This window comes from Uloborus diversus, chromosome 3 (genome assembly GCF_026930045.1).
Source record: "Uloborus diversus isolate 005 chromosome 3, Udiv.v.3.1, whole genome shotgun sequence".
Taxonomy (NCBI): domain Eukaryota; kingdom Metazoa; phylum Arthropoda; class Arachnida; order Araneae; family Uloboridae; genus Uloborus; species Uloborus diversus.
In genome coordinates, this window is record NC_072733.1 from 144,331,296 (window position 1) to 144,459,648 (window position 128,353).

Sequence of the window (128,353 nt, forward strand, 5' to 3'; positions counted from 1 at the left end):
CTCTTATTTTTAGTCAAATGTTGATCCATGGTTAATTAAGTGAAAACAAGGCTTCAGAGGTTACTTTTCATTATTTTCATGCTATTTTGTTGCTTTTGTATTTCTTTGTTGTTAAACTAAACCTCTATTTATTTTTAATAGATCTACTTCTGTTATAGTATTACTTATTCAACATGAAACAAAAAAAAAACACGTGTGGAAGTGAAAGATGTAGGTATATAGGTAAGATGGTAAGTAAGAGTACTTTCATTTTTTCTCTGGGCAATTTCATTTTAACAATTGTAAGAACTTTTCAGAAAAGAGTCGACTGTTTTTATGCTAACTTCAAACTTTCGCAGACAAAGTCAAATTTTGTAAAAAGTTTTAGCTAAACACTGCAATGTTGAAAGGGTAATGGATATTTCCACATATCTTTCTAAATCCACTATAAATTAAATTTAATGTTCAGCCATGATATGTTTTAAGGAAAAAAAATAAAGAATAAGCTGCTTATATTTGTTTTTCTGTTTTAATTTGAAATTGAAATTATTTTTATTGTTAAGGAAATACCTGTTAATTTTTAAAACAGTCATGTCCCCTCTCCTTAATGATTAATTTTTTGAGGGTACCTTTGGCATATAGAACTATATATTGTTGAACTCATTAGTAATTTAATTCTTTCAGCTTAGATTTACAATAACATGCAGAGCTTTTTCCATATCATAATGTATCAATGTTTCATACACATGATAGTATTTTGACATTTTGCAAAAAATGCGATCAATGCGGAAACCCTGTAAATATTACATATATTTTATATTATTGTTTCATTGCACTACATTTGTACATTTATATAATGCAATTCTGATTGGAAGATTTTCAGAAACAATATTTTAAAAAAATATTTAACTCAATATATCACTAGATATGTGAAATACTCAGCCAAAGAATATTATTTGAATAGTATTCCTTAGTATCTTCAAAATTTAATAACATTGTATTAAGTTAGAAAATTATGCAAAGAAACATGTATCTAAAATATTTCGAGTGTTCGTAGGGTGTTTTTGCAACAGTTGATACATAATTGTTAAAATGAAATTGCCCTACTTAGGAAATAGACCTACTGGGGAACCCGCCTTTAAAGGGGTAATGCGCTGTTTGCATCATACCTCCAAAGCGGTATCCATGCTTGAGCTCTGCTCAACCTGGGCTACAACAAGCTCCAGTCTGGATGCCACTTTAAGGTAGTGTGGAAATTGATGCAGTATTTTCTCTCTTCCAAAACCATTTATACTCTGAAGAGACAGATTTGGACGGAATTTTATTTCTTTCTTTTAGGTCATGAAACCTGGAGTGGCTAACATCTCATCAAATTTTTTGGTGTGAAGATGAAAGAGTTGTCATGACAATGAATGGAAATTGTTGGAAATAAAAATTCTTTTTTTATATAAATGTGTTTTTTTAATCCAAAATATGTAAGATTCAAAATCTTCAAACTTTTTCCCCTTGAGATTATTTGACAATACATATTTTAATCCCTTAGGCTATGTTTGCATACCACTACCGGTCAACCACTGACTAATCGGAGTTCTAATATAGTTACGGGTCAACTGGTTGTTTCCGAAGTTGTTCTATAGCTTCACTAGCAGATATACTGGTTAATTGCAATTTCAGCTGAACCACATGACATTATTGAGTTCTGCGTGTTATTCTTCTGCACAAGTAACAAGTGATCAACTGACTAGTAGCAGTATGCAAACAGAAGCAGTAACTTTTAGTTCATGTATTTATTGTTTAGATATTAGTAAATCAATTGTTCAACTAAAACAAGCCATTCTTGCTTATTTAAATTATTACCAAGTGTTTCTGACACCTCAAAATACTTTGGGGTATATAATGAAAGTCTTAATTCATGGCTATGTCTTTCTTTGGGGAAAGTTATTGAGTACATAATTCATCAAAATCTTAAGAAAAACGTGAGTTAAGCGACTAAATTTGCATCAATTACCACTCTCATGCTCTAAAAACCAGCCTTAGCATAATTTTGTACTTTTTTTTTCTGTCGCTAAAAATCCTATGGCTTTTAGTTTTTATTCCCCCCCGTCGCTCCCCTTATTTTTCAGTTCCAAGCACCGCCCAGATAGTTTTTGAGAACTGAATAATTATAAGTTACTTTCTTACTTGAGAATATTTGCATGTGATAAACACAAGACGCTTAAGTGAGGACTTATTAAACTCATTCAAAAAATGTTTTTATTTTGCAGGAGCAATATATTTTTTAAAGCCCTTACATATCTCTAAGTACTTAAAATACTTTCTCTAAAAAAAAGTTCTACCTGCTTGTTTTTATGAGAAGTACTCACCTGCAAGTATAAAAAACAATACACAGTTAAGTAATATATTTAGTATGATAATACCTCTTGCTTTCAGTTGTGTATTCATCAAAGCAAGATGTTAAGTTTTTGCGTTAAATTATCTGTAATTTTTGTGAATAACATGTTGACAGATGAAAAGGGAAATATACTAAAAAACAGATGTAAAGGAAAATATACTAAAAATTACAGCACACATATGTACGGAATAATCTATATACTTAGCATTGACTTGGTGTGTCGCTATCCGTATTGTATGGTACAATCCATGTTCTAGTGTTGAGAGAGGTTTCATGCTTAAAATAAATCAAGTTGTTTTTCATACCAACAAGATCATTCCCAGGCTAGAATTTAAAAAAAAAACTCTAGCTCTGCACAAATGATCCAGCTAGTGGCATGCAGGCAAACTGTATTTTGGGACTTTTTCAGAGGCTGGAAGAAAATTTAAAAAAATGCAATGACAAGTTATTTCAGAACATATATTTACATCTGGTGTACAAATAAGTTTTAAAGGATTATCAAGAGATTGCCGCAATAATATTTAATTGAAGTGGACAATGCTGCAACTAAGTTCATTTTATAACCTCGATGACGCATGCTCTTGAGGATCCGCACCTATGAAGAAATCCAAAATTGAATCGATTCATGGACCGCATCAAAAAGCTCATCGTGTTTTCGAGATGGCATGCGAAAATTGCCAGACAGAGAGGAAAAGGTAGTGGCCAATGATAAACAGAGCTGTCGGCCCTGCTTAATCGAATATCGTCTGTTCCAAGAAATATTATTCGATAAAGCGGGGACCTTTCTAAATTGACATTTGTCTTAAAACTTAATACAGTCAAACCTCCAGATATCGAACTTTGACATATCGAAATTTTCTATATATCAAAATCCCAGCAAATTTCTATATTCATTACATACAAAAATTGTTTCTATATATAGAAAGAATCTCTATATATCGATTTTTTTCGAGACATTCGTAGATTTTTTTTCCATTTTAGACTTTGTCTCATGAAAAATGAAGGTTAGGGGAGAAAATTATGTTTATTAAAGGTTGCTATGAAACTCATAAGGAATCTGGGGTTGAGGGGTGTGTAGATAGGTCGTTGTTTCGATCTGGAAATTCCCTCAAGTTTATTTCAAATCTTAGTTGTAACCAGTAGCATTGTAAAATCAGTCTCAAGTTCTCATTTTTGTCTGTTGATTATCATTCCTAGTCTTTTTAGCTACAGTAAAAATCATTCAAGTTAAGTAGATTGATTTTCTACTTTTCTTTCGTTTACATTGTCAAAATGAAAATCCCCTAATGTTGTGGATCAAGTTGAATTAAAGAATGAAGATGTATGAGAGCGCAAAAATATAATTAGTTATTTTTTTAATTATTAACTTTTATTTAATCCAATGCTATTAGAAATTGAGTTTCATACATGTAAATTAGCTTTAATTTTAATTTTTTAGGAGACTTTTAGGATAAAATAAGGTTGTTTCTATATATCAAATTTTTTTCCGGACAATTTGCTACTTAGATATATGGAGGTCCGATTGTACTAATAATAAACCAATAGCTATATAAAGGAAATAGTTAATGTTATTGCTAAAAAAGTTTTTTAAATAAGCTAAATAAACAACAAAATAATTTAATATTTAGTATAAATATTGCAAATACGCATGCAATTTTTTAAAAAATTTCTACAAATTAAGTTATGAAATCTTTGTTTTGGCACTATTTTCAGTATGTTATTTTTTGAAAACTTGCATAATAGAGGTACATGCTTGCTCAAGGTCTATTTGGAACACTATTCTGATACCTTTCTTCCCTTCCTTGTCTACCATTCTCATTGTCTAAAATTTATATAGATTTGTGTTAGGTATTTAATTTAATTATGGACTGCACTTTTTTTTGTACTGCCAAAGGCAAAAGAAATTTAAAAGAACAGTGGAAATGTTTTGATGGAATATGAATGTTGATTTTCTCACCTTCAGCAACAATAATTGATCTTGCTTAATTTATTTCTAATTTGTTCAAAACTTTTCTCAACAAAAGTATTTGCTATCAGTTTCAGGTTTTATTCGTAAAAGCGGGGTATTTGTGTACGTTACCCAATTAAGCGGGGCTGACAGTACTTTGAAAAATGAATATGAACGTCCAAATTGAAAAGATATCCTTCAAAACTTATTTGTGCATTGGATACCACATAAACAGCTTTTTAAAAATACTTAAAAATTGTAAAGTATTTTTTCAAATTAATCTTCCTTTGACACAAGACAGAAGTGCTTTTGCAGCGGCTGCGTAAACAACACACTGTGCAAAAAAAAAAAAAAAACTTTAAAATGACCCCGAGTACAAATACAAGCACCATTTTGCGCCTCTTTGGAAAGAGTGCTCCCCATTTTTTAATTTCTAATAGTTTCAAACCCATTATTTTTGTTTCGAGAAAAGAGCTGAAACTAATCAAAACCAATTTTTTTTTTCCTAGGTATATTTTGCAGTTCAATTTGTTCACTAATTTTAAACTTACTTCTATCAGCCCCATGTCTGAAAAAATTTCAGGTTGTAAAAAAAAAAACAATATTGGAAGACATTTTCATCGCACATCCTGAGGAGAGATCCTTTCCGTATTATTCAACTTACATTCCCGGATTAATTAATAAAATTGAAATGATCTTAAGCATGATTATAAAATATCATTAATGAAGATTTATATTTCTGGGGATGATTTTCCCCTAAGCAGAGAGAGTCCCCTAAAAAGAGTTAAAATGGAGGGTAACATTTCCAAAAAGTGGCATCTGATGGGGGGAAAATGAAGGTTGTAATTAGAATCAGGAAGTCATTTTACAGCAGAATTAGCAAGACTTATGTCAGAAGCATTTTGTAGGGTATTCTTTTGATTCAGTGTTAACGTTCAATAATTACACCAAGACAAAAAAGAAATACACATTTAATCTCAAAACTTCATAAACTATTTTAAAGTTTTTAATCCACATTACAGACTGAAAAAATTCTACTACTGGGCCATGTGATTCTTTCATGTGGGGATATGTTAAGTATACTGTTTGTGTCCCTTTACTGCTAATCTTTACAAACTGAAAAAGCTGTTCACTGCAGCAAATACTTACCACACTGTTGAAGTGCTACAAATATATGATAAGTTTGAATACAGGTATGAGTTCATTCACGTATCAAAAAGAAGGCCAGACATCCTTTAGATGATTTAAGCAGTTTAAATTTGTAACATATTTTAAATATATTAAAACATATTTGAAACCCCACCATTCTCTTTGAATCACGCTATATAGATATAAATATATTTTATACTTACACTTATATTTTGTATGTAAGAACCAGATCTCCAATAAAATTTTCTTGCTACTCCAATATATATGATGCAGTCTCAAGCAACCAGCTCCAATTACATGCCACTCCTCTTTTCAGTATAAAAGTTTTTTGAAGAGAGAGAGAGAGAAAGTACTGCATCAATTTCCACACTACCTTAAAGTGGCATCCAGACTGGAGCTTGTTGTAGCCCAGGTTGAGCAATGCTCAAGCATGGATACCGCTTTGGAGGTATGATGCAAACAGCGCATTACCCCTTTAAAGGCGGGTTCCCCAGTAGGTCTATTTCCTAAGTAGGGCAATTTCATTTTAACAAATTATGTATCAACTGTTACATAAAACACTCTACAAACACTAAAATATTTTAGGTACATGTTTCTTTGCATAATTTTCTAACTAAATACAATGTTATTAAATTTATGATATAGAAAAAGCACTGCATGTTATTGTAAATCTAAGCTGAGGGAATTAAAATTACTAATGAGTTCAACAATATATAGTTCTATATCCAAAGGTACCTTCAATAAATTAATCATTAAGGAGAGGGGACGTGACTGTTAATTTTTAAAATAATTAACAGGTATTTACTCAACAATAAAAATAATTTCAATTTCAAATTAAAACAGAAAAACAAATATAAGCAGCTTATTCTTTAATTTTTTTCCTTAAAACATATCATGGCTGAACATTAAATTTAGTTTATAGCGGATTTAGAAAGATATGTGGAAATATCCATTATATTTCAACATTGCAGTGTTTAGCTAAAACTTTTTACAAAATTTGACTTTGTCTGTGAAAGTTTAAAGTTAGCATAAAAAACAGAGTACTCTTTTCTGAAAAGTTGTTACATTTGTTAAAATGAAATTGCCCAGAGAAAAAATGAAAGTACTATTACTTACCATCTTACCTATATACCTACATCTTTCACTTCCACACGTTTTTTTTTTGTTTCATGTTGAATAAGTAATACTAAAACAGAAGTAGATCTATTAAAAATAAATAGAGGTTTAGTTTAACAACAAAGAAATACAAAAGCAACAAAATAGCATGAAAATAATGAAAAGTAAACTCTGAAGCCTTGTTTTCACTTAATGAACCATGGATCAATATTTGACTAAAAATATCAGTATAACAAGTAAGAATTTGGCAAAAGTGCAAGAGATGTATGTAAAAATTTCAATGGCAAATATATACCTACATCATTGACTTCCACACGCGCTTTTAATTTCATGCTGAGATAAAAACAATACCAAAACAAGAGTAGATCTATGAAAAATAAATAAATCACAGGTCAGTTTGACAACAAAGCAATACAATAAATGAAAAAATAATGAGAAAATGATGAGTAACCTGTGCAGTTTACAGCCTTGTTTTCATTTAATGAACCATGGATCAACATCTGACTAAAAATAAGAGTTAAGCATGTAAGCACTTGGCTAAATTGCAAGAGATTCATAAAAATTTCAATAGCAAATATATACTCACATGATTGACTTCCACACACGCTTTTAATTTCATGCCGAGATAACAAACAATGCCGAAACAGGAATAGATCTATGAATAAATTACAGTTTAGCTAATCAACAAAGCAATACAAAAATTTAAACATAATGAGAAAATGATGAGTAACCTGTGCAGCTTACAGCCTCGTCTTCATTTAATGAACCATGGATCAACCTTTGACAAAAAATACGAGTTTCACAAGTTAGCATTTGGCAAATTTGCAAGAGATTTATAAAAGTTTCAATAGCAAATATATACTTACATCATTGACTTCCCCATGCGCTTTTAGTTTCATGCTGAGATAAAAACAATACCGAAACAAGAGTAGATCTATGAATAAATAAATAACAGGTTAGTTAAACAACAAAGCAATACAAAAATTTTAAAATAATGCGAAAATGATGAGTAACCTGTGCAGCTTACAGCTTCGTTTTCATTTAATGAACCATGGATCAACCTTTGACTAAAAGTAAGAGTAACAAGTAAGTATTTGGCAAAATTGCAAGAGATTCCTCAAAACTACAATGACAAATATATAACTTACATCTTTGAGTTCCACACATACTTTTAGATTCATGGCAAGAAAAAGATTATGCCAAAACAGAAAGAGATCCTATGAAAAATGAATAACCTACAGATTAGTTAAACAATAAAGACATACAAAAGTTAAAAAAATTGTGGGAAAATGACGAAGAGTAGCCTCTGCAGTTTACAGCCTCGTTTTCACTTCATGAACAATGGATCAACATTTGACAAAAAAAAAAAAAAAGAGTTTAACAAGTAAGCATTTGGAAAAGTAGCAAGAGATTCATCAAAATTTCAAAGACAAATATATACTTACATCTTTGAGTTCCACCCATGCTTTTAGTTTCATGCCGAGATAAAAATTATACCAAAACAGAAGCAGATCTATGAAAAATATATAAATTACAGATTAGTTCAATAACGAAGAAATACAAAAGTTGAAAATGATGATGAGTTACCTCTACAGTTTACAGCTTCTGATTTCACACAAATAAATACATTACAGGTTAGTTAAACAAAAAAATACAAAAGGCAAAAAAAAATAGTATTCTTTTTTTCATCTTACCTCTTCAGCTCTGCAGATCAAGAACATGGAAAATGTATAATGCTTGAGTTTCTAAATGATGCAATATAGTTTTTTTTTTTTTTTAAATTCATTTGAATTATTATTGTTTGCAGCTTGAAATAGTGAAATGTCAAATTTTCACCTGTAACCCTAGGCAAGGGGCCCTACATGTGGGTACTGTCAGCCGGAGCCAGCTGAGCCCACGTTTTTTATAGAGGTTTGCTCCTCTCGCTCCAAAAATTTCTTCTTACGAACTACACTTTGACTCAACATAATGCATGTAATAATCAAAGTAAAATTTATTAAGTTTTGTTGAAGTGGTTTTCCATAGTTCATGATCAAATAATATATGTTCCATATGAACATAATTTGGCTGCTTGTAAAACAAAGCAAAAACACATTCATTTAGATTACTGATAGCCAACTGTCCCTGTACCTGAAGATAATATTTATGCTTTTTCTTCAAGGTCCATTTGTCTTCAATAAAACTCAAACAGAAATCGGGGTTCTCTGCTAACTCCTCTAAACTCTTGCCAAGTATGTTGTACGCACATTTTATCTCTAGGAGAAAGGTATCATTTCCATCATGCATCAGGCCATCAGGAGAAGCTGCAAGATGTGGAAAAAATGGGCTTGTAATGAGGCCGACATTTCGAATTATGTGTTTCGGGTATGCTGTTCGAACGTAGCCTCTCACAACAGATTCGAACGTTCTGCCATACTTTATCGGTGCAAAATTGAGTTCTTGATTCTGGGACACATACAACTGTTCACAATACTTAACAAAATCAGCTCTTCTGTGAACTATTTCGTAAAACTTAGAAGCTGTAAGACGCAATAAACGCTCCTTTCTCCACAAAGTGCATGCATGTTGTTGTGTTGTACTCAGTTCAAGTTCCCACATTTCTTCAATTTTGAATATTAATTTAGATTTCATCAGAGGTGATACTCGTTGAATTTCTTCAATTAATGGATATTCTGAAAGTACCAGTGCAGGTAATGGAGGCATATATTTGCTACAGTTATCCAAATACATGGGCCAAACAGACATATACTGTGCGCTCTTTCCATCATTATTTTCGAACAAAGCGGACACATTAACGGGTTCAACGGTGCAGGAGAGCTTACGCTTACCATACAATTCTCGGCATTTTTTTGGACTTAATTTCACAGGCTTAGGCCTATGCCAAGCTTGCAATTTTTCTGTAGGTGCTAAGTATAGCTCTTGCCTGCTGTAGTCTTCTAATGCATGCAAAAGTGCAAAAGCATGCTTACATGAGGCTGGGGGTGGTCCAGCTGGACAAGAGCATATGCAAGTGATAACCTATAAAACATAAGGAAACGAGAATATGAGATGAAAGTGGTCTTGAAAAACATGAGAAAATAAAATAATACTGATAAAAACGCTTATGGATACTATGTATGATTTCTTTCAGAAAGTTATATTTTATATGTAATACATATTTCCAGACACATGCTGAATGGACTACAGCATTTCAACTAAAAACAGTGGTTGCAGTACACTTCAGTGTACCCTGTACTTATTACTAGGTAAATAAGGGTTAACCAGTTGAATGAGGAGCAAGAATGATTGTGGAACTGTTTGAAAATCCAGAAAATTTCCACACTGAAAGCTGAAGTTTCTCAAATAATTTTCTTAACAAAGTGTCTTTCTTACTAGGCTAAAATTTAGTACTTTACATTGTAGCATTCGAAACAGTAGTTGTTTCAGTCAAGTGAAATACAGTTAAAAGCTTATGAAGTAAAATTCAGTACAAAACCTTATTTTCAGCATCCACTTTTGTTGTGACCACATAAACTGTGTTTTTCTTCATTTCAGCTTTCACTTTTCCTTCAATACAAAACTCATTTCCAACCTGTAAATACAACATTAATTTGTTTTATTTTTTATTTGCATAATACATCACACTTCTGCATGGTATAGTGAAGGAAAATAAAATGGAATACTACTCTATATTGTGTTCAGAGGCAAGATGACTAGATTTAAACTTTTAATCTACTTTTTCTATAATTAGAGTAAAAAGCTATTGCTAAACATCAATAGAGAAGAGAAATACAAATTTTAGAATCTTCTTTAGGTTTCAAAGAGTTTAAATATTGATATCCAAAGCAAAAGCATTATACACCCACTCTGTTTACTAGCTTATAGGGAGAAATCTCATGATCCAAAAAGCCTACATAGAGAAAATTCTTCTTGCAATCTGAAACATGTTATCCTGGTCCTTTAATCAATTGCTAACGTGTAATGACCTATGAAAAAAAGACTACAGCCACAGATTAGAAAAAGTATTTAAGCTGGCATTCAACACACTAATTTTTCTGTCCTGGTTTTAAACAATATAAAATTTAAGGAAAATAAAATAAAATAAAGTAACATAATAATCAAATAGCAATTTTCAATAGACAAGAAAGAACAGCTAAAAACGCTAAGTTATAACACTGTAGAAACATCTTCACCAATCTTTTATAAAAATTATCTAGATATTATAAATTACGGGACAAACTTTCTTGTGGTATCAAAATTATGATGCTCAGTTTCTGAAAAGAAAACGAATAAAGCTTCACTGGTCACATTGCGTGCTACAATTTATATTCTGCTTGTCTAGCGGTTATTCTTTTGGTCCTACACCAACAGATCATTGTTAATCTATAACAATACAAGAATGACTAAAATTTAAAAGCAATTTTTTGTAAGGCCGAAGGGGATAACTGATAGCCTCTTAAATGACAGGCCTGCTAAGTTCAGGACTCTTCTAGTGATCAGTTTGCAATTGTTTAGCATACATCATTTTGAAGCATGGCGATAATGATCTAGCAGGATTCATTGATATTTATTTAAAATTTTTTCCGTCCAAAAATAAATTATTAATCGATGAAATTCAGATAATAATGTCAGTTGCCTAAAAACAATATCAAAAAACTCAGTTAAACAATTAACATCATTCCGTAATGGATTTGATTTGATATAATACGGTACAAAAATGTGCATAACACTCTAAAATAACAATTTTAAGAATCGAAAGAAAACAAAGATCGCTTGGGAAATTTGAAAGACATTTGATAAAAAATTACGGTAGAATATTTGAAGAACAATAACTTTTTATATAAGTAGTTCCACTTACCTGCTGAAATCGTATGTTCGAAACAAACTTTTCCTTAAACATCCTCAGACCTTTCTTTGGCTCAGCGATTATATTAGTTTGCACCGAAAGCAATTTACTAACATTTTCTGAATACTCATATATTTCCATCATGCTAAAGTCTTTTAGATATAATGGTGTAACTAAAATACTCTCCATCATGAACTCATATGCTTCCGCAAAATCGTCAATAATAGCGATATGAAGCAGCTAAGTGGGCAGTAATGGATTCCAAAATAATACAGCAAAGTTGCATAGATCACGTGTCCTATGCTAAAGTCACGTGTCCTATGGAAAACAAACCTGCTGTGACGTCACGTGAAAGTATCCCATTCAGTGACTTTTTGGTTCCCTTTTGCGTTTTCAGACGGCTTAACGCAAGCTCATTTCCAAACCAGAAGTTGAATCCACATCATCCCCTCTCTCACCATAGGTTTGAAAAATTGAAGGATCATCAAACTCGTACCGCCCCCCCCCCCCCTACCGGTTTTGGTCTTGCGACGGAACTAGCCTAAAACTATGTTGGGGACTCATAAGTCGAAATAAACTTCCTAGATCCCCCGCTCCCTAGGCTACGTCACCGGTAGCTACCGATTGGTTGATCACATGACAGCTAATGATGTAAGCGCATGCTACAGCATAAGAGCTAACGTCATCATTTGCCATGTGATCGACCAATTGGCCAGTATCGTTTGGTAGGCTGCCGGCGATAAACGAACGCAAGCTATTTGAGCTTTTAAATTACCCTTTGACCTCCTTTTACCGATAATGACGTCGTCCAGAACCAAAAGCTAGATCGGCCCTTGCCTTTGACTCAATTAATTTATTATGTAAGAAATATTTGTTATCAAAGAAAGGTTTTTCAACATACTCTTGCAGCGCAGATTGGGAACGGAAAATAACTATAGGTGGCGCTATAATCAGGATAAAAAAGAAACCAGCATCTCTGCTACAATGTCCCTGCTACGGTATGAAGCTAGCAATGAATCATTACCTTTCTACTTCTTTTTAGTGATATTCTTGCATTGTTTTCATATTTTGTGCTTGGTTTGTGAAGATGTGGTTATTCTTAATGCATCAATTATTCATAAACTGTTGATTTATTGGTTTTCTTTTCCTATTTTGATTTGTAGTATTGGTTTTGCTGCACGTCCATTCTTTGACTCTTTAGTTCGAAATGGGAAGATTGGGCGCGGGAACATTAGGCGCCGAGCACTTTGGGCGCCGGGAACATTGGGCGCCAAGCATTTTGGGAGCTGGGAACTTTGGGCACCGAGTATTTTGGACGCCGGGAACTTTAGGCGTCAAGCACTTTGAGCAAGTTCTTCACACAAACGATCGAGTGATTTCTATACTCCTGGACGGTGCAACGAAATGGGAAGAACTTGGTATCTCTTCTAAAAGAATGGATCATCTCGAAGGACTGGCTGCAAAGAGTAAAAATACCGCTTGAACAGAACCAAATAATTTCATTTTTTTGAGGACACATCTTTGCAGCATTTAGTCCAATTAAATTTAATGAATGAACCCCACAAGGTGAAAATAGAGCAAGTGGGTTTTCATTTAAAATTCGGTTTTAACTTCTTTCAGAGTGCCCTTCATGTTCGACACATTCTTGAACACTTGTCATCTGCAATCTTCTAATCTAATGGAGTTCAATGTTTTTTAAGGCAATTCATCAATTATTGAGTAATATCAAATCCCATTTTTTTCTGATAAATTCAGAAACTCAATAAATCTCTCCTGAAAAAAACTTTTTTTGTTTTCGATTTAATTATTAACAATAATATTGGAAAAACGTTTTTTTTTTTTTCTATTTCTAATTTTAACTTTGATCTATTGTCTACTATCTTTCTAAAGTTACTGTTGGTGTTCATTTCTACACAGGAAGATTGCATATTATTATTATTTTGCACTGATTGAACTAATCGTTTTCGTGCCGATAAATACCAAGTTATCTTTAAAAATGTAGCTAGAATATACTTGTATCATAGCAGATCCTAGTAGTTTAGCAATATATACTACTCAGGGTCCGTTTCCTGAGTGGTTTACGTTGCAAAATATTTTCGTATCTCACATTGTCACCCTTGGATGACTAGGATGATCGTAAATAGTATGAGTGACAAGACAAGTTTTCTTAAGATACCTTTTTCAGATTTATCAGAATGATTAACGGTTAAACAAGAGTTTCTACTAATACAGGGTCGGACTGAGTCCTCCAAAAGGCGTATACCCCAATTTTTCTGAAGGCGCATGCCAATGGGGGGGGGGGGGGATCGCGGAAAGGATATAGACGATAATTTTAGGGGAGCGACCAGTGGCGGATCCAGACGATCCTGTTGAGAGGGGTGATTGAGTAATTTATTAAGGGGGGGGAGGAGGAACTAATGAAAATAAAAATTTTTTAAAAGTTTAAGAAATGAAGCATGTTTTTCTTTTCTTTTTTTTTTTTTTTTCGAATAATGTGCTTCGTCCAAAGAGTTTGAATAAAAGTTATAAGTGTTTCGAGTATCACACACACAAGAATAAAAAATTGAAAAAAAGAGTTTCTACTAATATTTTAGATCTATTATTTAAATTAAACTCTTTAACTTTTGATTCGTTTGAAAACTCGTGAAGTTTTTTCAGTTGTTATTCATGTCCTCAATTGTACTTTTCTCCTTATGAAAGAAAGGTTGCAGCACCAAAATGGCATCTCTTTTTACCAGTTTACGTACCGAACATAATGAAATACTAAAATTGCATTTGTAAGTAAAATTTGAAGATAGTTTTGGATTTGTTTACTGATTGAATTTTGTTTAATATTCGCGCAAAAGAAGGAGTGTTTGCAGGCTTTCTCCCGAAAATTTTTGTTCGGAACGCATTTTTAGACTATTTGGAGGTTAACAAGTGGAAGGGAGATTTGGGGGTCCCGTTCTGTTTTTTTTTTTTTTTTTTTTTTGAAATTTAAGAATATATTTTCGAAAACACAATTATTTGCTATCTTTGTGTTCTTGAAGGGAAAGATGAGAGACATGAGTTCTCCACAGTCGTTTTATGATAGCTTCAAAAACGCAATTTTAGTATTGCTAAAAACCAGGGGGTTCGGGGGCTTTACCCCGGAAAAAATTTTGGAATTGAAGTCCCAAAAGCGCAATTGCAGGCCATCTGTGATGACGTAGCAAAAGACATGGGGGTTCAGAACTTTTAAACATGTAGGAGTTCCAAAAACGCTGTTTTAGACGATCTTTGAATGATGTTGAAAGACGAGGAAAGAAAGACATGGGGACTCTTCTCCGGAATTTTTTTGAAATTGAAGCTTTAAAAACGCAGTTGTAAGCGATCTTTTATGACGTAGGGGGAAGGAACGGGGTTTGGAACTTTCCATCGGAAATTGTTGGAAATTGGAGCTTTGAAATACGATGGTTAGCCATCTTTGGTAGCCTAAAGGAAAGGGAAGGAGTCAGGAGAAAACCGTCAAATTTTCAATATTGAAACTTCAAAAACATGATGTTAGTGGGTCTTCATTGACGTTAGGAGAAGGACTCGAGATCGAGGGCTCTCCCCCGGAATTTTTTCGAAATTGAAGATCTAAAAACGTACTTGAAAGCCCTTATTAGCGACATTTTCGAAAAAGTTTTCGATTCTGGCGATTTTTTCGAAACTGAAGCTCCAAAAATTCAAAGGTTTTAACAATCTTCGATGGCATTGGAGAGAGGGGGTCAAGGAACTCTCCCCTGCAAAATATTTTTAATTAAAGTCATAAAACTACAGTTGTAGACGATTTTTTGTGATGTGTTGGGGTGGGGGGAGAGAGAGTTTGATGATCTTTTCCCGGAATTTTCGTAACAATTTTAGACGATTTTTGTTTATTTGGGAGAGGAGAGATTTTGTGGACTTCCCATTGAAATTGTAAAAACTTGACTGTAGGCCATATTTGTTAACTTTTAGGTAAAGGCACGTTTCACTAGTTTTTTCAATCAAGTGCCAAAAACGGCAATTTACAAAAAATCTATACATATAATAAAATAAGATGTTTGTGTGTGTGTGTGGCGCGCATCTCGGGAAAACGGTAAGGCCTAGAAAGATGAAATTTGGTACACAGGTGTAGTTTTTGCTGAAGTTGTGCATCTCGGGCTTCGATTTTTGATATTTTAATTAGAAAAAAAATTATTTAATGTTTTATGCGTTTTTTCGCACTTTTTAGTACTTTTTACCCCACAGACCCCGAACCAATCGCACCACACAAATATTTTTTGTACTATAGTGTAGGAAATTTAATTTTAAATAGGATGAATGAACGAATTTTGAAGATAGAGCAATTTTTGTATTTTTTATAAATTTTTGAAAAAACCTTTATTTCGCATTTTTTTCTGGGTTTAGTTTTTTTCGAAACCCATCCTGCAAAAAGTATTGAGCCCTCAATTCCAAAATTTTAGTTGGTAATAGTAAAAACATTCTGTCCCCTTCAGAAGAAAAAAGTTTTTAAAAATACGCAAAAGTTTTTTTATTATAATTTTTTAAATGCAGAACACGGCGCGACCTGTAAGCATTGCCGGCTGAGTTCCGCACTTCCTAATCACGTGACCTAACTGATATCGGTTGCTTTCTCTTCACTTTTTCTTTTCCAACGTTCAAAGATTTCATATCTTTATTTTCCCAACTTCTTTTTTTTTTTTTTCTGGACGTTTTGCTATATTTAGGGTACTTAGAGCCTTTTTTTTGCGTGCAATTTTAAGTAAATAAATAAAGCCCGCGGTATTTTGCATGATTTTTGTAGGGATTGGTGGTTAGGTTTGGTAGATAGAGAGATGATATTAAGTGAGCAAAAAACTTTTTTTTTACACAGAAAAGGATTGTTAATTACTATCAGAGGTAGATATGCATGGATCGTATAGATAGATAGATAGAGAGAAAGAGGGACTATATATGGACAAATATAGAGGTGGATACAGTAGATGGACAGTAAGAAATAGAGGAATTTCAACGGAGGATCAATGACCCCCCCCCCCCCCACACACACAAACACACACCATGACTTTGAAAAAACAATGCTTTCACATAAAAGTGGAAGTGCTTTTTGTTATTTTCCTACAAAATTTGCATGAAGAGTCCCTTTGTGCCTCCCCCCCCCCTTTAAAAATATTACAAAGGACATAACGGGAGATAGATCTAGAAAATACTTTATTCAACACAAAATTTAGTTAAGCAGCCGCCGAAGAAGCCAACGTTGGCGTAAAAAGGCGAATGATAATATTGATATATAGAGAAAAACATTGATTAATACCGTCGCTAAATTGTCTAATCAGCCGCCGAAAGCGGCAACCCTGGCACAAAAAGGCGAATTGCGTAAAAAGGCGGACCAGCTGGTCGCCGCAGGCGGCTAGTAATGAATAAGTACATTCGAAAGTTCTGAAGTCGTCCAGTGGTTTGATTTCGCATCTTCTAAGTATTATTTTTTTCACTAGGCGACATTGATGTCAAGTGGTCATTATGTTATAAAATGCGCACTGCTACATATCTATACGAAATTCAACTTTTCCACTATGGAATTTATCAAAAATAAGTAGAAAAACTCACTGACAAACGCCTCGACAACTGTATTCAAACGGCAACCACTGCCTACTCTACCAACAATAATAAACTTGTTCATGTAATTCAAAAATGCAGTTAGATTAATTTCGATGATGTTAGAAGATAAAGAGAGAAGGTCTAGTGGCCTCCCCCCAGCTCCAGAAATTTTTTTTAATTTTAATCCTTAAACGTATTGCCGTCCATCTTTAATGACGTTAGGGGAAAAAATGCGATTCGAAACTTTCTTCCAGAACGTTTTCGAAATCGAAGTTCCAGAATAGGCAGTCTTTTTGATTGAAGATACGAAGTCTCTCCCTTATCTTTTTTTTTTTTTTTTTTTTTTTTGAAATAAGAGTCTTAAAAACGCTCTTGTTGGTCATCTTTGGAAACATTACGGGAAGAGAGGGGATGGGATAGAAGGAACTTTTCCCGGCAATTTTTCGAAATTGAAACTCAAAAGACGAAAAATTTTAGACGATAACATTAGGGAAAGCGGGCTTGGAGGAAAATTTTCGAAACTTCAAAAGTGGAAGGTATGACAGCTTTCGAATCAATTAGAAAACTTTCGTTCTGAATTTGCAAGACAAGTTTTATTTTGTTTTTCAGCAAAGGCGTTTGCATTGCATTTCATCTTAAAAAGTAGGAAGGGCGCACCTGCCCTCGGGCAGGTTGGCAGGCAGGCCAGTCCGAGCCTGTACAAATATAACAGCTTGAGAGCTTTTTAATTTTCGTTCAATAAGTTAAAATACACGAATGACATTTTTTCCTTTGCTTAAAAGTTTAACACGCAGATCAACGGGCAATCGCCATCGGTTCCTATATAGATTCTCTCGCCAGATGGCGTGTTGGCTACTTTCAGTTCCCAACAGAACTAGGGCGGACATTAATTACAGCAAAATCCTGGCGATTTTTACATGGAAATTTACGGCAACCTTGACATTTGGCGACGAATGGTTTGGCGCGCGAACAAACGGTAGATACACGAGGGGGCCTGAGGATTTAGGTGATTGTGAGGTACGTTTTAATGATTAATTTGAATTTATGTTTCACAAAAACCAAACGTGGCTCCAAGGGAGGGGCAGGGGGGGGGCAATTGCCCCCTCGTCGGAAGCGTCTTGCCCCCCCGTCGGGGAAAATTTAGTATTTCGTCGGGGAATCTGTTTGCTTTGGCGTTTATTGTAAATGATATAATTTTCTCATATATGAACTCGAAAAAAAAAATTAGTAGAAAAAAGTAGAAGTATCTTATATATTTGTGTATACATATATATATATATATATATATATATATATATATATATTTATAAAAGGAAGCAAAAAATCAATCCCCTTTGAGGCAAGGTTAGCCCGAGTCCGTATAACGTCGTCCAGATGGTGACAAAATGGGATCCGGACAAAACGTCCAAATCCAAAACGTCCACGGACATAACGTCCAGGTCCAAAACCAGTGGCGGATTGGTTAAAGAAATCGGCCTTGGCATAAAGGGATATCGCCGCCCCATAGCTTATATAGATACTAATTTTTACAAAAAATGATTGGGAAACGATATCACTTAAATATGAGGAAATTATTCAAAAAAATCAAATACTTTCTTTAAAAAAAAATTTAATAGATGGAATTCTTTTCTGTGTTTTAATGGTGAACAATTGATACAAGATAAGCTAAACCTTTGTTTGTTTAAAAAAAAAGGCGATTGTAATAATCTATTTAAGTATTTTTAAGTGCATGCTGCTGTATTGATTATTTCCGTAATGGTATCTTCTAACATTACTTCAGTTAGAATAGGGAGGTTATTAGGGAGGCGACCCCTTAATTTTGTCAAACACATGTATCAATACAGAGAGAGATAGGGAGAAGATTGATTTTCTTGCATGTGGGAGTCATTAAATATTAGCATTAGAAAACTAATTGTAAGTTTAACATTGAGTCAGAAATATGGGGTCCTGGGGTCTCTTTCCCGGCAAATTTTTCAAACTGTAGTCCTAAAAACGCAATTTTAGATTATCTCTGGTGATGTTAGGGAGAGCGGAGGTTTGAGGGTCCTCCTCCGGCAATTTTTTGGAAGTGAAACTCCGAAATTGCATTTATATATTATCTTCAATTATGTTTGGAAGATGGTGTCCGGGAAAATTTCAAAATATTAGCTCTGAAAACGCAGTTTTAAAAGATTTTGGGTGATGCTAGGGAAAGGAGAGATTATCGAGCAACATCCAACGAGAATTTTTTTGAAATTGAAATCTTAAAAAGGTGATTGTAAGCCCCCCCCCCTTTTTTTTTGATAAAAACTAGGACATCGACAGTTATTCAAAAGTTAAGTTCCAAAAACGAAACTTTTATCGACCTTCGATGATTTTAGGAGGAGGAGTTATGGCGAGGTTCTCCTTGGAATTTTTTCGAAATTAAAACATTAAAAACGAGATTTCTGACGTGCTTTACTGATGTTGACGGAGGGGGGGGCGGGACTTTCTTTGAAATTTTTCGATGCTGTAGATTTGAAAACGGAGATATAAACGATCTTTCATAATATTACTAAGAATAGTGGTGTGTGGTGTTTAGATTTAAATTTGAGGTTTTAATTTAATTTCTGCGACTAGGTCAAAAATTCTTCTGTCATTATGTTATGGAAAAAATAGGGATTTGGGGGTTTTCCTCATTTTTTTTTCAGATTGAAACCCGAAGAAGATCATTTTAGACGATCTTCGATGATATTATGGGAAGGAGATGCTTAAGGGGCCTCCGAAATGTTTTCGACACTGATTTCTGACGCTCTTTAATGATGGGTTGGGAAAGTTTCTTGGTCGATTGCGACAGTAATACTCTCCTCGAAGTTTTTCGAAGCTGAAATCCCGAATACGCTGTTGTAGGCCATCCTTAATGACGTTTAACTAAGGAGTGGAGTTCGGGAGTTTTTCCCAGGAATTCCTTAAAAAGCTAAGTTTTAAAAACGCATTTTAAGCAAACTTTGGTGACTAAAAAGGAAGATATAAGCTTTTAGATCCCTCTCTTCTCCCCTTTTGGCTACGTCCCAATCTTCTTTTATTTATTTTATTGATAATAATATGAAACACCCTCCAACAGTGTTCTCCTTCAAAAAAAATTTACATTTAAATTTTCCATAATAAAATTTTAAATTTTCAGCCTAGTATTTTTATTTGCTTGAAATGTAAGCTATCTGCGGAACTAGGTAAAGAAAACTTTTCTTGAATTGATCTGGTGCTTTGGTAACCTTAAATAACCTTAATGACCTTTGTTTTTTTTTTCACTCTATTTTATTTTAAATATCATTCCTTTTTCACCTCTTGATAAAGTTTTGTTTCTATTTTCAATTCATACACGATTTTTACATTCAAACACTTGGAACTACTGGTGTGACTATTAATTTCAATATTTCCAATCTCTCTCGCTATATTTTAATTTTTCTCCTAGTTAAACCATATTTCGGGGGCCTGTGTATTTTTCTATATACATAACTCTGATTTTCAGGATGATATTCTTCATTTAAAAAAAAAAGGAAAGGTAAATGGTAGAAAAGGTCGGTGTGTCGGTGCCCCTGAGAATCATATTTTTTTTTAATATAGTCATTTTTAAACTGGAGGGTCTTCAACCGTGGGTTTGATCCCTTCGAGGGATATTGAGTGAGAGAAACTGAATATTTTATTTTTCGCAAAAGAAAATGTTAGAAACGTTTAGCAGGTCTTTACTTAAATAATCTTTAAATTGCAGAATTTTGGATGCTCCAAACTGTGTTTTAAGATTGCGTTTTCTGTTAAACCTTTATTGAAGAAATACTTTTTGTCTCTTTTATTGCAATTATTATGAACTACAATTCATATGAATTGCCTTTCATAAGTAAAGTAATGTGAATTGCAATTCATAAATAACATTGAAAAATGGACAAAAGTGTTGCAACTTTTAAATACTGCCCTTGTTTTTCTGTTTTTTATTGCATTACTAAAATGAAATTGGCGACCCATTTCTGAAAATCTGGTATCACTCCCACGGCCCCCTTAGCGACGGCCTTGCACCTTCCATCCGCGGGCTTGAGCCCATGCGTAAAGATGGATTGAAGCTAGAGGATTTACGTAGCGGTATTTACATTTTACTGTTTGTAGACAGGGCAACTGATCGGCCCGATACATGACGATACATCACCGGCCCGTTGCCCGCCGGGTGTATCCGCCGCTGGTTGCATTTTAAAGCAATTGTGAATTGTCATTTATAAATAAAAGCGTCAAAGAGACCAAAAGTATTTTAACTTTTTACGACCGCTAAGGTTTCCCTGTTTTTTTTTTTTTTTTATTTATTCATTTATTTTTTAATACACTACTAAAAATATATTGGCAGCCCCAAAGCCCGACTAACTAAAAGTGAGGCCCTAAGCCCACATTAATTTGGAGGCCCCCTGAAGACTGCAGTGTTTGATTTAAATTTTTAATGCACGAATGCACCTTTGGGGGCCTTTTCGTCTAATCACACAACTATGTATAAATCACTTATGTGCATTTATGAATCCTCTTTTGGCCCCCTCATAATCGTGACCAAGTAATTTCGTTACTGGCAGAATGATTAAAAATTCCCCTTTAAAGAAGTTTTTTTCCAATTTATAAGTCATAATTTTTTATTTTTTAAAAATGCATGTATTTTTCACATCGTTGCAATGCTATGCATAATTCTTTAAAAAATGTGGGACCCCCATAAGAATCTGGGGCCCCAGGCCTAAGCCCAGTTAGCCTGTGTGGTAATCAGGCCCTGGGCAACCCCCATTTCAGAAATCCCCCCCCCCCCGCATTCTTGTGATGACGGCCCTACCTCCCTCCACCCGCAAGCTCTAGCCCATGCGTAGAGAGGAACTGATGCTGTGTTTTACGAATTTGCGTTATTCTAAACACATGTGCGTAATTTTCATTTTGCTGTTAGTAGACAGGCCCGAAAGACTTTGCTGTTAGTTGATCGGCCCCAAGCACGACCGGCCCACCGGGCAAATGCCCGGTTGCCCGCCGGCTGTATCCGCCACTGATTGTAGAGGGAATTGGCTTCATTTGCTGCCATTAACTCTGCTAGTGCTTTTCGGTTTTTTCCGAGCCTGAAGAGTAGCTACTGAATCAACTGAAGAATGGGATTCTCTCTCTCTCTCTCTCAACATTCCAGGGTCCCCATACTTACTACAACATGGAGATTAACCAGTTGGATGAGGCCTTGAAGACAGTTCTGGTTTTTTGATTCAGACCAGGAGCCAAGCAACCCCTGATCCAGCAGTCCCAAAAGTATCAGTTTGGCATGGGAACTTGTACTTTAACCATGGATATATTTAACAAGCCCTGGTCACCACTAACGATCACTGAGGTCTTCAATCGTCTGGAATAAATTCCGGAACACATTTTTTTATTTGTGTTATACAATCAACTCTCAATATCTCAAATATTCCTTGAGGGGCTGTGGTAACTTCCCATAACTTGAAGTTTGAACCAGTCTGAGATTTGAATGTATTATATATTTTCACTAAACATAATGAAGTGTAACCAAAAGTGTGGGGAGTTAGTGTCATTGAACCCCTTAATTTTCAATGACTGGCACAACTAAACTTTTTTTGTATGTGTGTGTGTGTGTGTTTTTTTTTTATAAATAAAGGTTTTTTTTTTTTCTCATATCACTTCTTTAAAACCTCTCTCTCTCACTTTACACAACCTTTATAGAAATGTATAAAGCAATTTTACTCCAGGTGTGGGAGCTTCTTTGAACATCCCATGCTTTGCTCAGTGAGTCATCATCACAAGTAATCCCTTTTCCTTGATACCTCATTGCTATATTTTTCATGTCCTGATATCTTACCCAAGGGTGCCTTTAGGGTCAGGGACTCAGCTGCATTCCATGTAGTCTAGTAATCAAAGCTGATGTCATTAACCCACATAATCCCTGATCTGGGCCAAAGGGAAAACCGAAGATTTTTGTATTGCTATATGGTTATCCTAAGACTTCATGTTAAAAGTAAAGATGCTTTTGAAAAAAATAATGGCATCAACTGCACCACCTGCTTAGCAAGATTAAATCAACTTTATTAAAAGAGTTTTGTTTATAACCATGTATCAAATTTCTGTTTCATTAATCACAAAGTAAAGATTACATATTTTGAAATGGTGCCTATATTTTTTGTAGCTATAAATAAAATTCTTATATCCAAGTCTATGTGTCTGTATATTTAGTTTTTTCGACTAAATAGTTATATTTTTGCAAACCCTCAAATTTGCTACTTCTGTGTGATATCTTACAAGTGTGATAAAGTTACATCAATTTATAAACTTTATTTTTGCCAGAAAGGGGAGGGACCATTTTAATAAGGTGAAGTCTGGTTGCTAATGTAGCAGATAAGCATTAGTTCAGTTATGTTTGATTAAATATGAGTAGAAGAAATTGTCTCAGACATACAGTTCATCAATTGTTTGTATATTTATATATTACAGAGGATATGTTTCTCTTTTGAAAATGAACACTGATAAAAGGTATAATGAAATATTAATTAGAGAAACTAAGCATTAGTTTCTGACTAATTGATGAGTGGGAGAAATTGTCTCAGTCAGGCAATGTTCATCAAGGACATGCTTATTTATATATTAGAGAGGATATGCTTTTGCCTTTTTTAAATCAATACACGAATTGTAAATAGAGCTCACTCATTTTCGCTTTCTCTGTTGTAATTTCTTAGTTTATTTTCCAAACATTGGCAGGGCTTAATTTCAAATTAATACTTTTATTGATAAAGACAATGTATAGATTAAAATTAAAAACTGTTGTGTAACATTTGTTTATCACTTCAAATTTTCTGAAAAATTGAAAAAAGTAATATATTTTTATGGCTGTGCTAACAAAGGGCGTACCACAACTATGGAACCTGGGCCAAATTGAAAATATCAAAAAAAGATTAAAATTCAGGATTGATATTTCTAAGTTCCACCAAAATGGAAGGGATCGGTGTAGTACATTCTGTCAAGAGGCCGCAAAATAAAGGATAAAGTATAATATAGTTAAATAGAAATGAAAGAGACTAGTTAGTTAACAAATATTTTATTGATTTCCTCCCCCATTTTGGGGATTTATATGTCGTGTATTTTATTCATTTTCTCCCTTATGGAGAGAAAAAATTTTAAATATAAGTTTTTATTTATTTTTTTTTCTAGTGACTCAAGAATTTAAATGGAATATCAACGTCATTTTTTTCCTGGTGCGGAGTAGAGATGCGACAATGCATTAGCATATCGGTCAGCGGCCACTTTAACAATTTTTTTCAGCCGATTTTTACCGATTAATCCGCGAAAAGATGCCACGAAGTGCCCACGGTAACATTCGTACACATATATGATCAATAAAGTCTGGGATGCCTCGAAAAATTATATTTCTTCTAAGGCTGCCGCGAATCGAAAAAGTTTGGGAACACCTGCGCTATGGGATAGAATCGAAACCAAAAGTGAAACTTTTCGGAAAACGATGGTCCGCGTTTCTATTCCCTATTTTTGAATATATGAAAAAGAAAAAAAGCTACATTTTAATTTAAAAATGTAGATTTCACATGTTAAGAGCATCTGTTAAATAAGTGGAGACAAAACCAGAAAGTTAGAAAATTTGAAGAGAATGATAAAATTTTTTCAACAAACACCACCTTTATGTTGGTATGATGAATATGATTTTTGAGACTTTGATACTAATTTATACACCTGAAATTATTTTCGTCAGTAAATATTGGGCAAAATTTGACTATATTCAAAATTAAGCTGCCCAGCCACCAGAAAAAATGTCAATGCTTTATTGAAGGTATTTAATAAACGCCCTTTCATAATAATCGAAGCTTTCTTTTTTATTACTAATTTAAAATGGAAATATTTTCTTAGTTACTCCGTAAAATTACACATACAAATGTCTATGTATGCAGGCAGTCGAGGAGGGGGCGGGGGAGGGAATAACAGTTGCAATTTGGCCTTGAGCTCACAGATTGGTCCTGTAAACGAGATGCTCGTTCAAAATTTTGTTTTGCGATTTTTTTTTTCTTTTTTTTTTTTTGAACTATGGGATTTTAGGAGTTTACTAACGAAAATTTTTTCTAGCATTTCATTTGCATTGGGCTGCGAAAAAACAAAGAAATAAATGCACCAAAAAAAAAAAAAAACTGATCTGATTAAAACAAAAAATTTATCTTCGTACTGAAATGAGAAATTTATATTAAACAAAGTATAGAATACGCAAATTTGCTATCCATTGCAAATTTTATTAAGGAACGGCTCCAGATGGGGACGGGTACCCCCCCATTTGAGCTCAAGAAGAGCAATATGTGACACGACCCCTCCCCCCTTTTCTGAATAACCCCCTCTAAAAGCAGAAGTTGGATCCTCCCTTGATTTATGCATGCTCTGACTGATTCGAGCACTTTATTAAGTAAGCATGTATGTAAGTTTGCAGCAATCTTTCTTTTGTCCCAAAGGCCCGCCATTTCAAATTTTCTGGAATGGAGGGAGGAGGATAATGCCCCCCCCCTCCATTCTAGAAACTTACATTATAAGTGCTCGAATCAGTCAGATTGTGCGCAATGCATTTAATTAAAAAAAAAAAAAAAACCCACCAAATTCGTACAAAAATGCCCAATTTCAGAAACATTTCAAAAATCCAGGGGGAAAGGGCAATTGAATCCCTGATCACCCATATGACGGGCATGGTTGTATGTGTTGGGGGGGGGGGGTTCATGGGACAGAACTGCGCTGCCATTAAAATTTTCTTTACAGGTATTTTGGTTTCGTTCTTGGGGGGGGGGGAGGGGTATCACTCTTGAAGGAAAGGGCACCCCTGCAGATCATGGAACAAACTTAGCCGTTGATTTTTTTTCGGGGGGTTGAGGAGTATTTAAAGGAGTCTTTTTTCTTTCATTTATGGTGTCTCTTTTTTTTGGGGGGGGGGACTTTCTACAGATAGCTCCAATGAGTTATTAGAGTCCCTGTATGAAAAGTTTATGACCCTATATGACTCTACCATAAGTATATTAATCATTAGAAATATTTTTAAATTAATTAAAACGAATTGGATGAATAAAACACAATTTAGGAATGGTTCTTAAGTTCAATTATAAACTAATATATTTAAATCATTAAAAATTAAAAATTGTTTTTGTTAAATGTTTTTTTTTTCTTAACTGCACACCATTAATGAAGTAACTTAACTTGATCCGTAACGATTGTATCAAAAGAATTGCTTCATTTTGCTTATCGCCAAATAGGGCGATAAACAAAAGAATCTAGCAAACTTTTTCAAATATGGCGGCTGGATTTTGCTGTATTGAACGGACGGTCAGAATTAGAGTCCCTATATGAAAACGTAGTTTTCAGAGTTGCGACAACCGCTACGCTCGGAAAGCGCAACGGGTTACAGGAGGAAGATAGGGTTGCCGCCGAGCTGCAAGATTGGCTCCTTGTTCGCTTTCGAGTTTCATTCAAAAAAATAGTCACAAGCGGGAGCGGGAAGAGTGGCTGAAACGGGTTCTGAATGATGTAAGCACGCGGATTCGAAAATGCATAGTCAATAAATGAAACGCTAGATTTTGATTCAAACATTAGAAAAAGACAAAATGGCCCTGTGTTAGCAGAATTAAAAGCAGATTTTTTTCTTTAACCTTATTCTCTTTAATACGATTAATTTTAAATTAATCAAAAGATTCTGAGACAACGAAAATTATATTATAGTTTGAATTGATTCTAAATGAATGAAGGAATAAAAACTGATTAAGAAAATGAAAGTAAATAAATAAGCAACAAATAACGAACATAAAAAATTGCTTGTTTTTGCTACATTAATTAAGTTTTATAAAGATTTTTGAACATAGAATATTCCCAGTAAACCACAGACGTCCGCAGGATGTCCTATAAGGATCCCACAAATCCTACAACGGACATATCCTACGAAGGATTATCAGAAGACGTCCTTCGGTAAGCCTACGCAGGACGAATTATCTCGTTTTTGAAAATCCCACTTCTGCCTGTTTATGGAGATCCGCTGGATATCCTACACAGGACTGCTCAAGGAACCGGTTTCAACCGCATACGCTTGCCCTCTTCTTCTTACCAACCGCCATTTCAAAGCGTGGTTTTAGCCTAGCGGAGTAGTTTCAATGAAATTTCTAAACCAGCTAAGGTAAGTTTATGTGTTATGATTCTTTTTGCTTAAAATTGTTTTTAGTGATAAACATTAAACAAATTTAGCTCAATTTATCTTAGTGTTTTGATAGACACCCAAGTTGGTGGTAGCGTAAATTGATTTCGAACATTTATTGATCTGTTAACAAATCACTGCAAAAGACGAATATCTACACTCTTAATTCACATTTTTAAAACACAGAATGTGCAATGCTAATGTCGAATGCAATTATTTATAAAAAGTTCACCAACAAATTATGAAGTATCATTTTTTTAGTATCAGCCAGATGTGTGTGTGTGTAGGAACCAGCGGGACCTTTATGGAACCGTATCCGAAAAAAAAAATAAATAAGCAATGCTTTTGATATCAATTCAAGAAATATTTCTATGTTCAAAAATCTTTATAAAACTTAATTAATGTAGCAAAAACAAGCAATTTTTTATGTTCGTTATTTGTTGCTTATTTATTTATTTTCATTTTCTTAATCAGTTTTTATTCCTTCATTCATTTTGAATCAATTCAAACTATAATATAATTTTCGTTGTCTCAGAATCTTTTGATTAATTTAAAATTAATCGTATTAAAGAGAATAAGGTTAAAGAAAAAACCTGCTTTTACTTCTGCTAACACAGGGCCATTTTGTCTTTTTCTAATGTTTGAATCAAAATCGAGCGTTTCATTTATTGACAGCATGCATTTTCGAATCCGCGTGCTTACATACTTCAGAACCCGTTTCAGCCACTCTTCCCGCCCCCGCTTGTGACTATTTTTGTAATGAAACTCGAAAGCGAACAAGGAGCCAATCTTGCAGCTCGGCGGCAACCCTATCTTTCTCCCGTAACCGGTTGCGCTTTCCGAGCGTAGCTGTTGTCGCAACTCTGAAAACTACGTTTTCATATAGGGACTCTATTAACTACAGTCAAGGCCGAATTACCTTTTACACTGGCCGAGATATACTAGTTTATTTTTAAACGGTGTTAAAGTTAAACCGCGAGCCGAAACGGGCGTTTACACTAGCGTTAGTTTAAACACGTTTAACCGTAACTTTTTGTTTGTTTACATTCTGTCATTCTGCTGTAGCGTCGTTGCTTTTTTATTTTCATGCTCGCTTACACTGTTTTTGTTATTAAAGAAAATAATATTCAAGACTGAATCATATTTTCTAAGCACATTGCGAAATATATTTAGCAGTTTGTACGATTCTTATTTAATTTTAAGCAATTTATGTTCGAAGCATTGATTTTGTGCACGAAAAAAAAACCCCTTTAAAATCAAAGCTTTGAACTTGAAATCAGATTAATAGAGTGTTTTGAAACTTCATTGTTGGGAAATAAATGATTTCCTTTACATTTTCCTTCATGTTTACGTTTCATAGATGAGAAGAAAGTAGATTTTGTACATCAATAACAATTCAAAGGTGAAACGCACTGTCTAGTTTTGACACAAGTAAAATTTTTCGGTTGATAAATATCTCAAAATGTTTAGACCAGAATAAAAGTGTTCTTAGTTACCTGGAAAAATTTAGGAATTTGTAATTACAAACGAGCAAAAATTGACTTTTTAATTTTTTTTTAATCTTGAAAGTAAAGCTAATATTTTGATCAGTCACTCCCATGGAATACATAAAAATAATAATAAAAATGTTCACTTTGTTCTTTTTTTTCCGAATGGAGAATATGTATTTATGAATTAGTACTTTGTCAGTTCTACAGATCATACACTAATCTTTTTAATTTATCTACAGTGCATTAGTCTACATTTTGCACAGCTGAGTGCATTTGACATGTATCCAATTAAGGTGAACATATCGGTAGTGACCACTGCTTCAACAGTGCCCACTTCAACGTTTATATTTGAAAAAAAATAGGGTTCCAGGTTTTCCAATGGATTTAAACATGCAGGATGTAATATCGTAAGTGCACATTTGATGAAATTGTGATTCCATTGGGATACCTGGAATCCTAATTTTTGAAATATAAACCTTGAAATAGCCACGACTGAAGCACTGGCCACTATGGGTGTATTTACCTTAGAACCGGTTTTTATTTATATTTCTGTTCAAAAAGCTTTCGTAGTCGTCAATCACTGCTTTCGAGAAGGATATAAATCCTTTTCTTTTCCTCAGCACAATTATTTCGATTTGAAACGGTTGCTTTTCAATGTAAGTACTTATAGTTATTTCAAGTTATTATAAGACCCCCTTCCTCCTTAATTAGCCAAATATAGCCTAATTCTGGCTTTTAGGGATTCTTGTTCACCAACCTCGTACATCTCAAATATTGTTTAATAAGCAATTTAAATGAAGATCATATTTCTTCCCAGAGTGCTCACGAATTCCCCACAGAAAAACATTTTTAAAAAGTCTTTCGCTAATGAAATGCTATACAAATCATTTGTTTCAAGTACACAATAAAATTCACTTTGCGACATATTGTCAGACCACACCCATTTATATTGCAACCTCTCACTTTCATGCTCATTTTTCTGCAAAAACAATTTTTTTATTGCGAAAAAAAATTGCATTTTTTATATATTTAGCAAGGATGTCTCTGAAAGGAGAACCAACTGTATGAATGGTTTCTTAATTGTTACACGTAGAAGTACCTACTAAATTGATTTCCCAAGAAAAAGTCTTTTTTTTTTCAGTGTAATTTTCCTAAGACAAAAATTAGGACATTTTGGCAGAAGAACTGCACCTTTAAATCTGTGCTTCTTCGGTATATTTTTTTCCCACCTTCGAACCCGAGCGCCTTTTTTTTTCTTTGCCCTTGAACAAACCTGTGCAACTTCAGATTTTATGCACCTGTGCATTTTTTGTTTTTAATTTGCGGCCTCTTAGGGTACCCAGTCTGCCTCTGCATATGCGTATGATCCTTTTGTAATGATGAGCCTATCTTTCTTGTTTTTCACATGTTTTGTTTTTAGTTTCAATGCATGTGTAAATGTTACTGGTAATCTAAGCTATTGTATATATTAGTTTCTTTTTTACTTCTTTCGGATTATCTGGCAGATTAGCTTATCCGATGTTTTTCTTGCTGCCTTGTTCTAAGAATAACCGGAAGTTAGCTGTATTTTCATAACTTGAGAAGAAAAAAGGGTAATGAATATACAGTACAACTTTGGTTTAACAACACCCGATTTCCTCAATTTAATGATACACTTTTCCGGATTTCACTTGCATTGATTGTTCATGCTCCTGGATTCAACGATTCCCTTGGCAATTGTTAAGTCGGGTTATACTGTACTTTTTTCTTAAAGAATGTAAAATCAACTTATTAACAACTTGGTTCTAGAAAAAGGAATTAAATGAAAGCTGTAATATGTTTTCTCCCAGTATTAATCAAAATTAGGGCAACAGGTTCTGCCATGAAAGTTGTGGTTAAAAATTAGTTGCGGCACATCAAAACCTGACTAGATAAAATCAAATAAATAAATAATAATTATAAACCTGAATTTTTGACATCTTGAATTAAAATGAAGCTTTTTGCAATCATGAGTGTGCATGTACTGGTGCGTGTGTTTTTGTGTATGTGTATTTGTAAAGATATGTGAATGTTTGAAGGCGTGTGTGTGCGTAAAGACGTGTGTATGTTTGAAGGTGTGTGTGTAGGATACAGAAGCAACCGCACAGCAGGAGCGGATTCTGGTGGTCAGTGCTGCTGGTTTAGACCGTGCTTGCTGGAGAAGCAGGACCTGAGCCAGTCAACGGTGGTACTCCCGAGGCTCCTTTCCAAAAATCAAATGACTAACATCATTCACCGGTGAAGTGAAAACAAGAAGCAATTCCTGATTGCTGAAAACAAACATAGATGTTTTGTCCCTGTCAAATTTTCATGCAATTGTGATGTTTTGTTTGTATGCATTTTTTTTAAATGTTAGTCAATAAAAACATTTTACAGTAATTTTGATGACATTAAAGCTTTTTTCACTACGTAGAATTTAGTTAAAAAAAGCAGAGATTGCTGTGTAAAGGAAGTAGCATATAAAGGTAGGTCATTTTGCCTAGAAATATCAAAATTTTATTGAAGTTCAGTTTTCAGATTTGAAATTCGACATCTTTTAAGAGATATGAAACAAAATAAATATTTTCATATTTGTCTATTATTTTTTTTCCAGATTATACATGCATTAATCACAATGCATCATAATATTTTAGTGTTATAGTTAATTCTTTTTGAACACTTATCAAATAAACTAAACTTTATTAAGTATTATGCTTTATTAAGTATAAAACTTCCAAAAAGAAAATGATACTTCAAAATTCAGAAAACTAGAATTTGCAAACTAAGATTAAATTTAATTCATTTTTTAGAGGAAATAGGAACCGTTTTGCAGAAAGGAGGGGGAAATACAGTCGAGCCCGCCTATTAGAATATCGGTTGACTGTATATCCTGCTTAATGTAATACATTTTCAATGTACAGAACCATTTATGTCTATTTTAATTCTGTTTAATAGAATATCCGGCATATTAGAGTAATTTTTGTGGAGGACTGGCTATTCCATTTGGCGAGCTTGACTGTATTTGGAAAAAATCGTAACACTATGCAATAAAACATTTTATAGTGCACAAGTGATAAGAACTCATCCTTTGAGGATCATCAAGTCAATAGAACAAGCCTGTAAATAGAATGTTATTTTTATTAAAATTTTTGTGGCATATACTTTAAATCTATAGACAAACTTACACGTTTTAAGATTGTTTTTACTTCCTTTTACAAAAAAGGAAGTATTGTATTCGCGAAAAAATTTTCACTCAAAAATCGCCCTTAATTTCCATTTTGCTCACCCCCAAATGAATGTTGAGTTTTTTTTTCGATTCGACCACATGCGGAAAAGTGCCTAAGAATGTATAGACACGCGAAATATCCATTTTGACCATCACCGAGGTAATTACAACGACTTTTCTCGTGACGTCTGTATGTATGTGCGTATGTATCTCGCATAACTCAAAAATGGTATGTCCTAGAAAGTTGAAATTTGGTACATAGACTCGTAGTGGGGTCTAGTTGTGCACCTCCCCTTTTGGTTGCTTTCGGATGTTCCTAAGGGGGTCTTTTGCACCTTTTTGGGGGAAATCATTGTTAATATCAATGCAAACTTAAGTGGTGTTATAATTTGGTAAACACTTGGTGACGTATCGCCAAGCTTTTGGTCGCCAAGTTTTTTCGCCAACTTGGCGACGATTTTTTTTTCTTCTAAGAGCGAACATCCGGATCTGATTTGCTATTTGGCCTATAAAACCCTCCTTAGGGCCCTCTAGTTTCTGGGGCCCTCGAAAATATTAGACTATGTAGAAAATTATACCAAAATATGACTTCGTTTTTTTTTACTTCCTTTTACAAAAAAGGAAGTATTGTATTCGCGACAAAATTTTTACTCAAAAATCGACCTTAATTTCCATTTTACTCACTCTTGAATGAATATTGAGATTTTAGTTAAAACGAGTTTTCTCGTGACGTCTGTATGTACGTTAGTATGTATGTGCGTATTTATGTCGCATAACTCAAGAACGGTATGTCCTAGAAAGTTGAAATTTGGTACGGAGACTCCTAGTGGAGTCTAGTTGTGCACCTCCCTTTTTGGTAGCATTCGGGTGTTTCTAAAGGGATCTTTTGACCCTTTTGGGGGGGGGGGAATCATTGCTAATTTCGGTGTAAACTCATGCGGTGTTATAATTTGGTGGACATTTGGCGATATATCGCCTGTCTTCTTCGCCAAAAAACTTGGCGATTTTTTTTTTAATTTTTCTATTTGGCCACTGTTGGTGAAAGAGAGGGTAAACTATTGAATCACATTAAAATTGCCAGTAATGGGGAAATGACATTAAATTGGAGTAAAAGGAAGTCATGTGATTCACACATCAGCTCGTTTTTTATCAGCAAATAAGTTATTTACAAATATTAACACTTTTATTCATAAGTATCAGGAACAGATCTTACTCATGGTGCCAAATAAGTTACTTAAAGTATTAAAGCTTTCGCACTTAACTACAGTTATTAACATTTTTCCGAATTATTATTAGCAGAAATGCTAAATTTAGGTGATTTATTCATCGACACCAAAGAGTTGCTACTTTTTAACTTGTAAAATTGGTTAAAGTAAATTACTTGGAAAGTCTGAAACAGTATGCGAAAAAGTAAAAACTCCTTTTATAGGTACCCACAGGATGAAAACTCATCCTTTGATGATTATTGAAAAATTAAAAGTCTGTAAATAACTTATGAATCTAGACTTCATTTATTACTAAATTTTGTGGAATATATTTTAAAGCTGTAAACAGATTACAAGTTTAAAAATTACAATTTTTTATATCAATAAATTAATTTATTTGCAAATATAACACTTATATTCATGACAATCGGTGAAAAAAATCTAGAACAGTATGCAAAAAAAAATATTTTATAGGTACGTATAGAATGAAAATTCCTCCTTTGAAGATTGAAAAAAAAAGAAGAAAAGTTTATAAATGACTTTTATGACTGAAGACTTTATTTAAAACTTATTACTAATATTTCTGAAATATATTTTAAAGCTGTAGACAAGTTTACAGGTTTCAAAATCACAATTTTTGTGTATCAATAAATAAGTTATTTGCAAATATAACACTTTAATTCATAATTATCAGTAAAAAGGATCGTCACTGCATTGAGAAAGCAAATTTAAGATATTTTCCAAATAACTTATTTTTTAATACACACAAAGTTGCGTGTTTTAAACCTGTAAATTTGTTTCCAGCTTTAAAATATATTTAAAAACATGAAATCTATAAAACATCGATTCTAATATCTCCTATACATCTATATGATCAAAAATCCATATCTATAACCAGTTATAAAGACATCCAAAAGCTTTCTGGACATTACATCCTATGAATAGGAAAGAATATAAGCGTATGAGATATCGTTTACAGGGTTCAGTCATAAATCAGGCAGAAAATGTTATGGATCTGGGTGTCTTTATAAATCAGGACTTCAAGTTTAGTCAACAGTGCAGTATTGCTAGTAACAAAGCCAACAAAATGCTTGGGTTCATCAATAGATCTATTTCAAACAAATCTAAGAAAGTTCTTCTGCCTTTATATAGGAGTTTAGTAAGACCTCATTTGGAGTATGCTGTGCAGTTCTGGTCGCCTTATCTGAAGAAAGATATTTTTGTATTGGAAAGGGTTCAAAGAAGGGTAACTAAATTAGTAAGGGGACTCTCAGATTTAGATTATGATACCAGACTTAATAGGCTTAACATGTATAGCCTAGAGCAAAGGAGAGTCAGAGGGGACATGATTCAGTTATTTAAATTTATCAAAATGAAAGATGTAAATGGATTAAATTTTTGCGGGGAAAGCAGGACAAGGGGTCATTGTTTTAAGCTATTTAAATCTCAGGCTAACTTGGAAATCAGGAAAAACTACTACTTTAGCAGGGTCGTGGGCACTTGGAATAGCTTACCGGAAGAGGCGGTAATGAGCAAGGGAGTGGATAGCTTTAAGAGGGCCATTGATCTTCATTGGGGACTAATTATTTGACTAGGACCAGCCTAGCTGGGCCCAGAGCCTGTTGCTGGTCGTCACATTTGTATTTGAAATATCCTCTACATGTGCATGAGCTATCCAGAATATCCCCTTCATATCTCTGAGATCGCCGCAGAACGTCTGGATATTTTGGATGTCACTGGAAGTTAAAAATTTTCAACCTTTCGACCACTGGTGGATATTCAATTAGACATTCGGACATCCCATGCACATGTTTTGTATTTGGCTCATATCCAGTTCTATGGCTAGTGGATCTCTTGTAGATAACTTTTAAAGATAGGTGGTTGTCTGGGTAGTTTTTGTTGATATGACAAATGCTTAGTGGCTTCTCGTTATTTTATTTGTGTACAAGAATGATTTAAACCTTTTTGACAAAAACAATAATCCTTCCTTCATTTTTATCAAAAAGAAATGTCTGACCGAACTTCGTGATATATGGATTCGAAAAATACCGCGAAAAAACGTAGTTCTTCAGCTGTGAGTGTTGTGTGCGAAAACCATTTCGCAGATGAAGACGTTATTAACTTTGACGAACTGCCTAATAAAGATGGAACTGCAACGAAAATTCGAAGATCAATTCCAAAATTGAAAACTGGCACTTATCCAAAAATATTCCAGAACTGTCCGAAATATTTAACTGAAAAGCAACTTCCATCAAGAATAAGCAGAGATGACAAATTGGAGACTATTGACAAAATAACCTTGGATAAATTCATGGCAAGTGAATAGGTAAACAATTTTGCTGACTTTTCTTCTGAAAATTTTCAAAAAATTTGTAATTTTGCATGCTTTGAAAATATTGTGTCATAAAAGGCAAAACGGAATTTATTTGTTTCTTTTTAATTGGAACCAATTTCGTTTTCAAACAAATCAATAAAAGTTAGCACTGCTCTGACAGTAAGTGTTGTTTTTTATTAACACGCTTTTATTGGCTTCACCTGTATGTATATGTATGTATGAATGTATCTTGTAACGGAATCTTGCAGCTCAAATTTCGCCCACTTCCTGCGATCGGATTCTTTTGAAATTTGGCACGCGACCTCAGACCCGATGACAAAGCAATATTCTATAATCAAATTAATTAATTAACTCGTTTAATTGTTAGTTTCCTCCAATTTTAATCAATATTTTGGCATAAATCAAACAATGTGAAAAAGGAAAAATTTAAAAAAAAAAAAATGCTCGCAAAAATTATTTAAAAATATCTACCAAAAACCTTTAATTTTTCTGCGTCAGACAAAATTTGTTCCAATGTTCCAAAGTAATTAGAACATGAAATATAATTGTTTTTAACTAATTTCATGCTAAAATTTAGGTGAGCCTTCAATTGGAAATTCATTGCTGATCAGACCAGTGTTGAACAAAACTTTTATTCAAATGCATCTCAAATTTTCAAAGTAATGCAGATATGATTTCCGCACACATACATCGATATTTTTTCGTAAAACAAGTTAAACTGAAAAGAAGAAAATAAAATAATAGTTTTAAAAACTAAAAAAACACGCTTTTTCGTAGCAAAATCAACTAAAAAGTGAAAAATAATCTTTGGATGATAGTAGAGTTGACCAATCACTTAATTTTAATGTAATACAAAAAAGCGTGGGGGGGGGGGGGCTTCTTATCAGTTGTCTTGATTTCTTCCATTTGTTGTCCATGCAAAAATGTAAATAGACAGCACCCCACGGTTTTTTTTGTAATGCCTTAAAATTAAGTGATTGGTCAACTACTATCATCCAAAGATTATTTTTCACTTTTTAATTCATTTTGCTACGAAAGCGTATTTTTTTTAGTTTTTTAAACTATTATTTTTTGAAAACAAACTTGTTGAACATTCGACGTTTAAACACGTATTAAAGCAAGAAAAATTGTTACTCTGGAGTGAATTAGAAAATCTATTATCTTAATTTCGTAATCTTAGACAACTTTTCAAAAATGCATTTCATAGTTTCCTATGTACATAATTGAATGTGTGTGTATACGTATGGAGATAGAGACAGCTGAACAGATAGAATGATATAATTATTAATATCCCATTCACCTGCATTATTCTACGCCATTTAATTAAAATTTCAGTCACATTGGTAATTTAAATGTGTATGTTTGTGCGTGTATTGATATGCATTAATATATATGTGTGTTTACATATATCCACACTTGTGCGTATTGTATTTTTATGGTGAACACAGAGCGAAAGTCAGATCAGAGAGGAAAAGCGAAACACCCTCAGACGATTCTCGTGACGTCATTTCGTACTGAGGTGGCCTTTTCCCCCTCTAGTCGACTTTGGCACTAGGGCGATTTTATCATCATGCTAATCAATCAATCTATCACCTTTTAACTTGAGTTTGTGTTGTTTTTGTTTACATCCTTGCGTCATTCGTTTATCACATGCTCCACCGTCGAGACACGTCGGTCAATGCAGGAACAATCCTAGGTCCATGGTTACCATATTGGCGACTTCATCTATTTCATGGCGAGTTCTTATCAACATGACGAACATGATGACAAAAAGAAAAAAAAAAAGATGAGATACCATAAGCAATACAGTTGCAGTTTATTTTTCCTTTTTGGAAACATTTCCTGAAGGAGAATGTTTTTTCTGATTTTAAGTGTACTTTTTTTCATGTATTTGGTATTTTCAAGAATGGTAAACATCATTAAATGCAAATTAGTTTTAGAAAAAAAATCGATTCGTTCTGTATTCTAAAGCTATATATTTTGAATTATAAGAAAACAAACTAAATGACGTTACGGTTTTTCCGCATTTTTTATGAAATTCCATTTGCACCAAAAAAAAATCTTTCCTGAATCAGAGATGCTCCTCCTCCCCCTCAAGAACAATGACATCCCCTCCCCTCAAATGCATCCCCAAACTGAGATCCTCTAAAAAAGACAAAGACCCCTTTTAGCAAACCCTCCTCTCCCTAAAAATTTCAATCGCGCTGTCTGCTCTAAAGTCCCAGCACTTTATTTATCTATTTATTTAGAAGCTAGACAGCTTCACATAGATAGAGGACTGCGTACCAAGCGCCTTGCCTCCGGACACACACAGGAAAGATTTACAACACTAGAGAAGGAAATAACACTCAGGGCACAGGCGGGAATCGAACCCACAATCTCCGGCTTGGAAGACGAAGCTTCTACCACAGAGCTACGGAGGCCTCCTCGTTGTACTAACTGCCTTAATTTTGATAAAATATTGATTGACCACCTTGTGTGCTCACCCAAGGGGGATCGTGGCACGAACCGCGCCATAGAAATTTTAAGGTGTATCTTGGGTGCTGCTCTCGATTGGGGGGGGGGATTACTACGAACCACGTAGATGCAGAGGGGTGCCCACATTGGGGAGGTCTTGGCGCACTGCACCATCGAAATTTTCACGGGGTGGGGGGTATTTCAAGTGGTATTTTCCCTGTTGTATGGGGTCTTCTTTTGGAAGGGGTGCACCCTTGCTCTTAAGGGGAGGGGGGAACCCCTAGATGCAGTAATTTTGCAAACTATTTCTGAAAAATAATAGTTGTAACATTTCTCATTAGAAATGGTTCATTAAAAAGTTTAATATTTTCTTTTCTTTTTTTTCTTAGACCTATTATAGTTATAGAGTTGTTATTCAGTTACATGCATAGATACAGTATACGCAACTTTCAAGAGAAACAATATTAACTTTTGTGTCAAAATGAACTATATATCACTTTTTCAACCCCATGCCGTTATACATGAGCTTTGGAAAAAGCAGCAATAAATAGTTGGATACTGTGGCAATAAATATTGAGAGTTAACAGATTGGTAATAAAATGATATATATGACTTATTAAGAACGTGAGCAAATAGCAAAAGTAGTACTTCCTTGCAAATGAAGAAATTCACAGGTCATCAGTGGACACCCAAAAACAGAAGCACAACTTTAGATGTTGTTGGGCCTGGGGGGGGGGGGCACCTTCATTGAGTCTCAAGCAATTCTCACTAATCCTTGAGTGCTTATGAAAACACGAAGATTGCTAATGAGTCACAAGTAAGTCCGTCATTTAGGGGGTTCGAGGCATGGGCGCCCATAAGGAAAATTTTAAGGGGGGGGGGGGTCAGATATTTTCCGCATAGAAACAGATTTCAGTACAGATTAGAGTTATTAAAATTTGACATTTTTAATAACTTATTCATTAATGGCTGGAGAAATGTTTTTACTTTCTTGCTAGAAAAAAGTATAAAAGCAAGGAAGTTCTAATTTCCAAGGTGAGGCTTGTACCCCACTTGCCCCCCCCCCATGTGGACGAAAGGGGGAAGGTCGAAAGTCCCCCTTGCTTTGGAAAAATAATGCTGTTTATTAGTTATAAGTGGCAAGCATGCGTGTTTTTCGTTGTTTTCCCCCCGAGTCAATTCCCTTTGAGCGTACAGTCCCCCCCCCCTCCATGTAAAATTTCAAAATGAAGGGCCGCAAAAAAATATTTCTGATTGTGCTCCCCTCTAATAGAGAATATGTTAGAAATTCACCCCCCCCCCCCTCCACTTCAGAGAAAACGCAAACCTACCTGACTTAAGGCTAACCACTGATTTGTTACGTTAAACTATTATTTATTAATTTATTGCAGCGAAAAGCCAAGGAGCAAGTAACTACTTCATTAAGTTATTTATTTTAGCCCAATTTATATAATATGTGCATATAAGTATACAAATGGCAAATGTATGTTCAAACTGACAAACTAAAAAAATTCCTCTCCTCTCCTACTCCATGATTAACTGAAATTAAATTAACGTGACCAGGGGTGCACCCCCCTTCCGTTTAAAAATTCCCTACTCTTAATTTTCTCCTGCAATAGAAACTGAGTATTTTTCCCATCGTTCCCTTGGTTCTTTTTGAAATGACGAGCCTGTCAGATGTTTGTACACTCAAAACAGCCAACAGCCTTTATTAAAAATTTTATGACTTTTAAGTAGTTAAAAAAAAAAAAAAAGTTTAATACAGAAAGATGTTTATATAGCAAACGGATTAAGGAGGAAAAAAAACCCCCATAACACTTGTTTAAAATAAAAAAGAATTTTCCTAGTAATGTGTTTCATATGATACATAATAGAATTCTGAATTGATTAAAATTTGACTAACTCTTAATAAAACTCGATGTGAAACATAAAGTTAAATAATAATTCTTAATAAAACTATGTAATATATTAAGCTGAATAATTTTTTTTAAATATACAAGCGTCTCTCGTATTCGTTCCGTGTAGTATCGAAATCGTGTTATACGAGACTTAGAAAAAATGTAAATTAAGGGATGTCTACCGTGTTATATCGAAACCAAGTTTCATGAGAAAAAAAAAAGTGAAACCTCATTAGAGTTGTCAAACATTAACAGAATGTATTAAACAAAAAAGAAATTTCTTCTTTATTAAAGATAACATTCGTGTTATATCAAAACCATGAAGTATTAAATTCAAGTTTCGTACCGTGTAATATCGAAACCGTGTTGTACGAGGAACGAATGTACTACAACAAATTTGTTAAATTCTAACGGCAATTACTTTTGATTGTATTATAAAATAAAACCTGCTAAGTGTGAAGCATAAGCAAAATATAATGCTGTGATTTTAATTTAGAAGCAAAATTTACCTACTGATAATTGTAATGTGCGTTGTTAAAATGCTAACATTAAAAAACAGAAGCAAAAAGGAAATAATTCATTTATTTTAATGTAAGATATAGCTCACATTGTAAAACAATTAATAAAGAGCCTACAATTACAGCATATAACCAAATCCAGAATAAAATATTCTTAAAAATTTGTTAGTATGATAAATTGAGGAATGTCTCAACATGGTTTTCAGCACTTACATTCAACATGGTGCGAATATTTTTAATGCTCTTGTTCAAATGTTCTTGACATTGAAATATGAATATAGCTTAAAATTACTCCTCTGTTAATTTGAAAGGATGATATTTTTAAAATCCCCACGGAAAATACATGCCGAAATGACTGTCATGCTAAACTTGTTACCAAACTAAGTATATTATTTTTACGATTACTACTAATATAGTGCTTTTGTAAAAAACAATCAAAGTACAAGAAAAATATATTTGACCCAAAGAAAGACAATCATTTTCTTTTTTAAGTATAGCTCTGAAATGTAATATTAAGTACATAATTGAAAGAACTATATATATCATTGCTTTGATGGGATTTTTGAAACATATCAATAATATATAAGCATATATATCACTACTAATATACACTTAAGTTTTGCTGACCTTTTATTTAAAATGCAATGTTGATTCAATTCTCATTTTCTTTTGATTCCCCTCACTTGAATACTTTGCTTAATTTCTACTTTCCTCATACCCCTAATTTCTTACACGATAAAATTACAGATAGTGATCTCCAAGTTTTAATTCCAGCATGCCAAAGAACGTTTTGTAAATGTTTTCTTCGGACATTGACGAAACTTTTGCACCAGGAAAAACTTCAGACTACTGAGCTAACCACAGGAATAACTTAGAGAAGCGTATTCATTCTTGGTGTGATAACAGCAAGAATTTCTTTTAAAATAATATAATACACAGTTTTTTTTTAAGCCGACTGTGTTACAATTCTAAGCAAAATAATTGTACCAGAAATAAAATTATTCTGCGATCGAGTAAAAATGTTTCAAATAGATACAATAAGCAAAAAATGTATTCATAATTCACAATACAAATTGGACATTCAACTTTGGGCACATTGAAATAATTATTTTTATACTTATATCCACAGGAAGTTTGTGCATCAGATGAGTTTAAAAACTGATTTCTGACTGCAAAGCATAGACCCACCATTTCAAAGATTCTAATGGTTGTTCTTGCTCTTTGAAAGATCCAGTTAAGACATTACCAGCAAAATTAGGACTTTGCAGCAGACTTTAATAAAGTAACTATCATGCAAGGTCTAAATTCAACTAGTATTGTGCCTTAAGTTTCCATGAAATCATTCATCTTCTCGCCATTCAGGATCAAACAATTGACATCTTGGTAAACTAACATGGAGGAACCCTTCTGAAAAATAGATACAATAAGCAAAAAATGTATTCATAATTCACAGTACAAATCGGACATTCAACTTTGGGCACATTGGAATAATTATTTTTATACTTATATCCACAGGAAATTTGTGCATCAGATGAGCTTAAAAACTGATTTCTGACTGCAAAGCATAGACCCACCATTTCAAAGATTCTAATGGTTGTTCTTGCTCTTTGAAAGGTCCAGTTAAGGCATTATTACCAGCAAAATTAGGACTTTGCAGCAGACTTTAATAAAGTAACTGTCATGCAAGGTCTAAATTCAACTAGTATTGTCCCTTAAGTTTCCATGAAATCATCCATCTTCTCGCCATTCAGGATCAAACAATTGACATCTTGGTAAACTAACATGGAGGAACCCTTCTGAAAAATAGATACAATAAGCAAAAAATATATTCATAATTCACAATACAAATTGGACATTCAACTTTGGGCACATTGAAATAATTATTTTTATACTTATAGCCACAGGAAGTTTGTGCATCAGATGAGCTTAAAAATTGATTTCTGACTGCAAAGCATAGACCCACCATTTCAAAGATTCTAATGGTTGTTCTTGCTCTTTGAAAGGTCCAGTTAAGGCATTATTACCAGCAAAATTAGGACTTTGCAGCAGACTTTAATAAAGTAACTGTCATGCAAGGTCTAAATTCAACTAGTATTGTCCCTTAAGTTTCCATGAAATCATCCATCTTCTCGCCATTCAGGATCAAACAATTGACATCTTGGTAAACTAACATGGAGGAACCCTTCTGAAAAATAGATACAATAAGCAAAAAATATATTCATAATTCACAATACAAATTGGACATTCAACTTTGGGCACATTGAAATAATTATTTTTATACTTATAGCCACAGGAAGTTTGTGCATCAGATGAGCTTAAAAATTGATTTCTGACTGCAAAGCATAGACCCACCATTTCAAAGATTCTAATGGTTGTTCTTGCTCTTTGAAAGGTCCAGTTAAGGCATTATTACCAGCAAAATTAGGACTTTGCAGCAGACTTTAATAAAGTAACTGTCATGCAAGGTCTAAATTCAACTAGTATTGTGCCTTAAGTTTCTATGAAATCATTCATCTTCTTGACATTCAGGATCAAACAATTGACATCTTTGTAAACTAACATGGAGGAACCCTTCTGAAAAATAGATACAACAAGCAAAAAATGTATTCATAATTCACAATACAAATTGAAAATTAAACTTTGGGCACACTGAAATAAACATTTTTATCCGCATGTCCACAGGAATTTTGTGCATCAGATGAACTTGGAACTGATGACAGACCGGTGAAAAATCCAATCTCCAACAATGATGCTCACTGAAAGGTGAACTTATACTTCAGGTTTTATTGAAAAATGTACCAGGTACCTTACTAATTTAATAGAATAGTATTTCATGCTTAAATAATTTAGCTCTTAGCAAACTACAAAAATCTTTCATTTGTTGCTACACAAAGCTAAAAGTTAAGTAGAGATTAAAAATCTGGCATGTAATTTTAAGTAATTAATTACACAGCTAAATAGTTTCAATTATTTAAGGATTAGGAAATAAGTATTTTACTCATAATAAACATTTGTTACACCTCTATAATGCTGGATAAGAATAATAATACCTAAAATGCATGAATTTTAACAGTAAATTAAACAGCATACTGATTTCTGACACCAATAAAATATGAAAAGTAATAAATGTTCATTTTTAGCACATCCAGGAAGGCTAAAAGAGAAAATATTAAACAAGAAGAAAAGATATGATGGCTGAGAAATAATCTTAACAGGAAGAACCTTTATAGAGTTAATTTTTGAAAGAAATATTTAGCCAGGAAATTGAACAGCTAAATAGTTTCAACTATGCAATAGGAAAAGAAATAAATGTCAGAATGAAGTCATTTGATGCTCAACTACACAGGAGACAGAAAGAATCCTTACTTAAGACTAGATACATCTGTAAGAAAGTTAATTTTGGCAGAAAATTAAATTTGCTACTAAATATTCCTAATTGTTCAAGGAACAAAAATGCTTTACAGTACAATAAAGCATTCATTAGAAGCACATCTTTGCACGCTAACGTGAGGAATCTGTCCTTAAGAATAGATGACAGGAATAACTCTAATTCTGGCAGTAATTAAATTAATTATACATTAAAATGGTTTTACTTAATCAAGGAAATTAAACAATTTACTCACGATAACAGATTTCTAGTTGACGCAGATCTATACACGCTAAAGGCTGACAGGAACAATTCTGACAAAAGTCCACACGTCTGAGAAAAATGAATGTTAATTTTGGATAATTAAGCAACTCAGTAGTTTCAATTATGCAAGGAAAAGGAAACAACTAAATGTTTCACAAAGGATAAACGTTTAATGATGTGAATATATGCACGCTTACAGGAAGAATCCTTGCATTGAATCATGGCGCAATATTGTACTTGGTTGGCTGAATGTTGGCGTACGATTTACACCCAATATTGGCTGAAGCTCGTAGGGGATACATTTTAACAATATCGGCCAATATTGCTATTGCAATCTTGAGCCATTATTGCATGCCGATCTAAGGCCAATATTGGCGTTACGTTGGCTAAATAGTGGCTCACAATATTGGCTGAAGCACGGAGGGGATACATTTTGACAATATTGCAATCACACTCTTGAGCCATTATTGCATTTCGATTTTAAGCCAATATTGGTTAAATAGTGGCTTCCATTATTGTTATTGTTATATACACTGCTGTCTACATAAAATGCGACATCAAGAAGGTGCAGTCAGAATGATACAAAATTTTACACTTGATAGCAACATTGATTACAAAATGAAAATAAAATGAACATTTATTACTGGAAAAATCCCAAATGAATGGAGGTTTAAGTACCTGTTGAATCAACTCTAGCTTGAATGTACAACACGATACAGTCGAACATTGAGGTATACTAGTCTCATATGATGTAATAGGTCAATTCCTATCAGTTAATGTAAAGCACTACTAATTCAATCAAACTCATAGTTTGTTCAATTTACCGTCAAGTCATTCCAGATATGCTCAATTTGTGACAAATCATGACATCACGCAGGTCAGAAAAGGTGATAATGTGGGAGAGGAACCGCCCCCCCCTGCTGTGTGTGACGGTGCATTGCCCTATTGAACACGAGTCTCAACACATGACAAAAATATACCATTAGGTTGTGATAGTGCAGCGAATCAATGTTAGAGGTGATCCTGTCCCACACACAATATAGCACCCCATAGCATCACTACAGCTGTCGATGTGGTGTGCTCCTAAAAAGCAGGCTTTATTAGGGTCGCACACACTTGGAGTAGGTTCGAATTCAAATCGATTTGTTAGCAACCGAATGGTTCCTGATTGCTCTCATAGCGATGAATCCAGATCGAATTTGGCAAAAATAACATTTTTGTAAGGTTATGGAGAACACGTTGTGAACTACCAAATGATGCTTTTGCTTTTCAGCGGCATACCCCACCCACAGCTGGGATGCCTTTATGGGTTGCAATCATGTACAAAACACAGTCACTTCTAATATTGATCCACAGCACCACGACAGGTCACCCTGCGGTCCCCATGACACCAAACTGCATTAATATCATTATTCAGTCACATGTGTTGACACTCATGGCGGGGCTCCCAGGAAGACACTGCTTGATCACACATAGCAAGGGTGTGAGGGGACTTCCTTTTCCACTTTCTATGTCCAGTGCGTCACCCTGCTTTGTCACAAATTGAGCATATCTGGGATTACTTGAGATGGTAAATTGCGTAGGCTATGAGCTTGATGGAATTAGGTGCACATTTCTAGTACCTGTGTAGTAGGAAATCCTACAAGACTGATATGCTTCAATGTTTGACTGTATTACCTCGTACATTCACGCAATAGGTAGCTCGACAGGAGACTTAAACCTCCATTCATTTGGAATTTTTCCAGTAATAAATGATCAATTTGTTCTCATTTTGTAATCACTTTCTGATAGTAAGGTTGCCATCACGTGTATAAAATTTCATTTCATTCTGACTACTATCCTTCTTGGTGTTGCATTTCGTGTGGCCAGCAGTGTAGGTAGCTGTTACAGTTTAACCAGGACTGAAATTGTTAGGATTCCAACAATTTCAACGAAAAGGAAGAAGGAATTAAAAGTCGCTTTCCTGGAAGCTTCGACCACGTAAACACTGAAGATGACTGCCGCAGATGCAGTTGAAACCTTTGTGGTAACAACACTCAGACCACAGCAGAACAGCCCAGAATCTCACAACATCATCAATTTAATTCATATTAAAAGTGCCTAGTTATTAAATGTTGGTCAGAAAAAAAGAGAATTTCTTATGACTGTGTACCAATTAATGTATATTTTATTTTTGAATCATATAACTGTAAAAGTAGCTAACAGAAGAAAAATGAAACAGTCAATGCTAACTCCATAAAAATTGATGAAAATGTAAAATGAAATATAATAAAAAGAAAACTTAATTTTAATTCTACATATTGTAATAATAACATAAGAAAATAAAGAGTGATTTGAGGAAACATTTACTATTTTAAAGACTTTAATTTGTGCTAATTGAAAATATCGGACATTTCCGAATTCTGCTCAAAACTTACTAACATTGCTAAATATTAGTTACAAAAGTTCCTGAGCAGAATTCAGATTAGAGTTAATTCTCCCTCGACGAACAAATAGAAAATTTGTACACATTTGGTTTCATTGCAATTCTAAGGTTGCACAGAAAGTAAATGTAATTGAAGTACAGTGCAAAAGTTGCTCAAAATCTTTGCTTGATCATTTTCATTGTCATTCAAATTAATAATAAACTTTTAAATTTGAAATAACTGATTAGTAAAGTTATTTTGCAATATTGAACAATTAATGGTAGGAATTTTTATTCCTATTTAAAAAAATTAAATATGAACATCATTTTTAAGTAGCTTTTTCTTTGACCCGGATAGTTCAGAAATAGCAACTTAATTTTGCAAGAATTAACTCCTTCAGTAAAATGTTTGACCATGTTTATGTAAATAAAGTAAGTAGATCTTTAAAATTTCTTTATCAAATACTCCAGCATATGTCTAATATTTTCACATAAACAAAAAGTATTCAATAATGAACTAACAATTATTGTCAAAGAAAAATAAGATCTATTTCACAAAATTGGCATTCATTATAATAAATGTGGAAACAAACTACACTCAAACCTAGTTTTGTGTGGTGGATAGGGACCGCATAAAAAAAAAAATCACTCAAAACTTCACTATTAGCTACAAAAATATGTTTTCGTAACAGTCTCACTTGAAAATAACCCAAAACTTTCGAAACAACTGTAGGAATTTCTTCTTTAAACAAATTCAAGACACTTTTCACTCCAGAATTCCATGTACCTACCACTTTTTGTGGCTTAACCAGTTAGATGGGACCCTAAAGACAGCTCTGCTTTTGCAACTACTTTGAATCTCGCCAACCATTTAAATCCGCTTTTAAAATATACATCAGAGAACGATTCATCACTTAAAAATACTACCGAGCACTTGTTTTATAGACAAGTTAGTCAATTGAGTCACAATTTGATTGAAATTTTCATGTACCACAAAGAAAAAGGATCCCACACAAACAGGTTTGAGTGTACTACAAACAAAGTTGTTAAGTTTTTCTTTTTTAAAATGGATGTAATGTAGGTAACAATGAACACTGAATAATCTGAAAATCATTTATTATTGATGCAAATATAGGTTGCACTTATTGCAGTGAAATTATGGACAAGCAGTCAGTCTAGTACATATGTTTGAAAACTAAAACACATAAAAAAATACTTCCACTTACCATAATGAAAGGAAAATTTAAAAAGTTGAAAATGATAATTAAACCCTTTGCATTTTTGGCTTAACTTCTGACATCACTTTTTAGCTCTGTATTGTCTTAGTTTTTATAAAAAATAAAAATAGTTTTATAAAAAATAAAAACATTTATTTTTATTTCTAAACAAATAAAAAATATTCCATACATAATGCAAAAGAACTTACGGCTTACTTTACATGTTTTTCCCCTCACCTTTAAATTTCCAAAATCTTCAACATTATTAAATTTTAATCTACTTTTAATAGACGAAAGAGTATGAACACTTAATTTTTTTGTGCAAAAGAGGTGAAGTGAAACAATTTATAAGGTTGAAAAGGAACATTCACTAGAACAGTTTGTTACAGGCAACGGTATAAATAGAATTATTTGTAAATAGTGATGTAAAATACCTGGGTATTTATTTTTAGGGGTAAATACCCAGGGTATATACCCGGGTAAATACCCAAAATGGGTATTTACCCGGGTATTTATTTCAGAAATTTATATTCGACTAAAATACTTTTCTGTCTATTCCACTATGTATATATATATAACCAACCATATACAAAACAATAAATTTTTGCCCAAAAATTGTACTTTTATCACATATTTAAAGAATTATTGTGTGAAACAACTTAGCAATCTAATATGATATTCACATTAAATGTGTTGAATATGCCTAATCAATGTTGATAGCCAAATTTCAGATATAAAAAGCCATTCTACAAAAAGTAAAAAGCTTAACTGGTTGCAAAAAAAAAAAAAAAGCAAACATCAATTTTTTGAAGGTTCTAGTCTTTACAACCCAGTAATATGTCCCTGCATGGCATAAGCACTTAAAATTCACAAAGCCACTTCTACTATTACACTGGTTCCACGTAAATTTCTCCACCATAACAAAATATTCATACTGTTTTCCTTCCCCATATCCCAGTCTTTTTCCTATAATGAACAAGTTCAGTCTTCAGTTGAACACTATCTAATTTCATATGCTTCACAACTTTATAGATAAACGTTAAACCATTGGGCAGATCAGGTGGTTTCAGATCCCCGCCTTGCATCATTGGATCCAAAATATCTGCAGCAAGATGAATTGGACCAATGCCAAATTCTTTCCTTTCTTTAAACTTATTCAAAATTTCTCTTTCTTCATTTTTTTGAAAAGGGGACATGGGAAGCTGTTCCAGTAATGTAATCTGTAATTTGTTGAACTGCCTATAGACCAAATGTATTTGCAGATCATTTAACTCAAGAGATAAAATCAACTTCACCATTGGTTCTAAAATATGAACCATTTTATCAACATGAAGCCAAAAAACTTCATCATCTATGGAGCCTTTTCTTAAATTCACTGGACAACTGTGATTCACTGACTGCTAGAGTTTGAAGTACAAACTTGTTAGCTTTTAAGCTTTGGAAACAGTACAAATAACTGCCCCATCTAGATTTTCACTGGAAGTTTTAAAAAAGTAGCAGATTTCACCACCTCTTGGTTTTGAATTTTGACGAACATTGCTTGTAATACACAGCTTTGTTTTATCGTTTTCACAATTTCAATTGTATGCAACAGAAAAAGTGATTTACACTGGAATTTTTTTTTTTTTTTGCTTATTAATGTGAAAACTGTTTTATAATTGCCACATTATCACTTAAACAGCAATTAAATAAATAACATCATAGTCTTAATAACTTCTCAGTTTATTCTTCCAAACATCCCTCATGCTTTTTTTTTTCATTTTGGATATGACTAACCTAGATTGTGACTTTGAAATCCTGAAGTTCATCATTGAATTGCTTATACTTCTCCAATTATGGCATTGAAAAGAAAGATTCTTTGGTTCACGGTGTGTTTCTTTCATAATTTCATCAAGTCTTTCAATAAAAAATATCATAAACTGTGTAATACATATGTATGTATCAGTTTTACCTATTATTTCATATTTAGATTTTTTTTAAAAAATCCCATTCACTTTTTGCATTTTTTTTGTAAAATACCCAGTTTTGGGGTATTTACCCAGGCCTTGGGTAAATACCCAAAATATATTTACCTACCCGCTGGGTATTTACCCGATCCACATCACTATTTGTAAAGCAAATGGACAATTCCACGGTATTGGACGTAGAATTTGCACAACATTTATCAATAAAAGTTCAGATTTTCTAGATGACTGAGCCATTTTTTTTGCTCAATACTTATGCATGTAGAAACAATTAAAAAACCTACGAAATTTCTAGAAAAAGTTCTAACTTGAAATATGAAAAACGTCATGGTGTTGAACGTATATTCAAGAGATTCTTGACATGTCATTAGAAAATAAGGGTTTGGCACAAAAAATTCAACACTGGTGTAAAATCATTTTTAATCAAAGCATCTTGGTTTTATTCGATTTCGGATACATTTCTTGAACTACTTTATCAGATAGAACTTCAATTATTTCCGTAACAATGGTTGACGGTAAATAGTTTACACTACCTTTACTGCCATTTAATCGTACATGCTCAGCTGAAAATAGACCATGGAACTTAATTCTCATTCCGTGATGAGCCAAAAGTCTTATGATCATCAAAATGCAAATCCATGTAGAGAAATGAACTTGGTAGCATAAAACTAGTCCGTAAAATCTTCTTTCAGATTTTGCATTCAGACTTCTAAAAGTTTACTAGATTATTGTCAATAAGTTTAGGTGTTATAGAGCACTGTGAAAAGGAATGCAGTTTTCCAGTAGAAGTTTGAATTTTCAAGGAAAGTTTGTCTCATGATACATTCTCACTTTAGAATCATGAAAATAAAACTCCTGGAATTTTTATATTTTGATTCAGTGTTTTCAAAGTCAAATATGATCCAGAATTTACTCCAGTTTCAAATGTTAGTTCAGAATTCTCAATGTTTGACGCAATTTAGAATGTCACTGTTCGATTATGATTTCGAGTTTTCAAAACACAATGTCGATCCAAAATTTTCACTGCTTCACATTGTTTCAGCAATTTCTTCAATGTTGGATATCTATCCAGAATTTTTTTCAGTATTTAATATTTATTCTTCAAAAATTTTTTTGCCTTATTTCATTACTTTTATTTTGGAAGACAAAGTTCATCACTGCAAAAGAAAGCTTTCTCATAGAGTTGCTCCAATAACGCTTTTCTCTTTCGCTTTTTAAAATTTTAGAGTGGATTAGACATAGTTAAAAAAATTCACTGATGAAAATGATAAAATATCATTGAAGAAATGAAGGCAACAATAAAATTTTGAGGAAAATATCTCCGATATTCGGACAAAAGCATTTACCATGTGCAGCGGCGAGGAAAAGGAACAAAACACAAAATGTGCAGAGCAGACAAAGTTGAAGTTTCTTTTTCGTCGGGTTTTAAAAAATTACAAAAGCGTTTAAAGTGAACTCAAATAGCTCCAATTTTTGAGGACTCTCTCTACGTTCAAAATTTGTCTTAGCATTTTAAAACAGTTCGTGGAGTTTCAGGTAATCAGACTCAGTGTTTAATTGCTCACTTAGGAAAATGAATCATTTTTCAGATTTGTTTCAAAATCGGTTGAACATCAAAGAACCATCTTCCGCCCAATATTGGCTTTCCATAATTCGACCAATTTTTCGTCAATATTGTCTCACAGCCTAAATACAATAATGGTTGCGTATTGTTAAGCCAATATTGGGACAAGATTGTGTGCCAATCTAAGTACAATATTGTTAATGCAATGAGACGCCAATATTGGCACAAGATTATCTGCCAATCTAAGAACAATATTGTTAATACAAAGGTAAGCCAATATTGGCTTAATATTGCAAAAATCGTGCCAATATTGGCCAAGACATTGCCAACGTGAACAATCTCACGCCAATATTGAGCCAAGATAAAATGCTACTTGGGAAGGACGCCAGAAACAAATGAACGTTAATTTAGGCGGGAAATAAAAAGAAGCCTAATAGTTTCAATTATTCAGGGGGGGGGGAAGCAAAAATCTCAAACGTTTATTTAATGCACACCTATGTAAGCTAACGTCTAACAACAATTTCCCAATATTAGATTAGATATCTGAAAAACGTAATTATGGCATAAATAAATATAAATTTTGCTCTGGATAGAAAGTACAGATGCACAGGATGGTAATCTAGAAAAAAAACCTAAGGCCTAGCCATAATAAATCTTAATACATGCTTTTAATTTCATGACCGTTGTAAACATAAATAAAGGAACATGCTCTTTTTTAAAATAAAAAAAACAAAAAAGATACAACTTAATATATTTACATCCAAGAAAATGTTTCACTTACTTTCATGCATATTTAATTGTAAAAATCTCATCAATATAAAAATAAATCACTCATTACTACATTCTTCGAGCCATATTTTAAACCACGCACGAGGTACAGGAAGAATCCTTGTCGCAAAGTCTGAGAATGGTATAATTTCGCGCCAAAATATAGGGTTGCCTCTCGTTTATCTGTCCGTTGCATCCTCGTAGGCTACGATCTGTCAGGATCGTTCCTGCATTGACCGATTTCCACCGTCGAGACATAGCAATCTTGGATAGTTTGAATTGAAACGTAATTTTTTGCTCTCATAACAATTATTCAAAAATGCCAACTGCTTACTTTATGGATGATTCACCTGTGGACCCCAAAGCTGATCATCATTTAGATCCACCTCAATTCTTAAGCATGGAAGATGTTAAATCTCTGTCTGGTGTGGAATACTGGCAGGTAACTATATAATACCATCGTGAAATAATTTTGTTGCAGGTGCAAAAATAATATTTTCTGACCTGTAAATTGTTGATAGCGGGGAAAAAGCTATTCACACAGTCTTTTGTTGTAAGAAAAGCTTCTTCATATTGAGTGTCTCAGAAAATGCTTTTCTAAAAATTAAAGTTTACAGCTCAGTTTTTTATGTCACAAAATATACCCCTTTAATTTTTTTTTGTACGAGAGTTGAAAAGAGTCGAAATCTTGTTGCAACATTCAGGGGCGGACTGGCCCTAAAATTTTTATGTGGAAAAATATTTTTGCCGGCGCAAAAAATTTTGGCTGTATTTTTCCGAACCCAAAAAATGTCTAGTGTGGTTTTTCATTAAAAAAAAAGAAGAGAAGAATAAGTTTTTCAAAGACTACATGTCTTTAACCCCCCTCCCCCCCGTTTTGTAGTATGAACAACTTTTCTCTGGCTGGCAAAAGAGGCCATATTTAGTTTTTGTTCACAGTCATACTTTTACTGTTTTGTTCGTTTTAAATGTGTGTTGCCCCTGTAATAGAGGTATAAAATATCCCTTATTTTAGGAGGTCCGGGGGTTTTTGCCCCCGGACCTCCAATTTTGGAAAAAGGTGTAAAATTCTGCATTCTGAAGCCTTATAAGTGGTAATTGGAACGAAAAAATACCAGGAAGAAAACAGGCGAACAAAAATTTCTTAAAGTTTCTTTTGCAAATTAAGATAATACTTGCTTTTTGTTTGACAAATCAATAACATCAGTCAACAGACAGAAAGAGTGGGAGGAGAAAAGATAATGTACTGTTACTTGCTCACATGGGGTTTTGGTACAATAAGTTTTTGGTAATCCCTCACATCCACCAAGAATACAACAATGAATTAAATACAAACCAATCAATAGTAAAAAATGCTTTAAAAGAAATAGTGTACAAATTTCGAAAATAGGGAACGAGAGAGTAACATATTACTAGAGACGTACCGAGTAGCACTTTGGCCGAGTACCGAGTACTCGGCCTTTCACTACTCGGCCGAGTTACCAAGTACCAATTATGTTTTTAGAAGAACCACCAACACACATGTGATGAATTTTGAACTTATTGGAATAGTAGTATAGACCTCCTTGTCCATATAATAGTTTTTAAAACTGAATTCCTGCTGAAATTTAATTACGCATTATATAAAGAATTTTGTCTGCGTCAAAAATTTTACAAAAAAATTATTTTTAAAACTAAAAATGAATAAATAAAAGGTATGATTAATCAAGTTGGAGTTAAAACACATTACAGTAAAATCCCTCTAATGTGGACACTAACAGGACAATTTTTTTTGTCCGCAATAGAAAGATGTCCGCAGGACGGGTTTAATAATGTTATTTGCATTGGAACTGGGGAATTAAAAATTGTCCGCATAAGAGGGTCGTCCGTTAGGAGGGGTTTCACTGTATACCAATCAATTATAGTTTTAGTCCCCCAAACATAAATAATTTTCAAAATCAGATAAAACAAATGTGCAGGAACACTGCTGACACGTGTTTCTGCCCGCCCCCGTTACAAGGAACGTCTTTTTCAGTGCATAACATGTGAGCTAAAGAACGTAAAGACATTCAACAAGAAAATCCGACTTTTGACGGATGCCTATAAATCCTCGAGCTCCCCTTTTATGCATTGAAAAAGATATTTTCTTGTAACGCCAAAACACGTGTCTGCAGTGTTCTTGCACTGTGCTTTTAACATTGTTTTATTTCCTTTTATTTTTTAAGCAAAGGTATTTTTATATTTTTTATAACTAATTTTTGTTTGTAGCAAAAATCCATTTTTAATATAAAAATTCCATATTTTCTATGCTTACCGTTTTTGCATAATTTTTAATAAATAAGTTTTATTAACTTTGGGAACATTAAAATAAAGATTTATTCCATTGAAGCATTACAAACTTAATTTTTCTCAAAATTTAAATTTGACTTAAAAATTTTAATTGTAAATGATTGCAGAATATGACGCTTGCTTTTTTTTTTTTTATAAATTTTAATATCTGTCTTGGACAATATTCAATTTTTTGCAACTACTCAGTATTGGCTGAGTATCTGATCAGAATTTGGCCGAGTACCGAGTAGTTACCGAGTACTCGGTACGTCTCTACATATTACCCATTTTTACTATTCATAATTTAAGCACTTAATGAGAAATAAATTGAAGCACATTTTGCTTATTAGTTTCAAAGACTAATCTAGTTATTTTCAAGGACTCTAGAGCAATTCAAATTATTTTAAGGCACTTCATTTGCATTTTCCAGTCTCTGACATTTTAGTACTTAAATACTGTTTAAGGCTTTCACGGCCGGCGTCAATATGAGGAGATAACATTTCTGGGCTTATTGGCCGTGGTCTAATTGGAGTAAAAATTCCAGACATTTTGGCTTGCTTTGCTGCAGCCATCATCAGTGGTTTGAGTTTTGTGAGACTGATTCTTTGCTTCGGTGGCTCCGGTATTTAAGCAAACTGCTGCTGCGCTGCTGGTCCTGATTGGGAGGCATTCTCAAGCCGCTGGTAGAATAAGGTTCCTAATTGGATGAGATTCAAGCCGCTGGGTGATCCTGGTACCTGATTGGATGGGATTCACAAGCCGTGGTGGCTACCGGTTTCTGATTGGATGGGACCACGGTATGTTTTAGACTGTTGTGGCGAACGGATCTAAGGGCAGGGTGCCATGTTTTTGGTAAATTGAAATTCTCCTCTTTTCTGTGGAAATTAAAGGGGTGTTTAAAATTTCTATAGCTTCGCGATGAAGACGGGCAAAGTAATGAGATGTTGTAGCCAAGATTTCTGTGTCTTTAAAATTGATGTTGTGGACTCCTTCTTGTTTGCTGTACTCGGCTACGGCAGACTTATCATAGTTTCCTAAATGGCAATGACGAACATGCTCAGAAAGGCGTGTCTTGATGCTGCGCTTCGTAGTTCCGACATAAACTGATCCACAGGAGCACGGAATTTTGTAAACTCCAGATGTGGAGAAAGGGTCACGGGGGTCTTTCACCGGGCGATAACAGTTCCTAAGTTGAGTGGTGGGCTTGAAAATGGTCTTGATGTTGTGTTTTTCAAGGAGTTTTCCAATTTGGTCAGTAACTCTGTGTAGGTAGGGTAAGAACACTTTCCCTAATGGTTCAGATGGGGTAGGCTTCTGTTCGTTATTCAACCTCCTGGGATGAAGGGCTCTTCTAATTTCTCCTCTAGTGAATCCATTGGCTTGAAATGCTAGCTCAAGGTGTTTCAGTTCCTCCTTCAAATGTGTCTTTTCGCAGATTCTTTCTGCTCGGTGCATGAGGGTATTGATGACAGCCATTCTTTATCTCGGGTGGTGGTTTGAGTTCTTATGAAGGTAACGGTCTGTGTGTGTGGGCTTGCGGTACACTTGGTGGCCGAGCGTCCCGTCTTCCTTTTTCGTCACAAGAACGTCGAGGAAAGGCAGCTGATTATTGCTCTCCTTCTCCATGGTGAACTGAATGCTGGGATGAATGCTATTTAGATGTTGAAGAAACAGTTGCAGGTCTTCTTCTCCATGGCTCCACACCGCAAAAGTGTCATCGACGTATTGGAACCAAACCTTGGGCTTCTTTGTGGCGGAGGCAAGGGCTTTCTGTTCGAAGAACTCCATGTAGAAATTAGCGATGACAGGGCTCAAGGGGTTGCCCATGGCAACTCCATCCCGTTGTTCGTATAATTTTGTGTTCCACTGGAAATAAGTGGTCGTCAGGACGTGCTTGAAAAGGGCTGTGATGTCGGGAGGGAAAAGTGGAGTAATCAGCTGTAGTGCATCTTCAACTGGGACTTTTGTGAAGAGTGAGACAACGTCGAAGCTTATGAGTAAATCGGATGGCTGCAGAGAAATTGACTGGATTTTTTGAACGAAGTCACTGGAATCTCTAATGAAAGATGATGATAATCTAATAAATGGTTTCAGAAGACCCGTGATAAACTTGGAGACTTCATATGTTGGTGAACCAATGGTGTTTACAATGGGTCGAAGGGGAACTCCAAACTTGTGGAGCTTCGTTACCCTACCTACACAGAGTTACTGACCGAATTGGAAAACTCCTTGAAAAACACAACACCAAGACCATTTTCAAGCCCCCACTCAACTTAGGAACTGTTATCGCCCGGTGAAAGACCCCCGTGACCCTTTCTCCACATCTGGAGTTTACAAAATTCCGTGCTCCTGTGGATCAGTTTATGTCGGAACTACAAAGCACAGCATCAAGACACGCCTTTCTGAGCATGTTCGTCATTGCCGTTTAGGAAACTATGATAAGTCTGCCGTAGCCGAGTACAGCAAACAAGAAGGAGTCCACAACATCAATTTTAAAGACACTGAAATCTTGGCTACAACATCTCATTACTTTGCCCGTCTTCATCGCGAAGCTATAGAAATTTTCAAACACCCCTTTAATTTCAACAGAAAAGAGGAGAATTTCAATTTACCAAAAACTTGGCACCCTGCCCTTAGATCCGCTCGCCACAACAGTCTAAAACATACTGTGGTCCCATCCAATCAGAAACGGGTAGCCACCACGGCTTGTGAATCCCATCCAATCAGGTACCAGCAGGCATGTAGCTAGAACTTTGTTAAGGGGGGGGGTCCAAAGTTGCACGAACTTCAAAAGAGGTGGCATGCTAAAGCAGAATTAGTATCTGATAATTACACAAGACTAAGATAAATCTAATTAAAACTGATCATTAAAATATGATAATTAACTAAAATTAATTAAATAATTGAAATTAATAGAGTCATTACCCACTCAGCAGAACTGGTCAGCGAGACGTCCCATAATGGTCGTATGTTTGACGTCTGGAGGGCACTTCAATATGATGTCCACAGGACGCCTCTAATTTTATTTTTAGTAAAATTCAGCGCAGAAAATGAGTCAAAAGATGATAAAATTGTTGAAAATAGATGAAAAACGTATATTTTGCTTCAAAAAAGTTTAATTACTAATTAAAACCGTGTTTTTCCAGTTTGGTCTTATAGCGTCAGTTTAGTCAGTCCCTGGGATGACATAACATTGACCATTTTAGGACCCTTTTACTCAACCCGGGTTCCAGCTCTCTATCCTGGTCCCTGGGTCGTCCTGGCGACGGACTTCATGCCGTCTATGCGACGCCGAACCTTTTTACACTTACACTTCATCAAGATATTCCGCATAAAAATATACTCCTTAGCAAGAAATAAATAAATAAATTATTGAAAGGTTTAAAATCGCGTCTTTTTGTTTCGAAACACATTGTAACGAAGAAACATGGATAAAATAAAGAAAAAAGTTAAGCTTCCAACGGTGATTTTATTTTTGATTCTATTTCGAGATATTCATGCGCGGCATTCTAAACCAGCGTCGTCTCTCTGAGCTCCCGCTCGCCGTTCGGCCATGTTTTTGCAAGCATGAAAGGTAAGTAAAAATATTTTTTTGTTTATTACGTATAGAAATGCAATAAGAACGTTGTGTGTATCTTTTCTTAAAGATGTTTGTTTAAGAGTAATCCTTAACGTCACCAAAAGAAAAAAAGCAAACTTTTAATGTATATTCGTGTGCGTTTTTACTTGAAATGTAGTGTTAACTATATGATGTGTTCCATTGTTTGTCCGTTGTGTTTGTGGCAGTTTAGTGTAAATGTTTACAGGAATACGTTCTTGAAGTACTGAAAAGCATTATGTTTTTTTGTTTTGTTTTCTGCGTGTCCCTGCAGCATGTGAAAAAAAAAAAGGTGCTCGTTACAAAATGTAAATACACAATCATGCCGATACTTCGACTGTTGCAGATTCTGTTGATACTAAATTTAACAACAATATTTTTTTTCTGGTATGAAATTAGACAGTTGTGATTGACATTAATATAATGTGTTTTATTGCAAGCAAATTCATATACTCTGTATTATAATGCAAGCAGATGATGTTTAAAAATAATGATTTTATTGTTTTTCAAAGCTGAAAATTATTTTTCTTTATCTCATGCTTGGTTTTCTCCTTAAAGATGTTTATGTCATGATTCTGTAATTTTACTCCCTTAAAGTATTACGCCAAATTTTTAAGAGTAAATAAACCTGAAGTGATTTTGCTGTTATGCATCCTTTTATTACTTTATTGCATTCAACTGTTTAAAATTTTTCAGAATGATTTACTTCCTTTTTATTTTTGTCATTCGCAAAAAAAAATCATGTATAGTTTTTAATTTACTAATGCAATGATCATGCTCTTTTTCTGGAGAATTTCTTCAGTAGTATTTACATAAAGTTTGTCTGCGAGGTCACCAAGAGCCATTGAAATTTTTAGGAGCTGCTTTTTTTAGGAGAAGAGGGAGGCATGCCATCGTTCTTGGGGGACTTTACCAGCGCTGACAAGATTCCATGCCGCCCTAATCGAAAACTGGTTGACTGGGCATGGTTCGGAATCAGAATTATGTTAAGATTTTTATGGGGATGCCTGTCCCAAGCTAACAAGGCCCTTGCACTCACATGCATGATATAGTGTATGAAATTACTTTTTCTTCTCCTTTTTATTACAAAATTGTAATGCATTGTTATTTAAAGTCTGAACCAAATGATTGGTATGACAGCAGCAGTGTCATATGATTTTTTGAATTTTACTAAAGTTTATTTATAAACATTTAAATTCCATTGAACTAGACTATATTCTTAATACAGTCAAACCCTGCTATAACGAACCCTCAACGGACCGACTTGAGAGATCGCTATAACCGGGGGTTCGCTACATCCGATTTTCCAAAAAATAGTCAAAATTCGGTAATATTTTACAATAATAATCATCATAATTGCACAATGACTTAATTAGTAGTTAGGGTAATAAAATGAAGTTTTAGAAATAACTAGTAACTATATTTTACTCAATAATAAGCAAATTAAAATTTTATCTTTTTTTTATTTATCAGTAGCATAGAGGAAAGACGTTATTTTCGGTTGAAAATTTTTGGATTTTATATACATATCATTAATTTTTTTCTCAACTACTGCAAAAGAATCCACAATATGTTTGTCAAGGTTTTAGTCGCAAAAAAATTGTTCAAAATATTTGCAGCTGCTTTTGCAGCAGAAATGGACCCCAGATTTTTTGTTTGATTTATAAACTAGAGAGAGTTTCTTCACGTTCTTAAAGCACCTGGGTTTATTCGATTTTCCAATAACCATCAACTTTCGTTTTTCAGAGCCAGTCATGTTAGCACAAATAAGGGGTTATCCGTGTGTTGGAGTGTTTTCCGCTGACACATTTTTCACCTTTTAACTTCAATGTTTGATTTGGAGTCAGCTTATAAAATAAGCCCGCTTCGTCGGTTAAAAATATCCTTTTCGTCGTAATCTCAAATGATGTCTGGCCACACATTTTGCATCCAATCCTTCACATCAGAAGAGCACACACTTGCAGCTTCACCCACAACTTTTCCACTCGTTATGTTGTGCCGCTTCTTAAATCTATCCAACCACCCGTTAGAACAGACAAACCTTTTTTCATTAAAATGTTCGGCAAATTCATTTGCCTTTGCCTGCAGAATGGCTCCCGTTATCGGTACATTTCTGTTCCTCTGCAGAGTGAACCACTTAAATAACGCTTCGTCTACATTTTCCCTTTCTGCTTTTCGCATTTTTTTACAGCCGTTTATGTTTCTTTCATAGGCAGAAACAATTGCATCACGGTTCTTCCAAATAGTGGCTACAGTAGATTTTGAGAGCGAAAATTTTTTGCAAAGTGAGGATTGGGTTTCGCCACTTTCTAATTTGCGAATTAATTGCACATTTTCTTCAACAGAAAATGCTTTGCCTTTATTTCCGCTGGCCATGATGATTTCTACCTAGTTCACACGGTTATCCACAGTGGAAATTAAACTAAAAATCAGAGCAAACGCTCGAGTAACCAATAATCTCGTCCTCTGACTAAAACCAGTTGAGAAAATTGAGGGAGCTTGAAAACCGGCTCGTCCCCCCCCCCCCCCCCCGAAGCAGCAGCTGCTCTTGCAAGGAACAATAAAGGAGGAATGTGGTTTGGACTAGAGATTTCCTAGAAAAAGGGTTGAGAATTGTAGAAGATGGAGTTTGCTGAGAGAACAATTGCTAATGAATTTCATTGGGGCATGTTCGAAGAAGAACTTGGAAAAATCAGACATTTTAGGATCGTTATAGCCAATTTTTTCGTGTTTCCGGATCGTTATAAGCATATGGAATTGTATTAATGACATAGGGCTTCAGTTCGGACCAACTAAAAGGTTCGCTACAACCGGGAGATCGCTATATCCCGGGTTCGCTATAGAGGGGTTCGACTGTATTAGAGCGAGGTTTTGTTTTTGTGAACGACTTTATTTAACAACTACCAAATTTTTTATTAGTGTTTCATGGAACTTGATAGAAATACAGTCGTAACTGCATTAAAGGTACAAAGATAATTTTCATTTTGATTAAATTACAATAAAATACCATAAAAATTATTTTTCTTTAAAAAGCCGGCTTTTTACAGTGGTTTAAACCAAATAAAGCCGGCTGGCCTTTTTTGGCCCGGCTAAAATCAAACAGCCCTGCCTACTGGTCCCTTGAACCAGTCAGTGAATTATTTTTCTAACCCATGTGTAAGCAGTAGGTAGCACTGCATGAGTGATGGCCTGTTTTCAGTTTTCATAAACTATGTAAAATTGTCTACATTGTGATATCAATGCAGCATATATAGAAGATTCAAGGGGTACTATAATGAAGTACCAAATACATATTAACATACTATTGTACTTTTTGTCATTACATATAATTTTCTTCCTTTTTCTAAGGAAGAAAACTTAAAGGCATTGAGGAGCAGAATGGAAATGCTTCTACTTTAACTTTAAAGTCTAAAAGGTAATATCTTTTTCTATTGAATTTTCATGCTTTTTCTTTCTTTCAACTGCAAATAATATTTGTTTTTATTTGTCAGATTATATAAATCTAACCTCACTTTTCACCTTTTATTTCCATCGATTGACTTATGTTTTGCTTATGTGTTGAGCCAAGTTTCTTGAAGATCAAATCATGACAAATGTTTTAATGTATGCATACTGAAATTTTAACTAAAGGAGTTAGTTCTAATTTTGCTCCCCCCTCCCCCATATCTCTCCCTTTTCATGCAACTGAATTTTTAATTAAGTCCTTTGATTGTTTTATTATTTTTTCAGTTTCCTATAGTTCGGTTTAGAGCTGTTTTTTAGTCATAGGTATCTGTATGAAATGTTCCAAAATGAATATTTAAAAATCATTTTAAATACAGTGTAACTTTGATTTTAACGATACCCGATTTAACGATTTCCTGAATTGAGCGATACATTTCACTGGTCTGAATTTAATTGCATTGAATGTATACGCTCCTTGATTTGAAGATATCCTTATTTAACGAAAACTTTCTCCAGTCCTTTGACAATTATTTAATCGGGGTTATACTGTATATATTTTTTTTAATATTTAATAGCACATAATTGAGAGTGTAGCAAATCTGCTACTTATATTTTTCCATGACTTTGAATTAATGCTCTCACAAAAGCAACTATGTTATCAATCAAGTGCATGCTCATGTCTGTGTTAAGCTTGGTTTCAATGAATAAATTCTGAGGAATTACAAGAGATCTTACTGTTGGGGGAGGGGGGTTCTCAGGCTTAAATGCAGGGCTGACAAGAGTCTGTCGACTTAGTTGGAAAGTATGAGAGGGCTGGGGTTTGGTGAACAAACTGACAAGAATGCATGACAAAACAAAATCTGTGTTAAAACCTCCTTTAACCGACACACTCAAATATTGAACGTTTATTCCGAGTCCCAGTCCCTTTATATAGGCTTTTCCATATCATTCACTCTGAATAGCTTACACTCAGAAAACAGTTATTATATAAAACTGAGTGAATATTCAAGGGGTGACCATCCCTTGAGGGAAATGGTGCATTGCCTCCTAAGCTACGACCCCCCCCCCCCCCAAAAAAAAGCATTCAAAGATATAGTTTGTTTCAGTTTCAATAATACCATTCCCATTCCGTCAGGACCCCCTTCCCTGCATTAAAGAATTTTTCTACAGTTTACACCAATTACTATTTTCAAGAAAATATATGTTTGATTGAACAGAGTGTTGTTGAGTTGTACTTACTTTCTGTACTACTTTTCTCGCTTTTTTTTTTTTACCAATTTCTTCAATCGCCATGTGTTGAGATTGTTACTTCCCTGCAAAAAGTCGTCAAAACCCCTAACCGCCCAATCGCCTCCCCCCTCCAATAACTAATTTTTTGAACTAGTGATTGTTTTTTCTTTTTTCCCACTACAATATTCGTAACTTAATTTTGCATTTATTTGTGTAAATGTTATTATTTATTATTGGTCATTTATGGATTATTTTTTATTTAGACATTGACATTTCATCCAACTTCGATTGCTTATTTTTATGTATATATATTTTTTTTGTGACCATAAAAATCATCTTTTAAATAAGAAATCATTTGCGTGTTGTACACTATGTGCCAGGGCTGTACCCAGACTTTTGTTTCGAGGAGGGTTTTACCAAACATATTTCTTGTGCAAATTCAATATGATCAATGAAGTTCGATTTCATATTTTGTGTTCTGTTGCTTTTTGTTACAATAGATACTTAAAGAGCATTAACATGAAAAATAAAAGTACAATGTATTTCTTTCAATGAAAGAAAAAAAAAAATCTGATCTAAGTTTTCTAATCACTCAACATAGGCGGATATAGGCCGAAATATTTGGGGGTGCAACAATGACAGGGATCTGGGGAGGGGGGTATTCCCGGAATAACAAGGCAGTAGCGAAATCAGAAAATAATTTTAGGGCGGGACACACTTTTAAGTCTAAAAAACGCAATGTAAACCATATTTAGTAAGATTAGGGAATGGGCAATTCTTAACATTTCAAAACTGCAGAAAAAAGTCTTAAACGAAAGTCGATATTAGAAGCAATGGGTGAATCCAGCTACTGGTTTGGAATGGGATTCACGCTCCAGAAAAAATTTGAAATAATAGTTTTGAAAACGCAGTTTTACAGTTCTTGGTGATATTTTAGGGGCAAGAAAGGTGCGTGTGGCTCCAAGGCTATTCTTAGAACTTTTAGTCTTATAAAGTGATTCTAGTCCATATTTATAGTTTGAGTTAAGAATAATACTCATAGACTGTCTCCAATCGATTTTTTGAAAAGCAGATAGAAATACATACCCCCTTCTACCTCTAACTTTTCACAATAGAAGTTCCAAAAATATTATGGAGGTTAATTTTTGATGCTATTACCGGATGGGGTGTTCTGGAGCTCTCCCCTGGAAAATTTTCGAAATTGAAGTCCTAAAAATGAAGTTCTTCTGCAATACTCCATGGTATCAAAAAAAAAGGATTCTCCCACTTAAATATTTCGAAATAGAGTAGTTTTCAAAACCAAAATATTAACACTCCTTGATGATATTAGAGAAAGGGGGTCGGAGGCCCTTGTTCGAATATTTTCCAAAATTAAAGTCTTAAACACATGAGTGTAAGACGATATTTGGTAACGTTAGGGACACTGCAGTTTTTCAAAACTGAAGCTCCAAAAACGCAATTTTAAACTATTTTCGATATATTTAGGTGATTAGAAGATCTTCCTTGGAAATTTTGCGAAAGTGAAGCCTAAGAAACGAAATTTGAGTCAATCTGTAATAACTTTGGCTGAAGAAAAGGCGTTGGAGAAGAAAAATTTTGAAGATTAATAGAAAAAATGAAAACGAAACAGAAAAAATGAAAAAATAAGGGAGGGGGGAGATATGAAAGAAAGAGGATTTTGTGCGAGGAGGGGGGGAGGAGGCACACAATTCGCCGCCAATAATCTGAAGCTGTTGAAAAATTTAAATGTCAATATTTCTTTTTGAAAGAAAAATTATGATTTTTTCCCAACATTCTTTTTTTTCATAAAATAGCTGCGTTTTCCCAAAATGAGATCTTTTGTTCTCTTTAATAATAAAGAATATTTTTTTAAAACATCTACTCAATATTTTGTGGGGAGGGTCACCAGTCTTGTGTCCCCTCTCCCCTGGATGCATCACTGCAGCAAAATGTCCGGGAGTCCTCCTTCAAAAATTTTTGAAAATTTTCCTTAAAAATATTGGTTTTCGGTTGATTTCGGTGTAGATTTTATTGATAAAGTTTCTTGCAATAGCCATGTTTTTTTCGGACTTTATTAGCCATTGTTGTTTCAAAATAGAAGAATTGGTATTGATATATACGAATAAATACCCAATTACATAACATGTAATTATTCTATACAATAACACAGCACTGAACAATAAACTGTTTGAGAAGTTTCTTTATTTGCATGAAATTATTTATTAGGTTTTTCTTTTCCAAATGGATAAAATTACTTTAATTCTTAATATAAGCACAGTTATGTTTTTCTTGCACTAGCGATGTGTGGCGATACACTGGATTCAAGTAAATTTACTACTATAGCAGCTATGATTTTTTTTCCCCAACTGCGTTTCTGAGTGAAATGTACTAAACTAATTTTTTTCAGAACCCAACCAAAAAGTTTTGGGGGTGCGGCGCACCCCCTGGCATCCCTGTAAATCCGCCTATGTCACTCAAAAGGATAGATGTATTTACTCTATCTTTACTCATCTAAGCACATGACTAGCGCAGCCAGAAATACCTTCTGAAGGGTATTTTTGATCAAAAATACCTTCTGAAGGGTTTTTTTTTCCATCAAAACAGCCTTTTCATATGCAAAAACTACTGTATTATAATTTGCATTTTCATTAAAACCAATGCTTTTGAGGGTTGTTTTCAGCCCCTCTCCCCCTTCGCTACGCCACTGAAGCACATGTGAAGTAATACTTCTAAAATTTCTATTTTATGACATTTATAAAATGTGTAAGTGAGTTTAGTACTTTCAAATTTAAAGAATTTTGGTATTTTTGTTTGGTATTCAAAATTCAAAGGAAAATGGTGCATTGTTCTGTAGAAATGTTTACAATAAATGCAATAAAAATAAATACTGCAGATAAAACACCTTATTTACATTCTTATTCAATAATAATAATTTCATTTTTCAAATGAAATTGCGAAATAAATAAAAAAATTAAAAATAAAATAGTAATAGAAATGTTTTCAACAAGAAAAGTGTATAAAAACATCTTTTGAAGAAGTAGTTTTGAAAATTTTTGGTGCGGATTTATTTCTAAAGAAGTGGCTATTAAGCTAGAAATTTCTAAGTGTTGTTCTCTCCCCCCCCCCCCCCCCCCGTAGTAGTAAGTATTGCCTTTGCTTTAAACTGAAAGACATTCTTGATTTGATTTTGAGTTTAACATTCATGATGGTGCCTGTTAGGTTTTTGCAATGTTAATGGCGTGGGCGGGGGGGGGGGGCAAGGGCGGATTCAGGAGAGGGTCCCTGTGACAGTAATTTGTTGTGATTATTATTACTTCTTTTTTTCGATGTGAAAAATAGTACATGGAATGAATATTAACATGTGTGTGTGTTCCCGTTCTGTAAGGTATTTCTTCTCAGGGCCTCATAATTCAAAGGAGTGACTTGGTTCGTTTACTGGGGTTATTGCTATTTTGAGTTTTCTAATTGTTCATTTTCAAAATAACAATAATGACTAATGAGTTCAACGTTTTTTTAGAGCACTCTTCCACCTCAAACCACATGTGTGTCTATGCTTTTCCAATAATTTATAAATTTAATGCCATATATTCAAAGCTTGTGGTAGCGTGACCAGCCTATCTGCCAAAAGAAATATGACTTTTATGATGACAATTTGAAAAAATATGATCTATGGTGCAGGTTGCGACATTGAAAAAAATAAGGGGTTGGTAGGGTATAATTGAAAGGATTTTGATCTCATTGGGTTAGGGGAGGGGGGTGCCTTGTAGCACGTGAGGGGATGCACCATCATCCTTGGGTAACTGACTTGACTTAACTGATACTTTTTTACGTAGGTGGTACAACGTTCGCCATTAAAACATGACTCCCTTTACAACAATTTCTGGATCCGCCCCTGTGAGAAGGGGGATGAATCTTTTGATTACTCATTTTCAGTGAGGACTAAAGGAATAGGACAATATGTTGACAAGCCAGGAATAAGAATTTTCTTAGTACAATAGCTTATAAAATCACATGACTTTTTCCTATATTGAGCAATTTATGTTTTTCTTTCTCTTCCTCCCCCCCCCCCCCAACCCATTAATATTGTGCTGTCCTTTCTTGTGATTTTTGAAAATATTCTTATTTTTTCTCTTCATTAATTCTTTTTCAGATGGTATTGGAAAAAACATGACGGTAGCAGATGACCGAGGGAAAATGAAATCCTGGCTGAAGCATTCAGCAGACTAGATGATAAGGGAACAGCCAATAATTAAAGAAATCTATTGTATAAAATTTGTCAATAAAGGTGTTTCATTGTATTATTTTAGTACTGCTCTTTGTATCAAACTTCATGGAATCCATTAAATGCAATTCAGGTAAATTATATAAGAATGTTGTGCTACTTGTATTTCTTTTTTTTCTTTTACAAAACTAAGTCCTGGCTTAATGTATTTAATTATTTTCAGTTAGAATTTCATTGTGTATTGATAAGAACCAATTGTATACTAGTTTTATCAACTTGAGGGGAACTGTATTTCAGTTTAATATTGATTGCTTACATGCAGGGAATAAATTGAGAATTTCAATTGGAAACAAAATTTGCCTGCAATCTTAATATTATGTATACTGGGCTATAAGTTGTACTATGTATATTCAGGTTTTGGACAGTTATTAAAAGGAATAAATAAAATACATGTGAAAATGTATAAGCAGTGCAGGGGCTGCTCCATTGTAGGCAAGATATTTTATTAACAGCTAGTTCAAGTAGTTTTAAATAGCATTACTAAGAGGATTTTTTCAAGCCACTTGCTATAAGAAAATTCAAAGCTGTTGCTTAAAACTTGATAATCTCCAATTATATGTTTAATAAAAGGGCTACCTCTTTAAAGTTTTATCACAGCGAACTAAAATTTTGCATTTTAAATTCTTATAGTAGCTATAATAATAAATTCTTATATTAATAATTTTTTTTAAAAAATGGAAAGTCATAAGCATAAATAGACAAGTAAGAAGGTAAAAAATTTCATTCGAGGAATGCAATATGCCTAAACTGTATTTTTTGTGTTTTTCAAGCTGCTTTAGGAAAAGATTGTTGGACTCTCCATTCTCCAAAGAGCTTGGAAAAAATAATCAATAGAATACAATGCACCAAAACAATGAATGACAACTTTTTTAATTATCTGAGAGTAAAATTAATCTGAAAAAAAAAAAAAACTGAAAGGCGTTCAATATGTGTATTTTATAGTGATGATAAATATACTGAACTAAAATTGCTTTGATTGGCTTTTTTATTTTTTAATTTAATTTATATTTTTTAAAATTAGTTTACTTCATTTTGTCAATTAACATTGGGGCTGCAAACCTGATGAATTTTTAAGAGAAAAAAAATAATTGTAATAATAAAAATTTTCATAACTAAATGAGCTACAAAATGAAGTAAACTGAATTTAAAAAAATAATAAATTAAATTAAAAAATAAAATAGTCAAATAAAGCTCACTCTACGCAATATAAAGCACTATAAACGGTCACCCGACGCCGAAGGGCCCGTCTTTGGACGACCCTAGGAAACCGTGAGACCGTCGCTTTAATGTGGGTTAGTCCGCCCTAAGGCGTCCCTGGGACGTCTCTGCGTCGTCCCTTGTTAGTCGCCGTCCGTCTCCCGGACGTCAGACGGTGCCCTTCTAGGGACGTCTACAGACCGTTATTGAACCCGGACATGGGGGCAGACTTAGGACGCCGGGGAGTGACGTTGCCGGGACGCCTCTATCGTCAGCAGATGACGTCCCATTGACACCTGGGTGACGACATTATGCTGAGTGGGTAGTTGAAATTAGTTAACAAAAAGTTTATGTTAAGTGGTAAATTAATTATTGTCAGTTTGTAAATTAACATTAAACTGAAAGTTATCACATACAAAGTTTCCAAATATGGGTAAACCTCTGTCCTCCTGAAAATAAGTGATATATTGTAACGGATCCGGTGCGGCTTCAAACTTTCTTGAAAGGACGACACAGTTCTTGATGAAAAATACAGGAAATTTATTTACACTATGTACAGGAAAGATCGTCAACAACTGTTAAATTATTCATCAGCAATTAAGCAATTATCACACAACACCGTAAACTCAACGTTTACACACGTATTTACTTCCAAATACGAAAACAACACAGCAAAATGCCTCGCAATAAACAGAGCTAATACACTCTCAGTACAAATTCTCAATCGAAACTAAACTTTTTATCACGCGGGACGCTTTTATGAACATTGAAAGAAATCTCTCAAATATTCCACAACATTCCAAACGCTTCATGAAAATAGTAGACCGTTATCAAATTTTATCAATGAACAAAAAAAGAAATAGGGGGCTCGTATACTTTAGCCGAATGTATAGGGGTTGTATATTCATTACGGGAAACTATTTACAGGTTACGTTACTACAATAATTACTATTTACAGAATTTGTAACAATATTTTCTATTGATAAAAAGGGCAAAATAAAAGAAAAACGTAAAACGAAAACTGTTCTAGAAATTACTTTGAAAATGCATGCGATAATTTAATAAAATATTAAAGCTTTGTAATATATTTCAACAAAATATGTACATTTGTACTTATGCCATTTTATTTGAAAACTAGAAAGTCATCCGTCAAGGCATGACGGGTGAAAATTGCTTCAACTCTTCTTCATTTGAACGAAGCAATTGCCTGTTTGGTGATATTTTGATAGTTGAAATTTTAACTCTAACACCAGTGGATTAACCCTAAACTCCAGTAGATAGCGTTCATTGTTTTCGTTTCTTCATTCCTCTGATATGACACAGCCTTACCAGTAAAACTGTTCAAGTTACCGGATCGAGTTCAGCCTTGTCACAATGAAGCCTTTCCTTGCATGTTAAACATTACCAAAACATATCGAATTACATATGCCGTGGTGCAAATTCATTGTTGAAACACGCGGGTTACTTGATCATCAGCATTATTTATATGAAGATAAATAAATCTTATGGAGTCGAATGTATAACTATATGAATGTTACATAACGTAACCCTGTTTGATTGGAACATTTCAGGCAAAATCCCACAACTCTCTCAACAAAAATATTAACAAGGTTTCATTTAAAAAGCTTGAATTAGTTTTTATTTATTTACATTTATAATATTCTTTTGATAATACGAAATAGAATGATATTTCTAATCTTATCCGTTTTCTAATTATTATTCCTAATCATCAATTACAAGCTTGAACAAACTATTAACTCTTTGAGGGACGGAGGCTTCCTTTGTTGCAACCATTTTTTATATATATTTTTTTTCTTTCTTCAGCCAACTGACACAGTGATTTCAGTTAGCTGAAAAAAAAGAGAAGCAAGAAATAAATGATGTTCTCAAGTGAAGTTGCTATTCCTCAAAGGGTGAAAGCTGTTCGAAAAAATTTTAAATATAGGAAAAGGCGTATTTTATCATTATTTTTTTCTTTCTAACGGGGCTGTGTTAGAGGCTTTAGCCTTTTGCGGAACAAGTGCGAACCAACGATATGGCATCCAGTCATTCATATGCCACCATTAAGGCGCGGATGTGAATGTCACAGGAAAATTTGATGCCCAGTTTCCACCAGATGGAGACACCTGAGCTCTCTTCGATGCGAAACTGCAAAAGGAATTTAATTTTGTCAAGAGTATTCACAGTCAAACGACCTAAGGGATCTTTTACATGCCGATTATGGAATGTATACCTAATGAATTAAATTAAGCATCTGTGTAATTTTATTTTAACAACATGTTGTTAATTTTAACAACAATACATATCATATTTTACGACGCAGGTAATGATTTTTCTTCTTCAATACGATGTTAGCAAAACACTCTATTGAAAGAAATAGTAAATATTTTTAGCTTGAAAGAAAATAAGTGTTTAAAAAAAAGGCAATATATAAAAGAAAAGCTCAAAAACATTTACCTCGTATTCACTTTTTTTGTTTTTTTTTGTTTCTTTGCTTGTAACGCAGTAAATAGCGGTAATTTTCACCTAGTAATTTATAATTAAATGCACATGCCTGTTTTTTGTTTCGTTTAATGCTACCTTCATAATTTACTAAAGATGGATGCATAGATGCTAATTAAATAACTCCTTAGTACAAAGCCAGTGAATAACAATCAGAAAATGTATTCCAATGATGCAAATACAAATATGTTTTATGGAACAACATAGAATAAGATTTTTTTTCGTCAATTAAAAACTAACTGTTGTTCTTTTGGGATCATAGAATCACAATTCAGTAAGATTTAAAAGTAATAATTTCCAATAAATTACTTATTACATGCGTTAATATGGCCGAACTTGTAATTTCATAAACCGATCACAGTAAAATATTCAAGCAATTTTCAATTTAATTTTTCTGTAAAATTTTGATACCATAAAAAGTTTGTTACATCAACTTCAAGTTTTATTTATTCATTTATTTTATTTATTTTACCTTCAAACACGAATTTTTTTTTTTTTTTTTTTTTTGGGGGGGGAGGGTGCATTTTATATGTTCCATGATCATGCTTAAATATTGGAGGGAAAACATCAGTAAAAAATCTACGTAATTTGTTACTCAGAAAGGAGAGAGATGTTAAAAGTAATCGAAAAGTTCAAATAAAATTTTTATCAAAATATAAAATGAATCTGAAATGAACCATGCCAAAAATATAGAGTTAAAATGAAAAAAAAAAAATCAATAATTATTTTTCTCATCCTCAAACACACGAAATGTGTAGAATTTCTTTTTTCGCTGCTGGCTTAGAATCTAAAATTAGTTTTTAAATGGGAAAAAAACATTAACACGTAAAATTGCTCGGATCATCAAGAAAACTTTAAAAGGGAGCACTGCGACTTACCTAGTTTGGGTAAACTTCATTTTCTTTTGCATACAATTTTTTGTTCAAGATATGTTTCCTATAAGTATGACATAGATAAAAACTGCGTGTTAAAACAGAAAAGAATCGGAATTCAATTACTGATTCACCAGGAACGCACCTCACTCTGACTGTCTTTCGTACAACATGCGCCTACGAAATCCACGAAAATCCAAAAAGAAAAGAGAAAGAAATAAAGAAAATCACGCCAATGAGACTGTGGGATACGGCGGAAGTGGCAATAAATGCTTGTTTTTACTTTGCCAATGGCAATTTGATGGACCAAGGAGAGGGGCTGAATTTCAAGGTCACAGGACCCAGCTGGTTTGAAAATCGAAAGGGACATTTCCCCGTTTCGGACGAAGTAGGTGACGCAGCAAAAAGCAGACGAAAATTGGGAACCTGCAGTTGTTGAACGAGGTTCTCGTGTTCTGAATTGACTCAAGTGCTCAGAAAATTGCCGATTACTGGGAATATTTAACGGGAGAGAATGCTGCGTTTTATAAAATAATTATCTTTCGGAAAAATTTTGTTGATGCAAGATGCAACAACTGAGAAAAAAGGAGAGGGGTCTTTCGGGAAGGGGGGGGGGGTCCGGACCCCATGGACCCACCCCTTGGCTACGTCCTTGGTACCAGGATCACCCAGCAGCTTGAGAATGCCTCCCAATCAGGACCAGCAGCGCAGCAGCAGTTTGCTTAAATACCGGAGCCACCGAAGCAAGGAATCAGTCTCGCAAAACTCAAACCACTGATGATGGCTGCAGCAAAGCAAGCCGAAACGTCTGGAATTTTTACTCCAATTAGACCATGGCCAATAAGCCCGGAAATGTTATCTCCTCATATTTTAGTACTTGATCATATAGTTTTACAGTATTGTTCTAACTTTGTAAGAAGCAGCCATTTTAAGTTTAATAGAAAAAATAAACTATAGATTTCTCAGTACAACTTTTTTTCCATTACAAGTAGTGCATAAAAGGAAAAAGAATAGAGGTAGGGGGTTTTTTTTGATAAGCATTTTAGATTTGGAAATTTTAGATTTGTTTATAAATTTGTAACGTTTCAAATACCAGTAAAACTAAATAACCTATTTCTCACTAAAATGAATTGCCCAATACGTGCATTTCCAGTAGATATGAACAAATCAATAACTTTCTAGATACCTTCTGAACTAAGAGCTGTCAAAAGCGATGCATTGACAATAGAGATGAGACGGGCTTGGGCTCTAGAAACGAAAAAAGGTTTCAGGCTCGGGCGGGCTCAGACTCAAGCAAAGATATTCAATTGTCAATTTCCAAACACATTCAATGCAAATAAAAAAATTTCTACTCGGAATTTAAATCAGTTCAATCAATATGAAAATCAAACAAAAAAAGAAAAAGAAATTAACGTTTATTTATAGTGGTTTTTTGCGATAACTATTGCAATATGTCATACAGTAAACGCATTTGAAGTGGAGCATTTTGAGAAAATTTAGAAACTTCTGTTAATGAAGAACATTTGATATAACATTTTTCATTAACAGAAAGATCATGCCAGACTGTATAAGGCTCGGTTTTTGATACAAGAAAGTTTCCTTCGGGCTCAGGCGGGCTCGGATTTTAGTCCAAGACAATATCACCCGGGCTCAGTTACAAATTTTCGTGCTCGAGCTCTCAAAAATGAGCCCGAATTTATCTCTAATTGACAATGCCTCTTTTAATACTGTTTAGGAAATGTTGAGAACAGTTAATTTTGAAGAATTTCGTAAAACGTCCAATTTTAAAATGAAAAATGCTGTGAAAAGTTTGCGTACAATAAAATATTTTGCAAGGAAAATAATTAGTGATTTCAATGATATTCTTTGCTGCAGTTTTCTGTTTTGATTATAAAACAGTTTGTGAAAGATTTGTGAACAAATTTAAGTCATTTCTAACGAAACCCCAGCTTAAGGCAAATAGAATGTAATAAGTGATTCTAAAAAAAAAGAAAATTGTGTTTTATTAATCAATTATTTAAATTCTTAATTAAAATTTGTTTGTACAGTTCGCTAGAAAATTAAATCCCAATAGATTTTAAACTTGGATCTCTTACCAAATTTTGCAGTTCCTAATACTAAAATATTACTCGTTAAAACTTACTGTCGAAATTTTGTAAAACGGCCTCAAGAAGATTATTTTGTTCTTACTTTTAATGTTATAGAAAGCAAAATTCATTTTTAGCTCAAAAATGTAAATGTGTTTTCTGATTTTTTTAAATAATTGACTATCTATATTCATTTATTGCATTGATTTAAAAGTTATTAAAATATTTTAGATATTTTTAGATATTTTCAAAAACTCATGATTATAAATATAATTAACTAAGTAATTTTGCTTTACGTTAGATTTACATTAAACATCGTTTGCACAAAAATTAAAACATTTTCATAGAAAGAAAAAAAAAAAGAAAAATCAAAACCATCTCAAAAAGTAAATGTGTATTCTGATTTTTTTCAGCTAACAATCCATATTCATTTCTTAACACTGATTCAGAAATCATTAAAATATTGTATATATTTTTAGATATTTTCAAAAACTCTCATAATTGTGATAGTATATAACTTCCCCATTTGTTTTGCTTTAGTTTAGATTTACATTAAATATTGTTTGCACAAAAATTTAAACCATTTCATAGAAGGAAACTTTCATAAACAACCAGTAGAAATGAGTTAAAAGGAAAAAACTTTTTAAAAAAAGAAAAAAAAATTGATGGAATTTTATTAAAAACTGTCTTAGAATATGGTTTTAAAAAAACTAAACTTTTTTTCTTCTAAAATTTAGTGCATTCCTTTAAAAGAAAGAAACAAAATTTCACAATATTTAAAAGATAATTACTTAAATTATTTCAAATTCCTTTTTTATTTAATCATAATATTTCCTTCAAAACATTTAATTAAAAAATTTTTTGTTAAATGTAATAAATTATGAATAATCACTATAGATTACTTGGTATCACAGATAAAAATGAATGCCGTAAACTTTTTTTAATTCGAAAATAACCTATCAAGGTCTTTTGGATGGATTTTTTTCATGGGGAACCCGAGGTGTTCAATTTCAGATGATGATAATTTTGCATTAAAACTAACGTAACGTTACGCAAAACTAATTTACTATCCTCAGTGTTATATTTCTTTTTTTGCGGCTCTATTAACATACCTTGATCAAAATCACTTCATTCAACTTTTTTCCGCTGCATACATTAAATTATATTCAAAATCAGAAATTGGGAAAAAAAATGGCTAACATTGCTACATCATTTAGCTTTCAAATTATCTGTAATATCGATTTTCGGTTACACCAACCTTTGATGCTTTTGAGAGCAATTTGTCCATCCTGTCATCCTCTAGAGGCATGTGATGGACCAAAAAAGGTTGGAAAACACTATTTAAAGGCTTTATACTATTTGTACCTTTATGAATTTGAACTTTAATAAACAAAAACAAATTAATTTGAAGTAATCGTTATTTCAAGTTCATATAATTAAAAGTGCAGAAAAAAAAAGCAAACAATGATGATTAAAAATAGTAAACTTACTGCAAAACAGTTCTTATCATTTTTGATTCAAAACAGATGTAATTCCACACTGTGTAACAAATAACTCGTTTTTTTTCTCTGAGATGAAATTGCGCAGAAAGAAAATTACCTAATTGGTTGAAAAAGACATGATTCCGTCTATTGCATACAAAGTGGCGGGAAACTGAACAATAAACATGAAGGAAAAAGAGAAGGGAGCGGGGAGCTTTCTTCAGGCATTTCGTGTGTTACCAGCCGGTATACATCCTATTCTTTGGATAGAGTTAGAGGTGTAGACTGGTATTTTTCTTTGGTAGCCAGTGGCTACTAACACCAAAGACGTTGGTAGCCACTTCAAATTTTTGGTAGCCTTACACACACATACACACGTATCTCTTTATATATATTTATATATACGTGAAAGTAAAAAATTTTACCTTGCCTAATAAAAATCAGTACCAGTCATTATTTTCTTTTTCTCATTGAAGAAATCAGAATTGTAATTTGGATTGAAATATAATGTTGCTAATATCAAAGCTAATTAAAATTTCAGTTTACAGATCTATTCAATAGCTATAAAACAAGATATATTAGTGCAGTATACAGGTGTAAAACTATATAGTAATCTTCTGGAAAACATTCTGCAGTAATTAGTCACAGTTTGTATGTGATAATATATACATGTGTAACACCATTGTCACATTACATATTTTGGATGTGGAGAAATAATTATACTTCATAAAAATTATTTTTGAAGAAGAAATTGCCGCTCGAACTTGTAATGCATGTTTTAAGTCAAAAAATGAGTCAAAGTATAAAACTGTGTGATACATTTACAGAATTAGTTTATGTTCTTCAAAAAGAATAATTGATTGAAAGTTCTAATAGCGGGGACATTTAACTAGGGATATTAATATATTTTGTTAAAATCAACAAAATAAGCAATTTTCTTTGATAGTTACTTTTGAATATTTTCAAATCATAGATTTATTAGAATTTATACAATATTAATATTAAAAAGCCTCTACTCTAGTGATCAAAACAGAAAAAATAAGAATTAGTATATTTTGAACAATTTAATATAATTCTGAAAAATTTGACACCTAGATCGATTGGCTTTAATGGATACCTGCCAGTATAAGTTTATGGCCTTACTGAAATCCTTGTTTGCTATTTTTTGGCCATTAAATTTGATTCTCAACCTTGCTTCAAGTGTGTCTCGTTTTAAAGACATGCTCTTCATGCCTATAATATTTTTCCTGGAACTCCACACTCTGTCACCCTCATCATTACTAGAGGTAATGCAAAGCATTATATAGAGTACTTTTTGCATTATTTTGAGGTGACCCAGTTGGTCTCTCCACAGCATTTTTCATTACTAACACTGCAACATGCTATAAAATATCCCTTGTTTCTAAGGTTTGAGATGTTTTCGCAACAATGTCTAAAAAATCTGCAAAGGCTAGTTTAAAAAAATACAGTGCAAACTTTTAAGTTAGCTTTTTGCAAAAATTTTTACTTCTGATGCATGGTATTACTGTAAGATAAAAATAATTAAAATACAATTTAATTAAAATAAAAAATAAATAAATATGTAAGCAGAGAATTCATTTTTAATTATTAAAATATAGTTTTCAATTGTCAAAAACTTTGAAAGGTTCCAACATTGGAAGTAATTTTTCATGAATCTAGTGTACAATGTCGGCATGTCTCCCAAAAATAAATGTATTTATTATTTATTTAAATAAAACTTAAAATAAGCTAATTTAAAGTAGCTTATGCCGAAACAACTTCTGATTGTCAAAAACATTAAAATATGTACAAGATGCAATAGGATTGAAATCTCAAGCCACGTGATGCTGTTTCCTGTGAAGTACGATTACAAAGAAAGCATGGGTCCAAAAATCAATGCCTTCGTTAAAGTTAAACGTATAGTAAGCTTATCTAAGGTAGCCTGTCGTAAAATAACTTCGGATTGCCAAAAATATTGAAATATTTACCAGATGCAATACGATTGAAATATCAAGCACAAGATGCAAATCTCCGCGAAGTACAATTTCAAAGTTTGACTTCAAAAGCAGATTCATTTATTAAAATTAAAATATAAAACAAGCTAATCTTAAGTTGATATGTCAAAACAACTTTCTTTTGTCAAATAAATTAAAATATGTACAAGATGCAAAAATATCAAAATCTCAACAAGAGGTGCAGTTCGCCACAATGTACGACTAGAAAGGAAGCATTGGTCCAAAAATAAATCTATTCGTAAAAATTAAATATAAAATAAGCTAGTCTAATATAGCCTGTGTCAAAATAACTTCGATTATCAAAAATATTAAAATATTTACAAGATGCAAAAGGATTGAAATTTCTATCACAAGATGCAATTTTTCGCTCGAAATACGATTTCAAGTTCAACATGGCTTCCTAAATCATTCATCAATCATTTGACTTTAATTGGGTTTGGGGATCGTTTCTGCTGAACTGTAGGGGTTTTTCACTTCCCCCCTGAATACACAGTGTCTAGCCACAAGCAGCCGGTTTTGCACATCAAGCGCGAGCCATTTTGCAAATGCAAAAATGCATATATGTATATTTTTGTTCTCCATCCCCCCTTCCCCCAGAAAATTTTGAAATGACGGACCCGAAGAAGGCTCTTTTCTAAATTTGAATGCCTGAGGAGGTCCTGTGTAGTAACTTTTTTGCAAAAAAAAAGAAAAAAAAACTTTTTTGTAGGTAGTTTGTGGAAAGGGGAACTGTGTGTTTTTGTGATATATTACCTTTTGTAACCTTCATAGTGCTATTTTGTGTTGCCAACTTAAGACCAAAAACTTTTCCCTTTTTAATGAGCACCCAAGTAGAAGTACACACTTTAAAAATCAGTCACAAAGTAACTAAAACCAAATGCATCAATAAGTTTAGAAGTGGAAGCAACCGTCCACTAACAAACGATGTTTAAAAGATTTTTTTCGCTTTTTTATACTGAGGGCTTCTGCTGCTGCTACCCTTACTCAGGCCGTCATTTAGGGGGGAACAGAAAGGGAAATTTAATGTTTAGCTTTGTATTCTAATAAATATCAATAGTTTAACTAAATGAAAAGCATAATTTCAATTTGTGGTCGAAATTTTTTTATTTGTACAAAGGATCAAAAACTGTCATTAGAAGAATCTACATTTCAGTATACAATTTATTTATTTTTTTTTCTGTACAAAAAACTATTCCATTGTAGTCTGAAATCTTAAACCTGATACTTTTATTTTCGCTTACATTATGCTTTAATTTTTTTGACCGGGGCCAAAGCTTTAAAAAAAAAAGAAACATAAAACTAACAATTAATTTAGCTACAGCTTGCATCAAACTTTCGTTCCAGCTAGAAGTGTTTCTATCACTTTTTTTTTTACCTCACTTGTGTTATTTATTGTTTTCAAATGGTCTTGCAATGCTCGATATTTTTTTTTTTTTTTTTTATGCAGGATCGTTCTGGCTGGGCCCGAAAACTTTTTCTTCTGGTTACCATTCGAACGCTCTGCCGATTGAGATATTCAGCTCTATCGAACACAACGCAAGTTGAACTTATAAATTTAACCAAAAACCTCAGTCTGGTGCTTTTAAACATGTTTTTTTTTTTTTTTTTGCAGAAAAAAAAAACAATTTTTAGACTGTGGGTCAATTTTTCGTCATTTGTATTAAAATTTTGTATTTGTATTTATAAAATAAGATGTAAATCAAAGAAATTGATCAAGAATTGAGGAAGATCTCGCGTACGAATAAAAATCAGGCTACAGAAATTTACTGCCGGGGGGAAAGTCACCCATTGTAAAATCCCACTGTAAAAATTCAAAATACTGGCTTGCCCTTTCTTACTCCCTCTGGAGATGGATATACTTGTAGATTTCAGATTGCATGCAGGGCTGCGGAGTCGGAGGGAAAATGCTGAAGTTAGAGGCTCTGACTTCAGAAATTTTGGAGCCTTTGACTTTTTCCCAAAAATAATCTGATTCCGACTCTGCAAGTACTGGCAATGTTGTGGACTTGGAGGGAAAATGACTAACTCTGACTCTTAATTTTAAGCCTTCCACTCCCGACTCAAACTCTTTTCCACCAAATTCAACCCTACTTCGGCTCTTCAACTTTAACTCTGTTCATTTATGTATAATAATAAAAATACAAATGGTTTGATACTTTTCCATTATCCTACTTCTGCTGTAGTCGTAAGCATGATTTTGGTAGCTTTGAAGGAAGGTCTATGAATGATCATCTGCTGTGTACCAAAGTGATAGAACTCACTTCATTTCTGAGGGGGGATACCAGAAAATATTCTTTCTTATGGATGATAGTGTCCCAGCCACCATCTGCTCTTGGAACGGTCTTGCTTGAAGGCCTTGGTCTGAAATATATGTTATTAACTAGAGATGCAATAAATTTTATGTTTATCTGCAATTCTGTGCAAATTCATAAATTCATTATTTATTGACCTATTATTTGATAACTTATCATCATGGTAACATGTTATGTTAGAATCTGGCATTTTTAAAAACCTAAGTTGCTTAAAATATCATTACAATTTGTTCAAGTGATTTTCTGAAATTTTTGTCTCTTTATTGACAGTAAAATTGATATTTCTAACTGATAATCCTTATATATTATTTCTGTAGCCTGTTTTCTGTTCCTAGGCGAGATCTTCCTCATTTCTTGATCGATTTCCTTGATTTACATTTCATTTTAAAGCTTATCGTGCAGGCTAACGACAAAAATAGACCCACGGTCTAAAAATTGCTTTTTCTGTCAAAAAAAACCTGTTTTAAAGCACCGGACTTAGGTTTTCGGTTAAATTTATAAGTTTAACTTGCGCTGTGACCGACGGAGCTGAATAGCTCGATCGGCAGAGCATTCGAGTGATAACCAGAAGAATGAGTGTTTGGGCCCGAACCGAACCATCTGCATCAAAAAATTAGACAAACAGCATGCATTACATGAACATATAAAAACAATAAATAATATAAGTGAGGTATTAAAATAAATGAGATTGATACACTCCTTGCTGTTACAAAAACTTAGTTCAACATGTAGCTATATCGATTCTTAATTATAGATTTATTTTGTTTTTAAAGCTTTGGCTCTGGTCAGAAAGCTAAAGCATAATGTAAATGAAAATAAAAGTATCAGGTTTAAGATTTCAGACTACAATGGAATAATTTTTTTGTTCAGAAAAAAAAATAATAAAACGTATACTGAAATGTAGATTCTTCTAATGACAGTTTTTGACCCTTTGTACAAATAAAAAAATTTCTGCCACAAATTGAAATTGCGCTTTTCATTTAGTTAAACTATGAATATTTGTTAGAATACAAAGTAAAACATTAAAATTACTAACAACTTGATGGGTAAAATACCATTTTTTTTTCTTCTTTTGTCAAAAATCAAATAGATAGTCACATTTTTACTATATTTCGAAAAGTTACGCTTAAAAAACGAACTTAGTTCAGCTGATTTTGTATTTTATCCGTTCGGTTAAATGATGAACATGTGCTGCCATCTAAGCCATAACGTCCAAAGCAGCCTGCGGTAATAAATTGTATAAATTTTCAAAAATAAAAACACTTTTCTTCAATATTTTATCTTATATAGTATTTCTGTGAATTATTTTTTTGTCGGTATGCAAGATATTTCTTATTTCTTGAAGAAATTCCCCCACATTTAAAGCTTATGGGGCCGGCTAATGATGAAAAATAGACTTACGGTCTAAAAATCAATTTTTCGGAAATGCCCCTTGCTGTTGCAAAACATTGATGCAGCCTGTAGTTCTAATGCAAATTTTTTTAAACAAAATTTTAATAGAATTTTTCAATTTTCCGACAAAAAAAAAATACAACTAACCTGTTTTCTTTTTTTTTAATAAAGCTTAAAAGTACTGGACTTAGTTGTTCGGTTAAATTGATAACTTTTTCGTTAGAGCGCTCGGCCATAAACTAGCTGAACTTCGGGTTCGCATGAGCTGTCCGACATTATAGCTAATTTAGATTAATATTACATGTACTCATAACATACCACAAATAACACATGTAAGGAAATAAAATAAATACAATGGGAATACGCTACTTGGCGTTTCGACTCCTCTAGCAGGATATAGTTATTATTCCGATAAGTTGACTATTAATCGAAAGGTGTTCTTACTTTTTTTTTTTTTTTTAAAGCTTTGACTCCGTTCAGACCACTAAGCTTAATGTAAGCATAAAAAAAGTATTAGATTTAAAAATTCAGATCTCAAGGGAATCCTTTTTGTGCAGAAAAACTTTTTCATTGTATGCAGAAATGTATATTTTTCTCATAGCAGTGTTCGACATTTTGTATAAATGAAAAAATACTAAGCCCAATTGAAATTACGAGGGCCACATTGAAATTACGAGTTTCACCCAGTAAACCTTTAACTATTTATTCGAATGTGATATAAAACATTAAAATTATTATCAACTTCATTAGTAAGAAATCATTTTCTACTCCTCTGATTTCAGATGGGGGGGGGGAATGCATTTTGTCTACGTTCGAAAAATTACCCTGAAAAAATGGACTCGGTTCAACTGGTTTTAGTTTTGAATTTTAAATGTTCGATTAAAAGAAAGACATGTGCTGGCATTCAATCCGTAACGGTTAAAGCAACCTGCTATGCGAAATTGTATTACTTTTCAAAAATAAAACACTTATTTTCAATCTAATTTATTATTTCTCTAGAATGTTTGTTTCAATTGCTACACGAGATCTTCCTCATTCCTTAAAAATATTCCATGTTTTACGAATAATTTTACAGCATATCATGCTGGCTAATGACAAAACATAGACGCATGGTCTTTTTTTTTTTGCAAAAAACTTTTTTTTTCTATTTTTTATTACATATTGCTTCAATGAATAGCATTAAAAAAATGTTTTTTTAATCAGTCAAAATGCCGCCTCCCTGACTGCTGCGCCCCTAGTAAGAGCCACTCCCGCCAACCCCTAGTTACGCTACTGTATATTGTACAGCTGCAAATTTCTTGTTGAAAATTACACTGGTGTAAGAAATTAAGAGAATTTTCAGATATGGTCAATTATCTCCAGAACTACTGGGTCGATTTTAATGAAATTAAGTCTGTACATTCATTGAAACAGTGCGAAACAAATAACAGTCCAAGATACACACGCATGATCATAAATGACACTCGTTAGAGTTAGATGGTATGAAACAGCGGTTCCAAAATTGAACAACAAAATGGGTTAATGGGGGTATGGCCCCCCTCTAACACACCTACCCAGTAAGCAAAATATCTTGCCTCAGCATTGCATAAAGGTTGACATGCAAGAAAAATCATCTTGCATTAATGCTGCCTCAATATTGTTATGTTACTCCATTTATGCTGTCAGCAGGCTGCCACAATATTGACTGACAAGGTGTATGCAGCATAATATCAGGAAAATATCAAGGTATGCTGCTTTTGTAATATTGCATACGTATTGATATGACAGGATAATATCAAGATGTTGTCATGACAGCATGAAATCAAGGTCTAGGCAAGATGATCTTGCTTTTGTAATCTTGCATACGTATTGATATGACAGGATAATATCAAGATGTTGTCATGACAGCATGAAATCAAGGTCTAGGCAAGATGATCTTGCTTTTGTAATATTGCATACGTATTAATATGACAGGAAAATGTCAGGATACATTGACATGACAGTATGAAATCAGCACGTTTGCAAGGTGTTTTATCCATTTATTCATTTGTATTATTTTCACTTTAAACTCGAGAATTAAATTTCATTCTTTAATCATTAATGTTATTCTTCAAGATAATTTTCTAGCCTAAGAATATTTTCTTAAAGCTGACATCTGATCGGAAATTCATATAAAGATATTAATAGTACTCGCAATTTAATTTAAAAAATGAAACTTTCTTCGTTTTGCATAATACTTGACTTATTTTTTTTAATTCATGCTTCTAATTGTACTATAAAGACATAAAATGCCTAGTTAGGAATAATTGCGGAAGGTTTTATAGCACATTTAATAGTAAAGATAGCAAAATAATAAATAAATAAATAAATACAATAAGGAACATTTTCAAATGGATGTCAGCATTGAAAGTATCCCATGGACAAAACATATGAATTTATCTTAAAGAATAACATAAATAACCATTGAATAAAATTAATCTTACTCGTGAGATTGAAGTGATAATACGAAATTCTGGGCTTCATGTCTTTTGTTTCGAAGTCTAGGGACGAAAGAAGTTATTTTCGGCCATTTCTAACATTGATCGCACATCGTCTGCGATATGACTTGTTTAGTACTATATTAATAAACAAATGCAAATATCAGTCATTCATACGTTATTCCTAAAACAATACTATTCCACACTAATAACTAAGCAATCAACTTAACGAAGCCTAAAAAATGCAACGCCACGTGCAACTCCTCTGAACCGACTGAATCGATGTGCCAGTAATGCGAGGGACGCTGGGTAGAAAGAACTGTGCGCATGCGCAAGTATCAACGAAGGTCCACCTGTTCTATTGTGTACTAATTACCTTGACGGCGACAGCATGAAATCAATATCATCTTGACGGCGTCAGCATGTATGCAATGTTGTTATTGTAAGGTAATATCAATATTGATATTTTAAAATGAATGCAATGTTGCATACGTGTTGTTATTGTAATATTGCTTTTTAATCTTTATGCAAGCTTTATGCAGTATGAAACACGTCAATATTGACGCCGTCAGTATGATATCAAGATCTGTCAAGGTTGATGCAAGAAATTTTGCTAGTAGGGATAGACCTTGCAGTGTGACTCCATACTTGAAATCCAGTGGTTTATGGGATCCTGTGGCAATTGTTTCCACTCGTTCAACCACACTGTTCTCAGACCATGGATGGTCCCTGGAGAAGTGTTGAGATATGCTATTGCTCTCCTGAGAGCGTCCCAGACATGCTCTGTAGGATTGGAGTCTAGAAATCTGCTTGGCTAAACCCTCCAGTGGATATCCTTCTCTTCCAGAAATTCGTCGACCAGAAGTGCTCTAGGTGGCCTTGCGTTAACATCCATTAAAATTACCCCACGATTAACAGTACCTCTCAAGAGATGAGCATAGGACTCCAAAACCAAATTTCTATTCCTCGCAACTGTCAAAGAGCCTCTCTCAAAGACATCGAGGGGTGTTCGGCCACCCAACATGATGCCTGTTCAGACCGTCAAACCACCACCGTCATAATGGTCAACTTCGCGCATATTGGAGGGTAGGTAGTGGGTTCCTGCTTCTATCCAATGAACGTAGGACAATAATAGTCGGTTAAGCTGAACCGGGAGTATTAGCAAAGTGATATATTCACAGTGGGAACAATAATATGCGCCGTTAGCGAACACACAACATTTATTACGACATAGTAACACACAGAAGTGAAGTAGAACTACAGGGAGGGAAAAAGGTAAACAACCGAAGTCACATGAGTTGAGTAGTTCGTATACTGAGTCATACTAGAATGATATTTTAACACCCCCACTTCATTCTAGTCCCATTTTGATTGAACATGAATGAAGTTGGTCAGCAGACACACTTTTGGTCAACATATCAGCTGCATTGTTTTTAGAGTCAATAAAGTTTATTGTAGTCAGTCCTTCCTCAATTTTCTCACGCAAGAAGTGATGTCGAATGTCTATATGCTTTACTCGGGGGGATAACACTCGATTCGAACTGAGATTTATTGATCCACGGTTGTCACAATATAATGGTACTGGGCGACATTGTTTCTTGAGTAGCTCCTGTTTCAGTTGCACCAACCACAACAGTTCTTGAGTAGCTGAACTTAAGGCCATATATTCAGCTTCTGTCGTCGATAGGGCGACTGTTTGTTGCTTTTTAGAGTACCAACTTATGGCTCCTCCTGCATGACTAAAGATGTAACCAGACGTGGAGCGACGGTCGTCTTTATCGCCTGCCCAATCTGAATCGGAGAATCCCTCTAGCTCGGGGGAGGGAGAACTTTCGAAGAAATGTAGCTTTTTGTTTATAGTACCTTTGAGGTAACGAAATATTCTTTTCACACAGGACCAATGAGCTTGCCCTGGGTCGTTTGAAAAACGGCTTAGGACGCCAACAGCATGACAAATGTCAGGTCGTGTCCCCTGAGACGCATATAACAGACTACCAATAGGGAAGTTGCAACCTTATAAATGTTCATATTTTGGCTATTGGATATTGTTAATTGACCCTCAAAACTAAAAAATTCACCATCGCCGAATTTTAAAACACCGTGGTTGATTTTTAATGAATTTTTAAAAATCCACGCGCAAAAGTGCGCGCTTCTGAAACGTCACGAGCCTACGTCACAGGGCGCGAATGGGCAGCCTTCCGCCGAAGATCCCTTGTTTTCGCTAGGAACATTTTGAGCGCGCCGATATTTTTATTTTTTAGAAATTCAATAATCCTTTTGAACACACTATGGAGGCCGGATTCGTTAAAGCACAATCTAAATAATCTTCCTCAAGTAACACCAATGAGATATTCGAATATTTTCGAGAGGATGAGAGTTTAATGTTCCAGAAACGCGAGGAGTTAAATGCGAGGAGAAAGCCTTTTACGTTTCGTCTTCGAAGTCGAATGCGTGACCTTCGCTTCTCCCCTATCGGAAGAGGGGATGATGTCACTTCCTATGCCACTTGACGTCACAAGAGCTTGAACTTTAAAAATTAATTTAAAAAACTACTTATCGTATCGCAAAATTTTTTTCACCTATGATGTTCATACATGTTACTCTATCATATAAAAATAAAATTGAAAAATCGAAAACTTCCCTATTGCTTCTCGGTAGGGAATCTTTTCTATTGACTTCCTCTCTTCATCCGTCTGTGGCGACATCTCTTTCGTTATGATCTGGTTCGGAGCAATGGGAGTGCTTGCTTCCTTACAGTCTTCCATTCCAAATCTTTTGAGCATGTTTTTGATGTAGTTTGACTGATCCAGGGTGATCGTTCCATTCGTTTCATCTTTACTAATTCTCAATCCAAGAATGTAGTGTGCTTCTCCAAGATCTTTCATATTGAACTCTTTCTTAAGTTCGTTTTGAACATGTTCTTTCTCTTTCTGGTTATTGGAAAGTATCAACAGGTCATCAACATAATCGGCAATTATGAGCATGTTTTCTTGATCTGGTCTAAAGAAAATACATGGATCAGCTTTTGATCGTTGCAGTCCCATTTTACAAAGAACTTTGTCTAGCTTCTGATACCAAACTCTGCTGGCTTGTTTCAGGCCATAGATAGATTTCTTTCAGTTTACAGTACCGGTGGGTAAAATATTCTGGATTGTCCGGAAGCTCCATGTAGATCTCTTCTTCTAGAACTGGGTGAAGAAATGCGGTCACAACATCCATCTGGTATATGTTTAATTTGAACTTTGCTGCTAGAGAAAGTATAAGTCGTATTGAACTGTGTCTCACAGCCGGCGAGAATGTTTCGTTATAGTCGATTCCTTGTTTTTGGGAAGATCCTTTGGCAACGAGTCTTGCCTTGTATTTTTCAATTTCTCCATTAGATTGATGTTTTGTTTTGAAAGTCCACTTGCTTTTTATGGCATTTTTGCCGGGTGGTAATTCACAGTATTCCCAGGACTTGTTTTTGATGTGTGCCTCAACTTCTTCTTTAATTGCAGTTTTCCATTTGAGGGAGTCTGGTCTACTGCAGGCTTCTTCGTAATTATAAGGATCTTCTCTGCAAACATTTGCTTGGTATACTATGAAATCATCATTAAATATTCTTTTATTGGGTATGGGAATTCGTTTTGGCGGATTATCTTCATCAATGACATCATTTTCTAGGATTTCTTCTTGTTCGGTGTCTTCTACTTCGTCTTTACTGGATGAAATTTCGGTGCTAATGTATTCCTCCGATGTTATTTGACTTACTTGTTGGGATTTGTCTGTTTCTTCAGTCTTTGGTATCTCTTTATTGATGAACTCATTTTCGAGAAATACAACATCTCTTACGATGGTAACTTTTAAGCTAACTGGATGTATGACACGGTAACCTTTTGTGTTTTCGGCATATCCTACGAAAATTTTCTCTTCCGATTTAGCATCCGATTTTCTTCTAAGTACCTGAGGAATGTGCACAAGAGCTTTGCATCCAAAGATTTTCAAATGCGATAGATCTGGTTTTGTTCCGGACCATGCTTTTTCTGGAGTCATCTTAGAAAGGGCTTTCGTAGTAGAACGATTTTTTAAATAGTTCGCTGTATACACTGCTTCGGCCCAAAGTTTTATCGGTAAGTTAGCATCAATTAGCATAGTACGTGCCTTTTCAACGAGAGTTCTATTCAAGCGCTCTGCAACGCCATTTTATTCCGGTGTTCGTGGAACTGTGAATTGATGACGAATACCTGATGCTTTAAGGAAATCTCTAAGTTCATGGTCAACGTATTCTCCTCTATTGTCAGTTCTGATGCTTTTTATATGTTTCTCAGTCTGATTCTCAACCAATGCTTTGAATTCCTGGAAAGTTTTCATAACTTCATCCTTGGTTTTTAAAAAGTAAACAAATGATTTCCGTGAGTGATCATCAATGAATGTTAAGAAATATTTGGCTCCTCCAACCGATAGATTTTGCATGGGTCCGCATAGGTCAGAATGCACAAGTTCTAGTATTTGCTGAGCTCGATGAGTAGATTTGGGAAACGGATTTCTGTGCTGTTTTCCCTTGAGGCATGAAACACATGTTGTGTTGGGATCTGGTTGCGGATCCATTCCTCTTGATATGGATGCAAGAATCTTCATATCTTTGACGATTGAGGTGAGCTAAACGGCGATGCCAGACATCGTGAGAATTAAGTATAGCGACTGTGGCGGTTACTGGTTGCACATCAAGTTTATAAAGTCCATTATCCTCAGTAGCTGTAGCCAGAATAGTATTTTCAGGAATATGAATCTTCTTGGTAGAAATTCTACAACCTTTGTCATCAAAAACTATGGTTTTACCTTTTCGGGTAATCTGTGATATTGACAGGAGATTTGTGGTAAGGCCTGGCGCATAAATAACGTTCTCTAGAGTTGCAGTTAAGCTCGTGGTAAGTGGAATATTTACGGTTCCGGTTCCTTTTGTTGAAACTGTATCCCCATTTGCGACAGCTATCCTTCTTTCGCTTTCAGGAGAAAGATCTGTCATCCAGTCTTCCCTTGGTGTCATATGAGCATTGCAACCTGAATCAAGATACCAATCACTAGGTTCAGGTGGGGTCGAAAAAGTGCCTGTGAAAAAGTTAGTTGGCTTATCTGCAGTTTCATTTTTGGACTTTCGTGCACGTCTAGGCTTCCTACATTGAGAGCTAAAATGGCCTATTCCATTGCAATTGTAGCATCTTGGTTTGCGATTTTCATTTTGTTTCGGTGGAAATCTGTTTTGATTTAATTTTCCATGAAATGCATTATCATTTGATTTTGATGATCCAGAACAAATGTCTCTAACGTTATCTTGTAAGAGTAAATTTTTAACGAAGTCTACAGAAGTACTTTGATTGGAACCCTGTATTCCTAGTATCAGAGGGCGAAATTTTTCAGGTAATCCCCCTAGGATAATTCCTCCGACAGTTTCATCATCTAAGGGTTTTCCTATGCTGTCTAGTTGCTCGGCGATCGATGTAATTTGATCGATGTAGGTGGACATGGAATTAAAATCATTATACTTTGTTCTAAACAGTGAAGAATAAAGTTCGATGCGGCGAACAATACCTTTGTCTTCATAAGTTTTACGTAAAGATTCCCAAGCTTCTTTAGCGGTAGTCGCTTTCTTTGTTTCTGCTGATGCACAAGGTTTAATGGATAAATTGATTTTGCCAAAGCTCTTTGATCAGTTTCGGAATCGGTTTCATCTGACGAATCAATGCACTGCCACAAACCTGCATCAATTAAGAAATTTTTCATGAGGAATTTCCATTCCGAAAAATTATTGCCATCAAGGTGTTTAGAATCTGGCAAACCCTCACTGGATGTGCTGACGGTTGTTTTCTTCGTGTTTAACTGAAATTGGATTCTTTTCAATTCTTCTTGTAATTCGGCGATTGTGGCTGCTTCCGTCATTGTGTCATGAAATTTATCGCAAAATGTTCAAAATACAACCTCTGATGCGTAAAAATCGACTTATATACACTTGTTCTATGAGATCGGAGAGCATATATGGATGGCGGTAAAAAGAGTTTCTTTTTAGAACAGTCACCTTTTTGATAGTACAGATCGATGAAAACGTTATATTTTGAAAACGAAAAGTTCAGTTACGTACCTTTTTCTTAGATTTGACGGCGAATAGTTTTTAACTGCATCAGGAAAAATTCCGGTTTCCGGTGTTCGATAGTTTCGAAAACAAAAATCTTAACTTTGCAGTTGTTCGATATTAATCGGTTGTTATAAACTTAAAATAACAAATATCATGGCACATTGGGCGTTTCCTGGGTCCATAACCTATTAGCAGAGTGATATATTCACAGTGGGAACAATAATATGCGCCGTTACCGAACACACAACATTTATTACCACATAGTAACACACAGAAGTGAAGTAGAACCACGGAGTAGGAAGAAGGAGAGAAATGTCCTACGGGATTGCTAGTGTAAAAGTGGCAACGTTTGTTCACTATTTCCAGAGGGCGCTGTATGTGAACCGCTCCCGACAATCGCAGCAGATCAATGTAAATGATGCTAAGTTTCTGAATTTTTTTAGAGGCAGCTATTAAAGCAAAAAAAGAAAAAACTACTGGAAATTGGTTGCAATAAGGGGACAATATAGTGGACGATGTACGGCTTTCGTCCACAGAAAGTTAGCGCAGTATTTTGATGGAAATTTATTTTATTTTTCGTCACCAACTTGCCGAATTCGTCTGCTATTAATATTGCGCTGTGCGATGTTTTATTTTTTACGAGTTGGAATGTTTCTATTCCTGTAAATAATTGACGAAATGAGAATGTAGTAGAATTAATTGCGTAAATCCTTTTTATAATTAGTTGTAAATTTCGTGACATGTTTCGAGAACTAATTAAAGCGAAATAATTTTTTTGCTTTCACGACCTTCAACAGATAAAAATAAATGTTAATGTTCTATTCACTTAACTTCAAGCTGATATTAATTATAATAATTTTATTCACGTGTTTACTCACTGCTTAAACAGATTGCATTTTTTTCGACAACCAAATGGAAAAAAAATCGAGAAACCTTATTCATTCAAAAAAATTATACCTTGGAACGCTTTTTTGAGATAGTTTGTGGGGTTTTCTGTTGAAAATAATCATGTGTATTTTTTAAATGAAAAAGGTTTCCCGATTTTTTTCCGATTTGGTTGTAGAAAAAAATGCAATAATAATAAAAAAATAATGATAACAATTCTGTTTAAGCAGTGAGTAAACACGTGAATAAAATTATTACAATCAATATCAGCTTGAAGTTAAGTGAATAGAACATTAACATTTATTTTTTTCTGTTAAAGGTCGTGAAAGCAAAAAATTGTTTCGCTTTAATTAGTTCTCGAAGCATGTCACGAAATTTACAACTAATTAAAAAAACTACTACATTCTCATTTCGTCAATTATTTTCAGGAATAGAAACATTCACACTCGTAAAAAATAAAACATCGCACAGCGCAATATTAATAGCAGACGAATTCGGCAAGTTGGTGATGAAAAATAAAATACATTTTTCCATCAAAATACTGCGCTAACTTCCTGTAGACGAAAGCCGTACATCGTCCACTATATTGGCCCCTTATTACAACCAATTTCCAGCAGTTTTTTCTTTATTTTGCTTTAATAGCTGCCTCTAAAAAAATGAGAAACTTAGCATCATTTACATTGATCTGCTGCGATTGACGGGAGCGGTGCACATACAGCGCCCTCTGGAAAAAGTGAACAAACGTTGCCACTTCTGCATAGTAAAGATTTATCTCCTTCCCTTTAATCTCCCTGAGTAGAACTACAGGGAGGGAAAAAGGTAAACAACTGAAGTCACATGAGTTGAGTAGTTCATATACTGAGTCATACTAGAATGATATTTTAACAGGGCCCTCCAACCTGCCCTCCAATAATCGCAAAATCGACCATTATGGATGAGGAGGTTTGACGGTCTGGGCAGGCATCATGTTGGATGGCTGCACGCCCCTCCATGTCTTTGAGAGAGGCTCTGTTACAGTTGCAAGGTATAGGGATGTGGTCTTGGAGCCCTACACTCACCTCTTGAGGAGCGCTGTTAGCCCCGAGTTCATTTTAATGGATGTTTACACAAGACCACATAGAGTTCTTCTGGTCGACGAATTTCCTGAACGGAAGGATATTCACAGGATAGATTGGCCAAACAGAGCTCTAGACTAAAATCCTATAGAGCATGTCTGGGACGTTCTCGGGAGGGCAATAGCAACTCGCAATACCCCTTTGGGGACCCTCTACAGCCTGCGTATAGCGTTGTTGAACGAGTGGAAAAAAGTGCCCCAGGATCCTGTAAACTGCTTCATTTCAAGTAAAGAATCACACTGCGAAGCCTATATGTCTGTTACAGGGGATCATATTCCCTACTAACCCATTTTTTTGTTCAATTTTGCAACCGCTGTTTCATACCATCTGACTATAACAAGCGTTTTTTATGACCATGCGTGTGTATTTTAAATTTTAGATGGCTATTTGGTTTGTATTGTTTCAATGTATGTACATTCCAAATTTCATTGAAATTGGTCCAGTAGTTCTGGAAATAATTGACCAAATCTGAAAATTCTCTTAATTTCTTACACCAGTGTAATTTAGTATAAACTAATACTTTTTGAAATGCAAAAAGTTTGTAATTTTGCATTTGCAATTTTAACATTAGTGTTTTAATCTAGTGAAAAAATGCCATGAAAAATTTCAGCAAAATTACAGTATTTTATTCTTATTCCATGCTCTTTTGTTTTCATTTTAAAAATCAATTTTATTTATTTTAGGTTGATGTTGATAATATTGAAGCTGATAAAAAATATTGGAATCTGAGGTCTGAGAGAGGATATAATTATGAAGATCTTATTGAAATATCACCTACAATAATGCCAGATTTTGATGAAAAAGTTTGTACTTTATGTTTTTCTTCGCCTTTTCATAGCTAATTGCGTGTTCATTTTTTATTTTAGTTTGATCAAAACCAAACTGTGACACATTTGTTTCTGTTGTAAATATGTTTATGAAAAAAAGCAGCAGCTTATTTTTTAGTGACGGGGCTCCATAGGAAATATTATATGGCAGACATAAAACAGTTTCATCATTATTTACCTACCCAGGCCCATGTGCTGGAGCACTAAAGCTCCAGACTAGGAATTCTGAATAGCAGCCACTGGTTACCAAAGTCACAAAAAATGGTAGCCACTTTTGCATTTTCGGTAGCCATATTTAAAAAAAAATATGTGAAGGCAGCAGAATAACTATTCGCCATTAGTAATATTAAAAACAAATTAAAAGATCACTCTTCAGAAACGACAAACAAAATTTCGGTGGATATATTTTTTTCATATGAAGATATGAGCATATAACAAAGGAAATATTTTAGAATTTTTTCTATTTAATACAAATGTAGTATACAGTAGCACCCAAAAGTGTTCATACACTTACCATTTTCATTGAAATATGCTCCTATCCAATAGCTATAGTTAATGTTTTGGAAAAGGTTTTTAGTTGATCTGTGATCTATTTCCAACAAAACTACATGAAACACTTTAATCAATATAAATAAAACAAAAAATATGTGTGTATGTTCTCTATACAAATCCACAGTTTACGTCGGATCTCAACCAAATTTGGCAGGGAGGTACTTGGGCCCCTGAGAAGGAAGGTAGGGGGGGGGGTTAAATGCCAAAAAAGAACCAAACCATTTGAATTTTAAGTTTAGGACCTGAAAATGGCATTAAATGGCTCTTTCTACTCGCAATAATTATCCAATTTCTTTGATTCAGGTCCCATTCGAACCTACATTTTCTTCGAATTTCAAAAAAAAAAAAAAAAAAAAGGCTGTAAAATCACCGGAAAAAAAAAGCGCTGCTAAGCCTAATGGAACAGAAATTTTAAATCGGGAAATTATCGTTTGTGCAATCTCATTTTAAATTAGCATTCAGAAGATTGCCAATTTTTTCCCTCCACTGTGACAAAATGAAAATTTGTTTTTGTTTTTAGGTAAAAATTTCCCCTTTTGACTATTATTTGGTGATTTATCTTTTTTTTTTTTTTTTTTTAAGGAAAGTAGCGTTTAAGTAAGTTGCGTTTAATTTATTCGGGAGTTTTTGATTTGCCGTTTTCTCTCTTTCTTTAAGAATAATTAATGTGACGAGAAATTTTACAATTTTTTTTCCTCTAATTGAAGCCTGATTGTTCAACAAGAGTCACTTGACATGACTTTTATTTTTGAGATAGACCGGACTAATAGGCTAGTAACATAATAAAACTAGATTTAAAAAAAATCAATAATCAAAAAGTGCCTGAAACTTTATCTCACAAAAGTCTTCCTACACTTTGAAAAAAATATCTATATACATTAAAACCTGTAAAGTTGACCACCCTTGTAAGCAGGGCCGTATCCAGTGGGGGGGCCTGACGGGTCCGCCCCCCCCCCCCGAAACCCGAAATGTTTTGCAGCGTAAAACAGAAGTTTTTTTTTTTAAAATTCCTAATGTCAGAAAAGGAAAATAACAATGTTTATTTTTTTTAATTCTTAATTTTGCTACTATTCAAAATTTATAATATTTTGAAGAAATACAGAAAAAGCAGTTCTAATTCTCATTAGCTGCTCTTAGTGACACTTGAAATTTAGACCCTTAATTAGGATTTCCTGCTCTCTTTCCCAATTCAATTCAGGGCAGTCCAGGGTTAAGGCAGGCCCTTTGTCAGTTCGGTAGATTTTTCAAGTCTACCAAACTGACTTCTGTGCACTTCCTCCTCCAGGGGTGTGTACAGAAATTTTGGGGCTGTCACAAATGTTTTTTTTTTTTGGACCCCCTCCATATTGCTTACCCATATTTTCAACCCTAGGTTTAAAAATATTGGGCCCCATTTAAGCTCGAGCCCGGGCCAACAGGTGTCCCTTCTCCCCTCTGTGCACGACCCTGCCCTCCTCCCCCTAAAACTCTTATAAAACTTACACTGTACTGATTTCAAGCCGGGGACTCCCCAAAGGCTGGGCCCCTAGTTTCTGATTAGGCGAGTATCTTGTTACCAAGATATGACAAATTCAGCTCCTTGATACATCATGAGTAAAAAATGCAAAAATCACGATTCTCGCGTTTTTGTAGCACAACTTTCAAGATCATTTTTGTGACTGATGTGTTTCTTGAGTTTTTTTGTTATTGCTTGTTTTTTTTTAAATTTTTTTTCTTACTTCTACTGCATACTGTTAATATCTTTAGTATGAGAAAAAAAATAACACTTTCTCTACTCTCTTTCATTTTCTGCACTACTTGTGATTGAAAAAAAAAGTTTGTTTCAAGAAATGTTTCGTTGCATTTATTTCTAACTTAAAACGGGTGTGTCTTACAAAGTTATAATAATTTTGTAAGACTGGGCAATCAACTTCTGAAAAGTGTAAATAAAGAGCTTCAAATAATTTCAACTGTTCGAAAGTCTTTGAAAATTATTTAAGTTTTTGAAATTCCTTGAAAAGTTCTTCAATTTTGTATCTTATTAAGAAAATAAAGTACAGTCGAGTCTCCATATAACGAAGTCGCAAGGGACCTTTGAAAAGGTTCGTTATATAGAAACTTCGCTATATAGAAAGTAGTAAATTTTTATGGTTAATTTTTCATGTACATTAAGTTAAATCCTATTTTTTTTTTTTTTTTTTAAGGTTATATACATGAAAACACGAAAAGTATTGAGTATTTTGAAGTTAATTTAACATAAGTAAGAAATTAAAAAATAAAACTAAATGAATTAATTAACTAAAATTTAATTAGGAATGCCACTTGCATCTGTTGTACAATTGGTGAATTTTAGTAAATTTTTACATAAATAGGTTAAAGAAATCATACCTAAATTTCGTCAACGACAGTAGTTTTGCATTGAAAATAGTCCGTGATTTTTTGCTGCACTTTTGAAACACATTTTTCGTAAAATTCTTCACAAGAGTGAAGTGATTTAAACACTTCTTCTGGAACATCTTCTTGGTATTGCAATCCGCAACGAATGGTGTCAAAAGCTTTTTTGATCTCATATGTGGATGGTTTCGATGGGTAGTATATTTCCGTATCTTGATCTTCATCCTCATCATTGTCATCATTACTCATTACAATTGAGTCCAGAATTTCTTCTTCCGTCAAATGACCAGTAGTTGACAAACCATCATCAATTGTTAAAAAATCTTCTAAACTTACATCATCTGTAAAACTATTCTTCTCACGGTAACCGTCCCAAATTTCTGTAACATCTGGCTCACTGTAAACGTGAGACTCCTGTTCTTGTTCTCCTGATGAAAATTCCTTCGCAAATCCAGCTTTTCTAAATGAATTGGAAATTGTTGTGACTTTCACATCAGATTGCCAAGCTTTAGACAATTCTGAAATGCAAGTCCTCAAGTCTACATATGTTTTAGAAAACTGTTAGTTTTCTTCAACACAGGCAATCATTTTTCGCAAAATTCGCTTTCGGTAGTAGACTTTTAAATTTTTAATTATCCCCTGATCCATCGGTTGCAATTTCGAGGTAGTGTTTGGAGGAAGAAAGATAAGTTTTATGTTCTTCACTTTGGATTTCACTTCAGGTGGATGTGATGGGCAATTGTCTACAAATAATGCAATCTTTCTTTTTTCTTTCCCAAACTTTTTGTCCAAGTCCAATAACCACTTCTCAAAAATTTCGCCTGTCATCCAAGCTTTTCTACTGTTCTGATAGTTCACTTCTAAGGATTTGATGCCTTTGAAACATCTAGGGTTTTTACTCTTCCCAATAACTAGCAACTTCAGCTTTTCTTCCCCTGTCATATTTGAAGTAACCAATACTCTAATTCTGTCTTTGCTACGTTTTCCACCAAAACACTTGTCTCCTTTAAAAGTAAGAGTTTTATCAGGGAGACATTTGAAAAAGAGTCCCATTTCATCGCAATTAAACACGTCTTTTGGCTGGTACTCTTTTAATACCGGTTTTAACACTTCATTTTTCCACTGCTCACAACTTTCATCCGACAAATCAACACTTTCTCCTGAAACTACTTTGTGCACCAACATGTGACGTTTTTTAAATTTGTCCAACCATCCAACACTTGCTTGGAATTCCGAGTAGCCTAATGCGTTGGCAAACTGCAATGCCTTTTCTTTAATTAGCGAACCTGACAAAGGTAAGTTCTGATCCCGCACGGAATGAATCCATTTTAAAACTGCTTGATCGACGTCGTCATACACGCACAATCGTACTCGTTTTGCATTGGAATTCCCTACTTCACCAGCTTTACTTAAAATGGAATCCTTATTTTTTAGTATAGTGGATACACTGTTAGCAGGAATGCCATATTTTGCGGCTACATCTTTCTTCTTGATGCCGCTTTCAATATCATTGAGAAGTGAAATTTTTTCTTTTATGGTTAAACACTTTCTCTTCGACATTTTGAGCAACGCAGCACGTTGCAGAGCAAGATGAAAATGAGCGAAATGTGCACGTCAGTTCAAGAGTGAGAATCCATCACACCACATCGGTCAACACATTTCCAAGAAACCTCACCCCCTCTGGGAATTCTTCCCTCCTCCTTTCAAGTCTCTCTCCTTCCATCGACACAAGTGACAAAAAGAAAGGAATGTTGAAAGACAAGATAAGAAAGTTGTAGTATGAGTAATCCTCGACAAAAGCACCAGAAGAAAGACTTCTATTTTCGGAAACATCGTCTTTCTCCCACATAAAAACTTCGCAATAAAGAAATTTGGCCATTTGATATTCGTTAAAGAGAGACAGATTTGCATGCTTTTTTATTGAAACTTTCAGTGTCACCAAACATGCTTCGTTATATAGAGAACTTCGCTAAATAGAGTGTTCGCTATACGGAGACTCGACTGTATGAATTGTCCAAATGGCCAGAATATTACTCTTCCGTTCTTATTTTCTGAATGTCTACATCATTTCTTTTAAACTATTTTGTACAATTTTCATACTGTAGGGCATTTAATGAAAAAAAAATGGGGTAGGGGGAGTGATCAAAAACAAACTTCACTAAAATCCGATATGAGCAGATGACGAAGTGCTTCTCTTTTCTCCTCTCTCGTTTATCCTCTCTGTCCATTAACTTCCATGATTTGTTGAGCAAGCAATTTTTATTTTGTTTGATCTTGATTTGCAAAAGAATATAACTTTTAAAAGACTTTGTTTGCCTTTTTTTTTTTTTTTTTCATATTTTTGTAGTCACAATTACCTAATATAAGGCCACAAAATACAGCTTTTTTTCGAAAATTTCTCGGGGGAAAACCCCCAACCCCCTGAAATTATGGATGTTCTACATCCGACTTAAAGGGACACTATCTTGTTATCCTTACCACTACAAGGTGAATAAAAAAAATAATAAGAAATTAAAGTAACAACAGTCCAAACAGTGGAATCATTAAAAATTGAGACAAAGTCTTCTATGTTTACATTTTATGCGTTTGGTGTGTCTATATATAGACACACCAAATATACACCTATATGTGTGTGTGTGTTAGGGCAATGTGCTAATCCGGGCCCCTCCCGAAAAAAATTTCTGGATACGGCCTTGCTTGTAAGTTGACCACCTGGTCTAAGTTGACCGCTATTCTCAGGCACAGAATTAGATCTATAACATATAATTCTACCTCTATAAGTTGACCACCAAAGTAGTTCATCGCAAATGGTCAACTTACACAGGTTTCACTGTATTAGTAAATAATCTACCTTTTTACTCAGTTACTGTTTAATAGACTATCATTCAATATCCACAACAGCTTTTAAACGTCTGGAAATAGATTTCATTGTTCGTTCTTTCTTTTTTGTGCGATTTTTGAGTAAGTGTTCAACCACATTTCGAGTCTTACTGTTTCTAGTTCGCTTTTCATCGCCGTATTTTCATAATCTAGCCCCCATATCTCTCTAAATATGTTATATTAATTTTAAATCTGGTGATTGAGGAGATATTTCTAAGGCTAAGGAGAATTTTTGAGTCACCAGACGCAAATGTTGAAAACTGTGTGCTTCTTATTGTTATCTTGATAAAAAACAAAGTTGTTTATGTTAGCCAAATTTTAGGCTAATAGTTTAAAATTGCTTTTTAAAATATTTTAATGAAAAGCATGATTCATTATTTCATCCATAAATTCAACACTACCAAGTCCTAAGGCACCCTCATACAAGAACACCTTTATTGTCCTCAAACTCATCTAACTAAGTTCTTAAGATTAAATTTTCTCATTTTTTCTTTTCCCTACAATTTTACAGCATTAGAAACAAAAATGTTGAATTTCTTTTCATCTGTAAATAAGATGTTAGTCCAAAACGTTTTGAGCTTATTTATCACTGATTTTGCGACGGAAAGCGTAAGCTTTTTGCATGAACAAAAAAATTTCTGTGGGAAGAGCTCCCATTTAATCCAGCTCATCAGAGAACTCAACGAACAGTTTTTGGTGAAATTAAAACCCAAAAGTTTTCATTAATTGCTTCAGAACCTTTTACAGCACTCAAATGTGTTTTGAATTCCTTTTACGAATTAAAGAAAGTATTGTATTCGTGAAAAAATTTTGACCCAAAAATAAACCTTAATTTCCATTTTGATCACCCCGGAATGAATGTTGAGTTTTTTTTCCAACCCGACCACACATGAATATACGCCTAAGAACATATAGACATACGAAATATCCATTTTGATGATCCCTGAATTAATTACAATGAGTTTTCTCATGACGTCTGTATGTATGTATGTGCATATATGCGTATGTGCCTCACATAACTCAAAAACGGTATGTCCTAGAAAGTTGAAATTTGGTATGTAGACTTCTAGTGGGATCTAGTTGTGCACCACCCCTTTTGGATGCATTCAGATGTTCCTAAGGGGGTCTTTTACAAATTTTTGAAGGGAAATCATTGTTAATATCAATGCAAACTCAAGTGGTTTTATTATTTGGCAAACACTTGGCTACATATCGCCAAGCTTTTGGTCGCCAAGTTCTTTCGCCAACTTGGTGACAAATTGGGTGGGTTTTTTTTTATTTTTTAATTTGGTTTCATTTTGGCCACTATTGGCATTATTTACAGAGTTAACCATTGAATCATATTAAAATGTCCAATATTTGGAAAATTAATCTGTATAAAGCATTTTTTTGCTTCAATTCGCAACAAACATGGGGCAAAAATATCAAGTGTTTCTTTGCTTACTCCAAGGCACTACTATCATCGTTAAATTGACATAAAAGGAAGTCATAAAAGGAAGAAGGTGATGCACACATCAGCTCGTTTTCATAAATTTTTTAACTATAAATCTTCGATTACATTTTGTTAACTTTGCCGGTTGACCCTTTCTTAAATTGTTTTGGATCTGATTCTTTTCTTTAAAGCATTTTCACACCGAATTCACTATAGAATAGTAAAAAAAAAACTAATTTGGTGATATTTCGAACCGATTTGCCGCTACTATGATTTTAAAAAAATCTAATTTCGAATGGTATTTGTTGCTTTTTACGAATACCAGCCATTTTAAAAATAATAAGCAGAATATTAGGAAATAAACAAACAAATAAGTAAAGCTAAACGAATTTTTAAGTGCAAAATGTGAAAAAAACTTAAGTGCAAAATTTCAAGGCAAAAGTATTTAAAAAATGACGCATGATAATTTTAATCACAAATTTATTCAAAAATATTTCCGTGTACGATGACTTTTATGGCTTGTTATTTCTCTGCATCTTCGTTTTTTGACTCATTTCAAAAAGAAAATTAGGCTATATTTGGAAAAAACTACTCGGTTCTATTTAGAATAACATAGGAATACAGTCGAGTCCCGACTTATGCGAGGGATGCGTTCCAAGACACCTCGCGTAAGTCGGAATTTCGCGTTGTGGAACAAGGTATGTTTAGTAATTTTTTATAAGCATACCCAATTGTTGCCGACGTTTGTAAAAACCCCTCATATTGTTTCAAACCATTTATTAGCTATATACTGTCTAACCACGGATTGTATGGAAAGACAAACATCCGGTTTACACGCGGAAATGGAAGCATCTATTAGTTTTCAGGGATGTCAGATTTTGCAGATCTATGTTAGCCTCTAAATTACGCAGAGTCTCATTCAAATGAGAGGAACAGGCACATCAAATTTCTATTTTTCCCCTCATTCAGATGGAATCGCCTTAATTGGATGTTTGCCAATTCCATACAATCTGTGGTCAAACAGTATTGCAGTATCTTTTACAAAGAACCGACTTTTTCCGTATTTTAGAAAAAGCGTTATTATTTGACATAAAATTCTGTAATTTAGCACAAAATCAATGATTAATGGGGGAGAGAAACTTAAAATAAAGCAGTATGGTAATTACAGTATGTACACTACAGCATTATTATAGCACTTAACAATATCGATATAGTAAATATATTTGTAATTTTAAAAATGAAGGAGGTTTATGCAGCGCGATCAGACTGTTATCAACGTTCAACGTATTTTATCAACGTTCACATGTAAAATGAAAAAAAAAAGAAGTTAAGAATCGGAGTGGTTATTTGTATAAACTAATGCAAAATGTTATTTAGACTAATAAAGTGGGTGAACTTCCGCTTTCATTGATACTAAATGGATGAAAGTCCATTCACAAAACCAATATTTAGTGTCAACAAAGCCCATTCTAACTCTCCGCCGCTCTTTTCCGAAAAATTTCATGTTGCAGGCGAGTAATTTGTGTCCGCATTAAAAAATTCATTACTCATGAAAAACTCGCGTTATAGCAATTTCGCGTAAGTCGGATCGCGTTGTAGCGGGATCCGACTGTAATGTGAAAAATATTGGTTTTTATATTCAAATTCAGTTTTGGATTATTTTGATTTTACTACAAATTTTCAAGTTGTACGTGCACTTTTAGAAGCCACTGTATAACAAAATGAAAGCAACTCATGCAGGCTTTGGTTTATTTGTTAGTCAGGAAATTTCTGTTGCCTCACACGATTTTTTTCCATAGAATAAGGAATTGTAAAAGGTCTTCCGTCAGGAATCGTTGATTTTGTTTAATTGAAAATAATGGATCTGAAATGAATGAAAAAAAAATATTTGTACAAAATCAGGGTAACACTTACTAGAGACCCAAGAGAAGGAAGGACTCGAATAGTGTCATGAAATTTATTTTGAGGTTGACAATGCGATCACGCATGCTCCAAATTACATAGGCTAGGTGGGTTTGACTCAGGGTTGGCAAGTTTTTGCCGAGGGCGGAAAAAACCATGGAAAAAACCACGGTTTTTACTGTCCAGCAAAAATAGGTTTTTGCCAGTTTTTGCTTAAGTGGCAAAAATAGATTTTGTGTTAACAACTTATGGACAGTTTTTTTCTCTTTTATATAAAAGTAAAAGCATGAAAAGATTTTGATAAAATTTTAATTTAACTACTTTTATAGTTAAAAAAATTTAAGGTTTAACTTTTTTAAGTTATGGAGCATTTTTACTTTTAAAATTTTAAACATTAACTTACAATGAAAATGTAATTAGCTTATTTATTCTAGCATTTTTTACAGAATACTAAATATCTATATAAAGTATACTTAATCAAAATGCAACTGTAAAATAAAAGAAATAAAAGTAATTAAAAAGGAAAATACACATTTCTTTAGCTTGAAATATCACTTAAATCATCATTAGTCTATACCATCTTCATAATCACTTCCTTCCTCATACCAAAGAATTCATGTGAGTTATCACACCAAACAACACATTGGCATTAAACCCACAGGGGTAACTTCTTACTAATAATTGATAAAAGGCTTTGCCATTTTCTGTAGAGTGAGCTAGTATTACTAAAAAGTAGAGTGAATATAGAATGCACATATTGATCACCTTTGTTTTTTCTACTTTTTAAATTTTTCTCTTGGCTATCCATTTTCCCAGTAAGTGAGAAAATATGCATTTATCTTTAGTGAGGAAAAGTTAATATTTTTCTATATTCAAGTAAATATTCTGTTATTAATTAAATAGCTTAAAAATTTTAGTGGGATCAAAAAAAAGTGATTAATTAAATAAATAAATAAATATATATATATATATATATATATATATATATATATATATATATATATATATATATATATATATATATATATATATATATATATATATATATATTCAGGGGTCTGGCCAGAGGATATTTGGGTCCGTTAACGGACCCTTCACAAAAATCCGATCAACCAAAACGGACCTTTCACAAAATCCCGATTAAACAAAACGGACCTTTCACAAAATCCCGATCAAACAAAACGGACCCTTCACAAAATTCTGATAAACAAGATCGGATCTGTCACAAATTGTTTATTGAAAGAGCAAATTTGAAAGCAAAATAATGCATATTTCTGTGTATAAACCGATCATTTTTGGAACCTTTTTTTAAGTCAAATTAGAGGGATCAGCTCATACAAAATTGGCTAATTTTGAAAAAAGAAGGAAAAAATCGGCACTCTTGCGATGCTCCTGCAAGCGATAAATAATTGCTACTGCCAAATAAATATTAATGGTTGTTTGTTTTATCACAGCTAATTAGCAGCGGTGTTGTTGTAAACTTTTCTGAATATAAAGCATTGGTAAGCACTTTTTTCCGCTTATGATTTAATAAACAATAATAATATATATCTGCGAAATGAACTTAGAACTGCCAAGGGATAGTAAGGGTGAGGAAAAAATATGATCGCTTCAGATAGGGTTACCAACTTCAAAACTATCACCACTTAGCGTCTGGCGTTGAACCTTTATAATGACTTGATTAGAAAATATTCTCATCATTTTGTCGGCTTGTCAATATTTGCGTTTTTACGGTGCGGTGCGATGTTTAATTGTTATTTTGGGAGAAAATTATATGGATTTTGATTTTTCGATGCTAACAAGGATGATTAACTTTAAATAAACTCTTTTAATCACCGTTTTTTTTTCTTTAGATGTCTACATTTTGAAAAATGCAATCTTTTAACATTCGATATGAGAATCATATTTTGTTCTTTTTTCAAGCTAACTTCGCTTTATTAGGATTCAAATAAATGAAAAGTCTCTTTATTTCTGCTAGAACTCTCATTTCAAGTTTTTAAAGCAAAATTCCATTTTCTGTTATGAGTCAAAAATTAAAATGCTGAATAGATGGTTTATTTTATTTTATTTATTTATTTATTTATTTATTTATTTTTTGGGTCAATTATGTCCACAGATATTAAAAATATGTTTATCATAGGACTCTAAAATGCAATTTTAAAATAATTTTATGAAAAATATTTCTTTTACAAGCCGTTTTTATACTTTTGATGCCTTCGCTTTGAGAATTGCGATCTCTTTGCATCTGCTATGGGAATCCTATTTTTCAAATTTTTGATGATTATTACGCTTTGTTAAGAGGTAAACAATTGAAATATCTTTTTATTTTTGTTAAAATCACGGAATTTATAATTTTTAAACGAAATTCTGTGCTTTTTAAGAGTGTCTTGGGTCAAAAAGTTGAATGCTAAACCCTATTCTGAATTTTGTTTTATTTATTTATATTTTTGTTACAATTATTTTAAATATTGTATAGAAATATATCTAGTATAATTTAACATAATGCAGAATGGTAGATAAATATTGATACTTGAAAGAGCGATGCCCCCCCCCTCCCGCCAAATATCAGAAAAAAAATCCAGAATGATTTTCTCGCCATAGAAGAGGAAAATACTCAACTTTAAGTTTAATTGATGCAGTTTGTGCCATCTCTAAATTCTAAAATTTCGTTTTAACAATTTTTTTTTTTTTTTTTTTTTTTTGCGAAAATTTTTGATTTTTCACAAAATTAATTCTTTTTTCACAAAATTATTTGATTTTTCACAAAAAACGGACCCTGTGAAAAATCCTGGACAGACCCCTGATATATATATATATAATTAGAATTCAATATTTTTATTAATATTACTAAGCTTAAGTAAACATTCTTTGTTTTAGCATTGAAGGAGTTGACTCATTCTGAAAAAAATGTTTTAGCAAACATTTAAAATCTTAAGTTTTGCAATCCCAACATTTGTTTTTTATTTATTTTTCACCTTATAAATTAGAAGTAACATGGAGAGACATAACTAAAATATTAAAGTGCATTATTTATATTATATTGTCACTATTTCTTGATTAACAATATAATGCTACTTTATTTGCAATTAGGTTTTTGCCATTTTTTCCATTTTTGCCGGTTTTTTCCATTTTTGCCATGGTTTTTTCCATTGTCCCGGCAAAAATACCTTTTTGCCAGCAAAAAACCCAACCCTGGTTTGACTGATGTGCTGAACAAGTAAAGCAAGGATAGAATTGAAAGTGTTTTGTAGTTCTGCTATATTATTTTTTAAAAATTAGAGGAACACGTAGTCACCACTTTTGGTGACTTAGATTTTGATTTGATTTTTTGGTAGCCATTGTCAATGAAATGATCGTTCGGTGGTGACTGGCAACCACTAATCTAGAGCTTTATAGACCACCAAAGAGGGTGGTGAAACGACCGGCAGGAAGCCATACAGTTTTTCAGGTTGGACAAAGATCGATATTTTTTTTGGGGGGGGGGGGAGGACTAATGCATAAAGTGGGGGAAACAAAACAAAGTTACCATAAATTTATAAAAACAATCAAACAAACAAAAAAAAAGTCGTGAGGCATGTCATTTTTCTGTTTTTAAAATATAATACATGTAATTAAAAGAGTTTAAAGGAAAGTTAAAAGTATTTGGTGTGTAAAGACTAATTAAAAAAATAAAGAAGAGTAATTTTTTCCAGTGCTCTGGATCCATAACCTTACTCCAATCTTTCAAGTGTCGATTGGTTTGGGGACTCTGGAGCTATTTTAACTCTCATTTAGATCTGCAATGGTAGTTTTGGTTGCAAACGACGGACTGAAATATCAAGATGGCACCTCTTTGTACCTGTTTTGATGTTGCTTCTCCTCCCCCCCCCCCCAAAGGGTCAATTTCTCTCTTCCATTGAAAACTTTTGGAGTTGATATTAAAAAAACTCGCCTGTAGGTCATCTAAATGGTGCTAAGCATAGGGTTGAGAATTCCCTCCCGCAAATGTTTCGATATTGAAGTTCGAAAACGCAATTTTAGACATTTTTTTTTTGTGATGTTAGGGAGAGGAGAAGTGGCCTTCCCCAGAAATTTTTTTGAAAATTTTAAAGATGTGATTATAGGCTATCTTTGGTAACGTTACGAGAAAAGATGGGGTTCAGTGGCATTCTACTGATAGCTTTTCGAAACTGAAATTCCAAAAACACAGCTCTGAATGATATTCTATGATGCTACAAGATAGAGGAAAACATGTTTATGGGATCTTTTCTGGTTAAAATTTCAAATCTTTGATAGCATTAAGGTGATTGATGTTTTTCGAGAACTCTCCCTCTGTCACTTTTCGCTAATGAGGTTCCTAATACACAATTTCAGATGATCTGCACTGATGTTACGGTGATGGAGGTCTCCCCCCATAAATGTTTGGAATTTAAGTCCTTAAATTGCGATTATAGGTCATGTTTGATGATACAGTGAAACCTGTGTAAGTTGACCATTTGTGGTGCACTACTATGGTGGTCAACTTAAATAGGTGGTCAACTTATAGATGTAGAATTATATGTTATAGATCTAATTCTGTGTCTGAGAATAGCGGTCAACTTAGACAGGTGGTGAACTTACAAGGTTGGTCAACTTTACAGGTTTTACTATATTAGCAACGGCGTAGGGTTCAGAACTCTACCCCAGAAATGTTTTGATTTTTCAGTTTCAAAATGCATTTTTTGCCAATTTTTTGTGAAGTTTGGGTGAGGAGAAGCTCTGTGTCTTTTCCCTGGAAACTTTTTGATATTGAGGGCTTAAAAATGCAATTTTAGTCTCTTTTTTGGTAACTTTAAAAGTTATGGAGTTAATATGGAATTCAAGGGGTCTCCTGTGGCCACTTTTTGATACAGAAATTCGTAAAATGCATAATTTTAGACTATCTTGAATGACATGAGGGAGAGGGGTTGGGGGGGGGGGGTTGAAGGCTCCCCTGGAAAAATCTTGGAAATTAAAAGTTGTAAAAACTTAATTGCAAATGATTTTTTTGTGATGTTGAAGACGGAAGAGGTTCCATGACCTTCTATTTTACATTAGCAATGTTCCACAAGATTAATAAATCTGTAACCAATAATATAGTGTAACCAACAGAACTTTTTGGAATTTTTAAAAAGAATAAACTTTACAAATACAAATGTGACGACCAGCAACAGGCTCTGGGCCCAGCTAGGCTGGTCCTAGTCAATTAATTAGTCCCCAATGAAGATCAATTGCCCTCTTAAAGCTATCCACTCCCTTGCTCATTACCGCCTCTTCCGGTAAGCTATTCCAAGTGCCCACGACCCTGCTAAAGTAGTAGTTTTTTTTGATTTCCAAGTTAGCCTGAGATTTAAATAGCTTAAAACAATGACCCCTTGTCCTGCTTTCCCCGCAAAAATTTAATCCATTTACATCTTTCATTTTGATAAATTTAAATAACTGAATCATGTCCCCTCTGACTCTCCTTTGCTCCAGGCTATACATGTTAAGCCTATTAAGTCTGGTATCATAATCTAAATCTGAGAGTCCCCTTACTAATTTAGTTACCCTTCTTTGAACCCTTTCCAATACAAAAATATCTTTCTTCAGATAAAGCGACCAAAACTGAACAGCATACTCCAAATGAAGTCTTACTAAACTCCTATATAAAGGCAGAAGAACTTTCTTAGATTTGTTCAAATAGATCTATTGATGAACCCAAGCATTTTGTTGGCTTTGTTACTAGCAATACTGCACTGTTGACTAAACTTGAAGTCCTGATTTATAAAGATACCCAGATCCATAACATTTTCTCCCTGATTTATGACTGAACCCTGTAAACGATATCTCATACGCTTATTTCCATGACCTAAGTGTAGTACATGACATTTCCCTACATTAACTGCCATACCCCATTTATCTGCCCACTTAGTAATATGATCTAAATCCTCTTGCAGCTGTTTTACTTGTTCTTCATTTTCGACAATCCCCATAACTTTTACATCGTCAGCATAACAATTCATGCTTCCAGAAATATTTTCATTGATGTCATTCATAAATATAATAAACAAAAGAGGCCCTAAAACTGATCCCTGCGGAACCCCACTTAAAACATCACTCCAATTAGAATGATTTCCTCTCACAACTACTCTTTGCTTCCTACCAGTAAGCCGATTTCTAACCCAAAGTAAAGTTTTTCCTCCTATTCCAATGTCAGCTAACTTGCTGAGAAGAACAACATGCGGTACCTTGTCAAAAGCTTTTTGAAAATCAATATAAACAACATCCACACATTTTTTGTTATCTAAAGCTGAGGTAACCTTGTCGTAGAAATGCAATAAATTAGTAGTACAGGATTTACCTTTCCTGAAACCATACTGCAAACTAGTCAATAGACCATTAGTCTCTAAGAACTTCATGATCTTAATTTTGATCAAAGTTTCGAAAATCTTACAAACCACCGAAGTCAAACTTACAGGTCTATAATTCCCAGCAATACCTTTAGACCCCTTCTTGAAGAGTGGCGTTATGTTAACCAGCTTCCAGTCCTCTGGCACCGTCCCCGAGTTATAAGAAGCATTGAAAATATTCAAAATAACATCCACTAATTCCTCTGCACATTCAACTAAATTTTTTGGATAAATATTATCTGGTCCCGGAGCTTTAGTTGCTTTAATCTTTTCCAAATGAAATAAAACCTCCTCCCTGGAAAATACAAAATCCTCAAGCTGTATAATAGCTTGTGTCTTGTTAGTGTCAACTGTTGAGATACAGTTATCGTTAAACACACTGGAAAAAAAGTTATTTAGAACATTTGCAATATCCCTATCGTTTTGGATTAAATTTCCATACTCATCAACCAAAGGCCCAATTTGACTGTTTCGAGCTTTCCCAGAATTAGCGTAAGCAAAAAACCTCTTAGCGTTCCCATCAATGTCATCTGCCAGCCTTTGCTCCAATTCCCTTTTCTGAATCCGTACCAAATACTAAAAATTTCGCCTTGCCTTACCATACTGGAGCCTCTCCGCACTCTGACCAGTTTCTTTAAACTTACGAAAAAAACTAAAAGCATTCATCAGCCGGGAAACGAACCCGGGCCGCCCGCGTGGCAGGCGAGCATTCTACCACTGAAAACTTACTTTGGAAAGTTTTCTGTTTATCAGAAACAGGGACACCCCAATGAGAAGTCACTGTGACCTCCCAAACTTTTGAAAATTTACCTTATTTAGCATATTTTATCTCATGGATTCAGCAAGTTTAAATACAGTATTGCAATTTTTGTACATTATTATTTTTCGATGATGCTTTATGTCTTTTCTCTTTAGACGTAGGTAGGATTTGCATGCTCATATTGATCATTCGGTAAAATTTGGAATTTCATTCAGTAAATTGAGAATTTCCACCATCCCAAAAATATTGGTTTGGGGTGATAAGTTGATGCAGTGCAGTTGAATCAGAAATCTGTCGCAAACTGTTGGACATGCTATGACGTGCTTTAAACATCTGATTGAAGAAAATGGAAAGCATATTGAATAAATTCTGTAATATAATAGATTTTAGTACCTAAATTGTTCTTTTTTTTCCGTTGCGTGTCTCTTTCCTACTTGGGGGTAAAAATATGAACTAGTGCTTACTTTTCACAAATTTCTTTTCCCCCATTGGCTATATAACATGTATTCAACTTACATCTGTAACAAGTATTCAATTAACGAGCAGAATACTGGAAACATTTTGTCTCATGCCAAAAAAAAATTAGTGGAGTGTTACCAATAATCTATAAAATATTTTTCATCTTTTAAGTTGCTGTTTGCACATTATTTTTAAATTAAAATTTTGATAAATTGCTTTTATGTTTAAATTTTTAACATCTGTTGATTAGCAAAGAATATGCACAGAATAACTTGAGTCTAAGTTAATTAATACACTCCATTCAACAAGGTTTTTTATACAATGAAATGTAGAATTAATGCAGGGCAAAGGAGTCAGAAAATGAACTACGTACGTTAAAGTTGAACTTATTTTTTAATAGTTTTTGCTATATTTATTGAATTTTGTTTATTTATTTACTCTCTAGCTTAAAATGTTTTATTCTGAGCATCTGCATGCTGATGAAGAAATTCGCTTATTTTTTGGTGGACAAGGATATTTTGATGTACGTGATAAAAATGATAAATGGATTCGAATTTTTGCTAAACGTGGGGACCTTTTAGTTTTGCCAGCTGGTATATATCACAGATTTACCCTTGATAACACAGTAAGTAATTGTAAAGTTATTTGAATGTTACTTTTACAATGTTTGTTCAATTAAATGAATGTTCGTTCCTTCAATGTTAAATAATTTGGTTGTTTTACCCTTTTTTCCAAGAATCAGTCTTCAAATTGCAAAAATCTTTCAAAAGTTTAATTTTTCTGTTGCATTTTCCCCTGTCAATAAACTGAATTTTTTGCAATTAAAACACCCGGTTCAAGAACTTGAAAGATAGAGCATTTATAGTATTTCTTGTCAGTGTCAAATGCCATACATAGGACAGACCCGACTTTCTCTTAAACTCCATATTAATAAACATGAAAATTATATCAACAAACAAGATTTAAAACACTCCTCTATTGCGCAACACTGTTGGTCTTACAATCATATTTTCGATTTTTCTTCTGCCAAAATTATTCATGGGTGTTCTTCGATTTTCCTGGTATTTGTAGAAATCTTATCTTTAAAAACATTTTTTTGTCTGTGACGTTTTCCCTCAGCATAGGTGTCCTTGCTGTTCTGGTAATGTAATAGTTTCTGGTTCCTTGTCTATTTACTTTGCTTCTTTTCATTTTTCGTTCATTGGTGAACCATTCATTCTTCTTTTTATGCACTGATAAAGGGGCTTACATTTGATAGCCCCAAAACAGCCGTTTGCTGAGTTTTTTAACTCTTTTTTTTAAATGCTTTTATTTGTACTTTATGCATGTTGTGTCATTTCAATTATCCCACAGTACAAAGTTTGCGACTGCTTTTTCACAATTTTTACAATAAATGAATGTTGCTGATTATTCTGAGAAATTTATAAATATTTATAGAATATTTTTAGATACTTATAGTTATTTACTTGTGTTTATTTTAGGTTTATGAAGATACAAAAATAAAATTGATCTAAAGATTATTAAAATGTTTTGATATGGCGATAGAAATTGCAGTCAGAGAATTTTGATGGTAGAATTATGAAAAATTCTGGAAATGTTAAGAATGACTCCAATTGGGAAATTTTTCCATTACTTTTAGACTACTTAAAATTTGGCTATCATATCAGTTGAAGTGAAAAAGGGGGCATTTTTGAAACAAACGCAAGCACTGAGACCACTGGTCTATGGTACTGTATCATATCCATTAATTTAATCATCAAATAATTTAGTGTGATCAACCCTTTGCAGTTGTGTTTAATATACATTAATACACTAATGTGCAAAACTTAAGCAACAGATGCATTTTATCAAATGACGGAAAAAGGCTTTTTGCAATCAGAATAGTGTAAAGCAGGGTTTCCCAAACTGTGGTCCATGGACCCCTTGGTGGTTCGCTAAGCCTTAGTGGGGGTCCGCCACAAGTTTTAGGGAAAAATATTTTAAATACGTGAAGTGACATTTTAGTAATGCTCTTATATTTGAAAATCAAAATTTTCACCTTCGAAGTATGAATTATCCTTTGAACACTACATCTCGACTCCTCTAGACACAATGCTGTGAGATACCATGCAGCCGCCACACTGCAAATTCCCAGTACACATTGGAAACAAGTTTGTAAGACTCATTCAGAAAAAGTGTTCCAAATTTGCTCTCTTAAAAAGTAAGTGAAAACATTGCTTTCTTTCATACAGATATAGTTTCCACCTCTTTCTTTAACCACCAATCAGTATAATGTCTCAACATGGTATTACTGGAAATTTTGTTTAATGAATCGCTGTTGGTTGATGCCGAGAATGTCGGGGAAGAAAGGAAGGCCTTTTTCCAGGTCGAGAGAAGACCGTTCATTGTCGGCGGCATCTGACAGCTACCCAACGATATTGTGGTAAATTAACAGCAAAAGCTACTGGTATCAAAGGAGTGATCCTTGAGTACTGTAAAAAGGGACCAAAAACTGCTGCAATCTATTCTAAAAGAGGAGACATGTTGACGAGTGTCAGTAGTCAAAAAATGTTCTCAAATGTGTTCCCAAAATGTAAAAACATGTGTTGAGTCAAATAAAAGTTCTGAAAAGTGTTCTCAGAAATGCTTTGAAAGCAGTTCCAAAAAGTGTGCTTCAAAGTGTTCTAAACAGGGTGATAAGCGTCGAGTTCAAAAAGTGCTCAAAAAGTATTAGAAGATTACTCTGCTAAACTAAATACCAAAGCTATCTAGATTCTGAACCTGATATTTGACTCCTACAGTCAAAAATTCAGCCCAATATATGTAGTAACATTGTGCCAGCTAAACCAACCTCACTTTTCCCATTAATTCTCTATTCAATTTTGAATTTTCATTGTTTTGTTTCCAATTTATTTCTGTCTGATCAATTTGATTTTTGTACTTCGGAGTTTGTAAATAAAGTTATGCATTGCAAACTACCTATCAAGGGTCCATCTACAAATGGTGTCTTGCTTTGAAGGGGAGGGGACTTGGTAAATTATTTTAGTTTGCAATAAAGGAAGGGAGAGGGTAACAAGAGGGACATCACACATTTTAAAAATAATATGCTTATGAAAAATAACGTGATATGTAACCAGAGGAAAGGGGGGTAAAGTGAAGTGTGACAAATGAAAGAGGGGGTCAAGCATGTTGAAAAAAAGTATGACATCAGTTATATATGGACAGCTATCAAGAACTTTTTTTTAAGGGGTCTGCACAAATATTAATCTACGAAAAGGGTCCCCTGGCTATAAAGTTAGGGAAGCCCTGGTGTAAAGGCAGCCCTAAAGAAAAGTGAGGCGCATCCAAATATCAGCACTATGACATCAGAGGCGATGCCATGGCAGGCAAATGTGTAGAATGAGTGAATGCAGTTCCAAGGCAACTTTAAAAGAAGGAAGGGCGCATAGTGAGACGTTCCCTGCAGGTGCTAGTGATATGATGCATGCATCCTTACTAATATTATAAATGCTAAAGTTCCTTTGTTTGATTCTTTTTCATGGCTTAATTACTCAAATGATCATCATGAAATTTTGTATACACATTGGCAAGGGTGTCAGGGTGAACATAGGGCACCTTTTGTTTAGAAAAAGTATTCCATGATTTTTATTCCAATTTTAAAGAAAATAATAAATTTGGAGAGTACAGTCAAACTTACTTATAACCAGCCCCGATTTAAAGAGAACGTAGATTTAGCGAGGAAATCCGAAATATTTGTTTGGTACAATGTAAAGTCTACAGGAGCATAACTCGCTTTTAATGAGCAAACCCCACTTAAAGCGAGCAGTATTTTTGTGATTAATTAAATTTCCACTGATATGACTTCTAGCTCAGCTTATCCTTCTCAAAAAAATTCCTTTGACACTCTGAAGTCCGAAAGTCAATAACGCGTCATAAATTCTGGGAGAAAATGATGAGGGTCTATTTTTTTAAAAAAAATTTGTGAAGTAGAGAATAGTGAAGCATTTAAAAATTACATAATTGTTGACGCCAATATGTTATCACTTCCGAGGATATTGTAAATCAAATTCAAGCAAATGCAGATGATAAAAATGATGAAAGCAATGACGATATTGAGAAATGTGAAGAAATAGTCAATGGCTTTCGATGTGCAGAAAAACTTACAAAAATATTTTTGAAGTCAGAGGTAAAAATGTCGATTTTTTTTGGGTGCAATAGAGAGATACTACTGGACAGTAAGGCAGTTCAAAGCAAGTTAACCAGAAATAATAATAACAAAAAGCAAGTGTATGAATTTTGTGTGTTTTTCAAAGTCGTTTGTTACGAGCACACAGAGTTAAAACGAGCAAATATCACTGTCTTTTCGCGCTCGCTATAAGAGAGTTTGACTGTGTCTCATGGGAAAAAAAATCATATTTGTTTGGTTTTTGCAGCATGTTAAAGCCCTTAAAAAGGTGCACAATCTGAACTTTACCCTAAGTTCGAGGTATAATTAGAACATCCCCTAATTCTTCATTTTAACTTAATTTCATATTCTAAAGTGAGGCGTATCTTCATTTTTAAAGCATCGTCTGTAGTTCAGTTTTAACTGGTGTGAATAAAATCATCAAGAAGGAAGATCTGTTGCCATTTTTTTCTGCTAGTGTAAGCAAATAAAATTCTTGCTTTTGCTTTGAGGCTTTTCCTGTAGTCACGATATTTAAAGTTTATTCCCCCTTTGGTTATTTTTTCTCAATTTATTATTATTATTTTTTGCACTGCTGGCAGAAGATAACCAAAGATTTCAGTAGAATTAAAAAAGGAAACTTTTACTATTCACTTCGTTTTAATCGGAACTTTTAGATTTGCCGTTAATGTTATTTTAGAATTATTGTTGCTGATATGCTTTTGAGGAACTGATGTCGCTATTCTAATAAAGACTTTGACAGAGCTTTTTTGAATCTATTTTTTCCCGATTCTGATGATTAAAAAGAGAAGGTTGATATTATTTTGACTTTTTTTTCTCTTTCTGAAAGGGGCTTTTTAAACTATTATCCTCATCCAAATATTTTTAAAGGGACTGTTGATATTATTTAAAAACTGTTATCTTAATTCTAACAGATTTTTTGAAACAGATGCCCTTGTCATAAACAGGAATTTTAAAGAATATTTTAATTTTTATAATGGAGAGCTTGGGGGGACTAATGGGGATTTTTAAGGCTGTTGTCCTCACTCTGATAGAGATCTTTAAGGACCATTGTTCCCCGTAAATAAAGGATTTTTAGGGATTAATGTCAAGATTGTACGGGGGACTTTTATCCTAATTCTAATGAGGATACTCAGGATCTGTTGACACTATTGTGGGACTGTTGTTTTTATTCTAATGATCCTTCTACCTATATTTCTCCTTATTCATTCCTGTATTTTATATTTTAGGAGAGTGTTAACTTAATTTATGAAGTGTTCTCATTTAAATGGGAATTTTTTGTGACTAAGGTTTAAACTTTAACAGGAAATCTTTAGGAATTGTTGCCATTATTCTGGATATGGCAATATTCTATTATTTATTTTCTTTTACTTAACACTGGTTGTTGAATATGCATCATTTGTCGCAACTTTTATTTTTGAGGTAGACCATGCAAAGCAACACACCTAGTAATAAATAAAAGAAACCATCAAGGATGCCTTTACACATGGTAGAATGATTAAAAAGCTTGAGGAGGGGCGTAGTTTGATGCGTAATACTTGAGAGTTTGGTATCAAAAAAGTGTAGTTTCAAGAGAGAGAGGCAGTGCCAGATTAAGCCAGCGCGGGGCCCGTAGCAAATGTTTCCAAGGGGCCTCGTTTTTACATGATATAGTAAACAATAGTACACTTCTTCATGGAGACGAGGTGCACTTATAACACGCATGAATACATAAATATGGATATGATTTTAGAGCTTTACGAGGGTTATAACTCCCCCCCCCCACCCCTTATAGCCATATATTTACCCCTCGTCTTTCCCGTCACTACACGTTTTTAGCTTTTAATTCCAAAAACGCACTTTTTTGACGATCTAAAATTTTTGATATTTCAATTCTTAAAACTCATTTCTAACGACCCCTGATGACATTAGGAAGAGGGAAGTTTCGGAGTTCCTTATTCGGAGATTTTTTGAAACTGAAGTGGAAAAGCGCGATTGTGTGCATCCCATCTTAGATAAAATTAAAGGGGAAAATTTGGGTTTACAGCGACTCTGTCCAGGCAATTTTTTAAAATTGAAGTCTTAAATAAAACTGTAGGTTATCTTTAATGATGTTGTAGAGAGAGGGGAGAGGATTGTTCCAAGAGGCCCCATTGGAAAATTTTCGAATTTATTATCTATTATTAATCTAACAAGAAGTTCTGTCTAGAACTAGACGAGCCTACTTTACCGTATACCCATACTACTTTCTAGTACCTGATCAATGTTCTCAAAGTAGCTAAAATCGCAAATTGTTTCAAAAATATTTTTCCAATATTTTAAGCTACTTTCTAGGAATAAAATATTCCTCACTCATCTAAAAAAATTAGATGCGTAAAAAAAAGAAAAAAAAAAAAAAAAAAACAAAACGAACAAATAAAATAGCAGCAACTTTTAAACAAAGCAGCTAATACACTTTTTTCCATTAAAAAAAAAATTCTTCAACAGCTTTCAAAACGAAAAAAAAATAATAAAAATTAATAAGCTCATTAAAATAAATACATCCTATCAAAAAAAAAAAAAAAAAAAATCGTTTCTTTTTCCCCTGTTGCCAAAAATAATTTTTTAAATGAATTAATGCACTTATCAAGATAAATAAAAACAATAAAATGTCAACGTAAAGAAATACTTTGTAATTGTCAAAAAAAAAAAAAATCGTCTGCGCGTATCTTTATGTAGAAACATAAATGACTTCGAGTTTATTCACCGAAAACTGAATACCTAAATAAAAACTTTAGCGGTAAAATAAAAACAAATCACATCAACAATAATTATTTCACAGTTAAAACCATAGCGTCAGGGTCGGAGTCAATCTAATTTTGGGATGAAGGAGTCGGAGTCGAATATCCAAGAATCGGAGTCAGTCATTTGTCCGTGTATAAATTTTTGCCAAAGCTAGGAAGTCATAGTCGAAGTTCGATTAATTGTCGGGCACAGGAGTCGGATTCGGATTCAGGTGCCCCTAAATTCTCGGAGTCGGAGTCTGGAGTTCGGCGTCAAGAGCTATTTCCAACAAAATTTGTTTGAAGTAAATCCGCCTTCAAGTACGGAATCTACATTGACTTTCAGTTTCCCCGTAGGCGCTAATGTTAAGGGATTTGAACTGTTCAAAATTGAACAGAAAATTGTTCAAATCAAAAAGATATTTTATATACAAGTTTTTCATCAAAAGCTTTTTCCTACAAAGTTTGTTTGAAGCAAATTCGCCTCACAGTTCGGAATTGCCTTGAATTTCCCCGTAGGAGCTAATGTTAAGTTTTTTTGAACTGTTCAAAATTGAACAAAAAATAGTTCAAACCAAAAAGCGAAATATGGGGTGTCCTTGCCGAGATCTTTTGAACAAAAAAAAGTTTGTTCGAATTGGACTATTCATTCAAAAGTTATTAGGGGGGGACAGACAGGCAGACCGACAGACATTTTTCCCCATCTCAATACCCTACTTTCCAATTTTTAATTTTTCGATATTTATTAAATTATTTTGTTTATTTTTGACTTTTTTTTGTTTTTCGGGATATTTTTAAGATGCATTAAGCCTTCTTTCATGCTTTTTTCTTCTTTCTCTGACTTTTACTGGGAAAGTAGGCTAAAAACACAATTTTAAGCAGAACATTTTTAGACTATAAAATGATAATATTATACGATCTTTGATGATTCTGTTCGGGGGTCCCTCACCCCCGACCCAAAATTAGCAAATCGAAATCAAAATCACGAAAGCCATGAGATGGCTTTCGTGAACTCCCTCCGATTTCACGAAAGGCATTTCCTGGAGATTTCTCGAAATTGGAAGAGTTGAAAACGTGATTGTAGCTCATCGCAGGTAGGTTACGGTTAGTATGGGATGGAGTCATGGAATTCAGGCACTCTCCAAGGCAACCCGGAAATTTTTTGAAACTGAAGTCTTAAAAGTACAAATTAGTCCATCATTAACAATGTTAGAGGGAAAGAGGTACACCCCCATAGAAATTTTTTAAAATAATAGTCCAAAATACGCACTTTTAGGCCACTTTAAATAACGTTATAGGAAAGGATCGGGCTCGGGTTTTCACCCATGGACACTTAACGAAACTGAAGTTCCAGGAAGCAGCTTTAGCTGATTTTCAATTATGTTAAACAATTTTCTCCCTGAAATTTTTTGAATTTTAAGTTTGAATAAAAAATTTTCAGCTACCTTTGGTGATGCAAAAGAAATGGGTTTGGTTCGGGGCATTGGCGGCAGCTTTTTAGTTCCTTCCCACTCAGAGGAAAAAAAATTAAAAACGAGAATTAAAGTCTTTCTTCTACACATAGTTAGTTAAGTTCTTCAACAAATAATACTCTATTAACAATTTCTTTATTTCAGTCAACATACGTGTGAACAGACTAAGAATCTTTTTCTCCTGTTATGTCATGATCTCTTAATTTTGCTCATTGTTAACAATAGTGTCGCGGGCGGCAATTTTTGAGGGTGACAAATTGACATGAAGTGACCAAAGAGAGTTTAGTATGACTAATAATAACCTTTTCAGGACTCCAATTTCGAAAGCTTTAAGACAAAAGCCGCTTTCAAACATTTTCTGGATGGTAACCCTTTATCTCCTTCTTGTCTAATATTGCCAAGGAGAGCTTTAAACTGTGTTTTCAGGATTTGTGCTTTAAGAGTTTCAAAATCCTCCTTCTCCTACTTTCCCCCAAAATTGTTTAAAATTGTCTTTTTAGATCCTAAATTCCGAAGAGAGTCATTGAACCGTCTCGATTTCAAAAAACTTATACCCACCTATTTCCATAGCTTATCAACAAACATTCGGGGAAAAGGATTCAAACCACTACTCTTTATCTAAAGTTCGAACTAAAGATAGCCTGCGTTTGAAAAGTTCAGTTTATAACATCTTGAGAAGCAAATCCGTATCCCCCCCCCATAACGTCTCCAGTGGTAATCCCAAATCGCGATTTCAAACTTCAAGTCAGAAATTTTTCTGGGGGAGTTCAGTTCCTCATCCCTTTCTCTAAACTTCCCACATAGCCTGAAATTTTGTTTTCAGCTATATTATAGGTTGATCCCTCAAACCCTTTCTTCCCAAATATAGCCTGAAATTGACTTCAGTTTTGAACACAATTTCAGGAAAGAACTCCAATTCCTTTCCTCTATTGTAATCAAACAGCCTAAATTTGCTTTTTTTTTTAGGCTTGAACAGCTGAAAGTTTTAGAGAGGATACCTAAAATGTAATAAAATACCTTTTTGAAAAAAGAAAAAAAAATCTAAGAGAAAACCCTATTATCCGTTCTAACACTACCAAACATTGCCTAAAATTATAATTTTTAGGTCAGTTTTAAAAATTTGCTGACCCAACTGCCAACTGCGCCTTTTCCCCTAATGCTAAGAAAGATTAACTAAAATTGCATTTTTAAGACTTCAATAAAGAGAAATTTCTGGAAAGCATCCAGCGATCTCCCACATCCAGTTCGTGCTTCTTCTGACGTGACTAAAGATATTGTTACTTCAAAGCCTCTTATACCTAGATAGGCTAACGGGCACACATGTGACATGTGGAGTTATAAAGTAGTGAGTCGTGTTCTGAATCTTTGTCAATTTAAAGGTTCCTACCGTCTCCAAATGACCGAGAGAAGCCCCCCCCCCCCCCCCCACCGCCCTCTCTGCACCGATAATACTGGTCAGCATGGTATTATTCCGCAACGAGTCTGCGCTTTAATGAAAAATGTTTTTTAATTTACCTGAAAGATTTTTAATTTACCTGACAATTTAGAAAAGCTAGATCTAAATAGAGAAATTTAAACAGGTAAAACTAGTTTTCTTCTAGAATTTTTTTTTTTTTTCATGGCGCGGGGCCCCCAGAAGCGCGAGGCCTGTAGCATTTGCTATTTCTGCTCTATGGCTAATCCGGCCCTGGAGAGAGGGAGAGAGCTTGGAAAATCTACCAAATGACAGTAGAGTTGTAAGAAAGGTATGTGATGATCAACCTAGGAAATCAACGGCAGATGACGATCGGAATATCGTTTTGTAAGAGAAAAGAGACCAGAGCCAGACATCAGGTGACATTGCTCACCAGCTGCGTACGCTAACTTTACGACAAGTATCATGGTGTGGTTTATTGTTGCCAGATGCTAGCATAAAGATTGCCCGTTCTTCCACCAGCAGGAAGGCTGCATACGATTAACATCAACTCTTCAGTGCCACCGTTTACAGGGTGTCAAGAATGCTAAGACTGGACATCTTATCAGTAGAATAATACGTTACTTATAAGAGTTGTTTCATTCTCAGGTGCAATTCTCAGGGACAGTCGATATGGAGAGGAAGGGCTGGTAAAACCTCACTAACCTCAGGGAAAGAGACCCTTGGAGTGCCTCTGGAGCCTTTGTGTGAGCAGGTATTATGTGAAATGGACGAATGAAGCTCCAGATTTTCAATAGGAACTCACTTATATAGTCACTACAATGAAATTGCCCATACATACTTGCTGCTGTTTAAAGGTGCCATTGGCCCAGATTTCATTTTTATGGAAGAATATGCATATCCACACAAAAGGTATACTGCTCATGAGCTTCTAGAAAGTAAAGTTATCTACATAACACTGAAATGGCCAACGTACATTTTTGATTTGAATCATATTAAACATGTAAGAAAGGCTTTAGGGCATCAACATTGTATCCTCCAGAGAACAGATAACAGTGGAAACAGCTGCTTCTTGAAGAGTGGCAAAGGCAACCTCATGAACTGCTGCATAATTTGCTATTTAGTATGACCACACAGTGTCCTGCAACCATTGCAGCATATTCGTTACTGAAGGGCTGGTTTGTTATTCTTCCTCATGGTCAGGCAATGTTTATTGCTAACGCCAGGGACGTAACTAGAGGGGGGCAGACGGGGCTCGTGCCCCGGGTGCCAGATTTTGGGGGCGCTAAACTGACAAAATATGTGCTTAAATTTAATTTTTTAAAAAAGGACAAGTTATTAAAAGCCACCCCCCCCCAAAAAAAAAAAAAAAAAAACACGCTGTGCAGGCGCTGGCAGAAAGTTTGCATAGTTTAATGTGGATAAAGAGTGGGAAGGATAGACAGAAAGAGAGAGTAGGAGGGCACAGTAAATAGCATGAATGTGTTTTCTCAGAGTGACCAAGACTTGTTATATCTTATCTAAGAATTTTCCTCTCGGAGGAGGAATATGGGAGCTAAGCTGAAGGAAGTACACACCAATACAAAACACCGGAAATCCTCAAATGTCCTTTTTCTACAATTAAGCGTTATAAAGCTGTCAACATGATGTCTTCCTCTCAGCTTTTACAATGACGAGAACTTGTCTACCCCACCCCAAGGGCCTAAAAGGGAAAATCGTTACACTGTTCCCTTGGCCGTAGCCCATGGCTTAGGAATTGGAGCCACTATCTTTATCCAACAGAACAATTCTCTAAAGAGTATCTTCTCTAGCTCGTACCACGAACTTTTTTTCTGCTTTTTACTCCGTTCTCAGGATATTTTTTGCTCATCTTGTATAGTTTTAAATCAATTTTAAGATATGTCGAAAAATCTATTTGAAGCTGAATTCAGAAAGAGAACGAAAGACCGCGAAAAAGAGGCCCCCAACAATTTTCATCTTATTTATCATCGTGGTTAAATGCTAAAGACGTTAGGAGAGTAAGTAAGGCGTTGCTAAAATAATTTGAATGATGCAATACAAATTTGTTGAATTTTATAATTTTTCTCATTCTTGGAAAAAAATCTCGCACTATAATAATAGAGATTCAATTTGAAATTCGGGAAGCTGCCAATTTTTCTTTAGAAAATACTAGGGTTATTTTGAAGATAAATTGAACTAAAATGATGAATTTTCGACTTAGTTTAAATATATTTTTTCCACCCACAAAATATTTTAAATATGCTTAAATCATCAACGTCAATCAATGTGTCAGAAATCAGCTATTTTTTACGACTCTAAACTTGAATTTTTCTTTGGTACTTTTGATGCATATTTATAATTACAGTAGAACCTCGTTTATCTTGCCCCCGTTTATCCAGATCTCCGGCTTATACAGATCAAATTTCTAAAGTTAAAAAATATATTCACCGAAATGATATAATTCTAAATTATGATAGCCGGAACGAAACTGTCAATGTACCAAATCTTTGCTCTTTATTTTGATTAAATACACAACTCCTGCATAGGACGTGCAATAAATTATAGTCGTCTAATAAACGACATGGCATATTTGGAGTGTCATTCCTACACCACAGCAGCTGAACCCTGAACTATAAAAAAAAGAAGGTTAACAGAAAGAGTTTTGATCTCAAGCACATTAGGTTTCTGTTTTTCTATTAACTGTTTCTCTGATGTATACTATATACCAGAGTTGGGGGACGTGCGTCCTATATAAAAATTAGCTCTAGTAATAATTAATACTTAACTGTACAGATTGCGAAAACTTAAAATGTGTTGCACATAAAATTATTAAGATAGAGTTTAAATAAGATAATCTGTCCTTTTGAACTACAGTAAGATGTCATCTTAAAGTCAGGATAAGTCAAGTATAGTAATATTGCATTAATTTCAAGTAAGAAACAAACAACCTACTAAATTTTTTATAGGATTTAAAAGTATTTCACGCATTATTGCGATATGTTGCTCTTTTGTAGTTGAATATTATTATTTTTTCTTGCGAATTTCTTCATAGTAGTATATTAAAATACTGAAAAATAAATAATTGAAAATATTTGTTTTATTGAAGTTATAATTTCAAATTTATTTTTTTAAAGCAATATTGCAAAAAGTTGAGAATTACTCTTGTTTAAATACAAAAATGTTTTTCCTTGAATAACTTCGTATGTAAAATAATAAAATGCTTAATGATTTTTACCCCCTATCACTATTTTTAAAAATGCAATACAGTGATAAAGCTATATAAAAACTTATAATTACGTAAAAGTTGCATTTATAAGGCTTATGACATTATAGGCAGCGGACTCCTTTATCACTGCCTAATTCAAATGTGGCTTCCAGTAGTGAAACGGCTCAAAAATGATACCAAATGGAATGTTATTTATCTATTTGTTCTACTGGTTAAAGAGTACTCCATCACGATGTAACGAAAAGTTACATTACAAGACATGTATTATTGCAAATGCATTTTGTGTAAAATTCATCCTTGGCTCATATGAGGCAGTGAGAAGCAAAGGGATGCAAATGGATATTTTCAAGTTTTGAGTAAAACGCGTATAGCCTTGGTAGGCTTTCATTGATTTTTTTTTCTTAATCATGCTATACAGCAGCACCTACCACAGCTACTAGTACTATCTCTTTCCCCAAGACAGAGGAGGGGTTCACCTACAATGTGTACTGGTTATCTCCAAATTTTTAATTTTGCCACTTGCATCCCTTTGCTTCTCACCAGGGCTGTGGAGTCGGAGTCGGACTGATTTTGGGGTAAAGGAGTTGGAGTCGTTAGAAAACATGCCAACTCCGACTCCAGGCTTCTTTTTTTCTTTCCTTTTCACTGACTCTCCTTGCATTTTTTAAAAACTGATTACCAATGGGTAAGATTCCATGTATAAAAAGATACTAATGAGAAAATAACTGCCATTATGGCAATCAGCTAGCTTGAGTGCTCACCGAACTTTCTATAGCCGTCCCCTAATTTGCTTGCTCTTTAACTTAACTAATAGCAGCTATCAGCAAACGGTTTTGCTGCCTAACATTTTCAAGTAATTACTTTCAAATAAAAATAGAAATCTAGTGTTTTGTTCGATCTCAGTTATAAAATAGTAAAAGAAACGTAACATATTAGTAAGTCGAGGCCCGTAGCTAAGGTTGAAACGTTTCAGTGTGATCGGCAAATTCAAAGAAGTTCTGGTGCGAAAGCAGGAATCCAAAAGATTCGATGAAATAATCTTATGTTTTTTTCTTTATTAAGACTATTTTATAAGCTTGGTTTTCACTAAAAAGTATGGAACCAAATAAGTGTAAATGACTTCTTGATTACAACACTCAATAATTGCAGTTAATCATAAAATCTTCATATTAAGGTTAATTCTAAAGCAGCCAATAGAATTTGAATTAAAAATGTAGCGAAGAAGAAATATAGGTATAGTAAAAGCTATTTGTACAAATTTGTATAACGCCGCATTTTGTGTAAAATTAGCTCCTGACGTATATGTGCCCTATTTTCGTTGAAATTTTATTGATGAAATGTAATTTAAAATATATTCGCGAAAATTTTCAGAATTAAAATATTTATATTTTTTATAAACTCTGAAATTAATTTTGGGTGTTATTTACCAGATGAGTGTCACCTGGGGCAAACCACCCCCTCTCAAGAACTTGGATTTAGAAAAAAAGCTTTTTTTCTCTGAAGTTACAGCTTTCAAAAATTGAAAGCTCACGATTTGGTCAATATCTATTTGTTAAACATTAAAAGGGTGCAAATTACGGATAATCCTTTTCAAATATTTTAAAAGGGATTTTTAAGCCATCTCACTATTTAACTCGTAACTATCGGAAAATTTGATTCTTAAACTGAATTTCTAACGTTGTATGCGTCTTGGGTTTACAATTAAAAAAAATGCGAAATTTTCATAAAAAGGAATTAATATTTCAATCTCTGTTTAGAGATTTTCCCCGTTCCCCTGAAGGGAGAGAGGGAGTTGAAAAAATACAATAAAAAAAAAATCCGGAGTTGGAGTCGGTCGTTTCAAAATCCAGGAGTTGGAGTCGGCCCTTTTCCTTCCGACTCCGCAGCCCTGCTTCTCACTGCCTCAAATGTAACCGTCTCCTCCGTGATTCTGCTCCATTTGCGTTGAAATTTGATAGTTAGAATTAAATTTAAGATTTATTTAAGATCTTAATTTTAGGTTTAAGTTCTTGTTTATTGTATATAGTTTACCATGTGGTGCCCAATATGATATTCTGTCGTGCATATACTGGAGCTTAAACACCTTCTTTTTAGTTTGTAGTTTAATATTTTGGTCTCTTTTGACCATACTTATGGAATCCTCCACGGCTGATGAGCTCTTGATTCAATCTTTCAACTTTTTCTATTAATTGCTGCTTGTATTTTTTTTTCTCATCATTATTAGTCTTAAAAATTGTTTAAAACTTGTTATTTGGATTGCTTATTTTATATATTTAGTTGGCTTTTTAGTTTTGCTGCGTTGCATATTTATGGGCTTTTGGTTTGGTCTTTTCAATATTCCTCACTTGTATTACAATTATAATAATAATTTTATATATATATATATGTATATATATATATATATATATGTATATATATATATGTATATATATATATATATATATATGTATATATATATATGTATATATATATATATATATGTATGTATATGTATATATATATATATGTATATGTATATATATATATATGTATATATATATATGTATATATATATATATATATATATATATATATATATATATATATATATATATATATATATATATATATATATATATATATATATACAGTCGACGCTCATTATAACGACCACACATTATAAAGATTGTCCCATTATAACGACCAGTGGCAAAAGTCCCAACTTTGTTCCTATGAACACTACGTTAATTTGCCTTCGTTATAACGACCGTTCTGTATCGTCTAATCCAATACAACGACCAAATTCAGCGGAGGCTATTTCTGGTGTTCTTCATAATAAAACAAATTTGTAGCTTGAAATAGCCTTGATTATTGTTTACGGACATCTATCTGCCTGAAGTCTGCCCAATGTCAAATCCAAATTTGAGAGGGGGTGCGGGGGGGATTACCATTCACCGCAGCTAGCACAATAATAATAATAATAATAATAATAATAATAATAATAATAATAATGGGAGGAAAAATCGGGGAAATTTCCAGGTTCCTAAGAAAAGGGAATTGACAGATGTGTTGGTAGTTTGGTGATTGAATCTAGCGGTTTTTAAGATTTGCGGTTCTCGAGCGACTTTTAAATGTTTCTTTGAAAAGCAAAAAAAAAAGTTTATCACCTATGTCTGAAATGAAAATTATGTTTTGCAAAAATCACATCTGCTAAAAAGGCAAACATCTGCTTCTGGTTTTATCTTCAGAAAATGTAGTGGTAGCAGTAGTAGTAGTAGCAGATTTGTAAGTGTGTAACATTTTCCTCCCTATATTTTCTACTTGAAAATTTCTTTAATGTTCTGTCATCGTATTTTGCACCCAATTTTTCAAAAAATTCCTACGATAAAAATAATTTGAGCATTTAACTGGAATGTTTGAAAAAGTACCATTTTTTTTATGGAACAACGGGGAATGAATGATGACTGTGTATATATTTTTAAATTATACCTCTTATAACGACCACTCGTTATAAAGACCTTTTTCTCTGGGACGGAGATGGTCGTTATATTGAGCGTAGACTGTATATATATATATATATATATATATATATATATATATATATATATATATATATATATGTATATATATATGTATGTATATATGTATATATATATATATGTATATATGTATATGTATATATATATGTATATATATATGTATATGTATATATATATATGTATATATATATATATGTATATATATATATGTATATATATATATATATATATATATATATATATATATATATATATATATATCTATATATATATATATATATATATCTATATATATATATATATATATATATATATATATATATATATATATATATATATATGTAAAATAATAATAAAAGTGAAAAATATTGAAAAGACCGCACCAAGAGCCCATAGATGCGCATCGCAGCAAAACTAAAAAGCCAAGTAAATATAAAATTAAGCAAACAGAATTTCAAATATTAAACAAATAATAAATAATAAGTGATGATAAAAAGAATGCAAACAGCTATTAAGTAGGAATAGATAAAGAGTGAATCCAGAGCTCATCAGCCGTGGAGGATTCATTAATAATGGTCAAAAGACCAAAATTTTAACTATGAATTAGAAGAGAATGTTTAAGCTCCAGTACATGTAATATAGAGTAACAATGGGCAGAAGCACCACTTGCTAAGCTAAAAACAATAAACTAGAGCTCAAACCTAAAACTAAAAGCAGGGGGTTTCGCCTCGACTAATTAGGAAAACAAGTTCCGATAATTAACCTTCCACGGGACAGTACCTGCCTATAACAAAATTGTCTTACCTTGAAATCCACGTAAACAAAACCAAATCCATTGTTCAACCTGATAAAAAAACCATTCCATTTGTCAACAAAACATTAAAAACATAAAAACATATCCAGAAATCAGTCCAAAGACATACCGAGTCGCCTGTTTCACACGTGTAAAATTCATCCACCCCGGTGATTCATAAAAAATGGTTTGTCACGGTTGTATCATACATTTACACAGTTAAAGAGTTTCAAAGGAAGCGAAATGCTCATCGAAGGCTATACTTAAGCAAATGTTTTCAACTAGATTTTTAGGGAAGTTATTATTAAAAAGTAAGTTTTTGAGTACTGAAATTTCTTGCTTAAATGCAGAAATGGTATTGCAAATTCTTTTAATTCTGATAGCTTGCGAAACAATAATGCCAATAAAAACCTTTTTACTTAAGCAGGAGGAAGTTCAATGAGTGGGATATTGGTGAAGAGGTTTTCAAAATCAAAAGTTTCAAAGTAATTTATATCAAGCATATTAAGTAAATTGATTACTTCAACACTATTATTAACAATCCAGAACCAATTCATTTGTTGAAGTTTAAGTTGTTCAAGAATTTTTTTGAGAAACTGTTCAAGCTTTACTCTCAGATTTTTCCCAATGGTGTTGGTGGCAGAGCAAATAAAGCGAAATCCAACAGGTGTTTTATGAAATTTTGGAATTGCACATAAGTAAGGTAAGTTAACAGAATCAGGACGTGGCAATTTAAAAAGTTTGTAAGCAGCAGCAAATTTTTTGATGATGGAGGAATCATTAAGTTTGGAGGAAACATAAGTGGTGGTTTTTTCTAGTTCATTTTTCAAAATATTAGCATATAATTTTTTGCAGCAGATAGAGTAATTAGAACTGGCTTTATCAACAACTGTAAAGACAAAGGCTTTTTTAAAATCATTGATGGCATTATTTTCATCAGCAGAGAGATGGAAGTATGAAGATTCTGTGTTAACAATATCACGTAAACGTGATTTCAGTTCAATTAAAAAGTGGTGTCTATATTCAAGAAATGCATTAAGTGGAACATTAAAACAATAGGAGATTTTTCTTTAAAAATATTGAAGTTCAAATGTAAGCTTATTAAAAGCTTTTAGGAAATTAATACGAAAATTAGGCCGATATTTAGTACCCAAACTAAAAAGTTTAATGAGTTTTTTGTTTTGTAAAAAATTCAAATCACCGGTCAGAATATGACCAAGATCAGAGTTGAAGAAGATGGAATTAGAGAAATTAACACAATTACAATCAAAGTTCAAATATTTATCAAAATTTTTTGCAACTTCTTGATAGTTTAGAATTTTTTTCGAGAAAGGAGGATTGAATTTGTAGCTGAAGACAATTTAGATCCCTGATGGGAAAAAAATCCAAAAGTTTACTGTGTAGTTTTGAAAAGTTTAAATAGTCGAAGGATTTTTGCAAAAAACTAAAAGTGCAGTAGTAAGTTTGATGTTGTTGAGTAAAACCAACTTTGTAGATCAGAAGATCATAACAAAGAAATTCAAAGTGTGAATTTTTAAAAAGGTAGTTTGGAAGGAAATTTTTTAGTTTTTTTAGAAATTTATGTTTTAGACTAAAAAGAAATTTCCTGACATATTCAGTGTCATAAGAATGAGAAAATGAATTTTCAAGCTTATCAAGAATTTCAATGGGCAAAAAAATGCAGAAACGAGGAGGGGATTTTCCTGATCCTCTATTAAAACAAGAAGTACTTGTATTATTTCCAAATGTAAACAGTGAATAAATACAAAGATTTTTAGATGAGTTATGGTATGCTGTATATAATTTATTATCAAGGGAGGAATTTAACCCATAAGGGAAAATAGATTTGAATTGCAGAATAAAATGAGATTCTAGTGAAAGTCTCTTCTCCAGAGAGTGTTCAAAACCTAGAATTGAAATAGAAATATTATCAAAACTGTGAACTTGAAAATGCTGAAGTTCTTTCTCTTCTTTGTTTTTGAACGAAAGTATATCATGTCTGTGATTGTTGATACGAATATTTACTGAATTCCTAGTTTGTCCAATATAACATAGATTTCAGGAAAGACATTTAATAAGATAAACAAGATGATGTTGCTTTCAAAAGTTACCCTCAAAATGAACACTAGCTTCAGTGTCAGCCAAAGATCAAATTTTACAACGATTATTTGTACATAAGCCCATAGTAAAGAAAGAAGGTGCCGTAAGACAATTTATAACAACAGGACAAGTACATTGTGGAATCGACGAAACCCGAAAATTAAAAGAACAACATAGAAGCAAAGCAAACACCTAGTATGCAAATTAGAAGGCTCAAAGC

The 128,353-nt window shown here is 33.7% G+C and overlaps 2 protein-coding genes and 1 long non-coding RNA gene across 4 annotated transcripts; 2 read left to right on the top strand and 1 right to left on the bottom strand.

The window, feature by feature from the left end:
• Window positions 1-8,028: 8,028 nt before the first annotated feature.
• LOC129219376 (uncharacterized) lies at window positions 8,029-11,507 on the bottom strand. 2 transcript variants are annotated; one of them, XR_008580408.1, is made up of 4 exons: window positions 11,422-11,507; window positions 10,060-10,155; window positions 8,279-9,602; window positions 8,029-8,097 (listed from the first exon to the last, which is right to left on the bottom strand). XR_008580408.1 is itself a non-coding variant. In XM_054853751.1 (3 exons), exons 1-3 carry the CDS (start codon window positions 11,461-11,463, stop codon window positions 8,526-8,528), a joined length of 1,215 nt encoding a protein of 404 aa, XP_054709726.1. In that variant the 5' UTR covers window positions 11,464-11,507; the 3' UTR covers window positions 8,260-8,525. The 2 variants fall into 2 exon arrangements, 1 of the variants encoding a protein (XP_054709726.1); XM_054853751.1 differs by lacking the exon at window positions 8,029-8,097 and having other exon boundaries at window positions 8,260-9,602.
• A 40,553-nt stretch (window positions 11,508-52,060) lies between these two features.
• LOC129218978 (uncharacterized) lies at window positions 52,061-110,862 on the top strand. The gene is made up of 4 exons (XM_054853297.1): window positions 52,061-52,291; window positions 91,817-91,936; window positions 109,150-109,329; window positions 110,791-110,862. The coding sequence occupies exons 1-4, from the start codon at window positions 52,169-52,171 to the stop codon at window positions 110,860-110,862; spliced, it is 495 nt and encodes a 164-aa protein (XP_054709272.1). The 5' UTR covers window positions 52,061-52,168.
• Window positions 58,549-66,713, top strand: LOC129218303 (uncharacterized). The gene is made up of 3 exons (XR_008580312.1): window positions 58,549-58,807; window positions 61,103-61,169; window positions 66,579-66,713. It is a non-coding gene; the product is annotated as an uncharacterized LOC129218303 (long non-coding RNA).
• Window positions 110,863-128,353: the final 17,491 nt, after the last annotated feature.

Coding starts and splice junctions, on each gene's coding strand:
- LOC129218978 (XM_054853297.1), top strand. CDS start 52,169: ATGCCAACTGCTTACTTTATGGATGATTCACCTGTGGACCCCAAAGCT. Junction 52,292..91,816: donor CTGGTGTGGAATACTGGCAG/GTAACTATATAA, acceptor TATTTATTTTAG/GTTGATGTTGATAATATTGA. Junction 91,937..109,149: donor TGCCAGATTTTGATGAAAAA/GTTTGTACTTTA, acceptor TTTACTCTCTAG/CTTAAAATGTTTTATTCTGA.
- LOC129219376 (XM_054853751.1), bottom strand. CDS start 11,463: ATGTTTAAGGAAAAGTTTGTTTCGAACATACGATTTCAGCAG. Junction 10,156..11,421: donor CGAACATACGATTTCAGCAG/GTAAGTGGAACT, acceptor TTGTATTTACAG/GTTGGAAATGAGTTTTGTAT. Junction 9,603..10,059: donor AAGTGGATGCTGAAAATAAG/GTTTTGTACTGA, acceptor TATGTTTTATAG/GTTATCACTTGCATATGCTC.